Source organism: Pleurodeles waltl, unplaced genomic scaffold, assembly GCF_031143425.1.
Source record: "Pleurodeles waltl isolate 20211129_DDA unplaced genomic scaffold, aPleWal1.hap1.20221129 scaffold_91, whole genome shotgun sequence".
Classification (NCBI taxonomy): domain Eukaryota; kingdom Metazoa; phylum Chordata; class Amphibia; order Caudata; family Salamandridae; genus Pleurodeles; species Pleurodeles waltl.
Window position 1 is genome coordinate 869,691 of NW_027150403.1, and position 105,199 is coordinate 974,889.

General features: G+C 48.2%; 14 non-coding genes across 14 annotated transcripts; all 14 read left to right on the forward strand.

Moving 5' to 3' along the window:
- Positions 1 to 674: 674 nt before the first annotated feature.
- On the forward strand, positions 675 to 746 carry TRNAP-CGG (transfer RNA proline (anticodon CGG)). The gene has a single exon. It is a non-coding gene; the product is annotated as a tRNA-Pro (tRNA).
- A 7,087-nt stretch (positions 747 to 7,833) lies between these two features.
- TRNAP-CGG (transfer RNA proline (anticodon CGG)) lies at positions 7,834 to 7,905 on the forward strand. Its single transcript has one exon. It is a non-coding gene; the product is annotated as a tRNA-Pro (tRNA).
- Positions 7,906 to 14,993: 7,088 nt separating this feature from the next.
- TRNAP-CGG (transfer RNA proline (anticodon CGG)) lies at positions 14,994 to 15,065 on the forward strand. Its single transcript has one exon. It is a non-coding gene; the product is annotated as a tRNA-Pro (tRNA).
- Positions 15,066 to 31,342: 16,277 nt separating this feature from the next.
- On the forward strand, positions 31,343 to 31,414 carry TRNAP-CGG (transfer RNA proline (anticodon CGG)). The gene has a single exon. It is a non-coding gene; the product is annotated as a tRNA-Pro (tRNA).
- Positions 31,415 to 34,927: 3,513 nt separating this feature from the next.
- TRNAP-CGG (transfer RNA proline (anticodon CGG)) lies at positions 34,928 to 34,999 on the forward strand. The gene has a single exon. It is a non-coding gene; the product is annotated as a tRNA-Pro (tRNA).
- Positions 35,000 to 38,491: 3,492 nt separating this feature from the next.
- Positions 38,492 to 38,563, forward strand: TRNAP-CGG (transfer RNA proline (anticodon CGG)). The gene has a single exon. It is a non-coding gene; the product is annotated as a tRNA-Pro (tRNA).
- A 7,067-nt stretch (positions 38,564 to 45,630) lies between these two features.
- TRNAP-CGG (transfer RNA proline (anticodon CGG)) lies at positions 45,631 to 45,702 on the forward strand. The gene has a single exon. It is a non-coding gene; the product is annotated as a tRNA-Pro (tRNA).
- An 11,115-nt stretch (positions 45,703 to 56,817) lies between these two features.
- On the forward strand, positions 56,818 to 56,889 carry TRNAP-CGG (transfer RNA proline (anticodon CGG)). The gene has a single exon. It is a non-coding gene; the product is annotated as a tRNA-Pro (tRNA).
- A 3,985-nt stretch (positions 56,890 to 60,874) lies between these two features.
- TRNAP-CGG (transfer RNA proline (anticodon CGG)) lies at positions 60,875 to 60,946 on the forward strand. The gene has a single exon. It is a non-coding gene; the product is annotated as a tRNA-Pro (tRNA).
- Positions 60,947 to 64,438: 3,492 nt separating this feature from the next.
- On the forward strand, positions 64,439 to 64,510 carry TRNAP-CGG (transfer RNA proline (anticodon CGG)). Its single transcript has one exon. It is a non-coding gene; the product is annotated as a tRNA-Pro (tRNA).
- Positions 64,511 to 71,577: 7,067 nt separating this feature from the next.
- On the forward strand, positions 71,578 to 71,649 carry TRNAP-CGG (transfer RNA proline (anticodon CGG)). Its single transcript has one exon. It is a non-coding gene; the product is annotated as a tRNA-Pro (tRNA).
- Positions 71,650 to 79,199: 7,550 nt separating this feature from the next.
- TRNAP-CGG (transfer RNA proline (anticodon CGG)) lies at positions 79,200 to 79,271 on the forward strand. Its single transcript has one exon. It is a non-coding gene; the product is annotated as a tRNA-Pro (tRNA).
- Positions 79,272 to 82,764: 3,493 nt separating this feature from the next.
- On the forward strand, positions 82,765 to 82,836 carry TRNAP-CGG (transfer RNA proline (anticodon CGG)). Its single transcript has one exon. It is a non-coding gene; the product is annotated as a tRNA-Pro (tRNA).
- A 7,544-nt stretch (positions 82,837 to 90,380) lies between these two features.
- TRNAP-CGG (transfer RNA proline (anticodon CGG)) lies at positions 90,381 to 90,452 on the forward strand. Its single transcript has one exon. It is a non-coding gene; the product is annotated as a tRNA-Pro (tRNA).
- Positions 90,453 to 105,199: the final 14,747 nt, after the last annotated feature.

Genomic DNA, 105,199 nt, shown 5'->3' on the forward strand with positions numbered 1-105,199 from the left:
GGAAGGGGCGTGCAATGGGTGTTGCTGTGAGTGTGCCACAGCAACACCATAGCATTTTGATGCTGCTCCAGATTTAGGAGTTGTCGTAAATCTGCGTCAGCGCCAAAATCCAACGCCATCCCAGGGGTATCGTTAGAGTGGCGCACTGAGGAGAAATGTTTTCATTTCTCCTCGTTTTTTCTCTTTCTATGTGTGCTGCATTCTGCAGCACACATAGAAGTAAGAGCAAATCACCATTGAAGATTTTTCTTTTGGCCAGGAAGGTGTCCCTTCCTGCACAAAAACAATTTCCCCCTCAACGCAGTCATCCTTGTACCATGGTGCAAGAACGGCTGCGTTGGCGCTCAGCAGCTAATTTAGAGCTGGCGCAGGGGGAAGCACAGGGGTGCGCTGTATTCTACTAAATACGGCGCTTCCCTGCATTTTGAAAATGACGGAGCGTGGGGCTTGCAAATTTGGCACAGCGTCGCGCTCAGTCATTTTCTTGTAAATGTGGGACAAAATGTCTAAAGGATAGAGGCTTTTTATGTCATGTTCGATGACGACCATGCAAATGACTCTAGTCATACTGCAGAAGAGAGCACCATGTGGCGTTTCTTGCTTTGGGATGTAGTCTCCCACTCTCTGCCACCAACCCTCGGAGCAGGGTGGGAGCCGTAGCGCTTCTGTGCCCAGGCTCGTTGGTCTAGGGGTATGATTCTCGCTTCGGGTGCGAGAGGTCCCGGGTTCAAATCCCGGACGAGCCCATTTTAGCGGAAAACAATCAAATCCTGCTCAAAATACACAACCCCTCAACATTTCTCATTCCACTCGAAGCATTGTTGCGCAAAACATATTTTTTGCCTCAGGCGAAAAATGGATTACAATGCCTTGGCTTCCTTCCTGCTTGCTCTCAGTGCGCCCTGTGTGATGATTTCACAGGCTTGCGTTCCTGGCATTTAGGCATCAGATATTTGTCTGTCTCTGCCCGCAGCTGTGACTTTTCAGGACGTCTGAGTGTATGCATGCTGGCTGACACCGCTGCAATTTTCACACTTACCCCTCGCATTCTGAGCAACTGCTGATCAAGTATAGAGGAAATCGGGCAAACATATGAGTGGAACTGTGCTCCTTCAGTCAAACCAGCAAGCTTGTTTCTGTAGAGTAGTGGTTATCACATTTGCCTCACACGCAAAAGGTCCCCGGTTCGACACTGGGCAGCAGTAGCTTTTGTGTTCGCTCACTAAAACCTCAGTCTCTCTCAATGCACACTTAGACAGAAATGACCTTTAAAAACTTGTGACCTGTGTAAAATGTGCTTTACTATTGCAGGACGATAAAAAGTTATCTGCATCCCTCGGTGGTCGTGCATGTGCCTTGTTTCTTGTTCTGTTTTTTTTTTTTTTCTTGGCCATGTTATATTGTGGGGCCTTTAAAGCTGTGACTTTGATAGGAACATTGCAAGCGGCAGCATCAACAAGTGCAGACTGAAGAGTCAGACCTGCACAATGTTTTGGCTGTCAGGATGGCCGAGTGGTCTAAGGTGCCAGACTCAAGAGAGCTTGATCTTCAGTGAAGCTGAGCCTTCTGGTCTCTTCATGGAGGCGTGGGTTCAAATCCCACTCCTAACAGGTGTGTTTTCTGACCTTAAATCTTGCTCTGCTTGCACAGCCAGCTCCTCACACCACTATCTTTGGAAGCTGCTGTGGCATGTGAGGAGAAATCCACCAACCCATCGGCTGGGCCCTCAATCAAAATTCTGTGTATTACTGGAAGGGGCATCTCAGGCACACCTTCTGTTAGAGCTGCACTTTATGACAGTAACTACCATGCTGGTTTCTACTTAAGCAGTTGATTCTATCGTTTGAAGTGAGTCTCTCCTGCCAACTTTTGGGCAAAGAAGACACTGCCCCTGCAACAACACAGGCAGACAAGCTCAAACTGGGTTTCTTGGTTAGGTGGGCGGAGCATATTGGCAATGGTGCCTCCTCGTGACTTGCAATTTACATGAAGAAGACAGAGAGGCAGCTGGGAGTAGGCAGTACCCATGAACCCCTGAACACTGTCTTGCGACTTGCACACAATTCTGAAATGAGGCGGGGGAAAGGAGGTGATTTCCCCATCAAGGGCCATTCCGGGAAATCAGCCACCCCGCGTCTCCCAGGTGAGTGTTTCAGGCCTATGAGCCACTACTATAAATCGAGCCTGATCGAGCGCTGAGTGAGCAAGTGTGCTTGAATCCAAGAGGCATGCTTCTCTGGCTCAAGAGCTAGCAGGCCCTTCAGTGCTTCTGGTCTGGAAGTCTAAGGTGCAAGGGTCCAGGACTTGCAGAGGGTTACAACTACCAGAAAGGGTCTGCTTTTCACATCAGTGCCCTAGTTCAGCTCACTGGCACAGGGCATCTTGACTACCTCTTTCCTTGCTAGAGACAAACAAAAAATCCTTGACAGAAAACATCAATTGCTATGGCACGCTTAGAGAGAGAGCCTCCGAATGGCCGTGCTTTTCTGAAAGACGCTTCAGAAGATGTTTCAAATGCCTCTGCAGCAGCAGTCTAGTTGGTATAGGGGTATGATTCTCGCTTCGGGTGTGAGAGGACCTTGGTTCAAATCCCAGACAAACCCTTACCTTTATAGGTTCAGTCTGTGTTTTAAACAGGAGTATTTCTGCTTTTCACTCTTGTAAGATGTCATTTTGCAATGCAATACATGCTTTATACCTGCGTTGAGACGGTTCAGCATCATGAAGGTATGCGAGATTTCTTTGCAACTGCTTTTCTGTGCTGGAGCAGCAGTGCTCATAGGAACATTAAATGCACAGTGCTTCTCCATGGTAATTTCGGGTCCAGTTCTGAAATCACCTCTTGGAATGAAAGTGATGCCAGTTCCTTTCTTCCAAGGCAAGAGATCGTGTTCCGGAAGGCTCAGCTTTGAGCGTCATGAACATTGGCCCTCAGTCCTTGCATCCCAGTCCAATGCAGAGCCACATAAAGCAAGCAGGTGTGTCTGTTTCCATAGTGTGGTGTTTCCAGTACAATGCATAGCCACATGAAGCAAACCGGCAAGTGTGTCTGTTTGTGTAGTGTAGTGGTTATCATGCGCACCTCACATGCAAAAGGTCCCTGGTTCGAAGCCAAGCAAAAACAGCAAGTCGCTGGGCTTTTTCCCAGTGTTTGCATTTCCTGACTCAGCTGACAGGCAAGCTGAGATAAAAGAGACTGTGTCTATCCCTCACCATCGTGAGGTACTACGCTCCTGGGGCATCTGTCACTGCTCACCAAGAGGAGTTGCGCCAGCTTACGTCAGTCAGTTGCTCACTGTTTGACCTTTGCATTGAAGCCTGAGCCTACCGCATTCAAGCCAGCCAAGGAAGGAAGGTATGAGAGCGAAAATAGCTTTCCTGCCCTCACCAAGAACACACACCTTGAGCAAATAAGGTGCCAGACTTACAAGGCCCAATCGCCAACGGAGCATCACTTTTAGTGACGCCCCAGTGGCACTATGCACTGCGCGGTATTTACAAGATGGCGTTCAGCCACTTTTTGTGGCTTAACACCACCTTGTAAATACGGCACCTTAGCATTCAGCGCTTTCCCTGGAAGGGGCGTGCAATGGGTGTTGCTGTGAGTGTGCCACAGCAACACCATAGCATTTTGATGCTGCTCCAGATTTAGGAGTTGTCGTAAATCTGCGTCAGCGCCAAAATCCAACGCCATCCCAGGGGTATCGTTAGAGTGGCGCACTGAGGAGAAATGTTTTCATTTCTCCTCGTTTTTTCTCTTTCTATGTGTGCTGCATTCTGCAGCACACATAGAAGTAAGAGCAAATCACCATTGAAGATTTTTCTTTTGGCCAGGAAGGTGTCCCTTCCTGCACAAAAACAATTTCCCCCTCAACGCAGTCATCCTTGTACCATGGTGCAAGAACGGCTGCGTTGGCGCTCAGCAGCTAATTTAGAGCTGGCGCAGGGGGAAGCACAGGGGTGCGCTGTATTCTACTAAATACGGCGCTTCCCTGCATTTTGAAAATGACGGAGCGTGGGGCTTGCAAATTTGGCACAGCGTCGCGCTCAGTCATTTTCTTGTAAATCTGGGACAAAATGTCTAAAGGATAGAGGCTTTTTATGTCATGTTCGATGACGACCATGCAAATGACTCTAGTCATACTGCAGAAGAGAGCACCATGTGGCGTTTCTTGCTTTGGGATGTAGTCTCCCACTCTCTGCCACCAACCCTCGGAGCAGGGTGGGAGCCGTAGCGCTTCTGTGCCCAGACTCGTTGGTCTAGGGCTATGATTCTCGCTTTGGGTGCGAGAGGTCCCGGGTTCAAATCCCAGACGAGCCCATTTTAGCGGAAAACAATCAAATCCTGCTCAAAATACACAACCCCTCAACATTTCTCATTCCACTCGAAGCATTGTTGCGCAAAACATATTTTTTGCCTCAGGCGAAAAATGGATTACAATGCCTTGGCTTCGTTCCTGCTTGCTCTCAGTGCGCCCTGTGTGATGATTTCACAGGCTTGCATTCCTGGCATTTAGGCATCAGATATTTGTCTGTCTCTGCCCGCAGCTGTGACTTTTCAGGACGTCTGAGTGTATGCATGCTGGCTGACACCGCTGCAATTTTCACACTTACCCCTCGCATTCTGAGCAACTGCTGATCAAGTATAGAGGAAATCGGGCAAACATATGAGGGGAACTGTGCTCCTTCAGTCAAGCCAGCAAGCTTGTTTCTGTAGTGTAGTGGTTATCACATTTGCCTCACACGCAAAAGGTCCCCGGTTCGACACTGGGCAGCAGTAGCTTTTGTGTTTGCTCACTAAAACCTCAGTCTCTCTCAATGCACACTTAGACAGAAATGACCTTTAAAAACTTGTGACCTGTGTAAAATGTGCTTTACTATTGCAGGACGATAAAAAGTTAGCTGCATCCCTCGGTGGTCGTGCATGTGCCTTGTTTCTTGTTCTGTTTTTTTTTTTTTTCTTGGCCATGTTATATTGTGGGGCCTTTAAAGCTGTGACTTTGATAGGAACATTGCAAGCGGAAGCATCAACAAGTGCAGACTGAAGAGTCAGACCTGCACAATGTTTTGGCTGTCAGGGTGGCCGAGTGGTCTAAGGTGCCAGACTCAAGAGAGCTTGATCTTCAGTGGAGCTGAGCCTTCTGGTCTCTTCATGGAGGCGTGGGTTCAAATCCCACTCCTAACAGGTGTGTTTTCTTACCTTAAATCTTGCTCTGCTTGCACAGCCAGCTCCTCACACCACTATCTTTGGAAGCTGCTGTGGCATGTGAGGAGAAATCCACCAACCCATCGGCTGGGCCCTCAATCAAAATTCTGTGTATTACTGGAAGGGGCATCTCAGGCACACCTTCTGTTAGAGCTGCACTTTATGACAGTAACTACCATGCTGGTTTCTACTTAAGCAGTTGATTCTATCGTTTGAAGTGAGTCTCTCCTGCCACCTTTTGGGCAAAGAAGACACTGCCCCTGCAACAACACAGGCAGACAAGCTCAAACTGGGTTTCTTGGTTAGGTGGGCGGAGCATATTGGCAATGGTGCCTCCTCGTGACTTGCAATTTACATGAAGAAGACAGAGAGGCAGCTGGGAGTAGGCAGTACCCATGAACCCCTGAACACTGTCTTGCGACTTGCACACAATTCTGAAATGAGGCGGGGGAAAGGAGGTGATTTCCCCATCAAGGGCCATTCCGGGAAATCAGCCACCCCGCGTCTCCCAGGTGAGTGTTTCAGGCCTATGATCCACTACTATCAATCTCACCTGATCGAGCCTGATCGAGCGCTGAGTGAGCAAGTGTGCTTGAATCCAAGAGGCATGCTTCTCTGGTTCAAGAGCTAGCAGCCCTTCAGTGCTTCTGGTCTGGAAGTCTAAGGTGCAAGGGTCCAGGACTTGCAGAGGGTTACAACTACCAAAAAGGGTCTGCTTTTCACATCAGTGCCCTAGTTCAGCTCACTGGCACAGGGCATCTTGACTACCTCTTTCCTTGCTAGAGACAAACAAAAAATCCTTGACAGAAAACATCAATTGCTATGGCACGCTTAGAGAGAGAGCCTCCGAATGGCCCTGCTTTTCTGAAAGACGCTTCAGAAGATGTTTCAAATGCCTCTGGAGCAGCAGTCTAGTTGGTATAGGGGTATGATTCTCGCTTCGGGTGTGAGAGGACCTTGGTTCAAATCCCAGACAAACCCTTACCTTTATAGGTTCAGTCTGTGTTTTAAGCATGAGTATTTCTGCTTTTCACTCTTGTAAGATGTCATGTTGCAATGCAATACATGCTTTATACCTGCGTTGAGACGGTTCAGCATCATGAAGGTATGCGAGATTTCTTTGCAACTGCTTTTCTGTGCTGGAGCAGCAGTGCTCATAGGAACATTAAATGCACAGTGCTTCTCCATGGTAATTTCGGGTCCAGTTCTGAAATCACCTCTTGGAATGAAAGTGATGCCAGTTCCTTTCTTCCAAGGCAAGAGATCGTGTTCCGGAAGGCTCAGCTTTGAGCGTCATGAACATTGGCCCTCAGTCCTTGCATCCCAGTCCAATGCAGAGCCACATAAAGCAAGCAGGTGTGTCTGTTTCCATAGTGTGGTGTTTCCAGTACAATGCATAGCCACATGAAGCAAACCGGCAAGTGTGTCTGTTTGTGTAGTGTAGTGGTTATCATGCGCACCTCACATGCAAAAGGTCCCTGGTTCGAAGCCAAGCAAAAACAGCAAGTCGCTGGGCTTTTTCCCAGTATTTGCATTTCCTGACTCAGCTGACAGGCAAGCTGAGATAAAAGAGACTGTGTCTATCCCTCACCATCGTGAGGTACTACGCTCCTGGGGCATCTGTCACAGCTCACCAAGAGGAGTTGCGCCAGCTTACGTCAGTCAGTTGCTCACTGTTTGACCTTTGCATTGAAGCCTGAGCCTACCGCATTCAAGCCAGCCAAGGAAGGAAGGTATGAGAGCGAAAATAGCTTTCCTGCCCTCACCAAGAACACACACCTTGAGCAAATAAGGTGCCAGACTTACAAGGCCCAATCGCCAACGGAGCATCACTTTTAGTGACGCCCCGGTGGCACTATGCACTGCGCGGTATTTACAAGATGGCATTCAGCCACTTTTTGTGGCTTAACACCACCTTGTAAATACGGCACCGTAGGATTCAGCGCTTTCCCTGGAAGGGGCGTGCAATGGGTGTTGCTGTGAGTGTGCCACAGCAACACCATAGCATTTTGATGCTGCTCCAGATTTAGGAGTTGTCGTAAATCTGCGTCAGCGCCAAAATCCAACGCCATCCCAGGGGTATCGTTAGAGTGGCGCACTGAGGAGAAATGTTTTCATTTCTCCTCGTTTTTTCTCTTTCTATGTGTGCTGCATTCTGCAGCACACATAGAAGTAAGAGCAAATCACCATTGAAGATTTTTCTTTTGGCCAGGAAGGTGTCCCTTCCTGCACAAAAACAATTTCCCCCTCAACGCAGTCATCCTTGTACCATGGTGCAAGAACGGCTGCGTTGGCGCTCAGCAGCTAATTTAGAGCTGGCGCAGGGGAAAGCACAGGGGTGCGCTGTATTCTACTAAATACGGCGCTTCCCTGCATTTTGAAAATGACGGAGCGTGGGGCTTGCAAATTTGGCACAGCGTCGCGCTCAGTCATTTTCTTGTAAATGTGGGACAAAATGTCTAAAGGATAGAGGCTTTTTATGTCATGTTCGATGACGACCATGCAAATTACTCTAGTCATACTGCAGAAGAGAGCACCATGTGGCGTTTCTTGCTTTGGGATGTAGTCTCCCACTCTCTGCCACCAACCCTCGGAGCAGGGTGGGAGCCGTAGCGCTTCTGTGCCCAGGCTCGTTGGTCTAGGGGTATGATTCTCGCTTCGGGTGCGAGAGGTCCCGGGTTCAAATCCCGGACGAGCCCATTTTAGCGGAAAACAATCAAATCCTGCTCAAAATACACAACCCCTCAACATTTCTCATTCCACTCGAAGCATTGTTGCGCAAAACATATTTTTTGCCTCAGGCGAAAAATGGATTACAATGCCTTGGCTTCCTTCCTGCTTGCTCTCAGTGCGCCCTGTGTGATGATTTCACAGGCTTGCGTTCCTGGCATTTAGGCATCAGATATTTGTCTGTCTCTGCCCGCAGCTGTGACTTTTCAGGACGTCTGAGTGTATGCATGCTGGCTGACACCGCTGCAATTTTCACACTTACCCCTCGCATTCTGAGCAACTGCTGATCAAGTATAGAGGAAATCGGGCAAACATATGAGTGGAACTGTGCTCCTTCAGTCAAGCCAGCAAGCTTGTTTCTGTAGAGTAGTGGTTATCACTTTTGCCTCACACGCAAAAGGTCCCCGGTTCGACACTGGGCAGCAGTAGCTTTTGTGTTTGCTCACTAAAACCTCAGTCTCTCTCAATGCACACTTAGACAGAAATGACCTTTAAAAACTTGTGACCTGTGTAAAATGTGCTTTACTATTGCAGGACGATAAAAAGTTATCTGCATCCCTCGGTGGTCGTGCATGTGCCTTGTTTCTTGTTCTGTTTTTTTTTTTTTTTCTTGGCCATGTTATATTGTGGGGCCTTTAAAGCTGTGACTTTGATAGGAACATTGCAAGCGGCAGCATCAACAAGTGCAGACTGAAGAGTCAGACCTGCACAATGTTTTGGCTGTCAGGATGGCCGAGTGGTCTAAGGTGCCAGACTCAAGAGAGCTTGATCTTCAGTGAAGCTGAGCCTTCTGGTCTCTTCATGGAGGCGTGGGTTCAAATCCCACTCCTAACAGGTGTGTTTTCTAACCTTAAATCTTGCTCTGCTTGCACAGCCAGCTCCTCACACCACTATCTTTGGAAGCTGCTGTGGCATGTGAGGAGAAATCCACCAACCCATCGGCTGGGCCCTCAATCAAAATTCTGTGTATTACTGGAAGGGGCATCTCAGGCACACCTTCTGTTAGAGCTGCACTTTATGACAGTAACTACCATGCTGGTTTCTACTTAAGCAGTTGATTCTATCGTTTGAAGTGAGTCTCTCCTGCCACCTTTTGGGCAAAGAAGACACTGCCCCTGCAACAACACAGGCAGACAAGCTCAAACTGGGTTTCTTGGTTAGGTGGGCGGAGCATATTGGCAATGGTGCCTCCTCGTGACTTGCAATTTACATGAAGAAGACAGAGAGGCAGCTGGGAGTAGGCAGTACCCATGAACCCCTGAACACTGTCTTGCGACTTGCACACAATTCTGAAATGACGCGAGGGAAAGGAGGTGATTTCCCCATCTAGGGCCATTCCGGGAAATCAGCCACCCCGCGTCTCCCAGGTGAGTGTTTCAGGCCTATGAGCCACTACTATAAATCTCGCCTGATCGAGCCTGATCGAGCAAGTGTGCTTGAATCCAAGAGGCATGCTTCTCTGGCTCAAGAGCTAGCAGGCCCTTCAGTGCTTCTGGTCTGGAAGTCTAAGGTGCAAGGGTCCAGGACTTGCAGAGGGTTACAACTACCAGAAAGGGTCTGCTTTTCACATCAGTGCCCTAGTTCAGCTCACTGGCACAGGGCATCTTGACTACCTCTTTCCTTGCTAGAGACAAACAAAAAATCCTTGACAGAAAACATCAATTGCTATGGCACGCTTAGAGAGAGAGCCTCCGAATGGCCCTGCTTTTCTGAAAGACGCTTCAGAAGATGTTTCAAATGCCTCTGCAGCAGCAGTCTAGTTGGTATAGGGGTATGATTCTCGCTTCGGGTGTGAGAGGACCTTGGTTCAAATCCCAGACAAACCCTTACCTTTATAGGTTCAGTCTGTGTTTTAAACAGGAGTATTTCTGCTTTTCACTCTTGTAAGATGTCATGTTGCAATGCAATACATGCTTTATACCTGCGTTGAGACGGTTCAGCATCATGAAGGTATGCGAGATTTCTTTGCAACTGCTTTTCTGTGCTGGAGCAGCAGTGCTCATAGGAACATTAAATGCACAGTGCTTCTCCATGGTAATTTCGGGTCCAGTTCTGAAATCACCTCTTGGAATGAAAGTGATGCCAGTTCCTTTCTTCCAAGGCAAGAGATCGTGTTCCGGAAGGCTCAGCTTTGAGCGTCATGAACATTGGCCCTCAGTCCTTGCATCCCAGTCCAATGCAGAGCCACATAAAGCAAGCAGATCTATCTGTTTCTTAGTGTGGTGGTTCCAGTACAATGCATAGCCACATGAAGCAAACCGGCAAGTGTGTCTGTTTGTGTAGTGTAGTGGTTATCATGCGCACCTCACATGCAAAAGGTCCCTGGTTTGAAGCCAAGCAAAAACAGCAAGTCGCTGGGCTTTTTCCCAGTATTTGCATTTCCTGACTCAGCTGACAGGCAAGCTGAGATAAAAGAGACTGTGTCTATCCCTCACCATCGTGAGGTACTACGCTCCTGGGGCATCTGTCACTGCTCACCAAGAGGAGTTGCGCCAGCTTACGTCAGTCAGTTGCTCACTGTTTGACCTTTGCATTGAAGCCTGAGCCTACCGCATTCAAGCCAGCCAAGGAAGGAAGGTATGAGAGCGAAAATAGCTTTCCTGCCCTCACCAAGAACACACACCTTGAGCAAATAAGGTGCCAGACTTACAAGGCCCAATCGCCAACGGAGCATCACTTTTAGTGACGCCCCAGTGGCACTATGCACTGCGCAGTATTTACAAGATGGCGTTCAGCCACTTTTTGTGGCTTAACACCACCTTGTAAATACGGCACCTTAGCATTCAGCGCTTTCCCTGGAAGGGGCGTGCAATGGGTGTTGCTGTGAGTGTGCCACAGCAACATCATAGCATTTTGATGCTGCTCCAGATTTAGGAGTTGTCGTAAATCTGCGTCAGCGCCAAAATCCAACGCCATCCCAGGGGTATCGTTAGAGTGGCGCACTGAGGAGAAATGTTTTCATTTCTCCTAGTTTTTTCTCTTTCTATGTGTGCTGCATTCTGCAGCACACATAGAAGTAAGAGCAAATCACCATTGAAGATTTTTCTTTTGGCCAGGAAGGTGTCCCTTCCTGCACAAAAACAATTTCCCCCTCAACGCAGTCATCCTTGTACCATGGTGCAAGAACGGCTGCGTTGGCGCTCAGCAGCTAATTTAGAGCTGGCGCAGGGGGAAGCACAGGGGTGCGCTGTATTCTACTTAATACGGCGCTTCCCTGCATTTTGAAAATGACGGAGCGTGGGGCTTGCAAATTTGGCACAGCGTCGCGCTCAGTCATTTTCTTGTAAATCTGGGACAAAATGTCTAAAGGATAGAGGCTTTTTATGTCATGTTCGATGACGACCATGCAAATGACTCTAGTCATACTGCAGAAGAGAGCACCATGTGGCGTTTCTTGCTTTGGGATGTAGTCTCCCACTCTCTGCCACCAACCCTCGGAGCAGGGTGGGAGCCGTAGCGCTTCTGTGCCCAGACTCGTTGGTCTAGGGCTATGATTCTCGCTTTGGGTGCGAGAGGTCCCGGGTTCAAATCCCAGACGAGCCCATTTTAGCGGAAAACAATCAAATCCTGCTCAAAATACACAACCCCTCAACATTTCTCATTCCACTCGAAGCATTGTTGCGCAAAACATATTTTTTGCCTCAGGCGAAAAATGGATTACAATGCCTTGGCTTCGTTCCTGCTTGCTCTCAGTGCGCCCTGTGTGATGATTTCACAGGCTTGCATTCCTGGCATTTAGGCATCAGATATTTGTCTGTCTCTGCCCGCAGCTGTGACTTTTCAGGACGTCTGAGTGTATGCATGCTGGCTGACACCGCTGCAATTTTCACACTTACCCCTCGCATTCTGAGCAACTGCTGATCAAGTATAGAGGAAATCGGGCAAACATATGAGGGGAACTGTGCTCCTTCAGTCAAGCCAGCAAGCTTGTTTCTGTAGTGTAGTGGTTATCACATTTGCCTCACACGCAAAAGGTCCCCGGTTCGACACTGGGCAGCAGTAGCTTTTGTGTTTGCTCACTAAAACCTCAGTCTCTCTCAATGTACACTTAGACAGAAATGACCTTTAAAAACTTGTGACCTGTGTAAAATGTGCTTTACTATTGCAGGACGATAAAAAGTTAGCTGCATCCCTCGGTGGTCGTGCATGTGCCTTGTTTCTTGTTCTGTTTTTTTTTTTTTTTTCTTGGCCATGTTATATTGTGGGGCCTTTAAAGCTGTGACTTTGATAGGAACATTGCAAGCGGCAGCATCAACAAGTGCAGACTGAAGAGTCAGACCTGCACAATGTTTTGGCTGTCAGGGTGGCCGAGTGGTCTAAGGTGCCAGACTCAAGAGAGCTTGATCTTCAGTGGAGCTGAGCCTTCTGGTCTCTTCATGGAGGCATGGGTTCAAATCCCACTCCTAACAGGTGTGTTTTCTTACCTTAAATCTTGCTCTGCTTGCACAGCCAGCTCCTCACACCACTATCTTTGGAAGCTGCTGTGGCATGTGAGGAGAAATCCACCAACCTATCGGCTGGGCCCTCAATCAAAATTCTGTGTATTACTGGAAGGGGCATCTCAGGCACACCTTCTGTTAGAGCTGCACTTTATGACAGTAACTACCATGCTGGTTTCTACTTAAGCAGTTGATTCTATCATTTGAAGTGAGTCTCTCCTGCCACCTTTTGGGCAAAGAAGACACTGCCCCTGCAACAACACAGGCAGACAAGCTCAAACTGGGTTTCTTGGTTAGGTGGGCGGAGCATATTGGCAATGGTGCCTCCTCGTGACTTGCAATTTACATGAAGAAGACAGAGAGGCAGCTGGGAGTAGGCAGTACCCATGAACCCCTGAACACTGTCTTGCGACTTGCACACAATTCTGAAATGAGGCGGGGGAAAGGAGGTGATTTCCCCATCAAGGGCCATTCCGGGAAATCAGCCACCCCGCGTCTCCCAGGTGAGTGTTTCAGGCCTATGAGCCACTACTATCAATCTCACCTGATCGAGCCTGATCGAGCGCTGAGTGAGCAAGTGTGCTTGAATCCAAGAGGCATGCATCTCTGGTTCAAGAGCTAGCAGCCCTTCAGTGCTTCTGGTCTGGAAGTCTAAGGTGCAAGGGTCCAGGACTTGCAGAGGGTTACAACTACCAGAAAGGGTCTGCTTTTCACATCAGTGCCCTAGTTCAGCTCACTGGCACAGGGCATCTTGACTACCTCTTTCCTTGCTAGAGACAAACAAAAAATCCTTGACAGAAAACATCAATTGCTATGGCACGCTTAGAGAGAGAGCCTCCGAATGGCCCTGCTTTTCTGAAAGACGCTTCAGAAGATGTTTCAAATGCCTCTGGAGCAGCAGTCTAGTTAGTATAGGGGTATGATTTTCGCTTCGGGTGTGAGAGGACCTTGGTTCAAATCCCAGACAAACCCTTACCTTTATAGGTTCAGACTGTGTTTTAAGCAGGAGTATTTCTGCTTTTCACTCTTGTAAGATGTCATGTTGCAATGCAATACATGCTTTATACCTGCGTTGAGATGGTTGAGCATCATGAAGGTATGCGAGATTTCTTTGCAACTGCTTTTCTGTGCTGGAGCAGCAGTGCTCATAGGAACATTAAATGCACAGTGCTTCTCCATGGTAATTTCGGGTCCAGTTCTGAAATCACCTCTTGGAATGAAAGTGATGCCAGTTCCTTTCTTCCAAGGCAAGAGATCGTGTTCCGGAAGGCTCAGCTTTGAGCGTCATGAACATTGGCCCTCAGTCCTTGCATCCCAGTCCAATGCAGAGCCACATAAAGCAAGCAGGTGTGTCTGTTTCCATAGTGTGGTGGTTCCAGTACAATGCATAGCCACATGAAGCAAACCGGCAAGTGTGTCTGTTTGTGTAGTGTAGTGGTTATCATGCGCACCTCACATGCAAAAGGTCCCTGGTTCGAAGCCAAGCAAAAACAGCAAGTCGCTGGGCTTTTTCCCAGTATTTGCATTTCCTGACTCAGCTGACAGGCAAGCTGAGATAAAAGAGACTGTGTCTATCCCTCACCATCGTGAGGTACTACGCTCCTGGGGCATCTGTCACAGCTCACCAAGAGGAGTTGCGCCAGCTTACGTCAGTCAGTTGCTCACTGTTTGACCTTTGCATTGAAGCCTGAGCCTACCGCATTCAAGCCAGCCAAGGAAGGAAGGTATGAGAGCGAAAATAGCTTTCCTGCCCTCACCAAGAACACACACCTTGAGCAAATAAGGTGCCAGACTTACAAGGCCCAATCGCCAACGGAGCATCACTTTTAGTGACGCCCCGGTGGCACTATGCACTGCGCGGTATTTACAAGATGGCGTTCAGCCACTTTTTGTGGCTTAACACCACCTTGTAAATACGGCACCGTAGGATTCAGCGCTTTCCCTGGAAGGGGCGTGCAATGGGTGTTGCTGTGAGTGTGCCACAGCAACACCATAGCATTTTGATGCTGCTCCAGATTTAGGAGTTGTCGTAAATCTGCGTCAGCGCCAAAATCCAACGCCATCCCAGGGGTATCGTTAGAGTGGCGCACTGAGGAGAAATGTTTTCATTTCTCCTCGTTTTTTCTCTTTCTATGTGTGCTGCATTCTGCAGCACACATAGAAGTAAGAGCAAATCACCATTGAAGATTTTTCTTTTGGCCAGGAAGGTGTCCCTTCCTGCACAAAAACAATTTCCCCCTCAACGCAGTCATCCTTGTACCATGGTGCAAGAACGGCTGCGTTGGCGCTCAGCAGCTAATTTAGAGCTGGCGCAGGGGGAAGCACAGGGGTGCGCTGTATTCTACTAAATACGGCGCTTCCCTGCATTTTGAAAATGACGGAGCGTGGGGCTTGCAAATTTGGCACAGCGTCGCGCTCAGTCATTTTCTTGTAAATGTGGGACAAAATGTCTAAAAGATAGAGGCTTTTTATGTCATGTTCGATGACGACCATGCAAATGACTCTAGTCATACTGCAGAAGAGAGCACCATGTGGCGTTTCTTGCTTTGGGATGTAGTCTCCCACTCTCTGCCACCAACCCTCGGAGCAGGGTGGGAGCCGTAGCGCTTCTGTGCCCAGGCTCGTTGGTCTAGGGGTATGATTCTCGCTTCGGGTGCGAGAGGTCCCGGGTTCAAATCCCGGACGAGCCCATTTTAGCGGAAAACAATCAAATCCTGCTCAAAATACACAACCCCTCAACATTTCTCATTCCACTCGAAGCATTGTTGCGCAAAACATATTTTTTGCCTCAGGCGAAAAATGGATTACAATGCTTTGGCTTCCTTCCTGCTTGCTCTCAGTGCGCCCTGTGAGATGATTTCACAGGCTTGCATTCCTGGCATTTAGGCATCAGATATTTGTCTGTCTCTGCCCGCAGCTGTGACTTTTCAGGACGTCTGAGTGTATGCATGCTGGCTGACACCGCTGCAATTTTCACACTTACCCCTCGCATTCTGAGCAACTGCTGATCAAGTATAGAGGAAATCGGGCAAACATATGAGTGGAACTGTGCTCCTTCAGTCAAGCCAGCAAGCTTGTTTCTGTAGAGTAGTGGTTATCACATTTGCCTCACACGCAAAAGGTCCCCGGTTCGACACTGGGCAGTAGTAGCTTTTGTGTTTGCTCACTAAAACCTCAGTCTCTCTCAATGCACACTTAGACAGAAATGACCTTTAAAAACTTGTGACCTGTGTAAAATGTGCTTTACTATTGCAGGACGATAAAAAGTTATCTGCATCCCTCGGTGGTCGTGCATGTGCCTTGTTTCTTGTTCTGTTTTTTTTTTTTTTCTTGGCCATGTTATATTGTGGGGCCTTTAAAGCTGTGACTTTGATAGGAACATTGCAAGCGGCAGCATCAACAAGTGCAGACTGAAGAGTCAGACCTGCACAATGTTTTGGCTGTCAGGATGGCCGAGTGGTCTAAGGTGCCAGACTCAAGAGAGCTTGATCTTCAGTGAAGCTGAGCCTTCTGGTCTCTTCATGGAGGCGTGGGTTCAAATCCCACTCCTAACAGGTGTGTTTTCTTACCTTAAATCTTGCTCTGCTTGCACAGCCAGCTCCTCACACCACTATCTTTGGAAGCTGCTGTGGCATGTGAGGAGAAATCCACCAACCCATCGGCTGGGCCCTCAATCAAAATTCTGTGTATTACTGGAAGGGGCATCTCAGGCACACCTTCTGTTAGAGCTGCACTTTATGACAGTAACTACCATGCTGGTTTCTACTTAAGCAGTTGATTCTATCGTTTGAAGTGAGTCTCTCCTGCCACCTTTTGGGCAAAGAAGACACTGCCCCTGCAACAACACAGGCAGACAAGCTCAAACTGGGTTTCTTGGTTAGGTGGGCGGAGCATATTGGCAATGGTGCCTCCTCGTGACTTGCAATTTACATGAAGAAGACAGAGAGGCAGCTGGGAGTAGGCAGTACCCATGAACCCCTGAACACTGTCTTGCGACTTGCACACAATTCTGAAATGAGGCGGGGGAAAGGAGGTGATTTCCCCATCAAGGGCCATTCCGGGAAATCAGCCACCCCGCGTCTCCCAGGTGAGTGTTTCAGGCCTATGAGCCACTACTATAAATCGAGCCTGATCGAGCGCTGAGTGAGCAAGTGTGCTTGAATCCAAGAGGCATGCTTCTCTGGCTCAAGAGCTAGCAGGCCCTTCAGTGCTTCTGGTCTGGAAGTCTAAGGTGCAAGGGTCCAGGACTTGCAGAGGGTTACAACTACCAGAAAGGGTCTGCTTTTCACATCAGTGCCCTAGTTCAGCTCACTGGCACAGGGCATCTTGACTACCTCTTTCCTTGCTAGAGACAAACAAAAAATCCTTGACAGAAAACATCAATTGCTATGGCACGCTTAGAGAGAGAGCCTCCGAATGGCCCTGCTTTTCTGAAAGACGCTTCAGAAGATGTTTCAAATGCCTCTGCAGCAGCAGTCTAGTTGGTATAGGGGTATGATTCTCGCTTCGGGTGTGAGAGGACCTTGGTTCAAATCCCAGACAAACCCTTACCTTTATAGGTTCAGTCTGTGTTTTAAACAGGAGTATTTCTGCTTTTCACTCTTGTAAGATGTCATGTTGCAATGCAATACATGCTTTATACCTGCGTTGAGACGGTTCAGCATCATGAAGGTATGCGAGATTTCTTTGCAACTGCTTTTCTGTGCTGGAGCAGCAGTGCTCATAGGAACATTAAATGCACAGTGCTTCTCCATGGTAATTTCGGGTCCAGTTCTGAAATCACCTCTTGGAATGAAAGTGATGCCAGTTCCTTTCTTCCAAGGCAAGAGATCGTGTTCCGGAAGGCTCAGCTTTGAGCGTCATGAACATTGGCCCTCAGTCCTTGCATCCCAGTCCAATGCAGAGCCACATAAAGCAAGCAGGTGTCTCTGTTTCCATAGTGTGGTGGTTCCAGTACAATGCATAGCCACATGAAGCAAACCGGCAAGTGTGTCTGTTTGTGTAGTGTAGTGGTTATCATGCGCACCTCACATGCAAAAGGTCCCTGGTTCGAAGCCAAGCAAAAACAGCAAGTCGCTGGGCTTTTTCCCAGTATTTGCATTTCCTGACTCAGCTGACAGGCAAGCTGAGATAAAAGAGACTGTGTCTATCCCTCACCATCGTGAGGTACTACGCTCCTGGGGCATCTGTCACAGCTCACCAAGAGGAGTTGCTCCAGCTTACGTCAGTCAGTTGCTCACTGTTTGACCTTTGCATTGAAGCCTGAGCCTACCGCATTCAAGCCAGCCAAGGAAGGAAGGTATGAGAGCGAAAATAGCTTTCCTGCCCTCACCAAGAACACGCACCTTGAGCAAATAAGGTGCCAGACTTACAAGGCCCAATCGCCAACGGAGCATCACTTTTAGTGACGCCCCGGTGGCACTATGCACTGCGCGGTATTTACAAGATGGCGTTCAGCCACTTTTTGTGGCTTAACACCACCTTGTAAATACGGCACCTTAGCATTCAGCGCTTTCCCTGGAAGGGGCGTGCAATGGGTGTTGCTGTGAGTGTGCCACAGCAACACCATAGCATTTTGATGCTGCTCCAGATTTAGGAGTTGTCGTAAATCTGCGTCAGCTCCAAAATCCAACGCCATCCCAGGGGTATCGTTAGAGTGGCGCACTGAGGAGAAATGTTTTCATTTCTCCTCGTTTTTTCTCTTTCTATGTGTGCTGCATTCTGCAGCATACATAGAAGTAAGAGCAAATCACCATTGAAGATTTTTCTTTTGGCCAGGAAGGTGTCCCTTCCTGCACAAAAACAATTTCCCCCTCAACGCAGTCATCCTTGTACCATGGTGCAAGAACGGCTGCGTTGGCGCTCAGCAGCTAATTTAGATCTGGCGCAGGGGGAAGCACAGGGGTGCGCTGTATTCTACTAAATACGGCGCTTCCCTGCATTTCGAAAATGACGGAGCGTGGGGCTTGCAAATTTGGCACAGCGTCGCGCTCAGTCATTTTCTTGTAAATCTGGGACAAAATGTCTAAAGGATAGAGGCTTTTTATGTCATGTTCGATGACGACCATGCAAATGACTCTAGTCATACTGCAGAAGAGAGCACCATGTGGCGTTTCTTGCTTTGGGATGTAGTCTCCCACTCTCTGCCACCAACCCTCGGAGCAGGGTGGGAGCCGTAGCGCTTCTGTCCCCAGGCTCATTGGTCTAGGGGTATGATTCTCGCTTCGGGTGCGAGAGGTCCCGGGTTCAAATCCCAGACGAGCCCATTTTAGCGGAAAACAATCAAATCCTGCTCAAAATTCACAACCCCTCAACATTTCTCATTCCACTCGAAGCATTGTTGCGCAAAACATATTTTTTGCCTCAGGCGAAAAATGGATTACAATGCCTTGGCTTCCTTCCTGCTTGCTCTCAATTCAATTCAATTCAAAGAAGCTTTATTGCGGCTACAAGAGCCAAAAAAGCGTGAGCAGTAATAAATACAAATAAATGCACATGATAAAATAAATTTGCAGGTAAATATGGTGATAAAAGGGAATGAAATATAAATAAAAATTAAAATGGAATAAAAATGAGATAGAATAAAATGGAATGAAATTAGAAAAAATGAAATGAAGTGAAATGCACTCTGCAGGATGTTGGGACAGTCTTATTTGGAGTCTTTGTCCAGGAGAGTTTTCCCTCTAATAAGCCAACTAGCTCCGAGGAATTTGGCGATAGCGATCACTAGCGTTGGCCTGGTGTCTGATCTAAGGATTCGCAGAGCTAGCGCAGAGCAGCGTGCTCCCAGTAGTCTGCATGCCGGGGCCAGCCATTTCCTACGGGGGGCAGTATACGCGGGGCATGCAAAAAGGAGGTGAGGGAGATTCTCCACGGGGGCTTTGCAAGCAGGGCATGCGGTGGATTCGTTGTGTGACCAGCTGCTGGTGAAAAGTCTTAATGGGAGTGTTCCAATGCGGAGCTGGAAGTACAGTTTCCTTTCCCTTGGGGCCGTGATTAGGTCCCAAAAAGTTTCGTACTTGCATGACTCTTTTAGGTTGGCAAAGTCACAAGATAATGTAGTGTGGAGTGCAGCCCGAGTGTCTTCGTTGTTGGCCCTTTGCCAGTAAAGTTTCTTTAGTTCGCTTTTCGAGGGAAAGACTGACGTGGCTGGTGAGTTCCAGAGATCATCGAGCTTGATAGAGTGGAGTAAATCCTTGATGGATCGTAGCCAGGGGATTCTGTGCAGGTGGTCGGCTTTTAGGATGACCTGTAGAGCTTCGGTGAAGATGACAAGTTCCGGAGTGGTCCAGAGACGCCGCCAGTACAGCAGAGGTCGCAGGCGGGCTTTGTGACCAATGCGTTTGATGCCGAGGTCCTTGAAAAGAGGGAACAGTGGGGTGCTTAGCGGAAGGGACACAAGGTTTCTTAAGAAGTTGTTTTCAGCGGTGGTTAGGTCTTGGGTTTTGGTATAACCCCAAAGTTCAGCCCCGTAGAGCGCTGAGGAAACTGCCTGGGCTTCGTATAATTGTAATGCTGGGCGAATTGGTTTTGTGTGTGAGAGGTGGAAGTTTTTTAGTAGAGCCCCAGTTGTTTGTCTTAATTTAAGGGCTTGTTTTCCTATGTGTGGCTTCCAGGACATGTTGTCAGTGAGTGTTATGCCCAGGTAGCTGAAAATGCCCACCTTCTCGAGTGAGGAGCCCTCTAGAGTAAATTTCCCTTTGAAAGATCTGTGGGGATTAAGGGTCATTAGTTTGGTTTTCGTTGCGTTGATTTCGAGTCCCTGGGATGAACAGAAATGCTCGAAGCACGCAAGGAGTTTCCTTAGACCACTAGGGGTCTTAGATATCAAGAGAGTGTCATCGGCAAAGAGTAAGACTGGGATTTTTTGTGTGCCAAGTGAAGGTGCGTCAGCCTGCAGTCTGAGGAGGGAGGGGACAATTTCGTTGATGTACAGGGAAAAGAGGGTCGGGGCAAGTACGCAACCTTGCCGCACACCCCTAGAGACGTGGATTCTATCGGTAAGTTGGTCCTTGTTGCCCCACCTGACTTGTGCGTAGTTGTCCTCGTGGAGTCGTATCAAAATGGCAAGGATGTGTTCCGGGATTCCCATCCGAGAGAGAGTGACCCACAGTTTGTTGCGAGGTACTAGGTCAAAAGCAGATTTGAGATCCACGAAAGCTACATAAAGGCTGCCTTTACCGATGAACACTGTTTTCCAATATAATAATAGGAATCTGAGGGCTTGATCAGTGGTGGAAATCTTCTTTCGGAAACCGGCTTGGAGGGGGCTAAGGATATCGTGGTCAATTATCCATTCTTCTATCTTCCCTAGGAGGCAGTGGCAGAAGACTTTTTGGACACAGTCAATTAGCCTAATGGGTCTATAGTTACAGGGAAGAGATCTGTCGCCCTTTTTAAAGATTGGAATAACAATGACCGCTTTCCAAGAGTCGGGAATTGGCGCCCCAGATGCTATTGCGTTAGCTAGAATGGTGAGATATCTTGACCAGGATGCTAGGTCTGTTGAGAATAGGTCTGCTGGGACGCAGTCTGAACCAGGGGCCCTGCCGCGTTTTAGAATGCTTAGAGAGTAAGTTATATCACTTTGGGAGAACAACAGGGGTGCTGCGGTGGTTGGTGCTAACGAGTGAAATAGGAGGGGGCCCGTACAAACAGAGGTGGGGCTATCATGATCAGGGGAGTACAGACTACTAAAGTGGGCTATCCAGTCTCTTGGGGCAATATTGGTTGTGATGTCCAAACCACTGGTTTCTGGGCCTCGCGCTGCCAGGGACCAGAACAGACTATAATTTCTCTCGCGCACAGCGTCGCTGAGTGATGTCCACCATTTGCTATCTTGATCACGCTTGGCTATGCATATTGCAGATTTATAGGACTTCCTAGCTACGCGGATGGCGATGGGGTCCTTGGATTTAATGGCTTGAACTAGGCGCTTGTTTAGGGACCGGCACGTTTTGTTGAACCAGCGGTGCCTGGCTTTGGGTCGTTTGTCGTCGTGGGCTGGGGGTGCTGAGAAGTGGGTTGCGATATCCCTAAAGCAGGAGGTGTGGATTGAGCTAATTTCCTGGTGGGGTGTTGCAGAACCTGCCTCTAGGTCCCTTAGTGTGGATTTTAGGGTGTTGTTGGCAGCATTGATGAGTGCGGGCCGGGCCACAATATTGACCCATTTTAGGTGTCTTTTGTTGTTGGCCAGGTTAATACCCTCGGGTGCTACTGCGGCGGGGTTAGACGTGGCTGGGAGGTTACCTAGGGCTAATGTGTGGACAGAAAGAGGGTTGTGATCACTTTCGGTCCTTTCGATGATTGTCATATCGATGACTAGAGGCCATAATCTTATATCGAATAGGCAATAATCGATTCTGCTGGTGTGGTTCGTTTTGTTGTATGTGTGACTACCGTTGGTGTCTGAATTAGTTCTGCCATTTAGCGCCCTGAGTCCAAACTCCATGGTCAATGATTTTACCTGAATCGCAACCGACGTCCACCTTTTGATGGGTGCAATGGACAGGGCGGGGATAGACCAGACTTGATCTTCCTCGCGGGTGGACCTGAGATCGTCCCAGTCAAGGGGTTCGAATGTGACGTTGAAGTCCCCAGCCACAATGGTTTTATGATGGCGGGGATAATTTTGTAAGAGGGCTACGAGGGCGCAGAGGGTTTTGGAGACTTGACCCCCCCTGACCCCTCGAGCGTAGATATTAAAGATGTTCACCACAGAGTCAGGCCCAAAGGATAGACGAAGGCCTAACAGGTCGGGAGAGGCGGTAGGTAGCTGTGATATATGGCAGCTAAGTGATGTTTTGATCCAGATGGTCAGACCCCCTGAGGGCCTGCCTCTCGTGCTGGCCACAGCGGGGATGTGGAAATTTGAGTAGCCTGTTCGGAAGAGTGGGTCGAGTGACCATGTTTCCTGTAGGAGACATATGTCATGTTCGTCAATAAATGAGGAGAAGGATGGAAGGGGAAGAATAGATTTCAGACCTGCCACGTTCCATGAGACAAGTCGTACCCCAGATTGTGACTGAGTTGTCCTACCTAAATGCCCGGGGTTTTTGAGGTTGGCTGTCAGGGGTTGGTTTGGCAGATGTGGCTGGGGGAGCAGGGATGGGTTGATGCCAATGTTTGCCCGTGAGGTTTGTGGTGGTTGGTGATGTTCCTCTGTTGGAACAGGCCTGGTCCTGATCAAGGAGATGCTTGCGGGCCTAGACAGCAGCTCTAGGTTTGGTGGGCAATGTGCCTGCAAGATGGGTGGAGCATCGTTGTCATGATTGCTCGGTGAGCCGGAAATGGTCGCGGTATCATGGGTAGGGGGGTGAATACATGGACAGACAGTGGTGGGGTAAAAAGAGGATCTGGGGGTGATGGATGTTGGAAGGTTGCAAGGTTTGCCTGCATAGATTTTAGGTGGGGCTGTGAGTCAATCATGTTTACCAAGAGGGGATAGGTTTTCTGCCGGGTGGTAACTCGGGCGTTCCTCGTGGAGCGTGGGTGACCTGGGCTGTTTAAACTGGATGCGTGAGTGTGCAGGTGGGCTTGTTCTTGCGTCTAGGGCCACCAGATTGTTCGCCATGGTCCTGTTCTTGAGTGTCAGTTTTAGGATATCAAAGTGAGTTCCCGGGTCTGGCCGTCGTACTACGGTAATTAGGTCCTCACGTATTATGGATCGGCAGCCTCTAACATGGCGAATCCAGTGGATTGCCTTGTTTTTGATAGAGTCTACCCCTTCCTTGCGCGCCAATGTGGTTAACTTGGGAACGTTAACCATTAGAACTATATTACCTAAATGGGACTGGTCAGTGGCAGGTTGCGTAGAGTATTTTGAGGCGGTGTTGCTCATGGGTTTGAGGGTATTATGATAGATGTCTAGTGAATTTCCTATGCCTAAATTGTGGAAGAGGGGAGACTGGTGGGAGTTCATGGTCTTTTCTTTGGTAGGGTGAGGGCCAGCGTGGCTAGAAGCAGAGGAGTTGGGCGAGTTTGTTGTGATGCCTGATAGGATTGGATTTTGGGCAAGGTTACTGGTGGTCGTGTTATTTGCGTGGGTTAGCTGTTTTACTATTGCAAGTAATGAGTTAACCATATGCTTGAGTTCTGTGACTTCCTTCCTTAGAGCTTGTATGTATTCGATATGCTGTGGGGTTACATGAGGAGAGTGTGTGTTGGTTGCTGCTGGCCCATCTGCCAGGGTGTCTGGGTTGATGTCGTCGAGTGATTCAGGGAGGTTGGTTAGGGGATTGAAGCGGTTACTGAGCTGGATGGAATCGTTGATGGCAAGTGGTAGGTCTTCTGCTAGGGAGGGGGCCGCATGGGTGATAACGTTCCTACTTTCACCCGCCCCTGTAGTGTCAGTAACTTGTTGCCCACGTTTCATGAAAATCTCAGCGATTTTCATGGAACCTTCCTTCCTGCTAGTTGAAGTGGGCCCCTCCCCAGTTGCAATAGAAATGTTTCCCTGGGGGCTAGTTAGTATTCCGTTGCATTCGCCCAGGAGAGAGTCGATTCTATCCATAACGCAATCGCTAGCAGCATGCTTATGCCTTTTTCGATTGGCTTTTAGTACTGCCCCGGCCCCTGCCTCTATTGCTTTCCTTTTGCCCATCTGGTGTTAGTGTAGGTGCAGGGTTAAATGATAAGGTGTCAGATTAAATGGAGCAGCTGACTGGGGAGACAGAGTAGGAACTAGCAAAAGGGACTGAGTACAATATGGCCTTCTTGGGAGATAGATGTTAGGGGGGTGGCCCAGCCCAGCCTCTGTCAGCCGCTGACGGGCGCAGGACGGGCCCACCCTTGGCCCGGGCTTCGCCCGCGCGTGTCCCGCGCGGCGGGAGCGCGAACAAGTTTTAAAGGGCTCCTGCCCCGCCTCCAGAGATCACACAGCGCTTCCCGCGACTGCGGGAGCGCGAACAAGTTTTAAAGGGCTCCTGCCCCGCCTCCAGAGATCACACAGCGCTTCCAGCGACGGCGGGAGCGCGAACAAGTTTTAAAGGGCTCCTGCCCCGCCTCCAGAGATCACACTGCTTGCTCTCAGTGCGCCCTGTGTGATGATTTCACAGGCTTGCGTTCCTGGCATTTAGGCATCAGATATTTGTCTGTCTCTGCCCGCAGCTGTGACTTTTCAGGACGTCTGAGTGTATGCATGCTGGCTGACACCGCTGCAATTTTCACACTTACCCCTCGCATTCTGAGCAACTGCTGATCAAGTATAGAGGAAATCGGGCAAACATATGAGGGGAACTGTGCTCCTTCAGTCAAGCCAGCAAGCTTGTTTCTGTAGTGTAGTGGTTATCACATTTGCCTCACACGCAAAAGGTCCCCGGTTCGACACTGGGCAGCAGTAGCTTTTGTGTTTGCTCACTAAAACCTCAGTCTCTCTCAATGCACACTTAGACAGAAATGACCTTTAAAAACTTGTGACCTGTGTAAAATGTGCTTTACTATTGCAGGATGATAAAAAGTTATCTGCATCCCTCGGTGGTCGTGCATGTGCCTTGTTTCTTGTTCTGTTTTTTTTTTTTTTCTTGGCCATGTTATATTGTGGGGCCTTTAAAGCTGTGACTTTGATAGGAACATTGCAAGCGGCAGCATCAACAAGTGCAGACTGAAGAGTCAGACCTGCACAATGTTTTGGCTGTCAGGATGGCCGAGTGGTCTAAGGTGCCAGACTCAAGAGAGCTTGATCTTCAGTGAAGCTGAGCCTTCTGGTCTCCTCATGGAGGCGTGGGTTCAAATCCCACTCCTAACAGGTGTGTTTTCTTACCTTAAATCTTGCTCTGCTTGCACAGCCATCTCCTCACACCACTACCTTTGGAAGCTGCTGTGGCATGTGAGGAGAAATCCACCAACCCATCGGCTGGGCCCTCAATCAAAATTCTGTATATTACTGGAAGGGGCATCTCAGGCACACCTTCTGTTAGAGCTGCACTTTATGACAGTAACTACCATGCTGGTTTCTACTTAAGCAGTTGATTCTATCGTTTGAAGTGAGTCTCTCCTGCCACCTTTTGGGCAAAGAAGACACTGCCCCTGCAACAACACAGGCAGACAAGCTCAAACTGGGTTTCTTGGTTAGGTGGGCGGAGCATATTGGCAATGGTGCCTCCTCGTGACGTGCACTTTACATGAAGAAGACAGAGAGGCAGCTGGGAGTAGGCAGTACCCATGAACCCCTGAACACTGTCTTGCGACTTGCACACAATTCTGAAATGAGGCGGGGGAAAGGAGGTGATTTCCCCATCAAGGGCCATTCCGGGAAATCAGCCACCCCGCGTCTCCCAGGTGAGTGTTTCAGGCCTATGAGCCACTACTATCAATCTCACCTGATCGAGCGCTGAGTGAGCAAGTGTGCTTGAATCCAATAGGCATGCTTCTCTGGCTCAAGAGCTAGCAGGCCCTTCAGTGCTTCTGGTCTGGAAGTCTAAGGTGCAAGGGTCCAGGACTTGCAGAGGGTTACAACTACCAGAAAGGGTCTGCTTTTCATATCAGTGCCCTAGTTCAGCTCACTGGCACACATAATCTTGACTACCTCTTTCCTTGCTAGAGACAAACAAAAAATCCTTGACAGAAAACATCAATTGCTATGGCACGCTTAGAGAGAGAGCCTCCAAATGGCCCTGCTTTTCTGAAAGACGCTTCAGAAGATGTTTCAAATGCCTCTGCAGCAGCAGTCTAGTTGGTATAGGGGTATGATTCTCGCTTCGGGTGTGAGAGGACCTTGGTTAAAATCCCAGACAAACCCTTACCTTTATAGGTTCAGTCTGTGTTTTAAACAGGAGTATTTCTGCTTTTCACTCTTGTAAGATGTCATGTTGCAATGCAATACATGCTTTATACCTGCGTTGAGACGGTTCAGCATCATGAAGGTATGCGAGATTTCTTTGCAACTGCTTTTCTGTGCTGGAGCAGCAGTGCTCATAGGAACATTAAATGCACAGTGCTTCTCCATGGTAATTTCGGGTCCAGTTCTGAAATCACCTCTTGGAATGAAAGTGATGCCAGTTCCTTTTGTTCCAAGGCAAGAGATCGTGTTCCGGAAGGCTCAGCTTTGAGCGTCATGAACATTGGCCCTCAGTCCTTGCATCCCAGTCCAATGCAGAGCCACATAAAGCAAGCAGGTGTGTCTGTTTCCATAGTGTGGTGGTTCCAGTACAATGCATAGCCACATGAAGCAAACCGGCAAGTGTGTCTGTTTGTGTAGTGTAGTGGTTATCATGCGCACCTCACATGCAAAAGGTCCCTGGTTCGAAGCCAAGCAAAAACAGCAAGCCGCTGGGCTTTTTCCCAGTATTTGCATTTCCTGACTCAGCTGACAGGCAAGCTGAAATAAAAGAGACTGTGTCTATCCCTCACCATCGTGAGGTACTACGCTCCTGGGGCATCTGTCACAGCTCACCAAGAGGAGTTGCGCCAGCTTACGTCAGTCAGTTGCTCACTGTTTGACCTTTGCATTGAAGCCTGAGCCTACCGCATTCAAGCCAGCCAAGGAAGGAAGGTATGAGAGCGAAAATAGCTTTCCTGCCCTCACCAAGAACACACACCTTGAGCAAATAAGGTGCCAGACTTACAAGGCCCAATCGCCAACGGTGCATCACTTTTAGTGACGCCCCGGTGGCACTATGCACTGCGCGGTATTTACAAGATGGCGTTCAGCCACTTTTTGTGGCTTAACACCACCTTGTAAATACGGCACCTTAGCATTCAGCGCTTTCCCTGGAAGGGGCGTGCAATGGGTGTTGCTGTGAGTGTGCCACAGCAACACCATAGCATTTTGATGCTGCTCCAGATTTAGGAGTTGTCGTAAATCTGCGTCAGCGCCAAAATCCAACGCCATCCCAGGGGTATCGTTAGAGTGGCGCACTGAGGAGAAATGTTTTCATTTCTCCTCGTTTTTTCTCTTTCTATGTGTGCTGCATTCTGCAGCACACATAGAAGTAAGAGCAAATCACCATTGAAGATTTTTCTTTTGGCCAGGAAAGTGTCCATTCCTGCACAAAAACAATTTCCCCCTCAACGCAGTCATCCTTGTACCATGGTGCAAGAACGGCTGCGTTGGCACTCAGTAGCTAATTTAGAGCTGGCGCAGGGGGAAGCACAGGGGTGCGCTGTATTCTACTAAATACGGCGCTTCCCTGCATTTTGAAAATGACGGAGCGTGGGGCTTGCAAATTTGGCACAGCGTCGCGCTCAGTCATTTTCTTGTAAATCTGGGACAAAATGTCTAAAGGATAGAGGCTTTTTATGTCATGTTCGATGACGACCATGCAAATGACTCTAGTCATACTGCAGAGGAGAGCACCATGTGGCGTTTCTTGCTTTGGGATGTAGTCTCCCACTCTCTGCCACCAACCCTCGGAGCAGGGTGGGAGCCGTAGCACTTCTGTGCCCAGGCTCGTTGGTCTAGGGGTATGATTCTCGCTTCGGGGCGAGAGGTCCCGGGTTCAAATCCCGGACGAGCCCATTTTAGCGGAAAACAATCAAATCCTGCTCAAAATACACAACCCCTCAACATTTCTAATTCCACTCGAAGCATTGTTGCGCAAAACATATTTTTTGCCTCAGGCGAAAAATGTATTACAATGCCTTGGCTTCCTTCCTGCTTGCTCTCAGTGCGCCTTGTGTGATGATTTCACAGGCTTGCGTTCCTGACATTTAGGCATCAGATATTTGTCTGTCTCTGCCCGCAGCTGTGACTTTTCAGGACGTCTGAGTGTATGCATGCTGGCTGACACCGCTGCAATTTTCACACTTACCCCTCGCATTCTGAGCAACTGCTGATCAAGTATAGAGGAAATCGGGCAAACATATGAGGGGGACTGTGCTCCTTCAGTCAAGCCAGCAAGCTTGTTTCTGTAGTGTAGTGGTTATCACATTTGCCTCACACGCAAAAAGTCCCCGGTTCGACACTGGGCAGCAGTAGCTTTTGTGTTTGCTCACTAAAACCTCAGTCTCTCTCAATGCACACTTAGACAGAAATGACCTTTAAAAACTTGTTACCTGTGTAAAATGTGCTTTACTATTGCAGGACGATAAAAAGTTATCTGCATCCCTCGGTGGTTGTGCATGTGCCTTGTTTCTTGTTCTGTTTTTTTTTTTTTCTTGGCCATGTTATATTGTGGGGCCTTTAAAGCTGTGACTTTGATAGGAACATTGCAAGCGGCAGCATCATCAAGTGCAGACTGAAGAGTCAGACCTGCATAATGTTTTGGCTGTCAGGATGGCCGAGTGGTCTAAGGTGCCAGACTCAAGAGAGCTTGATCTTCAGGGAAGCTGAGCCTTCTGGTCTCTTCATGGAGGCGTGGGTTCAAATCCCACTCCAAACAGGTGTGTTTTCTTACCTTAAATCTTGCTCTGCTTGCACAGCCAGCTCCTCACACCACTATCTTTGGAAGCTGCTGTGGCATGTGAGGAGAAATCCACCAACCCATCGGCTGGGCCCTCAATCAAAATTCTGTGTATTACTGGAAGGGGCATCTCAGGCACACCTTCTGTTAGAGCTGCACTTTATGACAGTAACTACCATGCTGGTTTCTACTTAAGCAGTTGATTCTATCGTTTGAAGTGAGTCTCTCTTGCCACCTTTTGGGCAAAGAAGACACTGCCCCTGCAACAACACAGGCAGACAAGCTCAAACTGGGTTTCTTGGTCAGGTGGGCGGAGCATATTGGCAATGGTGCCTCCTCGTGACTTGCAATTTACATGAAGAAGACAGAGAGGCAGCTGGGAGTAGGCAGTACCCATGAACCCCTGAACACTGTCTTGCGACTTGCACACAATTCTGAAATGAGGCGGGGGAAAGGAGGTGATTTCCCCATCAAGGGCCATTCCGGGAAATCAGCCACCCCGCGTCTCCCAGGTGAGTGTTTCAGGCCTATGAGCCACTACTATAAATCTTGCCTGATCAAGCCTGATCGAGCGCTGAGCGAGCAAGTGTGCTTGAATCCAAGAGGCATGCTTCTCTGGCTCAAGAGCTAGCAGGCCCTTCAGTGCTTCTGGTCTGGAAGACTAAGGTGCAAGGGTCCAGGACTTGCAGAGGGTTACAGCTACCAGAAAGGGTCTGCTTTTCACATCAGTGCCCTAGTTCAGCTCACTGGCACAGGGCATCTTGACTACCTCTTTCCTTGCTAGAGACAAACAAAAAATCCTTGACAGAAAACATCAATTGCTATGGCACGCTTAGAGAGAGAGCCTCCGAATGGCCCTGCCTTTCTGAAAGACGCTTCAGAAGATGTTTCAAATGCCTCTGCAGCAGCAGTTTAGTTGGTATAGGGGTATGATTCTCGCTTCGGGTGTGAGAGGACCTTGGTTCAAATCCCAGACAAACCCTTACCTTTATAGGTTCAGTCTGTGTTTTAAACAGGAGTATTTCTGCGTTTCACTCTTGTAAGTTGTCATGTTGCAATGCAATACATGCTTTATACCTGCGTTGAGACGGTTCAGCATCATGAAGGTATGCGAGATTTCTTTGCAACTGCTTTTCTGTGCTGGAGCAGCAGTGCTCATAGGAATATTAAATGCACAGTGCTTCTCCATGGTAATTTCGGGTCCAGTTCTGAAATCACCTCTTGGAATGAAAGTGATGCCAGTTCCTTTCTTCCAAGGCAAGAAATCGTGTTCCGGAAGGCTCAGCTTTGACCGTCATGAACATTGGCCCTCAGTCCTTGAATCCCAGTCCAATGCAGAGCCACATAAAGCAAGCAGGTGTGTCTGTTTCAATAGTGTGGTGGTTCCAGTACAATGCATAGCCACATGAAGCAAGCCGGCAAGTGTGTCTGTTTGTGTAGTGTAGTGGTTATCATACGCACCTCACATGCGAAAGGTCCCTGGTTCGAAGCCAAGCAAAAACAGCAAGTTGCTGGGCTTTTTCCCAATATTTGCATTTCCTGACTCAGCTGACAGCAAGCTGAGATAAAAGAGACTGTGTCTATCCCTCACCATCGTGAGGTACTACGCTCCTGGGGCATCTGTCACAGCTAACCAAGAGGAGTTGCGCCAGCTTACATCAGTCAGTTGCTCACTGTTTGACCTTTGCATTGAAGCCTGAGCCTACCGCATTCAAGCCAGCCAAGGAAGGAAGGTATGAGAGCGAAAATAGTTTTCCTGACCTCACTAAGAACACACACCTTGAGCAAATAAGGTGCCAGAATTACAAGGCCCAATCGCCAACGGAGCATCACTTTTAGTGACGCCCCGGTGGTACTATGCACTGCGCGGTATTCACAAGATGGCGTTCAGCCACTTTTTGTGGCTTAACACCACCTTGTAAATACGGCACCTTAGCACGCAGCGCTTTCCCTGGAAGGGGCGTGCAATGGGTGTTGCTGTGAGTGTGCCACAGCAACACCATAGCATTTTGATGCTGCTCCAGATTTAGGAGTTGTCGTAAATCTGCGTCAGCGCCAAAATCCAACGCCATCCCAGGGGTATCGTTAGAGTGGCGCACTGAGGAGAAATGTTTTCATTTCTCCTCGTTTTTTCTCTTTCTATGTGTGCTGCATTCTGCAGCACACATAGAAGTAAGAGCAAATCACCATTGAAGATTTTTCTTTTGGCCAGGAAGGTGTCCCTTCCTGCACAAAAACAATTTCCCCCTCAACGCAGTCATCCTTGTACCATGGTGCAAGAACGGCTGCGTTGGCACTCAGTAGCTAATTTAGAGCTGGCTCAGGGGGAAGCACAGGGGTGCGCTGTATTCTACTAAATACGGCGCTTCCCTGCATTTTGAAAATGACGGAGCGTGGGGCTTGCAAATTTGGCACAGCGTCGCGCTCAGTCATTTTCTTGTAAATCTGGGACAAAATGTCTAAAGGATAGAGGCTTTTTATGTCATGTTCGATGACGACCATGCAAATGACTCTAGTCATACTGCAGAAGAGAGCACCATGTGGCGTTTCTTGCTTTAGGATGTAGTCTCCCACTCTCTGCCACCAACCCTCGGAGCAGGGTGGGAGCCGTAGCGCTTCTGTGCCCAGGCTCGTTGGTCTAGGGGTATGATTCTCGCTTCGGGTGCGAGAAGTCCCGGGTTCAAATCCCGGACGAGCCCATTTTAGCGGAAAACAATCAAATCCTGCTCAAAATACACAACCCCTCAACATTTCTCATTCCACTCGAAGCATTGTTGCGCAAAACATATTTTTTGCCTCAGGCGAAAAATGGATTACAATGCCTTGGCTTCCTTCCTGCTTGCTCTCAGTGCGCCCTGTGTGATGATTTCACAGGCTTGCGTTCCTGGCATTTAGGCATCAGATATTTGTCTGTCTCTGCCCGCAGCTGTGACTTTTCAGGACGTCTGAGTGTATGCATGCTGGCTGACACCGCTGCAATTTTCACACTTACCCCTCGCATTCTGATCAACTGCTGATCAAGTATAGAGGAAATCGGGCAAACATATGAGGGGAACTGTGCTCCTTCAGTCAAGCCAGCAAGCTTGTTTCTGTAGTGTAGTGGTTATCACATTTGCCTCACACGCAAAAGGTCCCCGGTTCGACACTGAGCAGCAGTAGCTTTTGTGTTTGCTCACTAAAACCTCAGTCTCTCTCAATGCACACTTAGACAGAAATGACCTTTAAAAACTTGTGACCTGTGTAAAATGTGCTTTACTATTGCAGGACGATAAAAAGTTATCTGCATCCCTCGGTGGTCGTGCATGTGCCTTGTTTCTTGTTCTGTTTTTTTTTTTTTTTCTTGGCCATGTTATATTGTGGTGCCTTTAAAGCTGTGACTTTGATAGGAACATTGCAAGCGGCAGCATCAACAAGTACAGACTGAAGAGTCAGACCTGCACAATGTGTTGGCTGTCAGGATGGCCGAGTGGTCTAAGGTGCCAGACTCAAGAGAGCTTGATCTTCAGTGAAGCTGAGCCTTCTGGTCTCTTCATGGATGCGTGGGTTCAAATCCCACTCCTAACAGGTGTGTTTTTTTACCTTAAATCTTGCTCTGCTTGCACAGCCAGCTCCTCACACCACTATCTTTGGAAGCTGCTGTGGCATGTGAGGAGAAATCCACTAACCCATCGGCTGGGCCCTCAATCAAAATTCTGTGTATTACTGGAAGGGGCATCTCAGGCACACCTTCTGTTAGAGCTGCACTTTATGACAGTAACTACCATGCTGGTTTCTACTTAAGCAGTTGATTCTATCGTTTGAAGTGAGTCTCTAATGCCACCTTTTGGGCAAAGAAGACACTGCCCCTGCAACAACACAGGCAGACAAGCTCAAACTGGGTTTCTTGGTTAGGTGGGCGGAGCATATTGGCAATGGTGCCTCCTCGTGACTTGCAATTTACATGAAGAAGACAGAGAGGCAGCTGGGAGTAGGCAGTACCCATGAACCCCTGAACACTGTCTTGCGACTTGCACACAATTCTGAAATGAGGCGGGGGAAAGGAGGTGATTTCCCCATCAAGGGCCATTCCGGGAAATCAGCCACCCGCGTCTCCCAGGTGAGTGTTTCAGGCCTATGAGCCACTACTATAAATCTTGCCTGATCGAGCCTGATCGAGCGCTGAGCGAGCAAGTGTGCTTGAATCCAAGAGGCATGCTTCTTTGGCTCAAGAGCTAGCAGGCCCTTCAGTGCTTCTGGTCTGGAAGTATAAGGTGCAAGGGTCCAGGACTTGCAGAGGGTTACAACTACCAGAAAGGGTCTGCTTTTCACATCAGTGCCCTAGTTCAGCTCACTGGCACAGGGCATCTTGACTACCTCTTTCCTTGCTAGAGACAAACAAAAAATCCTTGACAGAAAACATCAATTGCTATGGCACGCTTAGAGAGAGAGCCTCCGAATGGCCCTGCTTTTCTGAAAGACGCTTCAGAAGATGTTTCAAATGCCTCTGCAGCAGCAGTCTAGTTGGTATAGGGGTATGATTCTCGCTTCGGGTGTGAGAGGACCTTGGTTCAAATCCCAGACAAACCCTTACCTTTATAGGTTCAGTCTGTGTTTTAAACAGGAGTATTTCTGCTTTTCACTCTTGTAAGTTGTCATGTTGCAATGCAATACATGCTTTATACCTGCGTTGAGACGGTTCAGCATCATGAAGGTATGCGAGATTTCTTTGCAACTGCTTTTCTGTGCTGGAGCAGCAGTGCTCATAGGAACATTAAATGCACAGTGCTTCTCCATGGTAATTTCGGGTCCAGTTCTGAAATCACCTCTTGGAATGAAAGTGATGCCAGTTCCTTTCTTCCAAGGCAAGAGATCGTGTTCCGGAAGGCTCAGCTTTGAGCGTCATGAACATTGGCCCTCAGTCCTTGCATCCCAGTCCAATGCAGAGCCACATAAAGCAAGCAGGTGTGTCTGTTTCCATAGTGTGGTGGTTCCAGTACAATGCATAGCCACATGAAGCAAGCCGGCAAGTGTGTCTGTTTGTGTAGTGTAGTGGTTATCATGCGCACCTCACATGCAAAAGGTCCCTGGTTCAAAGCCAAGCAAAAACAGCAAGTCGCTGGGCTTTTTCCAAGTATTTGCATTTCCTGACTCAGCTGACAGGCAAGCTGAGATAAAAGAGACTGTGTCTATCCCTCACCATCGTGAGGTACTACGCTCCCGGGGCATCTGTCACAGCTCACCAAGAGGAGTTGCGCCACTTTATGTCAGTCAGTTGCTCACTGTTTGACCTTTGCATTGAAGCCTGAGCCTACCGCATTCAAGCCAGCCAAGGAAGGAAGGTATGAGAGCGAAAAAAGCTTTCCTGCCCTCACCAAGAACACACACCTTGAGCAAATAAGGTGCCAGACTTACAAGGCCCAATCGCCAACGGAGCATCACTTTTAGTGACGGCCCGGTGGCACTATGCACTGCGCGGTATTTACAAGATGGCGTTCAGCCACTTTTTGTGGCTTAACACCACCTTGTAAATACGGCACCTTAGCACGCAGCGCTTTCCCTGGAAGGGGCGTGCAATGGGTGTTGCTGTGAGTGTGCCACAGCAACACCATAGCATTTTGATGCTGCTCCAGATTTAGGAGTTGTCGTAAATCTGCGTCAGCGCCAAAATCCAATGCCATCCCAGGGGTATCGTTAGAGTGGCGCACTGAGGAGAAATGTTTTCATTTCTCCTCGTTTTTTCTCTTTCTATGTGTGCTGCATTCTGCAGCACACATAGAAGTAAGAGCAAATCACCATTGAAGATTTTTCTTTTGGCCAGGAAGGTGTCCCTTCCTGCACAAAAACAATTTCCCCCTCAACGCAGTCATCCTTGTACCATGGTGCAAGAACGGCTGCGTTGGCGCTCAGCAGCTAATTTAGAGCTGGCGCAGGGGGAAGCACAGGGGTGCGCTGTATTCTACTAAATACGGCGCTTCCCTGCATTTTGAAAATGACGGAGCGTGGGGCTTGCAAATTTGGCACAGCGTTGCGCTCAGTCATTTTCTTGTAAATCTGGGACAAAATGTCTAAAGGATAGAGGCTTTTTATGTCATGTTCGATGACGACCATGCAAATGACTCTAGTCATACTGAAGAAGAGAGCACCATGTGGCGTTTCTTGCTTTGGGATGTAGTCTCCCACTCTCTGCCACCAACCCTCGGAGCAGGGTGGGAGCCATAGCGCTTGTGTGCCCAGGCTCGTTGGTCTAGGGGTATGATTCTCGCTTCGGGTGCGAGCGGTCCCGGGTTCAAATCCCCGACGAGCCCATTTTAGCGGAAAACAATCAAATCCTGCTCAAAATACACAACCCCTCAACATTTCTCATTCCACTCGAAGCATTGTTGCGCAAAACATATTTTTTGCCTCAGGCGAAAAATGGATTACAATGCCTTGGCTTCCTTCCTGCTTGCTCTCAGTGCGCCCTGTGTGATGATTTCACAGGCTTGCGTTCCTGGCATTTAGGCATCAGATATTTGTCTGTCTCTGCCCGCAGCTGTGACTTTTCAGGACGTCTGAGTGTATGCATGCTGGCTGACACCGCTGCAATTTTCACACTTACCCCTCGCATTCTGAGCAACCGCTGATCAAGTATAGAGGAAATCGGGCAAACATATGAGGGGAACTGTGCTCCTTCAGTCAAGCCAGCAAGCTTGTTTCTGTAGTGTAGTGGTTATCACATTTGCCTCACACGCAAAAGGTCCCCGGTTCGACACTGGGCAGCAGTAGCTTTTGTGTTTGCTCACTAAAACCTCAGTCTCTCTCAATGCACACTTAGACAGAAATGACCTTTAAAAACTTGTGACCTGTGTAAAATGTGCTTTACTATTGCAGGACGATAAAAAGTTATCTGCATCCCTCGGTGGTCGTGCATGTGCCTTGTTTCTTGTTCTGTTTTTTTTTTTTTCTTGCCCATGTTATATTGTGGGGCCTTTAAAGCTGTGACTTTGATAGGAACATTGCAAGCGGCAGCATCAACAAGTGCAGACTGAAGAGTCAGACCTGCATAATGTTTTGGCTGTCAGGATGGCCGAGTGGTCTAAGGTGCCAGACTCAAGAGAGCTTGATCTTCAGTGAACCTGAGCCTTCTGGTCTCTTCATGGAGGCGTGGGTTCAAATCCCACTCCTAACAGGTGTGTTTTCTTCCCTTAAATCTTGCTCTGCTTGCAGAGCCAGCTCCTCACACCACTATCTTTGGAAGCTGCTGTGGCATGTGAGGAGAAATCCACCAACCCATCGGCTGGGCCCTCAATCAAAATTCTGTGTATTACTGGAAGGGGCATCACAGGCACACCTTCTGTTAGAGCTGCACTTTATGACAGTAACTACCATGCTGGTTTCTACTTAAGCAGTTGATTCTATCGTTTGAAGTGAGTCTCTCCTGCCACCTTTTGGGCAAAGAAGACACTGCCCCTGCAACAACACAGGCAGACAAGCTCAAACTGGGTTTCTTGGTTAGGTGGGCGGAGCATATTGGCAATGGTGCCTCCTCGTGACTTGCAATTTACATGAAGAAGACAGAGAGGCAGCTGGGAGTAGGCAGTACGCATGAACCCCTGAACACTGTCTTGCGACTTGCACACAATTCTGAAATGAGGCGGGGGAAAGGAGGTGATTTCCCCATCAAGGGCCATTCCGGGAAATCAGCCACCCCGCGTCTCCCAGGTGAGTGTTTCAGGCCTATGAGCCACTACTATAAATCTCGCCTGAGCGAGCAAGTGTGCTTGAATCCAAGAGGCATGCTTCTTTGGCTCAAGAGCTAGCAGGCCCTTCAGTGCTTCTGGTCTGGAAGTCTAAGTTGCAAGGGTCCAGGACTTGCAGAGGGTTACAACTACCAAAAAGGGTCTGCTTTTCACATCAGTGCCCTAGTTCAGCTCACTGGCACAGGGCATCTTGACTACCTCTTTCCTTTGCTAGAGACAAACAAAAAATCCTTGACAGAAAACATCAATTGCTATGGCACGCTTAGAGAGAGAGCCTCCGAATGGCCCTGCTTTTCTGAAAGACGCTTCAGAAGATGTTTCAAATGCCTCTGCAGCAGCAGTCTAGTTGGTATAGGGGTATGATTCTCGCTTCGGGTGTGAGAGGACCTTGGTTCAAATCCTAGACAAACCCTTACCTTCATATGTTCAGTCTGTGTTTTAAACAGGAGTATTTCTGCTTTTCACTCTTGTAAGTTGTCATGTTGCAATGCAATACATGCTTTATACCTGCGTTGAGACGGTTCAGCATCATGAAGGTATGCGAGATTTCTTTGCAACTGCTTTTCTGTGCTGGAGCAGCAGTGCTCATAGGAACATTAAATGCACAGTGCTTCTCCATGGTAATTTCGGGTCCAGTTCTGAAATCACCTCTTGGAATGAAAGTGATGCCAGTTCCTTTCTTCCAAGGCAAGAGATCGTGTTCCGGAAGGCTCAGCTTTGAGCGTCATGAACATTGGCCCTCAGTCCTTGCATCCCAGTCCAATGCAGAGCCACATAAAGCAAGCAGGTGTGTCTGCTTCCATAGTGTGGTGGTTCCAGTACAATGCATAGCCACATGAAGCAAGCTGGCAAGTGTGTCTGTTTGTGTAGTGTAGTGGTTATCATGCGCACCTCACATGCGAAAGGTCCCTGGTTCGAAGCCAAGCAAAAACAGCAAGTCACTGGGCTTTTTCCCAGTATTTGCATTTCCTGACTCAGCTGACAGGCAAGCTGAGATAAAAGAGACTGTGTCTATCCCTCACCATCGTGAGGTACTCCGCTCCTGGGGCATCTGTCACAGCTCACCAAGAGGAGTTGCGCCAGCTTACGTCAGTCATTTGCTCACTGTTTGACCTTTGCATTGAAGCCTGAGCCTACCGCATTCAAGCCAGCCAAGGAAGGAAGGTATGAGAGCGAAAAAAGCTTTCCTGCCCTCACCAAGAACATACACCTTGAGCAAATAAGGTGCCAGACTTACAAGGCCCAATCGCCAACGGAGCATCACTTTTAGTGACGCCCCGGTGGCACTATGCACTGCGCGGTATTTACAAGATGGCGTTCAGCCACTTTTTGTGGCTTAACACCACCTTGTAAATACGGCACGTTAGCACGCAGCGCTTTCCCTGGAAGGGGCGTGCAATGGGTGTTGCTGTGAGTGTGCCAGAGCAACACCATAGCATTTTGATGCTGCTCCAGATTTAGGAGTTGTCGTAAATCTGCGTCAGCGCCAAAATCCAACGCCATCCCAGGGGTATCGTTAGAGTGGCGCACTGAGGAGAAATGTTTTCATTTCTCCTCGTTTTTTCTCTTTCTATGTGTGCTGCATTCTGCAGCACACATAGAAGTAAGAGCAAATCACCATTGAAGATTTTTCTTTTGGCCAGGAAGGTGTCCCTTCCTGCACAAAAACAATTTCCCCCTCAACGCAGTCATCCTTGTACCATGGTGCAAGAACGGCTGCGTTGGCGCTCAGCAGCTAATTTAGAGCTGGCGCAGGGGGAAGCACAGGGGTGCGCTGTATTCTACTAAATACGGCGCTTCCCTGCATTTTGAAAATGACGGAGCGTGGGGCTTGCAAATTTGGCACAGCGTCGCGCTCAGTCATTTTCTTGTAAATCTGGGACAAAATGTCTAAAGGATAGAGGCTTTTTATGTCATGATCGATGACGACCATGCAAATGACTCTAGTCATACTGCAGAAGAGAGCACCATGTGGCGTTTCTTGCTTTGGGATGTAGTCTGCCACTCTCTGCCACCAACCCTCGGAGCAGGGTGGGAGCCGTAGCGCTTCTGTGCCCAGGCTCGTTGGTCTAGGGGTATGATTCTCGCTTCGGGTGCGAGAGGTCCCGGGTTCAAATCCCGGACGAGCCCATTTTAGCAGAAAACAATCAAATCCTGCTCAAAATACACAACCCCTCAACATTTCTCATTCCACTCGAAGCATTGTTGCGCAAAACATATTTTTTGCCTCAGGCGAAAAATGGATTACAATGCCATGGCTTCCTTCCTGCTTGCTCTCAGTGCGCCCTGTCTGATGATTTCACAGGCTTGCGTTCCTGGCATTTAGGCATCAGATATTTGTCAGTCTCTGCCCGCAGCTGTGACTTTTCAGGACGTCTGAGTGTATGCATGCTGGCTGACACCGCTGCAATTTTCACACTTACCCCTCGCATTCTGAGCCACTGCTGATCAAGTATAGAGGAAATCGGGCAAACATATGAGTGGAACTGTGCTCCTTCAGTCAAGCCAGCAAGCTTGTTTCTGTAGTGTAGTGGTTATCACATTTGCTTCACACGCAAAAGGTCCCCGGTTCGACACTGGGCAGCAGTAGCTTTTGTGTTTGCTCACTAAAACCTCAGTTTCTCTCAATGCACACTTAGACAGAAATGACCTTTAAAAACTTGTGACCTGTGTAAAATGTGCTTTACTATTGCAGGACGATAAAAAGTTATCTGCATCACTCGTTGGTCGTGCATGAGCCTTGTTTCTTGTTCTGTTTTTTTTTTTTTTCTTGGCCATGTTATATTGTGGGGCCTTTAAAGCTGTGACTTTGATAGGAACATTGCAAGCGGCAGCATCAACAAGTGCAGACTGAAGAGTCAGACCTGCACAATGTTTTGGCTGTCAGGATGGCCGAGTGGTCTTAGGTGCCAGACTCAAGAGAGCTTGATCTTCAGTGAAGCTGAGCCTTCTGGTCTCTTCATGGAGGCGTGGGTTCAAATCCCACTCCTAACAGGTGTGTTTTCTTACCTTAAATCTTCCTCTGCTTGCACAGCCAGCTCCTCACACCACTATCTTTGGAAGCTGCTGTGGCATGTGAGGAGAAATCCACCAACCCATCGGCTGGGCCCTCAATCAAAATTCTGTGTATTACTGGAAGGGGCATCTCAGGCACACCTTCTGTTAGAGCTGCACTTTATGACAGTAACTAACATGCTGGTTTCTACTTAAGCAGTTGATTCTATCGTTTGAAGTGAGTCTCTCCTGCCACCTTTTGGGCAAAGAAGACACTGCCCCTGCAACAATACAGGCAGACAAGCTCAAACTGGGTTTCTTGGTTAGGTGGGCGGAGCATATTGGCAATGGTGCCTCCTCGTGACTTGCAATTTACATGAAGAAGACAGAGAGGCAGCTGGGAGTAGGCAGTACCCATGAACCCCTGAACACTGTCTTGCGACTTGCACACAATTCTGAAATGAGGCGGGTGAAAGGAGGTGATTTCCCCATCAAGGGCCATTCCGGGAAATCAGCCACCCTGCGTCTCCCAGGTGAGTGTTTCAGGCCTATGAGCCACTACTATAAATCTCGCCTGATCGAGCGCTGAGCGAGCAAGTGTGCTTGAATCCAAGAGGCATGCTTCTCTGGCTCAAGAGCTAGTAGGCCCTTCAGTGCTTCTGGTCTGGAAGTCTAAGGTGCAAGGGTCCAGGACTTGCAGAGGGTTACAACTACCAGAAAGGGTCTGCTTTTCACATCAGTGCCCTAGTTCAGCTCACTGGCACAGGGCATCTTGAATACCTCTTTCCTTGCTAGAGACAAACAAAAAATCCTTGACAGAAAACATCAATTGCTATGGCACGCTTATAGAGAGAGCCTCCGAATGGCCCTGCTTTTCTGAAAGACGCTTCAGAAGATGTTTCAAATGCCTCTGCAGGAGCAGTCTAGTTGGTATAGGGGTATGATTCTCGCTTCGGGTGTGAGAGGACCTTGGTTCAAATCCCAGACAAACCCTTACCTTTATAGGTTCAGTCTGTGTTTTAAACAGGAGTATTTCTGCTTTTCACTCTTGTAAGATGTCATGTTGCAATGCAATACATGCTTTATACCTGCGTTGAGACGGTTCAGCATCATGAAGGTATGCGAGATTTCTTTGCAACTGCTTTTCTGTGCTGGAGCAGCAGTGCTCATAGGAACATTAAATGCACAGTGCTTCTCCATGGTAATTTCGGGTCCAGTTCTGAAATCACCTCTTGGAATGAAAGTGATGCCAGTTCCTTTCTTCCAAGGCAAGAGATCGTGTTCCGGAAGGCTCAGCTTTGAGAGTCATGAACATTAGCCCTCAGTCCTTGCATGCCAGTCCAATGCAGAGCCACATAAAGCAAGCAGGTGTGTCTGTTTCCATAGTGTGGTGGTTCCAGTACAATGCATAGCCACATGAAGCAAGCCAGCAAGTGTGTCTGTTTGTGTAGTGTAGTGGTTATCATGCGCACCTCACATGCAAAAGGTCCCTGGTTCGAAGCCAAGCAAATACAGCAAGTCGCTGGGCTTTTTCCCAGTATTTGCATTTCCTGACTCAGCTGACAGGCAAGCTGAGATAAAAGAGACTGTGTCTATCCCTCACCATCGTGAGGTACTACGCTCCTGGGGCATCTGTCACAGCTCACCAAGAGGAGTTGCGCCAGCTTACGTCAGTCAGTTGCTCACTGTTTGACCTTTGCATTGAAGCCTGAGCCTACCGCAGCCAAGGAAGGAAGGTATGAGAGCGAAAAAAGCTTTCCTGCCCTCACCAAGAACACACACCTTGAGCAAATAAGGTGCCAGACTTACAAGGCCCAATCGCCAACGGAGCATCACTTTTAGTGACGCCCCGGTGGCACTATACACTGCGCGGTATTTACAAGATGGCGTTCAGCCACTTTTTGTGGCTTAACACCACCTTGTAAATACGGCACCTTAGCACGCATCGCTTTCCCTGGAAGGGGCGTGCAATGGGTGTTGCTGTGAGTGTGCCACAGCAACACCATAGCATTTTGATGCTGCTCCAGATTTAGGAGTTGTCGTAAATCTGCGTCAGCGCCAAAATCCAACGCCATCCCAGGGGTATCGTTAGAGTGGCGCACTGAGGAGAAATGTTTTAATTTCTCCTCGTTTTTTCTCTTTCTATGTGTGCTGCATTCTGCAGCACACATAGAAGTAAGAGCAAATCACCATTGAAGATTTTTCTTTTGGCCAGGAAGGTGTCCCTTCCTGCACAAAAACAATTTCCCCCTCAACGCAGTCATCCTTGTACCATGGTGCAAGAACGGCTGCGTTGGCGCTCAGCAGCTAATTTAGAGCTGGCGCAGGGGGAAGCACAGGGGTGCGCTGTATTCTACTAAATACGGCGCTTCCCTGCATTTTGAAAATGACGGAGCGTGGGGCTTGCAAATTTGGCACAGCGTCGCGCTCAGTCATTTTCTTGTAAATCTGGGACAAAATGTCTAAAGGATAGAGGCTTTTTATGTCATGTTCGATGACGACCATGCAAATGACTCTAGTCATACTGCAGAAGAGAGCACCATGTGGCGTTTCTTGCTTTGGGATGTAGTCTCCCACTCTCTGCCACCAACCCTCGGAGCAGGGTGGGAGCCGTAGCGCTTCTGTGCCCAGGCTCGTTGGTCTAAGGGTATGATTCTCGCTTCAGGTGCGAGAGGTCCCGGGTTCAAATCCCGGACGAGCCCATTTTAGCAGAAAACAATCAAATCCTGCTCAAAATACACAACCCCTCAACATTTCTCATTCCACTCGAAGCATTGTTGAGCAAAACATATTTTTTGCCTCAGGCGAAAAATGGATTACAATGCCTTGGCTTCCTTCCTGCTTGCTCTCAGTGCGCCCTGTGTGATGATTTCACAGGCTTGCGTTCCTGGCATTTAGGCATCAGATATTTGTCTGTCTCTGCCCGCAGCTGTGACTTTTCAGGACGTCTGAGTGTATGCATGCTGGCTGACACCGCTGCAATTTTCACACTTACCCCTCGCATTCTGAGCAACTGCTGATCAACTATAGAGGAAATCGGGCAAACATATGAGGGGAACTGTGCTCCTTCAGTCAAGCCAGCAAGCTTGTTTCTGTAGTGTAGTGGTTATCACATTTGCCTCACACGCAAAAGGTCCCCGGTTCGACACTGGGCATCAGTAGCTTTTGTGTTTGCTCACTAAAACCTCAGTCTCTCTCAATGCACACTTAGACAGAAATGACCTTTAAAAACTTGTGACCTGTGTAAAATGTGCTTTACTATTGCAGGACGATAAAAAGTTATCTGCATCCCTCGGTGGTCGTGCATGTGCCTTGTTTCTTGTTCTGTTTTTTTTTTTTCTTGGCCATGTTATATTGTGGGGCCTTTAAAGCTGTGACTTTGATAGGAACATTGCAAGCGGCAGCATCAACAAATGCAGACTGAAGAGTCAGACCTGCACAATGTTTTGGCTGTCAGGATGGCCGAGTGGTCTTAGGTGCCAGACTCAAGAGAGCTTGATCTTCAGTGAAGCTGAGTCTTCTGGTCTCTTCATGGAGGCGTGGGTTCAAATCCCACTCCTAACAGGAGTGTTTTCTTACCTTAAATCTTGATCTGCTTGCACAGCCAGCTCCTCACACCACTATCTTTGGAACCTGCTGTGGCATGTGAGGAGAAATCCACCAACCCATCGGCTGGGCCCTCAATCAAAATTCTGTGTATTACTGGAAGGGGCATCTCAGGCACACCTTCTGTTAGAGCTGCACGTTATGACAGTAACTACCATGCTGGTTTCTACTTAAGCAGTTGATTCTATCGTTTGAAGTGAGTCTCTCCTGCCACCTTTTGGGCAAAGAAGACACTGCCCCTGCAACAACACAGGCAGACAAGCTCAAACTGGGTTTCTTGGTTAGGTGGGCGGAGCATATTGGCAATGGTGCCTCCTCGTGACTTGCAATTTACATGAAGAAGACAGAGAGGCAGCTGGGAGTAGGCAGTACCCATGAACCCCTGAACACTGTCTTGCGACTTGCCCACAATTCTGAAATGAGGCGGGTGAAAGGAGGTGATTTCCCCATCAAGGGCCATTCTGGGAAATCAGCCACCCTGCGTCTCCTAGGTGAGTGTTTCAGGCCTATGAGCCACTACTATAAATCTCGCCTGATCGAGCGCTGAGCGAGCAAGTGTGCTTGAATCCAAGAGGCATGCTTCTCTGGCTCAAGAGCTAGTAGGCCCTTCAGTGCTTCTGGTCTGGAAGTCTAAGGTGCAAGGGTCCAGGACTTGCAGAGGGTTACAACTACCAGAAAGGGTCTGCTTTTCACATCAGTGCCCTAGTTCAGCTCACTGGCACAGGGCATCTTGACTACCTCTTTCCTTGCTAGAGACAAACAAAAAATCCTTGACAGAAAACATCAATTGCTATGGCACGCTTAGAGAGAGAGCCTGCGAATGGCCTTGCTTTTCTGAAAGACGCTTCAGAAGATGTTTCAAATGCCTCTGCAGCAGCAGTCTAGTTGGTATAGGGGTATGATTCTCGCTTCAGGTGTGAGAGGACCTTGGTTAAAATCCCAGACAAACCCTTACCTTTATAGGTTCAGTCTGTGTTTTAAACAGGAGTATTTCTGCTTTTCACTCTTGTAAGTTGTCATGTTGCAATGCAATACATGCTTTATACCTGCGTTGAGACGGTTCAGCATCATGAAGGTATGCAAGATTTCTTTGCAACTGCTTTTCTGTGCTGGAGCAGCAGTGCTCATAGGAACATTAAATGCACAGTGCTTCTCCATGGTAATTTCGGGTCCAGTTCTGAAATCACCTCTTGGAATGAAAGTGATGCCAGTTCCTTTCTTCCAAGGCAAGAGATTGTGTTCCGGAAGGCTCAGCTTTGAGCGTCATGAACATTGGCCCTCAGTCCTTGCATCCCAGTCCAATGCAGAGCCACATAAAGCAAGCAGGTGTGTCTGTTTCCATAGTGTGGTGGTTCCAGTACAATGCATAGCCACATGAAGCAAGCCGGCAAGTGTGTCTGTTTGTGTAGTGTAGTGGTTATCATGTGCACCTCACATGCAAAAGGTCCCTGGTTCGAAGCCAAGCAAATACAGCAAATCGCTGGGCTTTTTCCCAGTATTTGCATTTACTGACTCAGCTGACAGGCAAGCTGAGATAAAAGAGACTGTATCTATCCCTCACCATCGTGAGGTACTACGCTTCTGGGGCATCTGTCACAGCTCACCAAGAGGAGTTGCGCCAGCTTACGTCAGTCAGTTGCTCACTGTTTGACCTTTGCATTGAAGCCTGAGCCTACCGCATTCAAGCCAGCCAAGGAAGGAAGGTATGAGAGCGAAAATAGCTTTCCTGCCCTCACCAAGAACACACACCTTGAGCAAATAAGGTGCCAGACTTACAAGGCCCAATCGCCAACGGAGCATCACTTTTAGTGACGCCGCGGTGGCACTATGCACTGCGCGGTATTTACAAGATGGCGTTCAGCCACTTTTTGTGGCTTAACACCACCTTGTAAATACGGCACCTTAGCATTCAGCGCTTTCCCTGGAAGGGGCGTGCAATGGGTGTTGCTGTGAGTGTGCCACAGCAACCCCATAGCATTTTGATGCTGCTCCAGATTTAGGAGTTGTCGTAAATCTGCGTCATCGCCAAAATCCAACTCCATCCCATGGGTATTGTTAGAGTGGTGCACTGAGGAGAAATGTTTTCATTTCTCCTCGTTTTTTCTCTTTCTATGTGTGCTGCATTCTGCAGCACACGTAGAAGTAAGAGCAAATCACCATTGAAGATTTTTCTTTTGGCCAGGAAGGTGTCCTTTCCTGCACAAAAACAATTTCCCCCTCAACGCAGTCATCCTTGTACCATGGTGCAAGAACGGCTGCGTTGGCTCTCAGCATCTGATTTAGAGCTGGCGCAGTGGGAAGCACAGGGGTGCGCTGTATTCTACTAAATACGGCGCTTCCCTGCATTTTGAAAATGACGGAGCGTGGGGCTTGCAAATTTGGCACAGCGTCGCGCTCAGTCATTTTCTTGTAAATCTGGGACAAAATGTCTAAAGGATAGAGGCTTTTTATGTCATGTTCGATGACGACCATGCAAATGACTCTAGTCATACTGCAGAAGAGAGCACCATGTGGCGTTTCTTGCTTTGGGATGTAGTCTCCCACTCTCTGCCACCAACCCTCGGAGCAGGGTGGGAGCCGTAGCGCTTCTGTGCCCAGGCTCGTTGGTCTAGGGGTATGATTCTCGCTTCGGGTGCGAGAGGTCCTGGGTTCAAATCCCGGACGAGCCCATTTTAGTGGAAAACAATCAAATCCTGCTCAAAATACACAACCCCTCAACATTTCTCATTCCACTCGAAGCATTGTTGCGCAAAACATATTTTTTGCCTCAGGCGAAAAATGGATTACAATGCCTTGGCTTCCTTCCTGCTTGCTCTCAGTGCGCCCTGTGTGATGATTTCACAGGCTTGCGTTCCTGGCATTTAGGCATCAGATATTTGTCTGTCTCTGCCCGCAGCTGTGACTTTTCAGGACGTCTGAGTGTATGCATGCTGGCTGACACCGCTGCAATTTTCACACTTACCCCTCGCATTCTGAGCAACTGCTGATCAAGTATAGAGGAAATCGGGCAAACATATGAGGGGAACTGTGCTCCTTCAGTCAAGCCAACAAGCTTGTTTCTGTAGTGTAGTGGTTATCACTTTTGCCTCACACGCAAAAGGTCCCCGGTTCGACACTGGGCAGCAGTAACTTTTGTGTTTGCTCACTAAAACCTCAGTCTCTCTCAATGCACACTTAGACAGAAATGACCTTTAAAAACTTGTGACCTGTGTAAAATGTGCTTTACTATTGCAGGACGATAAAAAGTTATCTGCATCCCTCGGTGGTCGTGCATGTGCCTTGTTTCTTGTTCTGTTTTTTTTTTTTTTCTTGGCCATGTTATATTGTGGGGCCTTTAAAGCTGTGACTTTGATAGGAACATTGCAAGCGGCAGCATCAACAAGTGCGACTGAAGAGTCAGACCTGCACAATGTTTTGGCTGTCAGGATGGCCGAGTGGTCTAAGGTGCTAGACTCAAGAGAGCTTGATCTTCAGTTGAAGCTGAGCCTTCTGGTCTCTTCATGGAGGCGTGGGTTCAAATCCCACTCCTAACAGGTGTGTTTTCTTCCCTTAAATCTTGCTCTGCTTGCACAGCCAGCTCCTCACACCACTATCTTTGGAAGCTGCTGTGGCATGTGAGGAGAAATCCACCAACCCATCGGCTGGGCCCTCAATCAAAATTCTGTGTATTACTGGAAGGGGCATCTCAGGCACACCTTCTGTTAGAGCTGCACTTTATGACAGTAACTACCATGCTGGTTTCTACTTAAGCAGTTGATTCTATCGTTTGAAGTGAGTCTCTCCTGCCACCTTTTGGGCAAAGAAGACACTGCCCCTGCAACAACACAGGCAGACAAGCTCAAACTGGGTTTCTTGGTTAGGTGGGATGAGCATATTGGCAATGGTGCCTCCTCGTGACTTGCAATTTACATGAAGAAGACAGAGAGGCAGCTGGGAGTAGGCAGTACCCATGAACCCCTGAACACTGTCTTGCGACTTGCACACAATTCTGAAATGAGGCGGGGGAAAGGAGGTGATTTCCCCATCAAGGGCCATTCCGGGAAATCAGCCACCCCGCGTCTCCCAGGTGAGTGTTTCAGGCCTATGAGCCACTACTATAAATCTCGCCTGATCGAACCTCATCGAGCGCTGAGCGAGCAAGTGTGCTTGAATCCAAGAGGCATGCTTCTCTGGCTCAAGAGCTAGCAGGCCCTTCAGTGCTTCTGGTCTGGAAGTCTAAGGTGCAAGGGTCCAGGACTTGCAGAGGGTTACAACTACCAGAAAGGATCTGCTTTTCACATCAGTGCCCTAGTTCAGCTCACTGGCACAGGGCATCTTGACTACCTCTTTCCTTGCTAGAGACAAACAAAAAATCCTTGACAGAAAACATCAATTGCTATGGCACGCTTAGAGAGAGAGCCTCCGAATGGCCCTGCTTTTCTGAAAGACGCTTCAGAAGATGTTTCAAATGCCTCTGCAGCAGCTGTCTAGTTGGTATAGGGGTATGATTCTCGCTTCGGGTGTGAGAGGACCTTGGCTCAAATCCCAGACAAACCCTTACCTTTATAGGTTCAGTCTGTGTTTTAAACAGGAGTATTTCTGCTTTTCACTCTTGTAAGATGTCATGTTGCAAGTGTGCTTGAATCCAAGAGGCATGCTTCTCTGGCTCAAGAGCTAGCAGGCCCTTCAGTGCTTCTGGTCTGGAAGTCTAAGGGGCAAGGGTCCAGGACTTGCAGAGGGTTACAACTACCAGAAAGGGTCTGCTTTTCACATCAGTGCCCTAGTTCAGCTCACTGGCACAGGGCATCTTGACTACCTCTTTCCTTGCTAGAGACAAACAAAAAATCCTTGACAGAAAACATTAATTGCTATGGCACGCTTAGAGAGAGAGCCTCCAAATGGCCCTGCTTTCCTGAAAGACGCTTCAGAAGATGTTTCAAATGCCTCTGCAGCAGCAGTCTAGTTGGTATAGGGGTATGATTCTCGCTTCGGGTGTGAGAGGACCTTGGTTCAAATCCCAGACAAACCCTTACCTTTATAGGTTCAGGCTGTGTTTTAAACAGGAGTATTTCTGCTTTTCACTCTTGTAAGATGTCATGTTGCAATGCAATACATGCTTTATACCTGCGTTGAGACGGTTCAGCATCATGAAGGTATGCGAGATTTCTGTGCAACTGCTTTTCTGTGCTGGAGCAGCAGTGCTCATAGGAACATTAAATGCACAGTGCTTCTCCATGGTAATTTCGGGTCCAGTTCTGAAATCACCTCTTGGAATGAAAGTGATGCCAGTTCCTTTCTTCCAAGGCAAGAGATCGTGTTCCGGAAGGCTCAGCTTTGAGCGTCTTGAACATTAGCCCTCAGTCCTTGCATCCCAGTCCAATGCAGAGCCACATAAAGCAAGCAGGTGTGTCTGTTTCCATAGTGTGGTGGTTCCAGTACAATGCATAGCCACATGAAGCAAGCCGGCAAGTGTGTCTGTTTGTGTAGTGTAGTGGTTATCATGCGCACCTCTCATGCAAAAGGTCCCTGGTTCGAAGCCAAGCAAATACAGCAAGTCGCTGGGCTTTTTCCCAGTATTTGCATTTCCTGACTCAGCTGACAGGCAAGCTGAGATAAAAGAGACTGTGTCTATCCCTCACCATCGTGAGGTACTACGCTCCTGGGGCATCTGTCACAGCTCACCAAGAGGAGCTGCGCCAGCTTACGTCAGTCAGTTGCTTACTGTTTGACCTTTGCATTGAAGCCTGAGCCTACCGCATTCAAGCCAGCCAAGGAAGGAAGGTATGAGAGCGAAAATAGCTTTCCTGCCCTCACCAAGAACACACACCTTGAGCAAATAAGGTGCCAGACTTACAAGGCCCAATTGCCAACGGAGCATCACTTTTAGTGACGCCCCGGTGGCACTATGCACTGCGCGGTATTTACAAGATGGCATTCAGCCACTTTTTGTGGCTTAACACCACCTTGTAAATACGGCACCTTAGCATTCAGCGCTTTCCCTGGAAGGGGCGTGCAATGGGTGTTGCTGTGAGTGTGCCACAGCAACACCATAGCATTTTAATGCTGCTCCAGATTTAGGAGTTGTCGTAAATCTGCGTCAGCGCCAAAATCCAACGCCATCCCAGGGGTATCGTTAGAGTGGCGCACTGAGGAGAAATGTTTTCATTTCTCCTCGTTTTTTCTCTTTCTATGTGTGCTGCATTCTGCAGCACACATAGAAGTAAGAGCAAATCACCATTGAAGATTTTTCTTTTGGCCAGGAAGGTGTCCCTTCCTGCACAAAAACAATTTCCCCCTCAACGCAGTCATCCTTGTACCATGGTGCAAGAACGGCTGCGTTGGCGCTCAGCAGCTAATTTAGAGCTGGCGCAGGGGGAAGCACAGGGGTGCGCTGTATTCTACTAAATACGGCGCTTCCCTGCATTTTTAAAATGACGGAGCGTGGGGCTTGCAAATTTGGCACAGCGTCGCGCTCAGTCATTTTCTTGTAAATCTGGGACAAAATGTCTAAAGGATAGAGGCTTTTTATGTCATGTTCGATGACGACCATGCAAATGACTCTAGTCATACTGCAGAAGAGAGCACCATGTGGCGTTTCTTGCTTTGGGATGTAGTCTCACACTCTCTGCCACCAACCCTCGGAGCAGGGTGGGAGCTGTAGCGTTTCTGTCCCCAGGCTTGTTGGTCTAGGGGTATGATTCTCGCTTCGGGTGAGAGAGGTCCCGGGTTCAAATCCTAGACGAGCCCATTTTAGCGGAAAACAATCAAATCCTGCTCAAAATACACAACACCTCAACATTTCTCATTCCACTCGAAGCATTGTTGCGCAAAACATATTTTTTGCCTCAGGCGAAAAATGGATTACAATGCCTTGGCTTCCTTCCTGCTTGCTCTCAGTGCGCCCTGTGTGATGATTTCACAGGCTTGCGTTCCTGGCATTTAGGCATCTGATATTTGTCTGTCTCTGCCCGCAGCTGTGACTTTTCAGGACGTCTGAGTGTATGCATGCTGGCTGACACCGCTGCAATTTTCACACTTACCCCTCGCATTCTGAGCAACTGCTGATCAAGTATAGAGGAAATCGGGCAAACATATGAGAGGAACTGTGCTCCTTCAGTAAAGCCAGCAAGCTTGTTTCTGTAGTGTAGTGGTTATCACATTTGCCTCACACGCAAAAGGTCCGCGGTTCGACACTGGGCAGCAGTAGCTTTTGTGTTTGCTCACTAAAACCTCAGTCTCTCTCAATGCACACTAAGACAGAAATGACCTTTAAAAACTTGTGACCTGTGTAAAACGTGCTTTACTATTGCAGGACGCTAAAAAGTTATCTGCATCCCTCGGTGGTCGTGCATGTGCCTTGTTTCTTGTTCTGTTTTTTTTTTTTTTCTTGCCCATGTTATATTGTGGGGCCTTTAAAGCTGTGACTTTGATAGGAACATTGCAAGCAGCAGCATCATCAAGTGCAGACTGAAGAGTCAGACCTGGACAATGTTTTGGCTGTCAGGATGGCCGAGTGGTCTAAAGTGCCAGACTCAAGAGAGCTTGATCTTTAGTGAAGCTGAGCCTTCTGGTCTCTTCATGGAGGCGTGGGTTCAAATCCCACTCCTAACAGGTGTGTTTCCTTCCCTTAAATCTTGCTCTGCTTGCACAGCCAGCTCCTCACACCACTATCTTTGGAAGCTGCTGTGGCATGTGAGGAGAAATCCACCAACCCATCAGCTGGGCCCTCAATCAAAATTCTGTGTATTACTGGAAGGGGCATCTCAGGCACACCTTCTGTTAGAGCTGCACTTTATGACAGTAACTACCATGCTGGTTTCTACTTAAGCAGTTGATTCTATCGTTTGAAGTGAGTCTCTCCTGCCACCTTTTGGGCAAAGAAGACACTGCCCCTGCAACAACACAGCCAGACAAGCTCAAACTGGGTTTCTTGATTAGGTGGGCGGAGCATATTGGCAATGGTGCCTCCACGTGACTTGCAATTTACATGAAGAAGACAGAGAGGCAGCTGGGAGTAGGCAGTACCCATGAACCCCTGAACACTGTCTTGCGACTTGCACACAATTCTCAAATAAGGCGGGGGAAAGGAGGTGATTTCACCATCAAGGGCCATTCCGGGAAATCAGCCACCCCGCGTCTCCCAGGTGAGTGTTTCAGGCCTATGAGCCACTACTATAAATCTCGCCTGATCGAGCAAGTGTGCTTAAATCCAAGAGGCATGCTTCTCTGGCTCAAGAGCTAGCAGGCCCTTCAGTGCTTCTGGTCTGGAAGTCTAAGGTGCAAGGGTCCAGGACTTGCAGAGGGTTACAACTACCAGAAAGGGTCTGCTTTTCACATCAGTGCCTTAGTTCAGCTCACTGGCACAGGGCATCTTGACTACCTCTTTCCTTGCTAGAGACAAACAAAAAATCCTTGACAGAAAACATCAATTGCTATGGCACGCTTAGAGAGAGAGCCTCTGAATGGCCCTGCTTTTCTGAAAGACGCTTCAGAAGATGTTTCAAATGCCTCTGCAGCAGCAGTCTAGTTGGTATAAGGGTAAGATTCTCGCTTCGGGTGTGAGAGGGCCTTGGTTCAAATCCCAGACAAACCCTTACCTTTATAGGTTCAGTCTGTGTTTTAAACAGGAGTATTTCTGCTTTTCACTCTTGTAAGATGTCATGTTGCAATGCAATACATGCTTTATACCTGCGTTGAGACGGTTCAGCATCATGAAGGTATGCGAGATTTCTTTGCAACTGCTTTTCTGTGCTGGAGTAGCAGTGCTCATAGGAACATTAAATGCACAGTGCTTCTCCATGGTAATTTCGGGTCCAGTTCTGAAATCACCTCTTGGAATGAAAGTGATGCCAGTTCCTTTCTTCCAAGGCAAGAGATCGTGTTCCGGAAGGCTCAGCTTTGAGCCTCATGAACATTGGCCCTCAGTCCTTGCATCCCAGTCCAATGCAGAGCCACATAAAGCAAGCAGGTGTGTCTGTTTCCATAGTGTGGTGGTTCCAGTACAATGCATAGCCACATGAAGCAAGCCAGCAAGTGTGTCTGTTTGTGTAGTGTAGTGGTTATCATGCGCACCTCACATGCAAAAGGTCCCTGGTTCGAAGCCAAGCAAATACAGCAAGTCGCTGGGCTTTTTCACAGTATTTGCATTTCCTGACTCAGCTGACAGACAAGTTGAGATAAAAGAAACTGTGTCTATCCCTCACCATCGTGAGGTACTACGCTCCTGGGGCATCTGTCACAGCTCACCAAGAGGAGTTGCGCCAGCTTACGTCAGTCAGTTGCTCACTGTTTGACCTTTGCATTGAAGCCTGAGCCTACCGCATTCAAGCCAGCCAAGGAAGGAAGGTATGAGAGCGAAAATAGCTTTCCTGCCCTCTCCAAGAACACACACCTTGAGCAAATAAGGTGCCAGACTTACAAGGCCCAATTGCCAACGGAGCATCACTTTTAGTGACGCCCCGGTGGCACTATGCACTGCGCGGTATTTACAAGATGGCGTTCAGCCACTTTTTGTGGCTTAACACCACCTTGTAAATACGGCACCTTAGCATTCAGCGCTTTCCCTGGAAGGGGCATGCAATGGGTGTTGCTGTGAGTGTGCCACAGCAACACCATAGCATTTTAATGCTGCTCCAGATTTAGGAGTTGTCGTAAATCTGCGTCAGCGCCAAAATCCAACGCCATCACAGGGGTATCGTTAGAGTGGCGCACTGAGGAGAAATGTTTTCATTTCTCCTTGTTTTTTCTCTTTCTATGTGTGCTGCATTCTGCAGCACACATAGAAGTAAGAGCAAATCACCATTGAAGATTTTTCTTTTGGCCAGGAAGGTGTCCCTTCCTGCACAAAAACAATTTCCCCCTCAACGCAGTCATCCTTGTACCATGGTGCAAGAACGGCTGCGTTGGCGATCAGCAGCTAATTATAGAGCTGTCGCAGGGGGAAGCACAGGGGTGCGCTGTATTCTACTAAATACGGCGCTTCCCTGCATTTTGAAAATGACGGAGCGTGGGGCTTGCAAATTTGGCACAGCGTCGCGCTCAGTCATTTTCTTGTAAATCTGGGACAAAATGTCTAAAGGATAGAGGCTTTTTATGTCATGTTCGATGACGACCATGCAAATGACTCTAGTCATACTGCAGAAGAGAGCACCATGTGGCGTTTCTTGCTTTGGGATGTAGTCTCCCACTCTCTGCCACCAACCCTCGGAGCAGGGTGGGAGCCGTAGAGCTTCTGTCCCCAGGCTTGTTGGTCTAGGGGTGTGATTCTTGCTTCGGGTGCGAGAGGTCCCGGGTTCAAATCCCGGACGAGCCCATTTTAGCAGAAAACAATCAAATCCTGCTCAAAATACACAACCCCTCAACATTTCTCATTCCACTCGAAGCATTGTTGCGCAAAACATATTTTTTGCCTAAGGCGAAAAATTGATTACAATGCCTTGGCTTCCTTCCTGCTTGCTCTCAGTGCGCCCTGTGTGATGATTTCACAGGCTTGCGTTCCTGGCATTTAGGCATCAGATATTTGTCTGTCTCTGCCCGCAGCTGTGACTTTTCAGGACGTCTGAGTGTATGCATGCTGGCTGACACCGCTGCAATTTTCACACTTACCCCTCGCATTCTGAGCAACTGCTGATCAAGTATAGAGGAAATCGGGCAAACATATGAGGGGAACTGTGCTCCTTCAGTCAAGCCAACAAGCTTGTTTCTGTAGTGTAGTGGTTATCACTTTTGCCTCACACGCAAAAGGTCCCCGGTTCGACACTGGGCAGCAGTAGCTTTTGTGTTTGCTCACTAAAACCTCAGTCTCTCTCAATTCACACTTAGACAGAAATGACCTTTAAAAACTTGTGACCTGTGTAAAATGTGCTTTACTATTGCAGGACGATAAAAAGTTATCTGCATCCCTCGGTGGTCGTGCATGTGCCTTGTTTCTTGTTCTGTTTTTTTTTTTGTTCTTGGCCATGTTATATTGTGGGGCCTTTAAAGCTGTGACTTTGATAGGAACATTGCAAGCGGCAGCATCAACAAGTGCAGACTGAAGAGTCAGACCTGCACAATGTTTTGGCTGTCAGGATGGCCGAGTGGTCTAAGGTGCCAGACTCAAGAGAGCTTGATCTTCAGTGAAGCTGAGCCTTCTGGTATCTTCATGGAGGCGTGGGTTCAAATCCCACTCCTAACAGGTGTGTTTTCTTCCCTTAAATCTTGCTCTGCTTGCACAGCCAGCTCCTCACACCACTATCTTTGGAAGCTGCTGTGGCATGTGAGGAGAAATCCACCAACCCATCAGCTGGGCCCTCAATCAAAATTCTGTGTATTACTGGAAGGGGCATCTCAGGCACACCTTCTGTTAGAGCTGCACTTTATGACAGTAACTACCATGCTGGTTTCTACTTAAGCAGTTGATTCTATCGTTTGAAGTGAGTCTCTCCTGCCACCTTTTGGGCAAAGAAGACACTGCCCCTGCAACAACACAGCCAGACAAGCTCAAACTGGGTTTCTTGATTAGGTGGGCGGAGCATATTGGCAATGGTGCCTCCACGTGACTTGCAATTTACATGAAGAAGACAGAGAGGCAGCTGGGAGTAGGCAGTACCCATGAACCCCTGAACACTGTCTTGCGACTTGCACACAATTCTCAAATAAGGCGGGGGAAAGGAGGTGATTTCACCATCAAGGGCCATTCCGGGAAATCAGCCACCCCGCGTCTCCCAGGTGAGTGTTTCAGGCCTATGAGCCACTACTATAAATCTCGCCTGATCGAGCAAGTGTGCTTAAATCCAAGAGGCATGCTTCTCTGGCTCAAGAGCTAGCAGGCCCTTCAGTGCTTCTGGTCTGGAAGTCTAAGGTGCAAGGGTCCAGGACTTGCAGAGGGTTACAACTACCAGAAAGGGTCTGCTTTTCACATCAGTGCCCTAGTTCAGCTCACTGGCACAGGGCATCTTGACTACCTCTTTCCTTGCTAGAGACAAACAAAAAATCCTTGACAGAAAACATCAATTGCTATGGCACGCTTAGAGAGAGAGCCTCTGAATGGCCCTGCTTTTCTGAAAGACGCTTCAGAAGATGTTTCAAATGCCTCTGCAGCAGCAGTCTAGTTGGTATAAGGGTAAGATTCTCGCTTCGGGTGTGAGAGGGCCTTGGTTCAAATCCCAGACAAACCCTTACCTTTATAGGTTCAGTCTGTGTTTTAAACAGGAGTATTTCTGCTTTTCACTCTTGTAAGATGTCATGTTGCAATGCAATACATGCTTTATACCTGCGTTGAGACGGTTCAGCATCATGAAGGTATGCGAGATTTCTTTGCAACTGCTTTTCTGTGCTGGAGTAGCAGTGCTCATAGGAACATTAAATGCACAGTGCTTCTCCATGGTAATTTCGGGTCCAGTTCTGAAATCACCTCTTGGAATGAAAGTGATGCCAGTTCCTTTCTTCCAAGGCAAGAGATCGTGTTCCGGAAGGCTCAGCTTTGAGCCTCATGAACATTGGCCCTCAGTCCTTGCATCCCAGTCCAATGCAGAGCCACATAAAGCAAGCAGGTGTGTCTGTTTCCATAGTGTGGTGGTTCCAGTACAATGCATAGCCACATGAAGCAAGCCAGCAAGTGTGTCTGTTTGTGTAGTGTAGTGGTTATCATGCGCACCTCACATGCAAAAGGTCCCTGGTTCGAAGCCAAGCAAATACAGCAAGTCGCTGGGCTTTTTCACAGTATTTGCATTTCCTGACTCAGCTGACAGGCAAGTTGAGATAAAAGAAACTGTGTCTATCCCTCACCATCGTGAGGTACTACGCTCCTGGGGCATCTGTCACAGCTCACCAAGAGGAGTTGCGCCAGCTTACGTCAGTCAGTTGCTCACTGTTTGACCTTTGCATTGAAGCCTGAGCCTACCGCATTCAAGCCAGCCAAGGAAGGAAGGTCTGAGAGCGAAAATAGCTTTCCTGCCCTCTCCAAGAACACACACCTTGAGCAAATAAGGTGCCAGACTTACAAGGCCCAATTGCCAACGGAGCATCACTTTTAGTGACGCCCCGGTGGCACTATGCACTGCGCGGTATTTACAAGATGGCGTTCAGCCACTTTTTGTGGCTTAACACCACCTTGTAAATACAGCACCTTAGCATTCAGCGCTTTCCCTGGAAGGGGCATGCAATGGGTGTTGCTGTGAGTGTGCCACAGCAACACCATAGCATTTTAATGCTGCTCCAGATTTAGGAGTTGTCGTAAATCTGCGTCAGCGCCAAAATCCAACGCCATCACAGGGGTATCGTTAGAGTGGCGCACTGAGGAGAAATGTTTTCATTTCTCCTTGTTTTTTCTCTTTCTATGTGTGCTGCATTCTGCAGCACACATAGAAGTAAGAGCAAATCACCATTGAAGATTTTTCTTTTGGCCAGGAAGGTGTCCCTTCCTGCACAAAAACAATTTCCCCCTCAACGCAGTCATCCTTGTACCATGGTGCAAGAACGGCTGCGTTGGCGATCAGCAGCTAATTATAGAGCTGGCGCAGGGGGAAGCACAGGGGTGCGCTGTATTCTACTAAATACGGCGCTTCCCTGCATTTTGAAAATGACGGAGCGTGGGGCTTGCAAATTTGGCACAGCGTCGCGCTCAGTCATTTTCTTGTAAATCTGGGACAAAATGTCTAAAGGATAGAGGCTTTTTATGTCATGTTCGATGACGACCATGCAAATGACTCTAGTCATACTGCAGAAGAGAGCACCATGTGGCGTTTCTTGCTTTGGGATGTAGTCTCCCACTCTCTGCCACCAACCCTCGGAGCAGGGTGGGAGCCGTAGAGCTTCTGTCCCCAGGCTCGTTGGTCTAGGGGTGTGATTCTTGCTTCGGGTGCGAGAGGTCCCGGGTTCAAATCCCGGACGAGCCCATTTTAGCAGAAAACAATCAAATCCTGCTCAAAATACACAACCCCTCAACATTTCTCATTCCACTCGAAGCATTGTTGCGCAAAACATATTTTTTGCCTAAGGCGAAAAATTGATTACAATGCCTTGGCTTCCTTCCTGCTTGCTCTCAGTGCGCCCTGTGTGATGATTTCACAGGCTTGCGTTCCTGGCATTTAGGCATCAGATATTTGTCTGTCTCTGCCCGCAGCTGTGACTTTTCAGGACGTCTGAGTGTATGCATGCTGGCTGACACCGCTGCAATTTTCACACTTACCCCTCGCATTCTGAGCAACTGCTGATCAAGTATAGAGGAAATCGGGCAAACATATGAGGGGAACTGTGCTCCTTCAGTCAAGCCAACAAGCTTGTTTCTGTAGTGTAGTGGTTATCACTTTTGCCTCACACGCAAAAGGTCCCCGGTTCGACACTGGGCAGCAGTAGCTTTTGTGTTTGCTCACTAAAACCTCAGTCTCTCTCAATTCACACTTAGACAGAAATGACCTTTAAAAACTTGTGACCTGTGTAAAATGTGCTTTACTATTGCAGGACGATAAAAAGTTATCTGCATCCCTCGGTGGTCGTGCATGTGCCTTGTTTCTTGTTCTGTTTTTTTTTTTGTTCTTGGCCATGTTATATTGTGGGGCCTTTAAAGCTGTGACTTTGATAGGAACATTGCAAGCGGCAGCATCAACAAGTGCAGACTGAAGAGTCAGACCTGCACAATGTTTTGGCTGTCAGGATGGCCGAGTGGTCTAAGGTGCCAGACTCAAGAGAGCTTGATCTTCAGTGAAGCTGAGCCTTCTGGTATCTTCATGGAGGCGTGGGTTCAAATCCCACTCTTAACAGGTGTGTTTTCTTCCCTTAAATCTTGCTCTGCTTGCACAGCCAGCTCCTCACACCACTATCTTTGGAAGCTGCTGTGGCATGTGAGGAGAAATCCACCAACCCATCGGCTGGGCCCTCAATCAAAATTCTGTGTATTACTGGAAGGGGCATCTCAGGCACACCTTCTGTTAGAGCTGCACTTTATGACAGTAACTACCATGCTGGTTTCTACTTAAGCAGTTGATTCTATCGTTTGAAGTGAGTCTCTCCTGCCACCTTTTGGGCAAAGAAGACACTGCCCCTGCAACAACACAGGCAGACAAGCTCAAACTGGGTTTCTTGGTTAGGTGGGCGGAGCATATTGGCAATGGTGCCTCCTCGTGACTTGCAATTTACATGAAGAAGACAGAGAGGCAGCTGGGAGTAGGCAGTACCCATGAACCCCTGAACACTGTCTTGCGACTTGCACACAATTCTGAAATGAGGCGGGGGAAAGGAGGTGATTTCCCCATCAAGGGCCATTCCGGGAAATCAGCCACCCCGCGTCTCCCAGGTGAGTGTTTCAGGCCTATGAGCCACTACTATAAATCTCGCCTGATCGAACCTCATCGAGCGCTGAGCGAGCAAGTGTGCTTGAATCCAAGAGGCATGCTTCTCTGGCTCAAGAGCTAGCAGGCCCTTCAGTGCTTCTGGTCTGGAAGTCTAAGGTGCAAGGGTCCAGGACTTGCAGAGGGTTACAACTATCAGAAAGGGTCTGCTTTTCACATCAGTGCCCTAGTTCAGCTCACTGGCACAGGGCATCTTGACTACCTCTTTCCTTGCTAGAGACAAACAAAAAATCCTTGACAGAAAACATCAATTGCTATGGCACGCTTAGAGAGAGAGCCTCCGAATGGCCCTGCTTTTCTGAAAGACGCTTCAGAAGATGTTTCAAATGCCTCTGCAGCAGCTGTCTAGTTGGTATAGGGGTATGATTCTCGCTTCGGGTGTGAGAGGACCTTGGTTCAAATCTCAGGCAAACCCTTACCTTTATAGGTTCAGTCTGTGTTTTAAACAGGAGTATTTCTGCTTTTCACTCTTGTAAGATGTCATGTTGCAAGTGTGCTTGAATCCAAGAGGCATGCTTCTCTGGCTCAAGAGCTAGCAGGCCATTCAGTGCTTCTGGTCTGAAAGTCTAAGGTGCAAGGGTCCAGGACTTGCAGAGGGTTACAACTACCAGAAAGGGTCTGCTTTTCACATCAGTGCCCTAGTTCAGCTCACTGGCACAGGGCATCTTGACTACCTCTTTCCTTGCTAGAGACAAACAAAAAATCCTTGACAGAAAACATCAATTGCTCTGGCACGCTTAGAGAGAGAGCCTCCAAATGGCCCTGCTTTCCTGAAAGACGCTTCAGAAGATGTTTCAAATGCCTCTGCAGCAGCAGTCTAGTTGGTATAGGGGTATGATTCTCGCTTCAGGTGTGAGAGGACCTTGGTTCAAATCCCAGACAAACCCTTACCTTTATAGGTTCAGTCTGTGTTTTAAACAGGAGTATTTCTGCTTTTCACTCTTGTAAGATGTCATGTTGCAATGCAATACATGCTTTATACTTGCGTTGAGACGGTTCAGCATCATGAAGGTATGCGAGATTTCTTTGCAACTGCTTTTCTGTGCTGGAGCAGCAGTGCTCATAGGAACATTAAATGCACAGTGCTTCTCCATGGTAATTTCGGGTCCAGTTCTGAAATCACCTCTTGGAATGAAAGTGATGCCAGTTCCTTTCTTCCAAGGCAAAAGATCGTGTTCCGGAAGGCTCAGCTTTGAGCGTCATGAACATTAGCCCTCAGTCCTTGCATCCCAGTCCAATGCAGAGCCACATAAAGCAAGCAGGTGTGTCTGTTTCCATAGTGTGGTGGTTCCAGTACAATGCATAGCCACATGAAGCAAGCCGGCAAGTGTGTCTGTTTGTGTAGTGTAGTGGTTATCATGCGCACCTCACATGCAAAAGGTCCCTGGTTCGAAGCCAAGCAAATACAGAAAGTCGCTGGGCTTTTTCCCAGTATTTGCATTTCCTGACTCAGCTGACAGGCAAGCTGAGATAAAAGAGACTGTGTCTATCCCTCACCATCGTGAGGTACTACGCTCCTGGGGCATCTGTCACAGCTCACCAAGAGGAGCTGCGCCAGCTTACGTCAGTCAGTTGCTCACTGTTTGACCTTTGCATTGAAGCCTGAGCCTACCGCATTCAAGCCAGCCAAGGAAGGAAGGTATGAGAGCGAAAATAGCTTTCCTGCCTTCACCAAGAACACACACCTTGAGCAAATAAGGTGCCAGACTTACAAGGCCCAATTGCCAACGGAGCATCATTTTTAGTGACGCCCCGGTGGCACTATGCACTGCGCGGTATTTACAAGATGGCGTTCAGCCACTTTTTGTGGCTTAACACCACCTTGTAAATACGGCACCTTAGCATTCAGCGCTTTCCCTGGAAGGGGCGTGCAATGGGTGTTGCTGTGAGTGTGCCACAGCAACACCATAGCATTTTAATGCTGCTCCAGATTTAGGAGTTGTCGTAAATCTGCGTCAGCGCCAAAATCCACCGCCATCCCAGGGGTATCGATAGAGTGGCGCACTGAGGAGAAATGTTTTCATTTCTCCTCGTTTTTTCTCTTTCTATGTGTGCTGCATTCTGCAGCACACATAGAAGTAAGAGCAAATCACCATTGAAGATTTTTCTTTTGGCCAGGAAGGTGTCCCTTCCTGCACAAAAACAATTTCCCCCTCAACGCAGTCATCCTTGTACCATGGTGCAAGAACGGCTGCGTTGGCGCTCAGCAGCTAATTTAGAGCTGGCGCAGGGGGAAGCACAGGGGTGCGCTGTATTCTACTAAATACGGCGCTTCCCTGCATTTTGAAAATGACGGAGCGTGGGGCTTGCAAATTTGGCACAGCGTTGCGCTCAGTCATTTTCTTGTAAATCTGGGACAAAATGTCTAAAGGATAGAGGCTTTTTATGTCATGTTCGATGACGACCATGCAAATGACTCTAGTCATACTGAAGAAGAGAGCACCATGTGGCGTTTCTTGCTTTGGGATGTAGTCTCCCACTCTCTGCCACCAACCCTCGGAGCAGGGTGGGAGCCATAGCGCTTGTGTGCCCAGGCTCGTTGGTCTAGGGGTATGATTCTCGCTTCGGGTGCGAGCGGTCCCGGGTTCAAATCCCCGACGAGCCCATTTTAGCGGAAAACAATCAAATCCTGCTCAAAATACACAACCCCTCAACATTTCTCATTCCACTCGAAGCATTGTTGCGCAAAACATATTTTTTGCCTCAGGCGAAAAATGGATTACAATGCCTTGGCTTCCTTCCTGCTTGCTCTCAGTGCGCCCTGTGTGATGATTTCACAGGCTTGCGTTCCTGGCATTTAGGCATCAGATATTTGTCTGTCTCTGCCCGCAGCTGTGACTTTTCAGGACGTCTGAGTGTATGCATGCTGGCTGACACCGCTGCAATTTTCACACTTACCCCTCGCATTCTGAGCAACCGCTGATCAAGTATAGAGGAAATCGGGCAAACATATGAGGGGAACTGTGCTCCTTCAGTCAAGCCAGCAAGCTTGTTTCTGTAGTGTAGTGGTTATCACATTTGCCTCACACGCAAAAGGTCCCCGGTTCGACACTGGGCAGCAGTAGCTTTTGTGTTTGCTCACTAAAACCTCAGTCTCTCTCAATGCACACTTAGACAGAAATGACCTTTAAAAACTTGTGACCTGTGTAAAATGTGCTTTACTATTGCAGGACGATAAAAAGTTATCTGCATCCCTCGGTGGTCGTGCATGTGCCTTGTTTCTTGTTCTGTTTTTTTTTTTTTCTTGCCCATGTTATATTGTGGGGCCTTTAAAGCTGTGACTTTGATAGGAACATTGCAAGCGGCAGCATCAACAAGTGCAGACTGAAGAGTCAGACCTGCATAATGTTTTGGCTGTCAGGATGGCCGAGTGGTCTAAGGTGCCAGACTCAAGAGAGCTTGATCTTCAGTGAACCTGAGCCTTCTGGTCTCTTCATGGAGGCGTGGGTTCAAATCCCACTCCTAACAGGTGTGTTTTCTTCCCTTAAATCTTGCTCTGCTTGCAGAGCCAGCTCCTCACACCACTATCTTTGGAAGCTGCTGTGGCATGTGAGGAGAAATCCACCAACCCATCGGCTGGGCCCTCAATCAAAATTCTGTGTATTACTGGAAGGGGCATCACAGGCACACCTTCTGTTAGAGCTGCACTTTATGACAGTAACTACCATGCTGGTTTCTACTTAAGCAGTTGATTCTATCGTTTGAAGTGAGTCTCTCCTGCCACCTTTTGGGCAAAGAAGACACTGCCCCTGCAACAACACAGGCAGACAAGCTCAAACTGGGTTTCTTGGTTAGGTGGGCGGAGCATATTGGCAATGGTGCCTCCTCGTGACTTGCAATTTACATGAAGAAGACAGAGAGGCAGCTGGGAGTAGGCAGTACGCATGAACCCCTGAACACTGTCTTGCGACTTGCACACAATTCTGAAATGAGGCGGGGGAAAGGAGGTGATTTCCCCATCAAGGGCCATTCCGGGAAATCAGCCACCCCGCGTCTCCCAGGTGAGTGTTTCAGGCCTATGAGCCACTACTATAAATCTCGCCTGAGCGAGCAAGTGTGCTTGAATCCAAGAGGCATGCTTCTTTGGCTCAAGAGCTAGCAGGCCCTTCAGTGCTTCTGGTCTGGAAGTCTAAGTTGCAAGGGTCCAGGACTTGCAGAGGGTTACAACTACCAAAAAGGGTCTGCTTTTCACATCAGTGCCCTAGTTCAGCTCACTGGCACAGGGCATCTTGACTACCTCTTTCCTTTGCTAGAGACAAACAAAAAATCCTTGACAGAAAACATCAATTGCTATGGCACGCTTAGAGAGAGAGCCTCCGAATGGCCCTGCTTTTCTGAAAGACGCTTCAGAAGATGTTTCAAATGCCTCTGCAGCAGCAGTCTAGTTGGTATAGGGGTATGATTCTCGCTTCGGGTGTGAGAGGACCTTGGTTCAAATCCTAGACAAACCCTTACCTTCATATGTTCAGTCTGTGTTTTAAACAGGAGTATTTCTGCTTTTCACTCTTGTAAGTTGTCATGTTGCAATGCAATACATGCTTTATACCTGCGTTGAGACGGTTCAGCATCATGAAGGTATGCGAGATTTCTTTGCAACTGCTTTTCTGTGCTGGAGCAGCAGTGCTCATAGGAACATTAAATGCACAGTGCTTCTCCATGGTAATTTCGGGTCCAGTTCTGAAATCACCTCTTGGAATGAAAGTGATGCCAGTTCCTTTCTTCCAAGGCAAGAGATCGTGTTCCGGAAGGCTCAGCTTTGAGCGTCATGAACATTGGCCCTCAGTCCTTGCATCCCAGTCCAATGCAGAGCCACATAAAGCAAGCAGGTGTGTCTGCTTCCATAGTGTGGTGGTTCCAGTACAATGCATAGCCACATGAAGCAAGCTGGCAAGTGTGTCTGTTTGTGTAGTGTAGTGGTTATCATGCGCACCTCACATGCGAAAGGTCCCTGGTTCGAAGCCAAGCAAAAACAGCAAGTCACTGGGCTTTTTCCCAGTATTTGCATTTCCTGACTCAGCTGACAGGCAAGCTGAGATAAAAGAGACTGTGTCTATCCCTCACCATCGTGAGGTACTCCGCTCCTGGGGCATCTGTCACAGCTCACCAAGAGGAGTTGCGCCAGCTTACGTCAGTCATTTGCTCACTGTTTGACCTTTGCATTGAAGCCTGAGCCTACCGCATTCAAGCCAGCCAAGGAAGGAAGGTATGAGAGCGAAAAAAGCTTTCCTGCCCTCACCAAGAACATACACCTTGAGCAAATAAGGTGCCAGACTTACAAGGCCCAATCGCCAACGGAGCATCACTTTTAGTGACGCCCCGGTGGCACTATGCACTGCGCGGTATTTACAAGATGGCGTTCAGCCACTTTTTGTGGCTTAACACCACCTTGTAAATACGGCACGTTAGCACGCAGCGCTTTCCCTGGAAGGGGCGTGCAATGGGTGTTGCTGTGAGTGTGCCAGAGCAACACCATAGCATTTTGATGCTGCTCCAGATTTAGGAGTTGTCGTAAATCTGCGTCAGCGCCAAAATCCAACGCCATCCCAGGGGTATCGTTAGAGTGGCGCACTGAGGAGAAATGTTTTCATTTCTCCTCGTTTTTTCTCTTTCTATGTGTGCTGCATTCTGCAGCACACATAGAAGTAAGAGCAAATCACCATTGAAGATTTTTCTTTTGGCCAGGAAGGTGTCCCTTCCTGCACAAAAACAATTTCCCCCTCAACGCAGTCATCCTTGTACCATGGTGCAAGAACGGCTGCGTTGGCGCTCAGCAGCTAATTTAGAGCTGGCGCAGGGGGAAGCACAGGGGTGCGCTGTATTCTACTAAATACGGCGCTTCCCTGCATTTTGAAAATGACGGAGCGTGGGGCTTGCAAATTTGGCACAGCGTCGCGCTCAGTCATTTTCTTGTAAATCTGGGACAAAATGTCTAAAGGATAGAGGCTTTTTATGTCATGATCGATGACGACCATGCAAATGACTCTAGTCATACTGCAGAAGAGAGCACCATGTGGCGTTTCTTGCTTTGGGATGTAGTCTGCCACTCTCTGCCACCAACCCTCGGAGCAGGGTGGGAGCCGTAGCGCTTCTGTGCCCAGGCTCGTTGGTCTAGGGGTATGATTCTCGCTTCGGGTGCGAGAGGTCCCGGGTTCAAATCCCGGACGAGCCCATTTTAGCAGAAAACAATCAAATCCTGCTCAAAATACACAACCCCTCAACATTTCTCATTCCACTCGAAGCATTGTTGCGCAAAACATATTTTTTGCCTCAGGCGAAAAATGGATTACAATGCCATGGCTTCCTTCCTGCTTGCTCTCAGTGCGCCCTGTCTGATGATTTCACAGGCTTGCGTTCCTGGCATTTAGGCATCAGATATTTGTCAGTCTCTGCCCGCAGCTGTGACTTTTCAGGACGTCTGAGTGTATGCATGCTGGCTGACACCGCTGCAATTTTCACACTTACCCCTCGCATTCTGAGCCACTGCTGATCAAGTATAGAGGAAATCGGGCAAACATATGAGTGGAACTGTGCTCCTTCAGTCAAGCCAGCAAGCTTGTTTCTGTAGTGTAGTGGTTATCACATTTGCTTCACACGCAAAAGGTCCCCGGTTCGACACTGGGCAGCAGTAGCTTTTGTGTTTGCTCACTAAAACCTCAGTTTCTCTCAATGCACACTTAGACAGAAATGACCTTTAAAAACTTGTGACCTGTGTAAAATGTGCTTTACTATTGCAGGACGATAAAAAGTTATCTGCATCACTCGTTGGTCGTGCATGAGCCTTGTTTCTTGTTCTGTTTTTTTTTTTTTTCTTGGCCATGTTATATTGTGGGGCCTTTAAAGCTGTGACTTTGATAGGAACATTGCAAGCGGCAGCATCAACAAGTGCAGACTGAAGAGTCAGACCTGCACAATGTTTTGGCTGTCAGGATGGCCGAGTGGTCTTAGGTGCCAGACTCAAGAGAGCTTGATCTTCAGTGAAGCTGAGCCTTCTGGTCTCTTCATGGAGGCGTGGGTTCAAATCCCACTCCTAACAGGTGTGTTTTCTTACCTTAAATCTTCCTCTGCTTGCACAGCCAGCTCCTCACACCACTATCTTTGGAAGCTGCTGTGGCATGTGAGGAGAAATCCACCAACCCATCGGCTGGGCCCTCAATCAAAATTCTGTGTATTACTGGAAGGGGCATCTCAGGCACACCTTCTGTTAGAGCTGCACTTTATGACAGTAACTAACATGCTGGTTTCTACTTAAGCAGTTGATTCTATCGTTTGAAGTGAGTCTCTCCTGCCACCTTTTGGGCAAAGAAGACACTGCCCCTGCAACAATACAGGCAGACAAGCTCAAACTGGGTTTCTTGGTTAGGTGGGCGGAGCATATTGGCAATGGTGCCTCCTCGTGACTTGCAATTTACATGAAGAAGACAGAGAGGCAGCTGGGAGTAGGCAGTACCCATGAACCCCTGAACACTGTCTTGCGACTTGCACACAATTCTGAAATGAGGCGGGTGAAAGGAGGTGATTTCCCCATCAAGGGCCATTCCGGGAAATCAGCCACCCTGCGTCTCCCAGGTGAGTGTTTCAGGCCTATGAGCCACTACTATAAATCTCGCCTGATCGAGCGCTGAGCGAGCAAGTGTGCTTGAATCCAAGAGGCATGCTTCTCTGGCTCAAGAGCTAGTAGGCCCTTCAGTGCTTCTGGTCTGGAAGTCTAAGGTGCAAGGGTCCAGGACTTGCAGAGGGTTACAACTACCAGAAAGGGTCTGCTTTTCACATCAGTGCCCTAGTTCAGCTCACTGGCACAGGGCATCTTGAATACCTCTTTCCTTGCTAGAGACAAACAAAAAATCCTTGACAGAAAACATCAATTGCTATGGCACGCTTATAGAGAGAGCCTCCGAATGGCCCTGCTTTTCTGAAAGACGCTTCAGAAGATGTTTCAAATGCCTCTGCAGGAGCAGTCTAGTTGGTATAGGGGTATGATTCTCGCTTCGGGTGTGAGAGGACCTTGGTTCAAATCCCAGACAAACCCTTACCTTTATAGGTTCAGTCTGTGTTTTAAACAGGAGTATTTCTGCTTTTCACTCTTGTAAGATGTCATGTTGCAATGCAATACATGCTTTATACCTGCGTTGAGACGGTTCAGCATCATGAAGGTATGCGAGATTTCTTTGCAACTGCTTTTCTGTGCTGGAGCAGCAGTGCTCATAGGAACATTAAATGCACAGTGCTTCTCCATGGTAATTTCGGGTCCAGTTCTGAAATCACCTCTTGGAATGAAAGTGATGCCAGTTCCTTTCTTCCAAGGCAAGAGATCGTGTTCCGGAAGGCTCAGCTTTGAGAGTCATGAACATTAGCCCTCAGTCCTTGCATGCCAGTCCAATGCAGAGCCACATAAAGCAAGCAGGTGTGTCTGTTTCCATAGTGTGGTGGTTCCAGTACAATGCATAGCCACATGAAGCAAGCCAGCAAGTGTGTCTGTTTGTGTAGTGTAGTGGTTATCATGCGCACCTCACATGCAAAAGGTCCCTGGTTCGAAGCCAAGCAAATACAGCAAGTCGCTGGGCTTTTTCCCAGTATTTGCATTTCCTGACTCAGCTGACAGGCAAGCTGAGATAAAAGAGACTGTGTCTATCCCTCACCATCGTGAGGTACTACGCTCCTGGGGCATCTGTCACAGCTCACCAAGAGGAGTTGCGCCAGCTTACGTCAGTCAGTTGCTCACTGTTTGACCTTTGCATTGAAGCCTGAGCCTACCGCAGCCAAGGAAGGAAGGTATGAGAGCGAAAAAAGCTTTCCTGCCCTCACCAAGAACACACACCTTGAGCAAATAAGGTGCCAGACTTACAAGGCCCAATCGCCAACGGAGCATCACTTTTAGTGACGCCCCGGTGGCACTATACACTGCGCGGTATTTACAAGATGGCGTTCAGCCACTTTTTGTGGCTTAACACCACCTTGTAAATACGGCACCTTAGCACGCATCGCTTTCCCTGGAAGGGGCGTGCAATGGGTGTTGCTGTGAGTGTGCCACAGCAACACCATAGCATTTTGATGCTGCTCCAGATTTAGGAGTTGTCGTAAATCTGCGTCAGCGCCAAAATCCAACGCCATCCCAGGGGTATCGTTAGAGTGGCGCACTGAGGAGAAATGTTTTAATTTCTCCTCGTTTTTTCTCTTTCTATGTGTGCTGCATTCTGCAGCACACATAGAAGTAAGAGCAAATCACCATTGAAGATTTTTCTTTTGGCCAGGAAGGTGTCCCTTCCTGCACAAAAACAATTTCCCCCTCAACGCAGTCATCCTTGTACCATGGTGCAAGAACGGCTGCGTTGGCGCTCAGCAGCTAATTTAGAGCTGGCGCAGGGGGAAGCACAGGGGTGCGCTGTATTCTACTAAATACGGCGCTTCCCTGCATTTTGAAAATGACGGAGCGTGGGGCTTGCAAATTTGGCACAGCGTCGCGCTCAGTCATTTTCTTGTAAATCTGGGACAAAATGTCTAAAGGATAGAGGCTTTTTATGTCATGTTCGATGACGACCATGCAAATGACTCTAGTCATACTGCAGAAGAGAGCACCATGTGGCGTTTCTTGCTTTGGGATGTAGTCTCCCACTCTCTGCCACCAACCCTCGGAGCAGGGTGGGAGCCGTAGCGCTTCTGTGCCCAGGCTCGTTGGTCTAAGGGTATGATTCTCGCTTCAGGTGCGAGAGGTCCCGGGTTCAAATCCCGGACGAGCCCATTTTAGCAGAAAACAATCAAATCCTGCTCAAAATACACAACCCCTCAACATTTCTCATTCCACTCGAAGCATTGTTGAGCAAAACATATTTTTTGCCTCAGGCGAAAAATGGATTACAATGCCTTGGCTTCCTTCCTGCTTGCTCTCAGTGCGCCCTGTGTGATGATTTCACAGGCTTGCGTTCCTGGCATTTAGGCATCAGATATTTGTCTGTCTCTGCCCGCAGCTGTGACTTTTCAGGACGTCTGAGTGTATGCATGCTGGCTGACACCGCTGCAATTTTCACACTTACCCCTCGCATTCTGAGCAACTGCTGATCAACTATAGAGGAAATCGGGCAAACATATGAGGGGAACTGTGCTCCTTCAGTCAAGCCAGCAAGCTTGTTTCTGTAGTGTAGTGGTTATCACATTTGCCTCACACGCAAAAGGTCCCCGGTTCGACACTGGGCATCAGTAGCTTTTGTGTTTGCTCACTAAAACCTCAGTCTCTCTCAATGCACACTTAGACAGAAATGACCTTTAAAAACTTGTGACCTGTGTAAAATGTGCTTTACTATTGCAGGACGATAAAAAGTTATCTGCATCCCTCGGTGGTCGTGCATGTGCCTTGTTTCTTGTTCTGTTTTTTTTTTTTCTTGGCCATGTTATATTGTGGGGCCTTTAAAGCTGTGACTTTGATAGGAACATTGCAAGCGGCAGCATCAACAAATGCAGACTGAAGAGTCAGACCTGCACAATGTTTTGGCTGTCAGGATGGCCGAGTGGTCTTAGGTGCCAGACTCAAGAGAGCTTGATCTTCAGTGAAGCTGAGTCTTCTGGTCTCTTCATGGAGGCGTGGGTTCAAATCCCACTCCTAACAGGAGTGTTTTCTTACCTTAAATCTTGATCTGCTTGCACAGCCAGCTCCTCACACCACTATCTTTGGAACCTGCTGTGGCATGTGAGGAGAAATCCACCAACCCATCGGCTGGGCCCTCAATCAAAATTCTGTGTATTACTGGAAGGGGCATCTCAGGCACACCTTCTGTTAGAGCTGCACGTTATGACAGTAACTACCATGCTGGTTTCTACTTAAGCAGTTGATTCTATCGTTTGAAGTGAGTCTCTCCTGCCACCTTTTGGGCAAAGAAGACACTGCCCCTGCAACAACACAGGCAGACAAGCTCAAACTGGGTTTCTTGGTTAGGTGGGCGGAGCATATTGGCAATGGTGCCTCCTCGTGACTTGCAATTTACATGAAGAAGACAGAGAGGCAGCTGGGAGTAGGCAGTACCCATGAACCCCTGAACACTGTCTTGCGACTTGCCCACAATTCTGAAATGAGGCGGGTGAAAGGAGGTGATTTCCCCATCAAGGGCCATTCTGGGAAATCAGCCACCCTGCGTCTCCTAGGTGAGTGTTTCAGGCCTATGAGCCACTACTATAAATCTCGCCTGATCGAGCGCTGAGCGAGCAAGTGTGCTTGAATCCAAGAGGCATGCTTCTCTGGCTCAAGAGCTAGTAGGCCCTTCAGTGCTTCTGGTCTGGAAGTCTAAGGTGCAAGGGTCCAGGACTTGCAGAGGGTTACAACTACCAGAAAGGGTCTGCTTTTCACATCAGTGCCCTAGTTCAGCTCACTGGCACAGGGCATCTTGACTACCTCTTTCCTTGCTAGAGACAAACAAAAAATCCTTGACAGAAAACATCAATTGCTATGGCACGCTTAGAGAGAGAGCCTGCGAATGGCCTTGCTTTTCTGAAAGACGCTTCAGAAGATGTTTCAAATGCCTCTGCAGCAGCAGTCTAGTTGGTATAGGGGTATGATTCTCGCTTCAGGTGTGAGAGGACCTTGGTTAAAATCCCAGACAAACCCTTACCTTTATAGGTTCAGTCTGTGTTTTAAACAGGAGTATTTCTGCTTTTCACTCTTGTAAGTTGTCATGTTGCAATGCAATACATGCTTTATACCTGCGTTGAGACGGTTCAGCATCATGAAGGTATGCAAGATTTCTTTGCAACTGCTTTTCTGTGCTGGAGCAGCAGTGCTCATAGGAACATTAAATGCACAGTGCTTCTCCATGGTAATTTCGGGTCCAGTTCTGAAATCACCTCTTGGAATGAAAGTGATGCCAGTTCCTTTCTTCCAAGGCAAGAGATTGTGTTCCGGAAGGCTCAGCTTTGAGCGTCATGAACATTGGCCCTCAGTCCTTGCATCCCAGTCCAATGCAGAGCCACATAAAGCAAGCAGGTGTGTCTGTTTCCATAGTGTGGTGGTTCCAGTACAATGCATAGCCACATGAAGCAAGCCGGCAAGTGTGTCTGTTTGTGTAGTGTAGTGGTTATCATGTGCACCTCACATGCAAAAGGTCCCTGGTTCGAAGCCAAGCAAATACAGCAAATCGCTGGGCTTTTTCCCAGTATTTGCATTTACTGACTCAGCTGACAGGCAAGCTGAGATAAAAGAGACTGTATCTATCCCTCACCATCGTGAGGTACTACGCTTCTGGGGCATCTGTCACAGCTCACCAAGAGGAGTTGCGCCAGCTTACGTCAGTCAGTTGCTCACTGTTTGACCTTTGCATTGAAGCCTGAGCCTACCGCATTCAAGCCAGCCAAGGAAGGAAGGTATGAGAGCGAAAATAGCTTTCCTGCCCTCACCAAGAACACACACCTTGAGCAAATAAGGTGCCAGACTTACAAGGCCCAATCGCCAACGGAGCATCACTTTTAGTGACGCCGCGGTGGCACTATGCACTGCGCGGTATTTACAAGATGGCGTTCAGCCACTTTTTGTGGCTTAACACCACCTTGTAAATACGGCACCTTAGCATTCAGCGCTTTCCCTGGAAGGGGCGTGCAATGGGTGTTGCTGTGAGTGTGCCACAGCAACCCCATAGCATTTTGATGCTGCTCCAGATTTAGGAGTTGTCGTAAATCTGCGTCATCGCCAAAATCCAACTCCATCCCATGGGTATTGTTAGAGTGGTGCACTGAGGAGAAATGTTTTCATTTCTCCTCGTTTTTTCTCTTTCTATGTGTGCTGCATTCTGCAGCACACGTAGAAGTAAGAGCAAATCACCATTGAAGATTTTTCTTTTGGCCAGGAAGGTGTCCTTTCCTGCACAAAAACAATTTCCCCCTCAACGCAGTCATCCTTGTACCATGGTGCAAGAACGGCTGCGTTGGCTCTCAGCATCTGATTTAGAGCTGGCGCAGTGGGAAGCACAGGGGTGCGCTGTATTCTACTAAATACGGCGCTTCCCTGCATTTTGAAAATGACGGAGCGTGGGGCTTGCAAATTTGGCACAGCGTCGCGCTCAGTCATTTTCTTGTAAATCTGGGACAAAATGTCTAAAGGATAGAGGCTTTTTATGTCATGTTCGATGACGACCATGCAAATGACTCTAGTCATACTGCAGAAGAGAGCACCATGTGGCGTTTCTTGCTTTGGGATGTAGTCTCCCACTCTCTGCCACCAACCCTCGGAGCAGGGTGGGAGCCGTAGCGCTTCTGTGCCCAGGCTCGTTGGTCTAGGGGTATGATTCTCGCTTCGGGTGCGAGAGGTCCTGGGTTCAAATCCCGGACGAGCCCATTTTAGTGGAAAACAATCAAATCCTGCTCAAAATACACAACCCCTCAACATTTCTCATTCCACTCGAAGCATTGTTGCGCAAAACATATTTTTTGCCTCAGGCGAAAAATGGATTACAATGCCTTGGCTTCCTTCCTGCTTGCTCTCAGTGCGCCCTGTGTGATGATTTCACAGGCTTGCGTTCCTGGCATTTAGGCATCAGATATTTGTCTGTCTCTGCCCGCAGCTGTGACTTTTCAGGACGTCTGAGTGTATGCATGCTGGCTGACACCGCTGCAATTTTCACACTTACCCCTCGCATTCTGAGCAACTGCTGATCAAGTATAGAGGAAATCGGGCAAACATATGAGGGGAACTGTGCTCCTTCAGTCAAGCCAACAAGCTTGTTTCTGTAGTGTAGTGGTTATCACTTTTGCCTCACACGCAAAAGGTCCCCGGTTCGACACTGGGCAGCAGTAACTTTTGTGTTTGCTCACTAAAACCTCAGTCTCTCTCAATGCACACTTAGACAGAAATGACCTTTAAAAACTTGTGACCTGTGTAAAATGTGCTTTACTATTGCAGGACGATAAAAAGTTATCTGCATCCCTCGGTGGTCGTGCATGTGCCTTGTTTCTTGTTCTGTTTTTTTTTTTTTTCTTGGCCATGTTATATTGTGGGGCCTTTAAAGCTGTGACTTTGATAGGAACATTGCAAGCGGCAGCATCAACAAGTGCGACTGAAGAGTCAGACCTGCACAATGTTTTGGCTGTCAGGATGGCCGAGTGGTCTAAGGTGCTAGACTCAAGAGAGCTTGATCTTCAGTTGAAGCTGAGCCTTCTGGTCTCTTCATGGAGGCGTGGGTTCAAATCCCACTCCTAACAGGTGTGTTTTCTTCCCTTAAATCTTGCTCTGCTTGCACAGCCAGCTCCTCACACCACTATCTTTGGAAGCTGCTGTGGCATGTGAGGAGAAATCCACCAACCCATCGGCTGGGCCCTCAATCAAAATTCTGTGTATTACTGGAAGGGGCATCTCAGGCACACCTTCTGTTAGAGCTGCACTTTATGACAGTAACTACCATGCTGGTTTCTACTTAAGCAGTTGATTCTATCGTTTGAAGTGAGTCTCTCCTGCCACCTTTTGGGCAAAGAAGACACTGCCCCTGCAACAACACAGGCAGACAAGCTCAAACTGGGTTTCTTGGTTAGGTGGGATGAGCATATTGGCAATGGTGCCTCCTCGTGACTTGCAATTTACATGAAGAAGACAGAGAGGCAGCTGGGAGTAGGCAGTACCCATGAACCCCTGAACACTGTCTTGCGACTTGCACACAATTCTGAAATGAGGCGGGGGAAAGGAGGTGATTTCCCCATCAAGGGCCATTCCGGGAAATCAGCCACCCCGCGTCTCCCAGGTGAGTGTTTCAGGCCTATGAGCCACTACTATAAATCTCGCCTGATCGAACCTCATCGAGCGCTGAGCGAGCAAGTGTGCTTGAATCCAAGAGGCATGCTTCTCTGGCTCAAGAGCTAGCAGGCCCTTCAGTGCTTCTGGTCTGGAAGTCTAAGGTGCAAGGGTCCAGGACTTGCAGAGGGTTACAACTACCAGAAAGGATCTGCTTTTCACATCAGTGCCCTAGTTCAGCTCACTGGCACAGGGCATCTTGACTACCTCTTTCCTTGCTAGAGACAAACAAAAAATCCTTGACAGAAAACATCAATTGCTATGGCACGCTTAGAGAGAGAGCCTCCGAATGGCCCTGCTTTTCTGAAAGACGCTTCAGAAGATGTTTCAAATGCCTCTGCAGCAGCTGTCTAGTTGGTATAGGGGTATGATTCTCGCTTCGGGTGTGAGAGGACCTTGGCTCAAATCCCAGACAAACCCTTACCTTTATAGGTTCAGTCTGTGTTTTAAACAGGAGTATTTCTGCTTTTCACTCTTGTAAGATGTCATGTTGCAAGTGTGCTTGAATCCAAGAGGCATGCTTCTCTGGCTCAAGAGCTAGCAGGCCCTTCAGTGCTTCTGGTCTGGAAGTCTAAGGGGCAAGGGTCCAGGACTTGCAGAGGGTTACAACTACCAGAAAGGGTCTGCTTTTCACATCAGTGCCCTAGTTCAGCTCACTGGCACAGGGCATCTTGACTACCTCTTTCCTTGCTAGAGACAAACAAAAAATCCTTGACAGAAAACATTAATTGCTATGGCACGCTTAGAGAGAGAGCCTCCAAATGGCCCTGCTTTCCTGAAAGACGCTTCAGAAGATGTTTCAAATGCCTCTGCAGCAGCAGTCTAGTTGGTATAGGGGTATGATTCTCGCTTCGGGTGTGAGAGGACCTTGGTTCAAATCCCAGACAAACCCTTACCTTTATAGGTTCAGGCTGTGTTTTAAACAGGAGTATTTCTGCTTTTCACTCTTGTAAGATGTCATGTTGCAATGCAATACATGCTTTATACCTGCGTTGAGACGGTTCAGCATCATGAAGGTATGCGAGATTTCTGTGCAACTGCTTTTCTGTGCTGGAGCAGCAGTGCTCATAGGAACATTAAATGCACAGTGCTTCTCCATGGTAATTTCGGGTCCAGTTCTGAAATCACCTCTTGGAATGAAAGTGATGCCAGTTCCTTTCTTCCAAGGCAAGAGATCGTGTTCCGGAAGGCTCAGCTTTGAGCGTCTTGAACATTAGCCCTCAGTCCTTGCATCCCAGTCCAATGCAGAGCCACATAAAGCAAGCAGGTGTGTCTGTTTCCATAGTGTGGTGGTTCCAGTACAATGCATAGCCACATGAAGCAAGCCGGCAAGTGTGTCTGTTTGTGTAGTGTAGTGGTTATCATGCGCACCTCTCATGCAAAAGGTCCCTGGTTCGAAGCCAAGCAAATACAGCAAGTCGCTGGGCTTTTTCCCAGTATTTGCATTTCCTGACTCAGCTGACAGGCAAGCTGAGATAAAAGAGACTGTGTCTATCCCTCACCATCGTGAGGTACTACGCTCCTGGGGCATCTGTCACAGCTCACCAAGAGGAGCTGCGCCAGCTTACGTCAGTCAGTTGCTTACTGTTTGACCTTTGCATTGAAGCCTGAGCCTACCGCATTCAAGCCAGCCAAGGAAGGAAGGTATGAGAGCGAAAATAGCTTTCCTGCCCTCACCAAGAACACACACCTTGAGCAAATAAGGTGCCAGACTTACAAGGCCCAATTGCCAACGGAGCATCACTTTTAGTGACGCCCCGGTGGCACTATGCACTGCGCGGTATTTACAAGATGGCATTCAGCCACTTTTTGTGGCTTAACACCACCTTGTAAATACGGCACCTTAGCATTCAGCGCTTTCCCTGGAAGGGGCGTGCAATGGGTGTTGCTGTGAGTGTGCCACAGCAACACCATAGCATTTTAATGCTGCTCCAGATTTAGGAGTTGTCGTAAATCTGCGTCAGCGCCAAAATCCAACGCCATCCCAGGGGTATCGTTAGAGTGGCGCACTGAGGAGAAATGTTTTCATTTCTCCTCGTTTTTTCTCTTTCTATGTGTGCTGCATTCTGCAGCACACATAGAAGTAAGAGCAAATCACCATTGAAGATTTTTCTTTTGGCCAGGAAGGTGTCCCTTCCTGCACAAAAACAATTTCCCCCTCAACGCAGTCATCCTTGTACCATGGTGCAAGAACGGCTGCGTTGGCGCTCAGCAGCTAATTTAGAGCTGGCGCAGGGGGAAGCACAGGGGTGCGCTGTATTCTACTAAATACGGCGCTTCCCTGCATTTTTAAAATGACGGAGCGTGGGGCTTGCAAATTTGGCACAGCGTCGCGCTCAGTCATTTTCTTGTAAATCTGGGACAAAATGTCTAAAGGATAGAGGCTTTTTATGTCATGTTCGATGACGACCATGCAAATGACTCTAGTCATACTGCAGAAGAGAGCACCATGTGGCGTTTCTTGCTTTGGGATGTAGTCTCACACTCTCTGCCACCAACCCTCGGAGCAGGGTGGGAGCTGTAGCGTTTCTGTCCCCAGGCTTGTTGGTCTAGGGGTATGATTCTCGCTTCGGGTGAGAGAGGTCCCGGGTTCAAATCCTAGACGAGCCCATTTTAGCGGAAAACAATCAAATCCTGCTCAAAATACACAACACCTCAACATTTCTCATTCCACTCGAAGCATTGTTGCGCAAAACATATTTTTTGCCTCAGGCGAAAAATGGATTACAATGCCTTGGCTTCCTTCCTGCTTGCTCTCAGTGCGCCCTGTGTGATGATTTCACAGGCTTGCGTTCCTGGCATTTAGGCATCTGATATTTGTCTGTCTCTGCCCGCAGCTGTGACTTTTCAGGACGTCTGAGTGTATGCATGCTGGCTGACACCGCTGCAATTTTCACACTTACCCCTCGCATTCTGAGCAACTGCTGATCAAGTATAGAGGAAATCGGGCAAACATATGAGAGGAACTGTGCTCCTTCAGTAAAGCCAGCAAGCTTGTTTCTGTAGTGTAGTGGTTATCACATTTGCCTCACACGCAAAAGGTCCGCGGTTCGACACTGGGCAGCAGTAGCTTTTGTGTTTGCTCACTAAAACCTCAGTCTCTCTCAATGCACACTAAGACAGAAATGACCTTTAAAAACTTGTGACCTGTGTAAAACGTGCTTTACTATTGCAGGACGCTAAAAAGTTATCTGCATCCCTCGGTGGTCGTGCATGTGCCTTGTTTCTTGTTCTGTTTTTTTTTTTTTTCTTGCCCATGTTATATTGTGGGGCCTTTAAAGCTGTGACTTTGATAGGAACATTGCAAGCAGCAGCATCATCAAGTGCAGACTGAAGAGTCAGACCTGGACAATGTTTTGGCTGTCAGGATGGCCGAGTGGTCTAAAGTGCCAGACTCAAGAGAGCTTGATCTTTAGTGAAGCTGAGCCTTCTGGTCTCTTCATGGAGGCGTGGGTTCAAATCCCACTCCTAACAGGTGTGTTTCCTTCCCTTAAATCTTGCTCTGCTTGCACAGCCAGCTCCTCACACCACTATCTTTGGAAGCTGCTGTGGCATGTGAGGAGAAATCCACCAACCCATCAGCTGGGCCCTCAATCAAAATTCTGTGTATTACTGGAAGGGGCATCTCAGGCACACCTTCTGTTAGAGCTGCACTTTATGACAGTAACTACCATGCTGGTTTCTACTTAAGCAGTTGATTCTATCGTTTGAAGTGAGTCTCTCCTGCCACCTTTTGGGCAAAGAAGACACTGCCCCTGCAACAACACAGCCAGACAAGCTCAAACTGGGTTTCTTGATTAGGTGGGCGGAGCATATTGGCAATGGTGCCTCCACGTGACTTGCAATTTACATGAAGAAGACAGAGAGGCAGCTGGGAGTAGGCAGTACCCATGAACCCCTGAACACTGTCTTGCGACTTGCACACAATTCTCAAATAAGGCGGGGGAAAGGAGGTGATTTCACCATCAAGGGCCATTCCGGGAAATCAGCCACCCCGCGTCTCCCAGGTGAGTGTTTCAGGCCTATGAGCCACTACTATAAATCTCGCCTGATCGAGCAAGTGTGCTTAAATCCAAGAGGCATGCTTCTCTGGCTCAAGAGCTAGCAGGCCCTTCAGTGCTTCTGGTCTGGAAGTCTAAGGTGCAAGGGTCCAGGACTTGCAGAGGGTTACAACTACCAGAAAGGGTCTGCTTTTCACATCAGTGCCTTAGTTCAGCTCACTGGCACAGGGCATCTTGACTACCTCTTTCCTTGCTAGAGACAAACAAAAAATCCTTGACAGAAAACATCAATTGCTATGGCACGCTTAGAGAGAGAGCCTCTGAATGGCCCTGCTTTTCTGAAAGACGCTTCAGAAGATGTTTCAAATGCCTCTGCAGCAGCAGTCTAGTTGGTATAAGGGTAAGATTCTCGCTTCGGGTGTGAGAGGGCCTTGGTTCAAATCCCAGACAAACCCTTACCTTTATAGGTTCAGTCTGTGTTTTAAACAGGAGTATTTCTGCTTTTCACTCTTGTAAGATGTCATGTTGCAATGCAATACATGCTTTATACCTGCGTTGAGACGGTTCAGCATCATGAAGGTATGCGAGATTTCTTTGCAACTGCTTTTCTGTGCTGGAGTAGCAGTGCTCATAGGAACATTAAATGCACAGTGCTTCTCCATGGTAATTTCGGGTCCAGTTCTGAAATCACCTCTTGGAATGAAAGTGATGCCAGTTCCTTTCTTCCAAGGCAAGAGATCGTGTTCCGGAAGGCTCAGCTTTGAGCCTCATGAACATTGGCCCTCAGTCCTTGCATCCCAGTCCAATGCAGAGCCACATAAAGCAAGCAGGTGTGTCTGTTTCCATAGTGTGGTGGTTCCAGTACAATGCATAGCCACATGAAGCAAGCCAGCAAGTGTGTCTGTTTGTGTAGTGTAGTGGTTATCATGCGCACCTCACATGCAAAAGGTCCCTGGTTCGAAGCCAAGCAAATACAGCAAGTCGCTGGGCTTTTTCACAGTATTTGCATTTCCTGACTCAGCTGACAGACAAGTTGAGATAAAAGAAACTGTGTCTATCCCTCACCATCGTGAGGTACTACGCTCCTGGGGCATCTGTCACAGCTCACCAAGAGGAGTTGCGCCAGCTTACGTCAGTCAGTTGCTCACTGTTTGACCTTTGCATTGAAGCCTGAGCCTACCGCATTCAAGCCAGCCAAGGAAGGAAGGTATGAGAGCGAAAATAGCTTTCCTGCCCTCTCCAAGAACACACACCTTGAGCAAATAAGGTGCCAGACTTACAAGGCCCAATTGCCAACGGAGCATCACTTTTAGTGACGCCCCGGTGGCACTATGCACTGCGCGGTATTTACAAGATGGCGTTCAGCCACTTTTTGTGGCTTAACACCACCTTGTAAATACGGCACCTTAGCATTCAGCGCTTTCCCTGGAAGGGGCATGCAATGGGTGTTGCTGTGAGTGTGCCACAGCAACACCATAGCATTTTAATGCTGCTCCAGATTTAGGAGTTGTCGTAAATCTGCGTCAGCGCCAAAATCCAACGCCATCACAGGGGTATCGTTAGAGTGGCGCACTGAGGAGAAATGTTTTCATTTCTCCTTGTTTTTTCTCTTTCTATGTGTGCTGCATTCTGCAGCACACATAGAAGTAAGAGCAAATCACCATTGAAGATTTTTCTTTTGGCCAGGAAGGTGTCCCTTCCTGCACAAAAACAATTTCCCCCTCAACGCAGTCATCCTTGTACCATGGTGCAAGAACGGCTGCGTTGGCGATCAGCAGCTAATTATAGAGCTGTCGCAGGGGGAAGCACAGGGGTGCGCTGTATTCTACTAAATACGGCGCTTCCCTGCATTTTGAAAATGACGGAGCGTGGGGCTTGCAAATTTGGCACAGCGTCGCGCTCAGTCATTTTCTTGTAAATCTGGGACAAAATGTCTAAAGGATAGAGGCTTTTTATGTCATGTTCGATGACGACCATGCAAATGACTCTAGTCATACTGCAGAAGAGAGCACCATGTGGCGTTTCTTGCTTTGGGATGTAGTCTCCCACTCTCTGCCACCAACCCTCGGAGCAGGGTGGGAGCCGTAGAGCTTCTGTCCCCAGGCTCGTTGGTCTAGGGGTGTGATTCTTGCTTCGGGTGCGAGAGGTCCCGGGTTCAAATCCCGGACGAGCCCATTTTAGCAGAAAACAATCAAATCCTGCTCAAAATACACAACCCCTCAACATTTCTCATTCCACTCGAAGCATTGTTGCGCAAAACATATTTTTTGCCTAAGGCGAAAAATTGATTACAATGCCTTGGCTTCCTTCCTGCTTGCTCTCAGTGCGCCCTGTGTGATGATTTCACAGGCTTGCGTTCCTGGCATTTAGGCATCAGATATTTGTCTGTCTCTGCCCGCAGCTGTGACTTTTCAGGACGTCTGAGTGTATGCATGCTGGCTGACACCGCTGCAATTTTCACACTTACCCCTCGCATTCTGAGCAACTGCTGATCAAGTATAGAGGAAATCGGGCAAACATATGAGGGGAACTGTGCTCCTTCAGTCAAGCCAACAAGCTTGTTTCTGTAGTGTAGTGGTTATCACTTTTGCCTCACACGCAAAAGGTCCCCGGTTCGACACTGGGCAGCAGTAGCTTTTGTGTTTGCTCACTAAAACCTCAGTCTCTCTCAATTCACACTTAGACAGAAATGACCTTTAAAAACTTGTGACCTGTGTAAAATGTGCTTTACTATTGCAGGACGATAAAAAGTTATCTGCATCCCTCGGTGGTCGTGCATGTGCCTTGTTTCTTGTTCTGTTTTTTTTTTTGTTCTTGGCCATGTTATATTGTGGGGCCTTTAAAGCTGTGACTTTGATAGGAACATTGCAAGCGGCAGCATCAACAAGTGCAGACTGAAGAGTCAGACCTGCACAATGTTTTGGCTGTCAGGATGGCCGAGTGGTCTAAGGTGCCAGACTCAAGAGAGCTTGATCTTCAGTGAAGCTGAGCCTTCTGGTATCTTCATGGAGGCGTGGGTTCAAATCCCACTCCTAACAGGTGTGTTTTCTTCCCTTAAATCTTGCTCTGCTTGCACAGCCAGCTCCTCACACCACTATCTTTGGAAGCTGCTGTGGCATGTGAGGAGAAATCCACCAACCCATCAGCTGGGCCCTCAATCAAAATTCTGTGTATTACTGGAAGGGGCATCTCAGGCACACCTTCTGTTAGAGCTGCACTTTATGACAGTAACTACCATGCTGGTTTCTACTTAAGCAGTTGATTCTATCGTTTGAAGTGAGTCTCTCCTGCCACCTTTTGGGCAAAGAAGACACTGCCCCTGCAACAACACAGCCAGACAAGCTCAAACTGGGTTTCTTGATTAGGTGGGCGGAGCATATTGGCAATGGTGCCTCCACGTGACTTGCAATTTACATGAAGAAGACAGAGAGGCAGCTGGGAGTAGGCAGTACCCATGAACCCCTGAACACTGTCTTGCGACTTGCACACAATTCTCAAATAAGGCGGGGGAAAGGAGGTGATTTCACCATCAAGGGCCATTCCGGGAAATCAGCCACCCCGCGTCTCCCAGGTGAGTGTTTCAGGCCTATGAGCCACTACTATAAATCTCGCCTGATCGAGCAAGTGTGCTTAAATCCAAGAGGCATGCTTCTCTGGCTCAAGAGCTAGCAGGCCCTTCAGTGCTTCTGGTCTGGAAGTCTAAGGTGCAAGGGTCCAGGACTTGCAGAGGGTTACAACTACCAGAAAGGGTCTGCTTTTCACATCAGTGCCCTAGTTCAGCTCACTGGCACAGGGCATCTTGACTACCTCTTTCCTTGCTAGAGACAAACAAAAAATCCTTGACAGAAAACATCAATTGCTATGGCACGCTTAGAGAGAGAGCCTCTGAATGGCCCTGCTTTTCTGAAAGACGCTTCAGAAGATGTTTCAAATGCCTCTGCAGCAGCAGTCTAGTTGGTATAAGGGTAAGATTCTCGCTTCGGGTGTGAGAGGGCCTTGGTTCAAATCCCAGACAAACCCTTACCTTTATAGGTTCAGTCTGTGTTTTAAACAGGAGTATTTCTGCTTTTCACTCTTGTAAGATGTCATGTTGCAATGCAATACATGCTTTATACCTGCGTTGAGACGGTTCAGCATCATGAAGGTATGCGAGATTTCTTTGCAACTGCTTTTCTGTGCTGGAGTAGCAGTGCTCATAGGAACATTAAATGCACAGTGCTTCTCCATGGTAATTTCGGGTCCAGTTCTGAAATCACCTCTTGGAATGAAAGTGATGCCAGTTCCTTTCTTCCAAGGCAAGAGATCGTGTTCCGGAAGGCTCAGCTTTGAGCCTCATGAACATTGGCCCTCAGTCCTTGCATCCCAGTCCAATGCAGAGCCACATAAAGCAAGCAGGTGTGTCTGTTTCCATAGTGTGGTGGTTCCAGTACAATGCATAGCCACATGAAGCAAGCCAGCAAGTGTGTCTGTTTGTGTAGTGTAGTGGTTATCATGCGCACCTCACATGCAAAAGGTCCCTGGTTCGAAGCCAAGCAAATACAGCAAGTCGCTGGGCTTTTTCACAGTATTTGCATTTCCTGACTCAGCTGACAGGCAAGTTGAGATAAAAGAAACTGTGTCTATCCCTCACCATCGTGAGGTACTACGCTCCTGGGGCATCTGTCACAGCTCACCAAGAGGAGTTGCGCCAGCTTACGTCAGTCAGTTGCTCACTGTTTGACCTTTGCATTGAAGCCTGAGCCTACCGCATTCAAGCCAGCCAAGGAAGGAAGGTCTGAGAGCGAAAATAGCTTTCCTGCCCTCTCCAAGAACACACACCTTGAGCAAATAAGGTGCCAGACTTACAAGGCCCAATTGCCAACGGAGCATCACTTTTAGTGACGCCCCGGTGGCACTATGCACTGCGCGGTATTTACAAGATGGCGTTCAGCCACTTTTTGTGGCTTAACACCACCTTGTAAATACAGCACCTTAGCATTCAGCGCTTTCCCTGGAAGGGGCATGCAATGGGTGTTGCTGTGAGTGTGCCACAGCAACACCATAGCATTTTAATGCTGCTCCAGATTTAGGAGTTGTCGTAAATCTGCGTCAGCGCCAAAATCCAACGCCATCACAGGGGTATCGTTAGAGTGGCGCACTGAGGAGAAATGTTTTCATTTCTCCTTGTTTTTTCTCTTTCTATGTGTGCTGCATTCTGCAGCACACATAGAAGTAAGAGCAAATCACCATTGAAGATTTTTCTTTTGGCCAGGAAGGTGTCCCTTCCTGCACAAAAACAATTTCCCCCTCAACGCAGTCATCCTTGTACCATGGTGCAAGAACGGCTGCGTTGGCGATCAGCAGCTAATTATAGAGCTGGCGCAGGGGGAAGCACAGGGGTGCGCTGTATTCTACTAAATACGGCGCTTCCCTGCATTTTGAAAATGACGGAGCGTGGGGCTTGCAAATTTGGCACAGCGTCGCGCTCAGTCATTTTCTTGTAAATCTGGGACAAAATGTCTAAAGGATAGAGGCTTTTTATGTCATGTTCGATGACGACCATGCAAATGACTCTAGTCATACTGCAGAAGAGAGCACCATGTGGCGTTTCTTGCTTTGGGATGTAGTCTCCCACTCTCTGCCACCAACCCTCGGAGCAGGGTGGGAGCCGTAGAGCTTCTGTCCCCAGGCTCGTTGGTCTAGGGGTGTGATTCTTGCTTCGGGTGCGAGAGGTCCCGGGTTCAAATCCCGGACGAGCCCATTTTAGCAGAAAACAATCAAATCCTGCTCAAAATACACAACCCCTCAACATTTCTCATTCCACTCGAAGCATTGTTGCGCAAAACATATTTTTTGCCTAAGGCGAAAAATTGATTACAATGCCTTGGCTTCCTTCCTGCTTGCTCTCAGTGCGCCCTGTGTGATGATTTCACAGGCTTGCGTTCCTGGCATTTAGGCATCAGATATTTGTCTGTCTCTGCCCGCAGCTGTGACTTTTCAGGACGTCTGAGTGTATGCATGCTGGCTGACACCGCTGCAATTTTCACACTTACCCCTCGCATTCTGAGCAACTGCTGATCAAGTATAGAGGAAATCGGGCAAACATATGAGGGGAACTGTGCTCCTTCAGTCAAGCCAACAAGCTTGTTTCTGTAGTGTAGTGGTTATCACTTTTGCCTCACACGCAAAAGGTCCCCGGTTCGACACTGGGCAGCAGTAGCTTTTGTGTTTGCTCACTAAAACCTCAGTCTCTCTCAATTCACACTTAGACAGAAATGACCTTTAAAAACTTGTGACCTGTGTAAAATGTGCTTTACTATTGCAGGACGATAAAAAGTTATCTGCATCCCTCGGTGGTCGTGCATGTGCCTTGTTTCTTGTTCTGTTTTTTTTTTTGTTCTTGGCCATGTTATATTGTGGGGCCTTTAAAGCTGTGACTTTGATAGGAACATTGCAAGCGGCAGCATCAACAAGTGCAGACTGAAGAGTCAGACCTGCACAATGTTTTGGCTGTCAGGATGGCCGAGTGGTCTAAGGTGCCAGACTCAAGAGAGCTTGATCTTCAGTGAAGCTGAGCCTTCTGGTATCTTCATGGAGGCGTGGGTTCAAATCCCACTCTTAACAGGTGTGTTTTCTTCCCTTAAATCTTGCTCTGCTTGCACAGCCAGCTCCTCACACCACTATCTTTGGAAGCTGCTGTGGCATGTGAGGAGAAATCCACCAACCCATCGGCTGGGCCCTCAATCAAAATTCTGTGTATTACTGGAAGGGGCATCTCAGGCACACCTTCTGTTAGAGCTGCACTTTATGACAGTAACTACCATGCTGGTTTCTACTTAAGCAGTTGATTCTATCGTTTGAAGTGAGTCTCTCCTGCCACCTTTTGGGCAAAGAAGACACTGCCCCTGCAACAACACAGGCAGACAAGCTCAAACTGGGTTTCTTGGTTAGGTGGGCGGAGCATATTGGCAATGGTGCCTCCTCGTGACTTGCAATTTACATGAAGAAGACAGAGAGGCAGCTGGGAGTAGGCAGTACCCATGAACCCCTGAACACTGTCTTGCGACTTGCACACAATTCTGAAATGAGGCGGGGGAAAGGAGGTGATTTCCCCATCAAGGGCCATTCCGGGAAATCAGCCACCCCGCGTCTCCCAGGTGAGTGTTTCAGGCCTATGAGCCACTACTATAAATCTCGCCTGATCGAACCTCATCGAGCGCTGAGCGAGCAAGTGTGCTTGAATCCAAGAGGCATGCTTCTCTGGCTCAAGAGCTAGCAGGCCCTTCAGTGCTTCTGGTCTGGAAGTCTAAGGTGCAAGGGTCCAGGACTTGCAGAGGGTTACAACTATCAGAAAGGGTCTGCTTTTCACATCAGTGCCCTAGTTCAGCTCACTGGCACAGGGCATCTTGACTACCTCTTTCCTTGCTAGAGACAAACAAAAAATCCTTGACAGAAAACATCAATTGCTATGGCACGCTTAGAGAGAGAGCCTCCGAATGGCCCTGCTTTTCTGAAAGACGCTTCAGAAGATGTTTCAAATGCCTCTGCAGCAGCTGTCTAGTTGGTATAGGGGTATGATTCTCGCTTCGGGTGTGAGAGGACCTTGGTTCAAATCTCAGGCAAACCCTTACCTTTATAGGTTCAGTCTGTGTTTTAAACAGGAGTATTTCTGCTTTTCACTCTTGTAAGATGTCATGTTGCAAGTGTGCTTGAATCCAAGAGGCATGCTTCTCTGGCTCAAGAGCTAGCAGGCCATTCAGTGCTTCTGGTCTGAAAGTCTAAGGTGCAAGGGTCCAGGACTTGCAGAGGGTTACAACTACCAGAAAGGGTCTGCTTTTCACATCAGTGCCCTAGTTCAGCTCACTGGCACAGGGCATCTTGACTACCTCTTTCCTTGCTAGAGACAAACAAAAAATCCTTGACAGAAAACATCAATTGCTCTGGCACGCTTAGAGAGAGAGCCTCCAAATGGCCCTGCTTTCCTGAAAGACGCTTCAGAAGATGTTTCAAATGCCTCTGCAGCAGCAGTCTAGTTGGTATAGGGGTATGATTCTCGCTTCAGGTGTGAGAGGACCTTGGTTCAAATCCCAGACAAACCCTTACCTTTATAGGTTCAGTCTGTGTTTTAAACAGGAGTATTTCTGCTTTTCACTCTTGTAAGATGTCATGTTGCAATGCAATACATGCTTTATACTTGCGTTGAGACGGTTCAGCATCATGAAGGTATGCGAGATTTCTTTGCAACTGCTTTTCTGTGCTGGAGCAGCAGTGCTCATAGGAACATTAAATGCACAGTGCTTCTCCATGGTAATTTCGGGTCCAGTTCTGAAATCACCTCTTGGAATGAAAGTGATGCCAGTTCCTTTCTTCCAAGGCAAAAGATCGTGTTCCGGAAGGCTCAGCTTTGAGCGTCATGAACATTAGCCCTCAGTCCTTGCATCCCAGTCCAATGCAGAGCCACATAAAGCAAGCAGGTGTGTCTGTTTCCATAGTGTGGTGGTTCCAGTACAATGCATAGCCACATGAAGCAAGCCGGCAAGTGTGTCTGTTTGTGTAGTGTAGTGGTTATCATGCGCACCTCACATGCAAAAGGTCCCTGGTTCGAAGCCAAGCAAATACAGAAAGTCGCTGGGCTTTTTCCCAGTATTTGCATTTCCTGACTCAGCTGACAGGCAAGCTGAGATAAAAGAGACTGTGTCTATCCCTCACCATCGTGAGGTACTACGCTCCTGGGGCATCTGTCACAGCTCACCAAGAGGAGCTGCGCCAGCTTACGTCAGTCAGTTGCTCACTGTTTGACCTTTGCATTGAAGCCTGAGCCTACCGCATTCAAGCCAGCCAAGGAAGGAAGGTATGAGAGCGAAAATAGCTTTCCTGCCTTCACCAAGAACACACACCTTGAGCAAATAAGGTGCCAGACTTACAAGGCCCAATTGCCAACGGAGCATCATTTTTAGTGACGCCCCGGTGGCACTATGCACTGCGCGGTATTTACAAGATGGCGTTCAGCCACTTTTTGTGGCTTAACACCACCTTGTAAATACGGCACCTTAGCATTCAGCGCTTTCCCTGGAAGGGGCGTGCAATGGGTGTTGCTGTGAGTGTGCCACAGCAACACCATAGCATTTTAATGCTGCTCCAGATTTAGGAGTTGTCGTAAATCTGCGTCAGCGCCAAAATCCACCGCCATCCCAGGGGTATCGATAGAGTGGCGCACTGAGGAGAAATGTTTTCATTTCTCCTCGTTTTTTCTCTTTCTATGTGTGCTGCATTCTGCAGCACACATAGAAGTAAGAGCAAATCACCATTGAAGATTTTTCTTTTGGCCAGGAAGGTGTCCCTTCCTGCACAAAAACAATTTCCCCCTCAACGCAGTCATCCTTGTACCATGGTGCAAGAACGGCTGCGTTGGCGCTCAGCAGCTAATTTAGAGCTGGTGCAGGGGGAAGCACAGGGGTGCGCTGTATTCTACTAAATACGGCGCTTCCCTGCATTTTTAAAATGACGGAGCGTGGGGCTTGCAAATTTGGCACAGCGTCGCGCTCAGTCATTTTCTTGTAAATCTGGGACAAAATGTCTAAAGGATAGAGGCTTTTTATGTCATGTTCGATGACGACCATGCAAATGACTGTAGTCATACTGCAGAAGAGAGCACCATGTGGCGTTTCTTGCTTTGGGATGTAGTCTCACACTCTCTGCCACCAACCCTCGGAGCAGGGTGGGAGCTGTAGCGTTTCTGTCCCCAGGCTCGTTGGTCTAGGGGTATGATTCTCGCTTCGGGTGAGAGAGGTCCCGGGTTCAAATCCCGCACGAGCCCATTTTAGCGGAAAACATTCAAATCCTGCTCAAAATACACAACCCCTCAACATCTCTCATTCCACTCGAAGCATTGTTGCGCAAAACATATTTTTTGCCTCAGGCGAAAAATGGATTACAATGCCTTGGCTTCCTTCCTGCTTGCTCTCAGTGCTCCCTGTGTGATGATTTCACAGGCTTGCGTTCCTGGCATTTAGGCATCAGATATTTGTCTGTCTCTGCCTGCAGCTGTGACTTTTCAGGACGTCTGAGTGTATGCATGCTGGCTGACACCGCTGCAATTTTCACACTTACCCCTCGCATTCTGAGCAACTGCTGATCAAGTATAGAGGAAATCGAGCAAACATATGAGAGGAACTGTGCTCCTTCAGTCAAGCCAGCAAGCTTGTTTCTGTAGTGTAGTGGTTATCACATTTGCCTCACACGCAAAAGATCCCCGGTTCGACACTGGACAGCAGTAACTTTTGTGTTTGCTCACTAAAACCTCAGTCTCTCTCAATGCACACTTAGACAGAAATGACCTTTAAAAACTTGTGACCTGTGTAAAATGTGCTTTACTATTGCAGGACGATAAAAAGTTATCTGCATCCCTCGGTGGTCGTGCATGTGCCTTGTTTCTTGTTCTGTTTTTTTTTTTTTTCTTGGCCATGTTATATTGTGGGGCCTTTAAAGCTGTGACTTTGATAGGAACATTGCAAGCAGCAGCATCAACAAGTGCAGACTGAAGAGTCAGACCTGGACAATGTTTTGGCTGTCAGGATGGCCGAGTGGTCTAAAGTGCCAGACTCAAGAGAGCTTGATCTTTAGTGAAGCTGAGCCTTCTGGTCTCTTCATGGAGGCGTGGGTTCAAATCCCACTCCTAACAGGTATGTTTATTCCCTTAAATCTTGCTCTGCTTGCACAGCCAGCTCCTCACACCACTATCTTTGGAAGCTGCTGTGGCATGTGAGGAGAAATCCACCAACCCATCAGCTGGGCCCTCAATCAAAATTCTGTGTATTACTGGAAGGGGCATCTCAGGCACACCTTCTGTTAGAGCTGCACTTTATGACAGTAACTACCATGCTGGTTTCTACTTAAGCAGTTGATTCTATCGTTTGAAGTGAGTCTCTCCTGCCACCTTTTGGGCAAAGAAGACACTGCCCCTGCAACAACACAGGCAGACAAGCTCAAACTGGGTTTCTTGGTTAGGTGGGCGGAGCATATTGGCAATGGTGCCTCCACGTGACTTGCAATTTACATTAAGAAGACAGAGAGGCAGCTGGGAGTAGGCAGTACCCATGAACCCCTGAACACTGTCTTGCGACTTGCACACAATTCTGAAATGAGGCGGGGAAAGGAGGTGATTTCCCCATCAAGGGACATTCCGGGAAATCAGCCACCCCGCGTCTCCCAGGTGAGTGTTTCAGGCCTATGAGCCACTACTATAAATCTCGCCTGATCGAGCAAGTGTGCTTGAATCCAAGAGGCATGCTTCTCTGGCTCAAGAGCTAGCAGGCCCTTCAGTGCTTCTGGTCTGGAAGTCTAAGGTGCAAGGGTCCAGGACTTGCAGAGGGTTACAACTACCAGAAAGGGTCTGCTTTTCACATCAGTGCCCTAGTTCAGCTCACTGGCACAGGGCATCTTGACTACCTCTTTCCTTGCTAGAGACAAACAAAAAATCCTTGACAGAAAACATCAATTGCTATGGCACGCTTAGAGAGAGAGCCTCTGAATGGCCCTGCTTTTCTGAAAGACGCTTCAGAAGATGTTTCAAATGCCTCTGCAGCAGCAGTCTAGTTGGTATAGGGGTAAGATTCTCGCTTCGGGTGTGAGAGGGCCTTGGTTCAAATCCCAGACAAACCCTTACCTTTATAGGTTCAGTCTGTGTTTTAAACAGGAGTATTTCTGCTTTTCACTCTTGTAAGATGTCATGTTGCAATGCAATACATGCTTTATACCTGCGTTGAGACGGTTCAGCATCATGAAGGTATGCGAGATTTCTTTGCAACTGCTTTTCTGTGCTGGAGTAGCAGTGCTCATAGGAACATTAAATGCACAGTGCTTCTCCATGGTAATTTCGGGTCCAGTTCTGAAATCACCTCTTGGAATGAAAGTGATGCCAGTTCCTTTCTTCCAAGGCAAGAGATCGTGTTCCGGAAGGCTCAGCTTTGAGCGTCATGAACATTAGCCCTCAGTCCTTGCATCCCAGTCCAATGCAGAGCCACATAAAGCAAGCAGGTGTGTCTGTTTCCATAGTGTGGTGGTTCCAGTACAATGCATAGCCACATGAAGCAAGCCAGCAAGTGTGTCTGTTTGTGTAGTGTAGTGGTTATCATGCGCACCTCACATGCAAAAGGTCCCTGGTTCGAAGCCAAGCAAATACAGCAATTCGCTGGGCTTTTTCCCAGTATATGCATTTCCTGACTCAGCTGACAGGCAAGCTGAGATAAAAGAAACTGTGTCTATCCCTCACCATCGTGAGGTACTACGCTCCTGAGGCATCTGTCACAGCTCACCAAGAGGAATTGCGCCAGCTTACGTCAGTCAGTTGCTCACTGTTTGACCTTTGCATTGAAGCCTGAGCCTACCGCATTCAAGCCAGCCAAGGAAGGAAGGTATGAGAGCGAAAATAGCTTTCCTGCCCTCTCCAAGAACACACACCTTGAGCAAATAAGGTGCCAGACTTACAAGGCCCAATTGCTAACGGAGCATCACTTTTAGTGACGCCCCGGTGGCACTATGCACTGCGCGGTATTTACAAGATGGCGTTCAGCCACTTTTTGTGGCTTAACACCACCTTGTAAATACGGCACCTTAGCATTCAGCGCTTTCCCTGGAAGGGGCGTGCAATGGGTGTTGCTGTGAGTGTGCCACAGCAACACCATAGCATTTTAATGCTGCTCCAGATTTAGGAGTTGTCGTAAATCTGCGTCAGCGCCAAAATCCAACGCCATCCCAGGGGTATCGTTAGAGTGGCGCACTGAGGAGAAATGTTTTCATTTCTCCTCGTTTTTTCTCTTTCTATGTGTGCTGCATTCTGCAGCACACATAGAAGTAAGAGCAAATCACCATTGAAGATTTTTCTTTTGGCCAGGAAGGTGTCCCTTCCTGCACAAAAACAATTTCCCCCTCAACGCAGTCATCCTTGTACCATGGTGCAAGAACGGCTGCGTTGGCGATCAGCAGCTAATTTAGAGCTGGCGCAGGGGGAAGCACAGGGGTGCGCTGTATTCTACTAAATACGGCGCTTCCCTGCATTTTGAAAATGACGGAGCGTGGGGCTTGCAAATTTGGCACAGCGTCGCGCTCAGTCATTTTCTTGTAAATCTGGGACAAAATGTCTAAAGGATAGAGGCTTTTTATGTCATGTTCGATGACGACCATGCAAATGACTCTAGTCATAATGCAGAAGAGACCATGTGGCGTTTCTTGCTTTGGGATGTAGTCTCCCACTCTCTGCCACCAACCCTCGGAGCAGGGTGGGAGCCGTAGCGCTTCTATCCCCAGGCTCGTTGGTCTAGGGGTGTGATTCTCGCTTCGGGTGCGAGAGGTCCCGGGTTCAAATCCCGGATGAGCCCATTTTAGCGGAAAACAATCAAATCCTGCTCAAAATACACAACCCCTCAACATTTCTCATTCCACTCGAAGCATTGTTGCGCAAAACATATTTTTTGCCTCAGGCGAAAAATGGATTACAATGCCTTGGCTTCCTTCCTGCTTGCTCTCAGTGCGCCCTGTGTGATGATTTCACAGGCTTGCGTTCCTGGCATTTAGGCATCAGATATTTGTCTGTCTCTGCCCGCAGCTGTGACTTTTCAGGACGTCTGAGTGTATGCATGCTGGCTGACACCGCTGCAATTTTCACACTTACCCCTCGCATTCTGAGCAACTGCTGATCAAGTATAGAGGAAATCGGGCAAACATATGAGAGGAACTGTGCTCCTTCAGTCAAGCCAGCAAGCTTGTTTCTGTAGTGTAGTGGTTATCACATTTGCCTCACACGCAAAAGGTCCCCGGTTCGACACTGGGCAGCAGTAGCTTTTGTGTTTGCTCACTAAAACCTCAGTCTCTCTCAATGCACACTTAGACAGAAATGACCTTTAAAAACTTGTGACCTGTGTAAAATGTGCTTTACTATTGCAGGACGATAAAAAGTTATCTGCATCCCTCGGTGGTCGTGCATGTGCCTTGTTTCTTGTTCTGTTTTTTTTTTTTTTCTTGGCCATGTTATATTGTGGGGCCTTTAAAGCTGTGACTTTGATAGGAACATTGCAAGCGGCAGCATCAACAAGTGCAGACTGAAGAGTCAGACCTGCACAATGTTTTGGCTGTCAGGATGGCCGAGTGGTCTAAGGTGCCAGACTCAAGAGAGCTTGATCTTCAGTGAAGCTGAGCCTTCTGGTATCTTCATTGAGGCGTGGGTTCAAATCCCACTCCTAACAGGTGTGTTTTCTTCCCTTAAATCTTGCTCTGCTTGCACAGCCAGCTCCTCACACCACTATCTTTGGAAGCTGCTGTGGCATGTGAGGAGAAATCCACCAACCCATCGGCTGGGCCCTCAATCAAAATTCTGTGTATTACTGGAAGGGGCATCTCAGTCACACATTCTGTTAGAGCTGCACTTTATGACAGTAACTACCATGCTGGTTTCTACTTAAGCAGTTGATTCTATCGTTTGAAGTGAGTCTCTCCTGCCACCTTTTGGGGAAAGAAGACACTGCCCCTGCAATAACACAGGCAGACAAGCTCAAACTGGGTTTCTTGGTTAGGTGGGCGGAGCATATTGGCAATGGTGCCTCCTCGTAACTTGCAATTTACATGAAGAAGACAGAGAGGCAGCTGGGAGTAGGCAGTACCCATGAACCCCTGAACACTGTCTTGCGACTTGCACACAATTCTGAAATGAGGCGGGGGAAAGGAGGTGATTTCCCCATCAAGGGCCATTCCGGGAAATCAGCCACCCCGCGTCTCCCAGGTGAGTGTTTCAGGCCTATGAGCCACTACTATAAATCTCGTCTAATTGAACCTCATTGAGCGCTGAGCGAGCAAGTGTGCTTGAATCCAAGAGGCATGCTTCTCTGGCTCAAGAGCTAGCAGGCCCTTCAGTGCTTCTGGTCTGGAAGTCTAAGGTGCAAGGGTCCAGGACTTGCAGAGGGTTACAACTATCAGAAAGGGTCTGCTTTTCACATCAGTGCCCTAGTTCAGCTCACTGGCACAGGGCATCTTGACTACCTCTTTCCTTGCTAGAGACAAACAAAAAATCCTTGACAGAAAACATCAATTGCTATGGCACGCTTAGAGAGAGAGCCTCCGAATGGCCCTGCTTTTATGAAAGACGCTTCAGAAGATGTTTCAAATGCCTCTGCAGCAGCTGTCTAGTTGGTATAGGGGTATGATTCTCGCTTCGGGTGTGAGAGGACCTTGGTTCAAATCCCAGACAAACCCTTACCTTTATAGGTTCAGTCTGTGTTTTAAACAGGAGTATTTCTGCTTTTCACTCTTGTAAGATGTCATGTTGCAAGTGTGCTTGAATCCAAGAGGCATGCTTCTCTGGCTCAAGAGCTAGCAGGCCCTTCAGTGCTTCTGGTCTGGAAGTCTAAGGTGCAAGGGTCCAGGACTTGCAGAGGGTTACAACTACCAGAAAGGGTCTGCTTTTCACATCAGTGCCCTAGTTCAGCTCACTGGCACAGGGCATCTTGACTACCTCTTTCCTTGCTAGAGACAAACAAAAAATCCTTGACAGAAAACATCAATTGCTATGGCACGCTTAGAGAGAGAGCCTCCAAATGGCCCTGCTTTCCTGAAAGACGCTTCAGAAGATGTTTCAAATGCCTCTGCAGCAGCAGTCTAGTTGGTATAGGGGTATGATTCTCGCTTCAGGTGTGAGAGGACCTTGGTTCAAATTCCAGACAAACCCTTACCTTTATAGGTTCAGTCTGTGTTTTAAACAGGAGTATTTCTGCTTTTCACTCTTGTAAGATGTCATGTTGCAATGCAATACATGCTTTATACCTGCGTTGAGACGGTTCAGCATCATGAAGGTATGCGAGATTTCTTTGCAACTGCTTTTCTGTGCTGGAGCAGCAGTGCTCATAGGAACATTAAATGCACAGTGCTTCTCCATGGTAATTTCGGGTCCAGTTCTGAAATCACCTCTTGGAATGAAAGTGATGCCAGTTCCTTTCGTCCAAGGCAAGAGATCGTGTTCCGGAAGGCTCAGCTTTGAGCGTCATGAACATTAGCCCTCAGTCCTTGCATCCCAGTCCAATGCAGAGCCACATAAAGCAAGCAGGTGTGTCTGTTTCCATAGGGTGGTGGTTCCAGTACAATGCATAGCCACATGAAGCAAGCCGGCAAGTGTGTCTGTTTGTGTAGTGTAGTGGTTATCATGCGCACCTCACATGCAAAAGGTCCCTGGTTCGAAGCCAAGCAAATACAGCAAGTCGCTGGGCTTTTTCCCAGTATTTGCATTTCCTGACACAGCTGACAGGCAAGCTGAGATAAAAGAGACTGTGTCTATCCCTCACCATCGTGAGGTACTACGCTCCTGGGGCATCTGTCACAGCTCACCAAGAGGAGCTGCGCCAGCTTACGTCAGTCAGTTGCTCACTGTTTGACCTTTGCATTGAAGCCTGAGCCTACCGCATTCAAGCCAGCCAAGGAAGGAAGGTATGAGAGCGAAAATAGCTTTCCTGCCTTCACCAAGAACACACACCTTGAGCAAATAAGGTGCCAGACTTACAAGGCCCAATTGCCAACGGAGCATCACTTTTAGTGACGCCCCGGTGGCACTATGCACTGCGCGGTATTTACAAGATGGCGTTCAGCCACTTTTTGTGGCTTAACACCACCTTGTAAATACGGCACCTTAGCATTCAGCGCTTTCCCTGGAAAGGGCGTGCAATGGGTGTTGCTGTAAGTGTGCCACAGCAACACCATAGCATTTTAATGCTGCTCCAGATTTAGGAGTTGTCGTAAATCTGCGTCAGCGCCAAAATCCACCGCCATCCCAGGGGTATCGTTAGAGTGGCGCACTGAGGAGAAATGTTTTCATTTCTCCTCGTTTTTTCTCTTTCTATGTGTGCTGCATTCTGCAGCACACATAGAAGTAAGAGCAAATCACCATTGAAGATTTTTCTTTTGGCCAGGAAGGTGTCCCTTCCTGCACAAAAACTATTTCCCCCTCAACGCAGTCATCCTTGTACCATGGTGCAAGAACGGCTGCGTTGGCGCTCAGCAGCTAATTTAGAGCTGGCGCAGGGGGAAGCACAGGGGTGCGCTGTATTCTACTAAATACGGCGCTTCCCTGCATTTTTAAAATGACGGAGCGTGGGGCTTGCAAATTTGGCACAGCGTCGCGCTCAGTCATTTTCTTGTAAATCTGGGACAAAATGTCTAAAGGATAGAGGCTTTTTATGTCATGTTCGATGACGACCATGCAAATGACTGTAGTCATACTGCAGAAGAGAGCACCATGTGGCGTTTCTTGCTTTGGGATGTAGTCTCACACTCTCTGCCACCAACCCTCGGAGCAGGGTGGGAGCTGTAGCGTTTCTGTCCCCAGGCTCGTTGGTCTAGGGGTATGATTCTCGCTTCGGGTGCGAGAGGTCCCGTGTTTTAATCCCGCAGGAGCCCATTTTAGCGGAAAACAATCAAATCCTGCTCAAAATACACAACCCCTCAACATCTCTCATTCCACTCGAAGCATTCTTGCGCAAAACATATTTTTTGCCTCAGGCGAAAAATGGATTACAATGCCTTTTCTTCCTTCCTGCTTGCTCTCAGTGCTCCCTGTGTGATGATTTCACAGGCTTGCGTTCCTGGCATTTAGGCATCAGATATTTGTCTGTCTCTGCCCGCAGCTGTGACTTTTCAGGACGTCTGAGTGTATGCATGCTGGCTGACACCGCTGCAATTTTCACACTTACCCCTCGCATTCTGAGCAACTGCTGATCAAGTATAGAGGAAATCGAGCAAACATATGAGAGGAACTGTGCTCCTTCAGTCAAGCCAGCAAGCTTGTTTATGTAGTGTAGTGGTTATCACATTTGCCTCACACGCAAAAGGTCCCCGGTTCGACACTGGACAGCAGTAGCTTTTGTGTTTTCTCACTAAAACCTCAGTCTCTCTCAATGCACACTTAGACAGAAATGACCTTTAAAAACTTGTGACCTGTGTAAAATGTGCTTTACTATTGCAGGACGATAAAAAGTTATCTGCATCCCTCGGTGGTCGTGCATGTGCCTTGTTTCTTGTTCTGTTTTTTTTTTTTTTCTTGGCATGTTATATTGTGGGGCCTTTAAAGCTGTGACTTTGATAGGAACATTGCAAGCAGCAGCATCAACAAGTGCAGACTGAAGAGTCAGACCTGGACAATGTTTTGGCTGTCAGGATGGCCGAGTGGTCTAATGTGCCAGACTCAAGAGAGCTTGATCTTTAGTGAAGCTGAGCCTTCTGGTCTCTTCATGGAGGCGTGGGTTCAAATCCCACTCCTAACAGGTGTGTTTTCTTCCCTTAAATCTTGCTCTGCTTGCACAGCCAGCTCCTCACACCACTATCTTTGGAAGCTGCTGTGGCATGTGAGGAGAAATCCACCAACCCATCAGCTGGGCCCTCAATCAAAATTCTGTGTATTACTGGAAGGGGCATCTCAGGCACACCTTCTGTTAGAGCTGCACTTTATGACAGTAACTACCATGCTGGTTTCTACTTAAGCAGTTGATTCTATCGTTTGAAGTGAGTCTCTCCTGCCACCTTTTGGGCAAAGAAGACACTGCCCCTGCAATAACACAGGCAGACAAGCTCAAACTGGGTTTCTTGGTTAGGTGGGCGGAGCATATTGGCAATGGTGCCTCCACGTGACTTGCAATTTACATTAAGAAGACAGAGAGGCAGCTGGGAGTAGGCAGTACCCATGAACCCCTGAACACTGTCTTGCGACTTGCACACAATTCTGAAATGAGGCGGGGAAAGGAGGTGATTTCCCCATCAAGGGCCATTCCGGGAAATCAGCCACCCCGCGTCTCCCAGGTGAGTGTTTCAGGCCTATGAGCCACTACTATAAATCTCGCCTGATCGAGCAAGTGTGCTTGAATCCAAGAGGCATGCTTCTCTGGCTCAAGAGCTAGCAGGCCCTTCAGTGCTTCTGGTCTGGAAGTCTAAGGTGCAAGGGTCCAGGACTTGCAGAGGGTTACAACTACCAGAAAGGGTCTGCTTTTCACATCAGTGCCCTAGTTCAGCTCACTGGCACAGGGCATCTTGACTACCTCTTTCCTTGCTAGAGACAAACAAAAAATCCTTGACAGAAAACATCAATTGCTATGGCACGCTTAGAGAGAGAGCCTCTGAATGGCCCTGCTTTTCTGAAAGACGCTTCAGAAGATGTTTCAAATGCCTCTGCAGCATCAGTCTAGTTGGTATAGGGGTAAGATTCTCGCTTCGGGTGTGAGAGGGCCTTGGTTCAAATCCCAGACAAACCCTTACCTTTATAGGTTCAGTCTGTGTTTTAAACAGGAGTATTTCTGCTTTTCACTCTTGTAAGATGTCATGTTGCAATGCAATACATGCTTTATACCTGCGTTGAGACTGTTCAGCATCATGAAGGTATGCGAGATTTCTTTGCAACTGCTTTTCTGTGCTGGAGTAGCAGTGCTCATAGGAACATTAAATGCACAGTGCTTCTCCATGGTAATTTCGGGTCCAGTTCTGAAATCACCTCTTGGAATGAAAGTGATGCCAGTTCCTTTCTTCCAAGGCAATAGATCGTGTTCCGGAAGGCTCAGCTTTGAGCGTCATGAACATTAGCCCTCAGTCCTTGCATCCCAGTCCAACGCAGAGCCACATAAAGCAAGCAGGTGTGTCTGTTTCCATAGTGTGGTGGTTCCAGTACAATGCATAGCCACATGAAGCAAGCCGGCAAGTGTGTCTGTTTGTGTAGTGTAGTGGTTATCATGCGCACCTCACATGTAAAAGGTCCCTGGTTCGAAGCCAAGCAAATACAGCAAGTCGCTGGGCATTTTCCCAGCATTTGCATTTCCTGACTCAGCTGACAGGCAAGCTGAGATAAAAGAGACTGTGTCTATCCCTCACCATCGTGAGGTACTACGCTCCTGGGGCATCTGTCACAGCTCACCAAGAAGAGTTGCGCCAGCTTATGTCAGTCAGTTGCTCACTGTTTGACCTTTGCATTGAAGCCTGAGCCTACCGCATTCAAGCCAGCCAAGGAAGGAAGGTATGAGAGCGAAAATAGCTTTCCTGCCCTCACCAAGAACACACACCTTGAGCAAATAAGGTGCCAGACTTACAAGGCCCAATCGCCAACGGAGCATCACTTTTAGTGACGCCCCGGTGGCACTATGCACTGAGCGGTATTTACAAGATGGCGTTCAGCCACTTTTTGTGGCTTAACACCACCTTGTAAATACGGCACCTTAGCATTCAGCGCTTTCCCTGGAAGGGGCGTGCAATGGGTGTTGCTGTGAGTGTGCCACAGCAACACCATAGCATTTTAATGCTGCTCCAGATTTAGGAGTTGTCGTAAATCTGCGTCAGCGCCAAAATCCAACGCCATCCCAGGGGTATCGTTAGAGTGGCGCACTGAGGAGAAATGTTTTCATTTCTCCTTGTTTTTTCTCTTTCTATGTGTGCTGCATTCTGCAGCACACATAGAAGTAAGAGCAAATCACCATTGAAGATTTTTCTTTTGGCCAGGAAGGTGTCCCTTCCTGCACAAAAACAATTTCCCCCTCAACGCAGTCATCCTTGTACCATGGTGCAAGAACGGCTGCGTTGGCGATCAGCAGCTAATTTAGAGCTGGCGCAGGGGGAAGCACAGGGGTGCGCTGTATTCTACTAAATACGGTGCTTCCCTGCATTTTGAAAATGACGGAGCGTGGGGCTTGCAAATTTGGCACAGCGTCGCGCTCAGTCATTTTCTTGTAAATCTGGGACAAAATGTCTAAAGGATAGAGGCTTTTTATGTCATGTTCGATGACGACCATGCAAATGACTCTAGTCATATTGCAGAAGAGAGCACCATGTGGCGTTTCTTGCTTTGGGATGTAGTCTCCCACTCTCTGCCACCAACCCTCTGAGCAGGGTGGGAGCCGTAGAGCTTCTGTCTCCAGGCTCGTTGGTCTAGGGGTGTGATTCTTGCTTCGGGTGCGAGAGGTCACGGGTTCAAATCCCAGACGAGCCCATTTTAGCGGAAAACAATCAAATCCTGCTCAAAATACACAACCCCTCAACATTTCTCATTCCACTCGAAGCATTGTTGCGCAAAACATATTTTTTGCCTCAGGCGAAAAATGGATTACAATGCCTTGGCTTCCTTCCTGCTTGCTCTCAGTGCGCCCTGTGTGATGATTTCACAGGCTTGCGTTCCTGGCATTTAGGCATCAGATATTTGTCTGTCTCTGCCCGCAGCTGTGACTTTTCAGGACGTCTGAGTGTATGCATGCTGGCTGACACCGCTGCAATTTTCACACTTACCCCTCGCATTCTGAGCAACTGCTGATCAAGTATAGAGGAAATCGGGCAAACATATGAGAGGAACTGTGCTCCTTCAGTCAAGCCAGCAAGCTTGTTTCTGTAGTGTAGTGGTTATCACATTTGCCTCACACGCAAAAGGTCCCCGGTTCGACACTGGGCAGCAGTAGCTTTTGTGTTTGCTCACTAAAACCTCAGTCTCTCTCAATGCACTTAGACAGAAATGACCTTTAAAAACTTGTGACCTGTGTAAAATGTGCTTTACTATTGCAGGACGATAAAAAGTTATCTGCATCCCTCGGTGGTCGTGCATGTGCCTTGTTTCTTGTTCTGTTTTTTTTTTTTTTCTTGGCCATGTTATATTGTGGGGCCTTTAAAGCTGTGACTTTGATAGGAACATTGCAAGCGGCAGCATCAACAAGTGCAGACTGAAGAGTCAGACCTGCACAATGTTTTGGCTGTCAGGATGGCCGAGTGGTCTAAGGTGCCAGACTCAACAGAGCTTGATCTTCAGTGAAGCTGAGCCTTCTGGTCTCTTCATGGAGGCGTGGTTTCAAATCCCACTCCTAACAGGTGTGTTTTCTTCCCTTAAATCTTGCTCTGCTTGCACAGCCAGCTCCTCACACCACTATCTTTGGAAGCTGCTGTGGCATGTGAGGAGAAATCCACCAACCCATCGGCTGGGCCCTCAATCAAAATTCTGTGTATTACTGGAAGGGGCATCTCAGGCACACCTTCTGTTAGAGCTGCACTTTATGACAGTAACTACCATGCTGGTTTCTACTTAAGCAGTTGATTCTATCGTTTGAAGTGAGTCTCTCCTGCCACCTTTTGGGCAAAGAAGACACTGCCCCTGCAACAACACAGGCAGACAAGCTCAAACTGGGTTTCTTGGTTAGGTGGGCGGAGCTTATTGGCAATGGTGCCTCCTCGTGACTTGCAATTTACATGAAGAAGACAGAGAGGCAGCTGGGAGTAGGCAGTACCCATGAACCCCTGAAGACTGTCTTGCGACTTGCACACAATTCTGAAATGAGGCGGGGGAAAGGAGGTGATTTCCCCATCAAGGGCCATTCCGGGAAATCAGCCACCCCGCGTCTCCCAGGTGAGTGTTTCAGGCCTATGAGCCACTACTATAAATCTCGCCTGATCGAGCGCTGAGCGAGCAAGTGTGCTTGAATCCAAGAGGCATGCTTCTCTGGCTCAAGAGCTAGCAGGCCCTTCAGTGCTTCTGGTCTGAAAGTCTAAGTTGCAAGGGTCCAGGACTTGCAGAGGGTTACAACTACCAGAAAGGGTCTGCTTTTCACATCAGTGCCCTAGTTCAGCTCACTGGCACAGGGCATCTTGACTACCTCTTTCCTTGCTAGAGACAAACAAAAAATCCTTGACAGAAAACATCAATTGCTATGGCACGCTTAGAGAGAGAGCCTCCGAATGGCCCTGCTTTTCTGAAAGACGCTTCAGAAGATGTTTCAAATGCCTCTGCAGCAGCAGTCTAGTTGGTATAGGGTATGATTCTCGCTTCAGGTGTGAGAGGACCTTGGTTCAAATCCCAGACAAACCCTTACCTTTATAGGTTTAGTCTGTGTTTTAAACAGGAGTATTTCTGCTTTTCACTCTTGTAAGATGTCATGTTGCAATGCAATACATGCTTTATACCTGCGTTGAGACGGTTCAGCATCATGAAGGTATGCGAGATTTCTTTGCAACTGCTTTTCTGTGCTGGAGCAGCAGTGCTCATAGGAACATTAAATGCACAGTGCTTCTCCATGGTAATTTCGGGTCCAGTTCTGAAATCACCTCTTGGAATGAAAGTGATGCCAGTTCCGTTCTTCCAAGGCAAGAGATCGTGTTCCGGAAGGCTCAGCTTTGAGCGTCATGAACATTAGCCCTCAGTCCTTGCATCCCAGTCCAATGCAGAGCCACATAAAGCAAGTAGGTGTGTCTGTTTCCATAGTGTGGTGGTTCCAGTACAATGCATAGCCACATGAAGCAAGCCGGCAAGTGTGTCTGTTTGTGTAGTGTAGTGGTTATCATGCGCACCTCACATGCAGAAGGTCCCTGGTTCCATGCCAAGCAAATACAGCAAGTCGCTGGGCTTTCTCCCAGTATTTGCATTTCCTGACTCAGCTGACAGGCAAGCTGAGATAAAAGAGACTGTGTCTATCCCTCACCATTGTGAGGTACTACGCTCCTGGGGCATCTGTCACAGCTCACCAAGAGGAGTTGCGCCAGCTTACGTCAGTCAGTTGCTCACTGTTTGACCTTTGCATTGAAGCCTGAGCCTACCGCATTCAAGCCAGCCAAGGAAGGAAGGTATGAGAGCTAAAATAGCTTTCCTGCCCTCACCAAGAACACACACCTTGAGCAAATAAGGTGCCAGACTTACAAGGCCCAATCGCCAACGGAGCATCACTTTTAGTGACGCCCCGGTGGCACTATGCACTGCGCGGTATTTACAAGATGGCGTTCAGCCACTTTTTGTGGCTTAACACCACCTTGTAAATACGGCACCTTAGCATTCAGCGCTTTCTCTGGAAGGGGCGTGCAATGGGTGTTGCTGTGAGTGTGCCACAGCAACACCATAGCATTTATTTTTTTTTTTTTAGGATTGAAGTAATTGCTTTTTTTTTTTTTTTTTTTTTTAAGTTTCAAAAGTTTTATTAAGAATATATAAGGCGGTACATACAGCATATAAACAAACTGTTTAGCTTTCAAAACATTTTTTTTGTTTGTTTACCACAATTATTTCCATTGTAAGCATATATACATGTACTGTCAGGTAAGTAAAAATTCCCAGTTGCATAGTTGAGTTGTGTACCCTTATTTTGAAGAAGAGTGGAAAACAGGTGGGGGGGGTGGTAAGGGGAGGGGGAGCGAGGATAGGGTTGTGTAGGAGGGGTTGGTCTTGGTATGGGGAGAGACAAAATAGTCATATGAAATGGGGAGGGGGAGAGAAGGGAAAGAAAGAGGGAGAAAGAGGAAGGGTAATCACTGGGGAGTGTAGAATGAAGAGACTCGAGGTAGGCAGGGGGTCTTTGTATCCTGAGACTAGCTTGTTCAGGCCTAAGAGTAGATCGTTCTGTACTTCTCCGTCTGTAGCAAGTTATTATCTAGGGGTAGATGATATGTATGATAGATATGGTAAGGTCGGTTAGAGAGTGTCTACGTCTTATATGAGTTGATTTCTCAGTCCTTGTTTGTGTTAGGAAGCGACTTGTATTTCTATGTTGGGTAGTTCAGGGTCTCGGGCATGTGACAAAATTAGAGGCCTGTGGATTGATAGAGAGAGAGAAAAAAGAGAGAGAGAAGAGAGGATAGCGTAGCTAGGGAGAGAGAGAGGGGGCAGTAGGAGATTAAATGTGTTTTCGGAGTCTAGGATTCTCAGTGGGTGATTGGTAATTAATATTCCCTAATCATTGATCATTGAACATTGATCATCCGTTGGTCATTCACCAGCTGCTTCATGGTCTCTTCAAGAATGGGCGCCAGACCTCCTCAAATTGTTCTGCTTGGTCCTGTAGGTTATAAATCACTCGTTCATGGGTAGCCGTTTGATACATGGCCGTCATCCATTCCATGGGTGTGGGGGCAATGCTAGATCTCCAGTGCCGGAGTATGCATATTTTGGCCGTGGCTAGCGCCGTGTGGATTAATCGTTTATGTGCCCGCGATAGGGAGGGATACGTGCGAATGTCATGTAGGATGATAAATGCTGGTGGGGTCGGTTTTGGTATCTGTATGAAGTCCGATAAGGCGAGGCGTACCGCGTCCCATAGTGACTGTACCGTGGGGCAGTGGCATAAAATATGAAGTTGATCGCAATATGGCTCTGTGCATCTCCAACAGTTCGCGTGAGGTATCAGCCCTGCCCTGAAGAGTTTAACGGGGGTCCAGTACCATCCCTGAAGGATTTTAAATAGGCAAAATTTCAGGCGTGCTTCACGTACGCCCCTGTCGAGGGCTTCTAGTATGTCTGGCCATTCTTCGTCCGTGTAGGTTATCTCTAGTATGTCCTGCCACTTTAAGCGTAGTCGTTCAAGTAAAGGCTGAGAGTAAAGGTGGTTAGTTAATTCGGCATAGAGGCCAGCCAAGACGCCTTTTTGTCGGCCCCATTTCTGAAGATAGGTGACGATGGGTGAGGTTTTGAGCAGCCACGGGGGGGTTCCTAATGTTCTCCGCATACAGTGTTTGAGCTGTAGATATCGCCACTCCTGGTTACTTTGGATACCGAATTCTTCCTGGAGGGAGGCGAATGTGCGGAAGCTATCTCCATCTATTATGTGAGATATATTGTGGATACCTGCCTCGGACCATTGGGGCCATCTGAGAATAGTCCCTCCTATTTTAATGCTTTTATTCCCTGCTATGGGAGCCTGAGTATGCAGGGAGGGGTGTACTCCTAGTAGTCGATGGGCTCTGCACCACGCTGTGTTTGTAGCCTTGAGGATGGGGTTAGTTAAGGGAACGTGGTCGGCGTATGTTCCTCCCATCTCCGTATACTGTCCATATAGGAGTTTCTCTGTGATCACCCATTGCGGTGGATCGGCTATATCCGGAAGCGTATATATTAGCTGTGAGAGTTGTAGGGCCAGAGAGTATTGTTCTACCGAGGGTAGTCCTAATCCTCCGTAGAGCCGTCGTGCCAGTATTATTGCAGGTTTCAGTCTTGGGCGTGAGGAGCCCCAGACGAAGGCCCTTATGGATGCGTCTATTAATCGGAGTGAGGAAAGAGGTATCTGTAGGGGAAGCATGCCTAACACGTATGTGAAGCGTGGTAAGGTGACCATTCTGACCGCCTGTGTCCTGCCCCACATGGACAGGCCTAGTAGGGACCATTTGGCAAAGTCTTGTTTCATTTTAGATATAAGGGGGTCTATGTTGTCCCTGATCATATATTCTAGACCTCTGTTAATAAACGTTCCTAAATATTTAAGGCGGGTCGGGGTCCATTTGAATTGAAGGCCATGTATCGCTGCCCTCGTCGTTATGCGGGATAATGGGAGTGCCTCACTTTTATCCCAGTTTACCCGATATCCGGATAGGGATGCAAAGTCTTCTATAGTGGAAAGTAATGCTGGGAGCGAGGTTTCTAGAATGGACATTGTTAACAGAATGTCGTCTGCGTAGAGATATATTTTGGATATGCCCCCGGTGATATGGATCCCTTTTATTTGGTGAGAATTTCGTATGGTGGCAGCTAGGGGTTCCATGGCCAATAAAAATAGAAGTGGCGACAAAGGGCATCCCTGGCGTGTGCCCCTTCCGATAGGGAATGGGTCTGACATGATGCCCCCACAGTTAACCTGTGCTGTGGGGTGGTCATATAATAAACGTACTTTAGAGATAAATTGTCCCCCCAGGCCAAAATGCTTCATGGTTGTGAATAGGTAGGGCCACTCAATGCGGTCGAATGCTTTCTCCGCGTCTAGGGACAGGGCTAGGGCTTCGTCAGGTAATTGTATGGATTCTAACTGTGTATGGCAAAGAGTTCGCATATGATTTCTGGAGGTACGGCCTGGTACAAATCCAACTTGGGTATTGTGAATCAATGATGGTATCACCTTGCGGAGCCGCGCTGCTAGAACACTGGCTAGGAGTTTGACATCCCCATTCAAAAGGGAGATAGGACGGTAACTGCCGCAAAGAAGGGGGTCTCTCCCTGGCTTAGGCAAGATGACAATCGTGGCTTTATTGGATAGAGCGCCCAGGGAGCCTTCTTGACATGCTTCCGTCAGTGCTTCATGTACTGCGGTTATTGCCTCCTCCCCAGCCCATTTATAGAATTCCGCAGGGAATCCGTCCTTTCCTGGTGATTTATGGTAGGGGAGGCTTGTTATAACTTGGGTTATCTCTTCTTTGCTTATGTTACCGTCCAAGAGGGCCCTGCCTGCCTCAGACAGACGGGGTAGATTGGCCGCGGCAAGAAATGTCTCCATTTGTGTTTGATTTGTTGTTGTTTCAGGAGTGTACAAATGTCGGTAGTACTTGGCGAACTCGTTTACAATGTCTTGTGGGCGAGTTAGCACTGCTCCTGAAGAAGATGTTATGGCCGCAATGGCAGAGGCTGCCTCTCTTTGTCGGAGCTGCGCCGCTAGGAGGCGACCTGCTTTTTCCCCTTGTTCGTAATGGCGGCCTCGCAATTTTTGCAGTGCGTATTCTGCCTGAGATGTATAGAGTTCATTGTGTGCCATGCGGGCCTGTTCTAAGGCGTGTCGCAGCCTAGGGGATGGTTGGGCGGTATATTGTTTAGTGAGGTCCTGTATCGTGGTCTCTAAGGTGGTTTGGCGGGCTATTCTGTCTTTGTTGGCCAGTGCTGCATCTCGCATCATATTCCCTCTTAGGGTTGCTTTTGCTGCCGCCCTTAGGATCCTTTTTGAGGATACAGTGCCTGAATTCTCGGCCATGTATGTGGTTTCATGAGCTTTTAATTGTTCCTTCCCTTGTGGAGAGCGATATCTGTGTACAGCCAGTCGCCATGGTTTACGACCAGAGAAGGAGAGTCCCACCTGGATCCGGATTAGTATTGGGGAGTGATCTGAGAGCCCGCTGTCTAGGATACAGGTGTCTTGTATATGAGGGATTACAGTGTGTGATACTAAGAAATAATCCAGACGCGATTGGGTGCCATGGACGGTGGATAAGAAAGTATATTCTTTATCTTTCGGGTGTTGTATTCTCCAGCAGTCCACCAGACCGACGTCAGTGGTCAGGTCTGTCAGAAGCGCTCTGTCGTGATTGTTACATACATCGACAGGGCCTGTCCTATCCATTATGGCGTCTTGGACGAGATTCCAGTCTCCCCCAATTATGTATCGAGTAGTTCCGATTTCTGTCA